This window comes from Leopardus geoffroyi, chromosome E1 (assembly GCF_018350155.1).
Source record: "Leopardus geoffroyi isolate Oge1 chromosome E1, O.geoffroyi_Oge1_pat1.0, whole genome shotgun sequence".
NCBI classification, from domain to species: Eukaryota; Metazoa; Chordata; class Mammalia; order Carnivora; family Felidae; genus Leopardus; species Leopardus geoffroyi.
This window is the reverse complement of record NC_059330.1, coordinates 51,002,659-51,146,837: the sequence shown is the minus strand read 5'-3', so window position 1 is coordinate 51,146,837 and position 144,179 is coordinate 51,002,659. Positions and strand designations below refer to the sequence as shown.

At 40.6% G+C, this 144,179-nt stretch overlaps 2 protein-coding genes and 2 long non-coding RNA genes across 10 annotated transcripts; 1 reads left to right on the top strand and 3 right to left on the bottom strand.

Annotated features, from left to right (window-relative positions):
* Positions 1 to 38,269: 38,269 nt before the first annotated feature.
* KCNJ2 (potassium inwardly rectifying channel subfamily J member 2) lies at positions 38,270 to 50,197 on the bottom strand. Of its 3 annotated transcripts, XM_045489570.1 has the most exons (3): positions 49,699 to 50,197; positions 49,465 to 49,563; positions 38,270 to 43,561 (listed from the first exon to the last, which is right to left on the bottom strand). In XM_045489570.1, the coding sequence occupies exon 3, from the start codon at positions 43,344 to 43,346 to the stop codon at positions 42,063 to 42,065; it is 1,284 nt and encodes a 427-aa protein (XP_045345526.1). In that variant the 5' UTR covers positions 43,347 to 43,561; positions 49,465 to 49,563; positions 49,699 to 50,197; the 3' UTR covers positions 38,270 to 42,062. The 3 variants fall into 3 exon arrangements, 2 of the variants coding, with proteins under 2 accessions (XP_045345526.1, XP_045345525.1); XM_045489569.1 differs by lacking the exons at positions 49,465 to 49,563; positions 49,699 to 50,197 and adding an exon at positions 48,629 to 48,822; XR_006715159.1 differs by lacking the exons at positions 38,270 to 43,561; positions 49,699 to 50,197 and adding an exon at positions 43,571 to 46,237 and having other exon boundaries at positions 49,465 to 49,692.
* Positions 50,198 to 52,281: 2,084 nt separating this feature from the next.
* Positions 52,282 to 129,963, top strand: LOC123603989. Its single transcript, XR_006715158.1, has 3 exons — positions 52,282 to 52,442; positions 125,893 to 126,178; positions 127,804 to 129,963. It is a non-coding gene; the product is annotated as an uncharacterized LOC123603989 (long non-coding RNA).
* LOC123603988 lies at positions 56,767 to 74,788 on the bottom strand. The gene is made up of 3 exons (XR_006715157.1): positions 73,112 to 74,788; positions 64,414 to 64,518; positions 56,767 to 58,205 (listed from the first exon to the last, which is right to left on the bottom strand). It is a non-coding gene; the product is annotated as an uncharacterized LOC123603988 (long non-coding RNA).
* On the bottom strand, positions 79,203 to 134,330 carry KCNJ16 (potassium inwardly rectifying channel subfamily J member 16). 5 transcript variants are annotated; one of them, XM_045489567.1, is made up of 3 exons: positions 134,176 to 134,330; positions 82,485 to 82,626; positions 79,203 to 81,767 (listed from the first exon to the last, which is right to left on the bottom strand). In XM_045489567.1, exon 3 carries the CDS (start codon positions 81,677 to 81,679, stop codon positions 80,420 to 80,422), a length of 1,260 nt encoding a protein of 419 aa, XP_045345523.1. In that variant the 5' UTR covers positions 81,680 to 81,767; positions 82,485 to 82,626; positions 134,176 to 134,330; the 3' UTR covers positions 79,203 to 80,419. The 5 variants fall into 5 exon arrangements, with proteins under 5 accessions (XP_045345523.1, XP_045345521.1, XP_045345524.1 ...); XM_045489565.1 differs by lacking the exon at positions 134,176 to 134,330 and adding an exon at positions 103,712 to 104,364; XM_045489568.1 differs by lacking the exon at positions 134,176 to 134,330 and adding an exon at positions 103,712 to 104,364 and having other exon boundaries at positions 82,489 to 82,626.
* Positions 134,331 to 144,179: the final 9,849 nt, after the last annotated feature.

The following is a 144,179-nucleotide window of genomic DNA, read 5'->3' as shown; positions in this document are numbered from 1 at the left end:
AATGTCAAAAGGATCATGGAAAGTGATGAGAGCCAAGAGTAAACCCCAGGGAGCTCCTATCTGAAGAAGAACATCTATAGGAGAGAACAGTCTGATGTACGGGATATCAGAATGAGCAGAAAGAGACTAAACCAGAGTATATTCATGGAAAGATGCAGTACATTGTACATACAGAGAATCTCCCCAAATACGATGAAACTCTTGTCTGGAGTGAAAAGTAGTCTGAGCTGGTTTGACTATGGCCTGCATGCAGTAAATCCATGCTAAATTCAATAAATCCTTCACACAATAATTACACAAGGCACAGATGATCTGATTTGATCTTATCAATTTAGAACTTTGATCTATGTTATTATGAAATGCAGTTCGATGACATGCTATAACCATGATCTTTTTTACTCTAGCTGAGAGTTAAATATTTTCCAAATTATATGTAAAGGCAAGTAGAAAATATATGATGGGAGATTCTGAGGAGACATTTCTGTCATAGAAGCACATGAGTGGCACTACCTTTAGATTTGGACAAGACTAGCCAGCCACTGTGCCAACAACATACTTTAGAGGATGCCATTTTATCCTTGGTCTGGATGCACCAGGGAGCAAAGGTTGAGTAAAGGGATAAGTCCCCATGGAAACAATGCTTCTCTTCTAGACTCTATTCCAGGGCTACAGAACCATGGAATTTCCTGTGCAAATAGCCTCCTGAGGCCAGTCCTCCTGAGGCCATCACCATATGTATACCACTGGTTCCAAGGAATTGACAAAGGTAGCTATTTGGGAAGGCAAAAGATGTTGGGGGGTCTGGAAAGATCTTATACCTCATGGGTGAATATCGACATACCTTCCTGCAAGTCTTTTCATGGTTTTGGTCAGAATCAAAAGCCATTAGAGTTGCCGGCCCAGGCCCTGAGGGCTGGCATTTCTTCACTGTCGTATGCCAACCAGGAACCTCAAAGCCTTTGAAAATTCTAAATTCAGACTTGGATCTTCAAGGCTTGAAGAAGCTGTATTTGTCAAGATAGTTGAATAGAGAATTTTCATTTAATCATTTTTAGGTTAGCTTGTAATTTAAGTAGTGAGACATATGGTATGTGGCTCTCTATTTTAACTCTTGCCCTATATCCTGCAAATGTTAAGTAACTGCCTTCTGCTTGTTTGTATTTGTCTTTGATCCGAGATAATTGGTTGTCGGTGCATTCAGAGGAATGCTAGACCAACCTGAAGGCTTAGAGGGGCGAGAACAAACCAAATGCCAAAGTACCCGTGAGGACTAAGGGTCCTTCTCTATATCTTTCAAGGAAAATACCAGAGAAAAGATAATTTGTCTTTCAAGGACGCTTCTAGTTACTGGGGCAGCAATTTTCTCCAGGCCTGTGTCTCTATATGTATGTATGTATATCTATAGAATGTAAGGGCGTCTACTGATGAGAGGAATCAAACAAATGTACATATTCCCCATGACATTTTTTCATCTCATCCCTGAACCAAGAGAATGGTATTTTGGCTGGTATCCTCTTCACCAATTTAGTGCCAATGTTCATGGAAACTAGTTAATGTTGCAGGTGGCAGAAAATACCTTAAAGAATTTAAGGGATGTTTTTCCTGACTTTTCACACTATACCTAAGCATTTCAAAGTGCACTTTGTATTTCAGGTTAGACGTTTACATACCTTTCTCCCATGAAAGTCTTGAAATCTGCATGTGTGATGATAATCATCCTTGAAGTCAGCTTCTGAAATGAGCAATAGAGTCAAGGGATGCCTTATAACAATACTGGTTAATGGTTTTTCCTTTGAGCACTAAATATTGTCTTTATGCTTGCTCTGGCCAAGGAAGATTTAACTCGCTAACTCCCTTCTCGTGGTGTGTTTTCAGTTTGCAAGTGAAAGGAGCAGCAGTGAACTTGCCTGAGCATCTATTAATATTTTCAAAGCCCAGGACCTTCGTTCTTGCATTTTATCACATTGTCAGTGCACAGTACACTCCAGACGGATATTGTTTATGAGGCATGTGACTTGTCCTGCTCTTGTGCAGCCCCATAGAGGAGTGAGCATTAGTTTTGTAGCATGAATAATGGAATCAATAGTAGCATTGGAAATCTTGCCATCACTGGCTTGTCCTGGATGGTAACAGACGATTTCGTTGCTTGTCAAATCACAATCCATGCATGTCCTGCCTCTGATAACTCTGAGATTCAACGGCAAAGTGTGGCAAGAGAGCAAGTGACCCTCTGACATTCGAGATAATAGTACTAACAGATTCATTTTTGTCTTGAGAAACAAATTCTGAATTTCGTGTTTCTTGATTTGTCCAAAGTGACCTTATTGTCTTCTCCTTTGCCATAGCGGAGAGGAGTTCTCATCTTGATTCCTCTGTTTACCCCCAAAAGATAGTCTTTTTAAAAATTCTAGTATAATTCACTAGGGGTGCAGGGTCGTATGCGTTTCAGGTATACAGTATAGTGATTCAACAATTCTATACATTACTCGGTGTTCATCATAATAATTGTACTCTTAATATCATTTGCCTGTTTCGCCCAGCTCCCCAGCACCTAACCACTAGTTTGTTCTCTGTATTGAAGAGTCTGTTTGCCTCTTTTTTTCCTTATTTTGTTTCATAAGTTCCACCTAAGAGTGAAATCATATGCTATTTGTCTTTCTCTGACTGACTTATTTTAGTTAGCATTATACATTCTAGATTCATCCATGTTATTACAAATGGCAAGATTTCATTATTTTTTATAACTGAATAATATTATATATATATATGTATATATATATCTCACATCTTCTTTAAGATAGCTGACTTTTGATAAATAGAGATTCTGCCAAAACTCAGTCCCATGTGTGAGATGAATTGGAAAATCCTTTTCTCAGAAACCTTATTAAGGGAAATCATTGAAATATTAAAGGGCTTCACAAAAAAATAAGTGGAGGAGGGCACCTGGGTGGCTAAGTTGGTTAAGTGTCTGACTCTTGGTTTTGGTTCAGGTCATGATCTCACGGTTCATGAGTTCAAGCCCCATATCAGGCTCTGCACTGACAGTGAGGAGCCTGCTTGGGATTCTCTCTCTCCCTTTCTCCCTGCCCCTTCCCTGCTCACTCTCAAAAAATAAACAAACTAAAATTAAAAAAAAAAATAATAAGCAGAGTATAGATTAATGTGTTTTACTCTTTTTTTTTTCTGTCTCAACTAGACTAACTTTCAGCTCTGTAAGGAAAGTGTTTGTCTTCTACGTCTGAAACCTTGTAAAATGTTTGCTGAATGTTTGTTCAATAAACCATTTAATTTTTGGCCAGATCAATAGAAGCTGATTGAGGTGCCTGGGTGGCTCAGTCAGTTGAGCATCTGACTCTTGATTTCAGCTCAGGTCATGATATTAGGGTCATGGCATCAAGCCCCACATTGGACTCTGTGCTGAGAGTGGAACCTGCTTGATATTCTCTCTCTCTCTCTCTCTCTCTCTCCCTTTCTCTCTCTCTCTCTCTCCATCTCTATCTCTCCTTCTGCCCTTCTCCCCTGCTCACATGCACTCTCTCTCTCTCTAAAAAAATTAAAAATAAATAAAAAATAAAATAGAAGCAGATCATTAGTACCAGGTGTTGGCAAACATTTTTCTTCAAGGGCCAGGTAGTAAGTATCTTAGGTTTTATGGTCTCTGTCACAACTATTCAATCCTACAACACTACCTCAAAAGCAGCCATCAGTCATATGTAAACAATATGTAAACAAATAGAGCTATGTTTCAATAAAATGTTATTTACACAAACAGCTATTTGGCCTACAGACTGTAGTTTACAGACCCCTGATCTATACATACATAAAACTGGAAGGATGAATACTTCAGGGTCCTTAACAACCTCACTCTCATAAACTTGACCGAGAGGTTTTTAGATTAGTATCCTGAAAAGCATGTATTGTCCTTAATATTGGCCACTTAAGGAAATTCTTTTTAAGGAAATAGACTGTTTTCCAATGGGTTATATCTAAAATATATACCCTATAAGGATAACTATTGTCCAGAAAACAACACATTTTTTCCATAAAATGTTAATTATAATTAATGTTTACCCAGTTCTAAGTTCTGTGCTAAGAACTTTCTAGGTTTTGTTGTGTGGAAGACAAATAAGAATACCATCAAATGAGTTTACTGGTTAATACTACACCCTGGCACCAAGGAATGCCCTATTAAACACCTGTGATTTAGTCGACACTTTACTATCTCTTTCTAAAGGAATTTCATCTGAAAATGGGCCAAGTCAGATGCAAAAATAAGAAGCTAGGTTGTATTGTATCACTGTATCCATTCAAAGTGAAATTTCCAGTCTGGATATTTATTGGCACATAAATAATCTTTTACTCAATTATTTATCAAGAAGACAAAAAGGAAGGAAGGAAGGAAGCAAGGAAGGACGGAAGGGAAGAAGGGAGGGAGGGAAGGAGGGAAGAAGGAAAAAAAATCCTATCAACAAAATCAATTTTGTTGTAAATTACTTCTACTTCCTGGGAGTATATTTGCACAGGTGAGTTGGAAGATAAAGACAGTATAGAGACATAGATGTTCATACTTAAACCATTTTTTAAAGTTACATTACAAAAGAAAATGTATTGGTGTAGTCAACTAGCTGTGTTCATCCAAATGCCATTGTGGAGCAACTTCTTCATATATGATATTAATGCCATCAATATAACGTGATTCTTGGTAATAGAATATCACATGAAGGAACACAAGAGTGATCCTGAGGTGAAGAGAATATTTTATTTAAAAAAGGAGAAGAAGAAGAGAAAGAAGAAGAAGGAGTAAGAGGAGAAGAAGGAGAAGAAGGAGGAGGAGGCAGAGGAGGAGGAGGAGGAGAAGGAGGAGAGAAAGAAGAGGAAGAAGAGAGAAAGGAAGGAAGACTGTTGTTCCCAAGTAAGAACAAACTGTTCAAAAATATTGAGAAAGGGGGGCGCCTGGGTGGCGCACTCGGTTAAGCGTCCGACTTCAGCCAGGTCACGATCTCGCGGTCCGTGAGTTCGAGCCCCGCGTCGGGCTCTGGGCTGATGGCTCAGAGCCTGGAGCCTGTTTCCGATTCTGTGTCTCCCTCTCTCTCTGCCCCTCCCCCGTTCATGCTCTGTCTCTCTCTGTCTCAAAAATAAATAAACGTTAAAAAAAAAAAATTAAAAAAAAATATTGAGAAAGGAACCTCATACATGTTGTTCAATGGTTTAATACATCAGAACAGTAGGTACTGCTGAAAGGTAAAGGAAACTGAATAGGTAAAGCACGTATGAAAGTTTCCCTGTGAATCACATGTTTACTTAGAGCAATTGCCATTTGAAATGGTTTATGATCTCTAGGATTTAAAAGATCTGTGTGAATGGATGTCATCCAGATGACATCCATCTGCTGATGAAACAATATGAGCTTTTCAGATGGAAATTTGTTTTATCCCTTGTTGAACTTGAAAGGGAAGAACATCAATACAAAATTCCATTTTCTTTCTTAGATACCAACTCGCAAATGGGCTTCTTTACCTTTGGACAGGAGTAGCTTTGCTAAAGAAATTCCAGTTTGAGAATAATTGGAGGCCAAAGAACATTTCAATGTTGTCTGCTTAAGAAACGAAACTCTCCAGGGGTACCTGGGTGCCTCAGTCAATTAAGCATCCAACTTCGGCTCAGGTCATGATCTCCTGGTTCATGGGTTTGAGCCCCGTGTGGGGCTCTGTCCTGACAGCTCAGAGCCTGAAGCCTGCTTTGGATTCTGTGTCTCCCTCTCTCTCTGCTCCTTCCCTGCTCATGATGTGTCTCTCTCTGTCTCTTCACAACAACAGCAACAAAAAACAAATGTTAAAAAAAATGAAGCTCTTCAGTTGAAAGAAAGTTCGACAATGAAGGTTGAAGAGGTAACCAACTGGCAGTGGCATAAGCTTCAAAGCAGAATCATGATTGGGGTGCCTGGGTGGCTCGGTCGGTTGAGCATCCAACTTAGGCTCAGGTCGTGATCTCGTGATTGATGAGTTTGAGCCCTGCATCAGGCTGTGTGCTGACAGCTCAGAGCCTGGAGCCTGCTTGGGATTCTGTCTCTCTCTGTCTCTCTCTCTCTCTCTGCCACTCCCCAGCTCATGCTCTGTCTCTCTGTCTAAAAAATAAAATAAACATTAAAAAAATTGTTTTTTTAAGTTTAAAGCAGAATCATGAATCCCAGTTAATTGTGCCATCTCCTCTTCTAAAACAAAACTTAAATCTGTGTAATACGGAAAAAGGGTTCTTATCCCAACAAAAATTTTTTCATATTATTATTATGTGTCTCTCAAGGTTTCTAGGTATAACTATATAACTGTATAACTGTAGTATGTATCTCCCCGGTGTGAGAGATACATCTTTAACCAAAAGAATAGTCTGATGAAACTCCCCATATCACGCCTACGTATATCCTCTAAAACTGAAAACTGGACCTCATTTTGGTTACAATTTTTTAAAATCAGTTCTTTATGAATATTGAGAGCTCAGCTACCGTTCTTCATTAATTTACTGATTTTAATAAATCATTTTCAAGCAATCTGAACCTCATAGAAATAAGATATTTACTGATATGTTATTAGTCCCTTGTCATACTTAATTCAGGAATTTATTTATGTCTTGCCAAGTCAATTGGAAAGTCCAGGGACCTGAGTATGCTACTTTACCCCTTGACAGTTCTTGAAATAATGTTGCATTTCAAGTGCCTTCATCAGAGTGGAAAAGTAAGATGTGCTGAGAGAGACAGAGAGAGAATGAAGTGGCCAGGCCAAAGCTCTTTTTTCTTTTTCTTTTTCTTTTTCTTTTTCTTTTTCTTTTTCTTTTTCTCAGCTGGACTCTGAAATATCCACAAATTGTCCTATTCCTTTATCCATATGAACTTTAAAGGTTGACCTTATAAAGGTGGAGAATTACAGACACCACCAGGAATCAAGGAATAAATTGAATGGTGTCTGGGCGATGTACACACACTTAAAAGGAACATGTCACAATAGGAAGAAAATAAAGAGCTTTCTTATAGGCATTTCTATTTTAAAATAATGCCTCCCTGCACCATATGATGAAAGATCTTCAGAGCACATAAAGTTAGTCATAATGGAAACTCCTTAATTGAATGGCATGGAAAATGGCCTGGGGCTGCCAGAGAAGAGACAGGGTTATCACATGCTATCAGAACTACATCACTGTCAATTTATCTAAAATTCTGAATTCGGAGCTGACTTTAATTCTCATAAACCACGTTTGAAAACACACTCAAGAATTAGTACAAACCATCATATTGAAATAAAAACGTACCACTCATAAAAGTAATCAAGTGCACAATAGTCACAATACAAAGGGGTTTTTTTGTTTCTTATTTCTTTTAAGCAGTCAGTTCCTTTGGGGTGGGTGGGTATTGACATGAAATCCATACAAAATTAACATATGCAAATTTACTTTGTAGACTAGGTGCAGATGTAAAACACTCCCAGGGCAGTAATGGAAATCTTAGATTCTTGAATTAACAGTTACCTGTGACCCAAAAGTTTAAATATTTTTCTAAATTTTTAGTGGTTAATTGTAATTATTTTTATCATCTCTCTGCAAGTTCTGAAGAGCCTGACTGGAAAGAACTCTGTCCTAGCCATTGACACATTCAAGCAATGAGTCCCACTACCAAATTTCATGCTCCAGTTAAAAAAAGAAAAGAAAAGAAGGAAAAAAATACATATATATATATATATATATATATATATATATATAGACACACACACTCACAGAGTCAGAGCCGTATACATCCTAGCACATAGACTAAGGAAAATAGAGCATTCTAGGTTGTATGTGTGAAGAGAAATATATGATGCATGCTGAGAAGCTACTGCATCCTTAGAAAACTTGACATGACATAACACTTATTATATTTATTATTTCAATAATGAAATGTTGCAATATATTGCCTCACCCTGAGAACACACTGTTTTGTGAGCCCTATATACTGGGTCCTGAGGACAACTGAAAACAGAGATTTGGCCCAGCACAGTACTGCACTGGTCCTCGGACTTTGTCATTTCACATAAACGGAATAGAGTAACATAAAAGATGAGGAATTGCCCTTCATTGTCACTATGACAAGAAAGACTTTTAAAGAGCATGTATGGTGTCTGCAATGATGATGGAGTTTTCCAAAGTCTGTTGGCTTTTAAGGTGCTTTCCATATACTACGAGTGGGAAGTATTGTCTGAAATGAGTGTGTGTGTGTGTGGGGGGGGGGGAATTAAGGGGGTTACTATTTCATCATAATAATTATTATATTTCATATAATAATCATGAAAGCATTTGAAAAAGGCTTTCAATATTGTCAACCCAGAAATGGCGACCTTTTTGTTTGTTTGGTCATAGAATATAATACCAATAAAATGCTAATCTAACAATTCACCAGTTGTTGAAATCTCACTGTATTCTTCCCCTCACAATGGCCGCTAAATATTCATCTAGATGATTCCATGACTAATTCGGTAATAAATGAGTCACTACCATTCAGTGCAGCAAAGGACTTAGGAGTCTGGTCTCCAGAGTGAAAGTCACTCCTACAATATGGCTTACCCTTCATTTGAGTTTATCTCATGTAAGACATTGAAAAAGGTTTTTTGTTTTTTGTTTTTGACATTGAAAATGTTTTAATATCACAATTTCCTGTCTCTAAAATTGGTTTAACAAAAATAGCTACTTCATGAGGTTATTTTGAAGATTCAGTGTGATAATGCCTGTAATGTACTTGATGATGCTCAATACATGTTAACCATTCTTTGTTGTTTGTAATACCATCACCATCATCCTCATTACCATTCAGCACAAACAATGTCGTTCATATACATCTCTGACTGCAAATACATTTTCTTATGTTGAAATCTGGCTCCTTGAGATTTTTTCCCCAATTCTAATATAGTCCCCATTGTATACATACATACATACATACATATATACATACATACATACATACATACAGCCAATTCTCTACATGGCTAAGTTCAGTTATTAACATGTCCCCAGGACAGCTTCTCTGTTTTTGCTCTGCTCTGAGCCAACCCCGGAACTTAAATGCAGAAGCAGTGGGCTAAGCATCCAACTCTTGATTTTAGCTCAGGTCATGATCTCACAGTTCGTGGATTGAACCCCAGGTTGGGCTCTGTGCTGACAGCATGGAGCCTGCTTGGGATTCTGTCTCCCGCCCCACCCCCCACACACAATAAAAAACTTAAATAAATAAATAAATAAATGCAGAGAGTGACAGTGGGAGATAGGGACAGAGGAGAGAGGATAGAATGAGGAGAGGGAGACCCTTTCTTTTATTATTCTGTTATACTGCCTAAATCTGCCCATATTCTTCAAATATTCTTTAACCTATATGACTCTCTCACTACTCTGTTACTCTTTCCTGATAGTGCTATGGTTTTTCTGCATCTGGTTAAGAGAGAGCTTCCCTATATGGAAACAGTGATTATAGATATTCTGAAGCGTCTAAAAAATTATTACACAAGGTGGAAAAGAGTCTAATGAGAGAGGAATCTGTCCTGAAACCTGCTCATTGTTATCCAACCCATGGAAGTGTTTCTTTTTCACCTATTCTCTGTGTATGTGTGTTTAACTTAAATTATTAAACTTATTTGCTATGAAAATTTAATGGCAACTTATGCAAGGGTTTGTTCATGGGAAATTATTTTTAATGTTAGAGGTTCGAGTTCTCAAAGTGGACAGGTGTTGAAATGTAGATGCAGATAAGTAAATGGGTAATGTGGTTGAATCTGGTGAGCACTGAGGCTGATAGACATAGCATGTGTTTAAAATAAAGAGGAACATCAAAGTTCCCATATAATTTATTGGTTCAATTCAGTGGTCAAGAACATTCCCAGAATGATATCAAGGAAAAATAAAGAAATTTTAATTTCTGTTACTTAAGGTGGCAAACTTTTTTTTGATGTCAAAAGTTGTTTTCAGTTATTAGAATACAAAACATTTTGGAGATATAAATTAGGCGATATTGAACAATCAGATTCCCATTTACAAGAGAAATTATATAATGTAATACTTCCTGAGTAGTTTTACACTCAACAATTATTGCTCAGTTAAAAAGCAAGGTTTAAAAACACTGTTTATAATATAATATAATTTTATTTAAGATTACTGTTAATAATTATATTATAAATATATATGTATATAAATATATGCTTGTGTGTTAAAAATTATAGGAGTGTACCAAACTGTTAGTTACAGTTGCCTCTGAGAAGCTGTTTATAGAAGCTTTTACATTCTGTGTTATATTTTTCTGTAATGTTTGAATAGTAAGTATATAATGAGTGTATTGCTTTTGAAATGATTACTTTATAATCAGAAGGGGGGGAAGAGCTAAAACATGAAATGCATGATTAGCCTAGACTTGTAAAAAATGATTCTTTTTTTCCATTTAACTTAGCATTTATCAAAGGAGTAGTAACCTAAATGCTGAAATATATTATTACCTACAGGCCAAATCTATTAACCATTAAGCTATTTATACTCATCCAAAATGGTTGACCGTGAAACTGTACTATTCAATCAGAAAACAAACATACCCAAAAAAAGATCATGGTCTATGTACAGCTTACACATTTTGAAACCTATTTAACCATCTCAAAGCCGACTTGCCTGGGAAATAAAAAGTCACCTCCAAGGCTTGGACTTTCAACTGTCGAGCTCTGCCAGGGGCAATATCCCAGGCAACCGAAAGATATGAGAACACCTAGTCTCCAAGCAACTTGAGTTCCCTTTAGCACGTAGCTTCATAAAACTTAATGAGAACTAGCTATCTCCTCCAATTTGGGAGACACTAGGTTCATGGAGAACAAGGTGTTCTGGTTTTTGCACTATGTGAATGAAGAGGTCATAAAGCTATGTGACTCTGAGCAACTGCCTGAATCAAACATTGCAGTTCAAAGGAAACTTCTGGTTTCTCCACTCTATGGCTATATGGTTGAATGAATAACGAGACTGATAGCCTACCAGCTCCTATGAAACAACTTCATTAGTCTGAAATTCTACTGATGCACGTGCCCTGAAGACTACCATCCGCTGGAAGGATATGGCATAATGCTGAAGTTGGCAAGATCACAGACTCAGGAGCTGGACAGCCCAGAATTCCTGGCCTGTGTGTGACCTTAAGTCACTCAAATTCTCTGTACCTAAGTGTTCTCATATATCAATGGGAACAGTAACAGTAGCTATTTCATGAGTTGCTTTGAAGATTAAATGAGCTAATGTTTGTAAACACTGCAGAACCTGGAACAAAATAAGAATGGGATAAGGGTTTGTTCAATTAACAACAGCAAAACTATCCGCGCTGTTTTAGGCATTGCTCTGGATCCTGAGAATTAGATCCATCCCTCAGTTTTCAAATAGGGCTATCTAAAAAATTCAGATGAAGCTCTGTAGACATACAAATGAGGAAACAATTAGCCCTATCAGGGCTATTCAGTAGAGATAGACTGGGTTTCACAGCATGAGTGGGAGATTTTTTGGCCCAGAAAAGTAAAGGAGGGGCATTTCAGTCAGAACAATAAACATGTACTAACACATAGAAACAACATATACATGCCGGGACATGTAAAGTCTCCTTCTATACTTTAGCAGAGATCTCTGGAACATAGACAAAATGGAGGTGCTCAAAACTGCTGACTTCATGATATCTTCAGTGGTTGCAATTTATTATGTGGTAATGCACATCCATTGAAGGTTTTCTTAAGCAGGAAAATGGCAGAAGCAGATCTGTGTTAAAGAAAAATAATTCTGACGCCACACACACACACACACACACACACACAAATGCGCTCGTCGGTGAGGACAGGAGTCAGAAAGAACGTGGTTCTGGGGGCATGGGAGAGCCTGTCCTAACACAGAGAAAGAGAATGGCAATGCCACGAAAATATTCTTGAAGATATTCTTGAGAGCCTGTCCTAACACAGAGACAGAGAGTGGCAATCCCATGAAAACATTCTTGAGACAATTTGGAGGTAGAGCCGATGAAACATTGTGAGTGACTGAGTGTAAGAGAAAGGGAAACATCAAACATAATGCTCCATTTCTAGGGTGGGCAATTTGGAGATGAGTGATTTCATTAGGGAGCAGGGCAGAAGTGGGACAGAAAGGGAGGCAAGAATTACCTTCACTTTAGATGTTGACCTGGGGTTGCCTAGACAAGCTTATCTCTTGGAGAAGTCGAACAGAAAGGGGGAAAGGTCATTTTAAACCGAAGAGAAAGGTCAAGTGAGGAAACATGGGTTCAGGAGTCACTGTACACATAGTTGATGGAAACCGTAAGAAGGAATGAAATGAATCAGGGAAATGAATGAACAAATCAATCAATCAAGAATGAAATGAATCTATCCAAATTCTACCCATTTGGGTAGAATGTGAAGAGACATGGAAGAATTTCAAGGAAAACCACCGAAGGAGTGGGCCAAGGTTGCTAGAGCAAACTAAAAGAAAAGCTACAGGTTAGCAGGAGATTCAGAATAAAGGCTATTCCTATTTATTTTTGTATGTATTCAATCTGTTTATTCATTCATTCAATAGATATTTGTTGACCAACCTTTGTGTTCCAAGACATGGGAATGCAAGAAGGGGAGAAGCTGTGTAAGGGAAACAGGCCAACTTCTTGTGAGCATGTGGCTTTAAGTCTAGTATTAAGACTGAGTACAATTACCACACACACAAAAATGTAACGCAAATGCATTTAGAAAATGTACATTTTTTCTAAGAAGGGAAAATATCAGTGCTATGAAAACACAGTCGGGGGATCAAGAGAAGTCTTCTTGATGATTGAATCGAGATGTGAGTGGGGTCCTCCACTTTGGGTTGCTGGGGGAGGTAGCATGTTCCAGCCAGGGTGCTCAGTGTGTATGAGGCTCTATGCTCCTCTCTCTGACTATAGAGGAAATGGAAAACAGGTATAAGCTATCCCCATTTCTCATGTCTTTCTCCAAGTTCTGGCTTCTACGTAAGTACAGGTCTATATTTTTGTTTATGACGACACATTCTGTGCTAAGAAGAGGAAAACATATCAGACGGGTCATTGTAAAGGATAGATTTTAGTTTTCATGCAGGCCATGCCTCCATCTCACAGAGTAAATTCTGAAGGAAAGCCCTTGAAATCAGTATTCTCCATTCCAACGCCCAGGGCTAGAATCCTGTGTCTCTGGTTATTAACGGCCAAGAGCCGTCTTGTTTTCCTCAGGGCAGCGAGACAGGTGCATCTGCTCGGAGGACATCAAAATTCAGACCCGCACTCTGTGTGGCCCCTGGAGATCACAGCCTCTGCCTGATGAGTTTGTCACATGGGTCTTCAAGAAGAGGCAGCCATCCACATTGCAAATCTAGGAATGCTTAGCACTCAGGGAAGGGTAAAGAGATTCTTTCCACTAAGCGTGTAATCATGTGCCCCTCAAAACCAGGGTTATTCTTCCACATCACGGAGATTCTTTGCAAGAGAAAGGAATAAACAACCTGTGCTTTCAAATGGAATAAATAAAATCTGGAAATATCGAATGGCACAAATAAAATTACAGATAACAAATGACAAATTGCCCTCTCCACGAACTCCAGCGTGGTGGTCATCCAAATCCCCTACAGACGTTATGGCCAATCTTGTCCAACACCAGGTTTTGGAAAGTCTAAGGAATCTTGTTTTGAAAAAAGAATTCCAAGGTTGCAAAAGGAGAGCAAACATTAGAGATCAAAAGTAAAACAAATGAATACTATCTCGGAAAATGAAATCAGAGGTATGTAATTAGCATTGACAGAGGCTGGCTAAATTCATTTCCACAAACCGCCTCAATCCTTCACTATAGACTTGGATTTTCTATCAAAACAGCAATCTGCCTTCAAGGTCATAGTCATACTTTCAGGTAACACTTTATTTTTTTTAAATTTTTTTAATGTTTATTTATTTTTGAGACAGATAGAGACAGAGCATGAAGGGGGGGAGGGTCAGAGAGAGAGGGAGACACAGAATCTGAAACGGGCTCCAGGCTCTGAGTGGTCAGCACAGAGCCCGACGCGGAGCTCGAACTCACGACCGTGAGATCATGACCTGAGCTAAAGTCGGATGCTTAACTGACTAAGCCACCCAGGCGCCCCTCAGGTAACACTTTAAAAAAAAAAAATGACTGTAGATTAACACCCTTTTCACCAGACAAAAACACATTTTGCTCAGTGGCTGCAACTCTTCAAACTGTGTCCTGTGTTTATAACTTCTTCCTATTCCACTGTTTTGTCTTCCTTCTTATTACACGTCATGCATTACTCTGTGCTTCTGCTGGTTGAATAACAGTCCACAGCTCTGACAAATAATTTGGCGTTCTGATTATGAAATTAAGGGCTGCAGACAGAGAGTAGATGTTAATTTCATGTCACCGATGATACCCTACGTCTTTGTTTCGTCCTGATGATGTTAACTTGTTAATCATTATCAAATCTGGCAAGTACTTACAATTTTCATGGTGAGCATAAAATTATTCATAAGCTCATCACCCAGAGATGAGCACCATAAACATTTAGGTATGATTTTGGAAGAATTTCATACACACACACGCACACACGCATGCGCGCGTAACACAGATATACTGTTTTTGTTATTTTAATTATAGCATAACTCAGATCTGTGCTCTCTTTTTTGCTGATATGAAGAATTGTGAGGACATTTGAATTGTATTTATCCCCCAAACTTAGAGTCTAAAACTGGTGAAATCATTCCCTAAATATAGTTGTTTTGTAAGAGGTAATGCAAGACGGCTAGAATAGATACCTGCATTGCAGCTCTGTCCTATTACTCTTCTTGGAAGCTAGTCTCTATGCTTTTCATGGCAAAAGTGGCCAGCAGCAGCAGATACATTGGAGACACTGACGCTTTCTAAGGCAGAACAGTGACTTGGAAGATGTGGTGTTATATAATAACAGTGTGTCTACACAACCCTTTTTCCCCGAAGGGAAAATCCCATGTATATTGTCCTATCTACTTAAGGATACATGTTTTGTTTTGTTTTTTGTTTTGTTTTGTTTTGTTTTGTCTTTTACTGTATGTGACTTATTACAAAAGTCTAATGGAGTCAGACTGGTTGTAAATGTGTAGATGCAGCTGTCTTTTTCTATGAACTACTAAGGATTTTAGGCATTAAAGCTTGAGATTTCCAGGGGATATGAAGTATATGATTTGGGCTGAGTAAAAATGTAAAAAGTGATTATGGTTGACACTTGAAAAACATGGGGGTTAGCTGAACGCCTCCAACACAATAAAAATTTTGTATATAGCTTTTGACTCCCCAAAAACTTAACTACTAGTAGCCTCCCCTTGACCTAAGGCCTTACTGACAGCATACTTAATTAACACATAGTTTGTACGTTATGTGTATTAAATACTGTGTTCTTGCAGTAAGGTAAGCTAGAGAAAAGCAAATGTTACTAGGAAAATCTTTAAGAAGGAGAAAATACCTTTGCAGTACTATGCTATATTTATCGGAAAAAGAAAAAGTTACAATCCATGTGTAAGTGGAACTGTGCAATTCAGACCCGTGTTGTTCAAGAGTCAACCGTATTCTGTTTTAAATTGAAAATGCTTGACTCCTAGAAAATGGTGCTCTTTCTTTTAAGCTAGCTTCTCCTCAGGTAATATAGGATATTAACGAGTTAATTTTTATTTTGGTCATAGATACCGATGCTCAGGGTTCTATTTGCTACCACCTTGGAGACTGTGGTAATCATGATTACTTCTGTAGATTCGCAGATAAATTATACGTATGGCCCAAGGGAAAGAGTTGATGCTCTAATATATTTGTGGTCACATAAATAGATATTATCATTTATTGAGCATCTCAGACATAGGTCATGTGAGCCGTATGGCTGTGCTCAGAACACCAGCCACATCCCAAGAGGTGCGAGTAGGACAGAGGAGAATGTGGCTGGACAAGGAGACGTTCTCAGCTACCCTTTGTGGATATTCCAAAGTTCTTCTAATGCCCGTTCCCTCTTGACTTCTCTTCATTAAGTTAAATAAAAAGCATGCCTGGGTTTGGTTTTCCCATAGCAGACCACATGAGACAACAGGGGGGAAGTCTGGATTAGAAACTGTTACATTTGTGCAACGGCGTTAGAAATTTCACAATAAGACTTTCACATTTTCATGAACCTTTAAGCACTTCTTGTTTCCAGTAAGGTTAGAGCTGTTCTTTCTTGCTACATGTAGGCACTTCCAGTACGACAGAGAACCAGGAAGTGTAAATGAATCCGAAAGACAAATGGAATACAACTCTCCCTGACACAGCTTCATCCAGGGAACTAGGTAGATGTATGAGAGAGTTCTGACTTTATATGATCCCGTGAACTCAATATCTGCCTTAGAATACAAGCATTAAAATACAATGACATGCGTAGAATATAGAACACCAAGAGTGACTGTAATGTAAACCATGGACTTTGAGGGATTATCATGTAGGTTCATAAGTTCTAACAATATACCATTCGGGGGTCAGGGGTGTTCGGGGGGAATGTTGATAATCAGGGAGACTGTGCATGTGTGAGGGTGTGCCATCTATGAGAAATTTTTGTACCTACTTCTCACTTTTGCGGTGAACTTAAAACTGCTCTTAAAAAAAAAAAAAGAGGTCTTTATATACTATGAGGTGTCTTCCCATCCACGATGGAAAATTTGACTTTGGTGAAGATATGCTTGTATTTGATTTAGAGAAATTTCCTCCTCAAAGAAATAAAGCACTTAATGACATAGATACTGCTAGTATTTATTTTTATCTTTTGCAAATAAACTGAAAATATGAAGATGCATGTTAGCTCAAGTACACATGATCTAAGGACATTTTTTTGACTATTGGATCCTGCCATAGAACAACACACTTATAATAGTTATTCTGACAAGAAGCAAGAGTTTGATCCATCTTTGAATTTTTCTTTCCCCCTCCTAAATTATAAATTTATACTCCAAGGAAAATATTTCTTTAAAAACCCCATTCTTCTTTTTTCTGTGACGTTGTCATTCTGGCTGGAAGAATTAGGCACTGACACTCAGGATGACCCAAGCCTCTTTGCCCAGGGACCCAGGAAGGCAATTAAAGAAAGTCCTGAGCAATACAGCTCTTAAGTAATACCCTGTTCTCACCAACGTGTTACCATCTCTCATTTTCTTGGGATATAATTTCCTTCAGGTCTGCATGAAGTTGGGAAAGACAAGTTTCCACCAAAAATAAGAGTTTGTGTTTCTATAGCATCTCATTATGACAGTGTATATAAATAAGAAGAGGTTCCACCCCAGTATAGGACAAAGAAAAAATACATCTCTTTTTATGAGTTGGCTTTCTGAAAATGCAACTAAATGAAAGAATGTGGAGGTGGAACCCAATATAAATGCAATGTCAGAACAAAAAAGAACCACCTACAAAAATCTTTCTTTAAAAAGCATGCATTCCTAAAGAAGATGTACTGCCTGTAGGTTCACACATAGATTTACTACCTACCCAAAGTAGCCTTCTGGCAATGGCTCTTGGAGGGGTAATCTTTAAACCCTGAGGTTAGAAAAAAATAAGCGAGTTATGACTCTCAGACACCTGTTGAACACAAGCCGGGTGTGGTAAGGACACGCAGTTCTATTCCCTAGAGTTGCACCTTTGGGGAATGATGTGAGAATCAACATTCAGAAGTAGACGAGATTAATCCCTAAGTAGCTCAGTTGGTAAGAAGTGCATCAGTCATTCTATGCACTCACTTATATTAACATCTTAAGATGCTTTGGTTCTGCGTGTAGATACACGTAAAATTTATATATTATATAGACCTATGTGTATAAGCATATGTGTATGTAGTATTATCTTTAAATGCATGGGGATGCAAATTAGATGGAGTTCCTTTTGATTTGCAAGCTCCTTAGCACAATGCAGGAGAGTAACATCCGTGGCTCTCTGGCATTAAATATTAAAAACACGTTCCAGTTATTGTGAAATACAAAAATACCCATATATATTCCCAAACGTGGGACAGTGGTGCTGCACTGGTTGAGAACTATTCTATGAACACAGGCTGATAGGCAAGTCTCAGAGTTTTCCCTTTTGAGGTCAGGGTCACCTGATGCTGGATTTGCTGGTTACAGCACTGTATCCGTGCCCAGAGTTTTTTTTGTGTGTGTTTTGTGTGGTTTTTTTTTTTTTTTTTTTTTTTTTTTTTGCAGAGAGTTCTTCCCACCATCAGGGATGGGCTTGGCAAGAAACCACCGTCCAACTTTTTCCAACTCAGAATATTTGTCTTAACCAGTGCCTGAAGCTGATCCATAGTCTTTGAATCTCTGACGTTGACGAACGGAAGTACAAGAAGTCAGACAGAAAAAAAAAAATCAACTTTGGATATGGTTCAAACTGTAAAGGGCAAACATGTACTATACCTTCAACCTGATAGATAACTCTTCATTTTCAGGTACTATTTTAATTAATGATTTCAAACATTTTAGAAACGTTAGATTTTACTTTCCCTACTTTATAACTTTCAAGTATGTTAATGAGATTTAAAAAAATGGTTCTAAAGTGTTCTGGGAAAGAGAGGCACAGAAAATTTTAAATTAGGAGCCTATCTAAAATGAGGGAAATTAGATCTGTACTATGTACCAGGCACCGCGCTGGATGTTTTGTATAATTCTTTTTCTTTTATATCCTCATACAAGCCCTGCCTGGTAGGTATTATTGTCACCATTTTGATACCTGAGAATAGTGAGCCAAAGAAAGTTTAAGGAAGTCTAAAAAGTATTAATAAGACATGTATCCCTTTTAGAATGCTTGATTTTAAAATTTAAAATTTAATGTGTTTCTAATTTTGATGGCAATACAAATATTTATTTTGACACCAATTAAAATGTAACTACATATTCTTCTATCTCATCCTCATGGAATCCAAAGATAGCCCCCTTATTGAAATTAGATTTATTTCGCCTATTTTTCACGACTGCTCTAAGAAGCGTGAAAGAGAAATTATATCTGTCGGTTATTCCAGGACTTCTTTGGAGACCCAGACTCCTGCTGTAGGTCCTGTGAGTTACAGACAGAACGCAATGTACTCTTCTGGCCCAGATGTAGATATGCCCAGAATATCACATGGGCTCTAACTGTTCGGTAGAAAACCAAAAAAGAAACAAAGACTGCATCTATATGTGGCAGGAGGGTAAACATGGAAACAAGGAAAGGTAGGTGCCTGCCACTTGCTGTCCATTTATCTGTTGGGATCTCCCCTCGCCCCGTCTTCCTGATGCTCTGTGGCTGAAATGGGGGCTCCACAAAATTGAGTGGTTGCACGTTATCTCCCCTGGACCAGCTCATGCTCCTACATTTTGCTTTTCCAAGAAAATGGCCATTGGTCAAAACTTTGATTTTTGTCAGCTTTTATGGAAAAAAAAAAACAAAAACAAAAACCAATCAGCTGCATTGCTGAAGAGCTAAAGATACAGCTTCTCCTAGGGGTCTTTATCCATTGTCACTCTGCTTGGCAAATGGTCATCACGGTTACTGTCACAGCTGTGGCCATTTCCTCATTCCATTAAGCAAGATATTTCTTCTTTCTTTTCTTTTTCTTGTTAATTGTGTTGTTTGGGGTGGAGTGTCTTTTGTGGAGGACTGCCAAAAGAAAGTGATTTTTACTGGGTCATCTCTTTTAGAAGTACTGATTTAAGCAGATTAAATGGGTATGGAATTAGTTACTGCATGCGCTTAAATGTCACCCATGGTAACCAACCGTGGCTCAGCCTGCTCACACAGCGAAATAAGTCCAATGGCTGGAGTGTCAATTCACTAATGACGCTATGCCAAGCTCTGTACAGCTGTGAGGATTATGAGTCTCAAGCAAAAGATATAAGGGTTAATGTATTTTTTCCCACAAGTTCAACGGGCCTAGATCAAAGAATACTGAAAAAAAAAAAAGTCATTTAAACTAAAAATAAAAATGTGTACAAAGGAACTAATTACACATTTCCTAAATATGGTTATCCTTTCTGGTGACCCATATGGCAATTATGTTCAACTTTATAAACATTAACTTCATAAGAACAGGTACACTCCTGGACTTGTCACGCACTTGACCTCCACTTAGGCGGTGTTTGAGAGTTGCTTCTGAATGTGTCTCCTGAGAATGCACCCATATATTCACCCCCAGGGACTTTTAAACTGACCTCTGACCATATCCCCCATACTCACGGTGCTTTCTTGATTTAAACAAATGAATGACAGTTGCATAACTCATAAGTTGCCACCAAGGGGCTTGAGGGCCAGAAAAATGCACACATGGGAAGGAAGAGTTAACACACACGTTAGGTAATGCAGAAGTTTTTTCACGGAAGCCTGCACATTGCTGACGAAACAAAACAGTAAGATCAGTGATTCACAACACACTGAAAAAGAGTCAATATGGATCAATATCAATTCAGATAAGTCTCCAATAGGGGTGTATCACTTCTGCCATTTGATACAGTCGCACAAATAGTAATCCTGTACAGCGTAGCACAGCTATTAGTATTGATCAGATTCAAAAAAGACCTGGTTGAAAGCTCGGCTCACCCTGGAACGAGTTAATTTTGAGGAAGTTTCTTAAAGTCTCTCCAATTCGAAAATCTCTCTGATTATGCAAAAATGACGGTGGCCACGCCTACCTCAAGGATTTTGTTACAGATTAAATGAGATCATACACGCTGAATGTCAAACGCTCACGATAACGTGTGGTGCATCGCAAAGTTGCTTTCATTGCCGTTGTTGGCATTATGTTTTAAAAAGTTATTTGACTAAATACAACACAAGCAAAAACAAATCTAATTCCAGCTGCAGACCAACTCAGTAAAAATATTTTGTTTCGTCTTGTTTAAATCTTCATCTACCTGAGCGGCAACCTAACATTTTTGGCATTGCACACAAATTTATTGCCGTGGAAACGGTCTGAGAAACAAAGATGAAGCAGTTTACTTAAGTCCCTGAAAGCAATAATTTCTGATTCCTTTTTCATGATGTTCCTTCAAACTGGAAAATCACCCAAACTCAAGCAACTATTATAGTTTGACACAGCATGCAAGGAACTAACTTCAAATCGCAATTTCCCAAACACGGTTTTCTCTTTGCTCCAACATCAGCACTCATTTACTTTTTAAGTTGTTTTTAAAGAAATGCCAACAAGATTCCCTTCTCAGGGATTTCACTACTTAACAAAGAGAAAATAGTCAGAACTCCCCAAAATTCAGAAGCCTGTTACTGACCGTGCTTTTCCAAAATCACTGGGGCCCTTTTCAAAAGCCATGTTTTGATGAAAGTATTCACAAGTTTCAAAGGTTGTCCAGAATTATCCAGAACAATTTAAGCTTTCCTGTAATTCTTTAAAAGGAAGACGTAAAGTTAACAACAAGACTGCCAAATGCTGGGTTAGTGGCCTTGAGGACTAATTTTCCTTGCCATTAAAAATATTTATCTTTGGTTACTTACACTAAATCATTGTCTGATGACTAGAGGGGATGGAGACTACTTAGCTAACACAGATCTTTACGCTGAGACAGTGTGAGCGGGGACATACCACACACTTTAGATTCCTTTGGTTGTAATTAGCAGAGACACGGTTCTCATTCGCTAATGACCCAAAGGACTTTTTTTCTCCCAATTGTCTCTAGCTTAATGCAGGTAGTTTAGGAATTGCCTTAAAGGTCTTGGGGTAAATTGCTTACTAATTATGGATCCTAAATGAAACTAAGGGTTAGTAGAAGCCTTAGGTAACGGCACTAACTCTATAGATTTAATGAATCCATGTTCCATTTGCGGGTGAAGGAGTGCGTGATTGCACGAGTGAAGCTCTTTCATGCAAGGTTGTCACAGGGCAGAGTGTGACAGAGGGAAGTGTTTAAGGTAAAATGGAAAATAACGCAGGTGTGTGTCTGTGTGAGGATGTGTAAAGGGCTAAGCATTGGAAAGCCCAGGTGATGCTCCCCAGGAGCGGTCAGACAAAAGTGGTTTTTAGGCAGTGGTGGGCATCAGTACCCAGCTCAGTCCTAGTGATCACTTTTGACAGGATCCGAATAGAAAGGCTCATTGGAGCTGGAAACACTTGCCATAAATCTGGGATATTATCAATGCCATACTTTCCATCTCATCTCTATAAAGTTATACCCTTGCCGCCAAAGTTTACAGTCTGAAGACTATAGTTCCTACAAGCTGTTCCAGATTGGTAAAACAAGAGAGAAGAAAGATTATGACTGGCTAGGCCTTATGTGGAATAAAGAAGAATTTCTAGGGGGCACCTGGCTGGCACAGTCAGTTAAGCATCCAACTCTTGATCTCAGCTCGGGTCATGGTTTTAATAGTTCGTGAGTTGAAGCCTCACATTGGGCTCTGCTCTGATGACACAGAGCCTGCTTGGAATTTTGCCTCTCCTTCTCTCTGCCCCTTCCCCACTTGTGTGCATGCTCTCTTTCTAAATAAATAAATTAGATAAGAAAAAAAAGAAATTCTAAAGGTATTTTCTCCTTCCTAGGCCCCTAAGGAACTAACTTGTCACAAATAGTATTCTAGAAGTCCCTTCCAGAGTCCCAGGGAGATGTTTGTCTGCCTGGAATTTCAGATGATTACATAAAACATGCATTTAGCCATTTTACTCCTTTAGACAAGAGATCTCAATCCATTCCATAGCGCTCCAAGAATCCATATTTCCTAGTTTTTTTTTTCCTTTTTAAAAAAATCATTCTACTCTTTACTCATTAGGTTCTATTTCTTCTTCAAACTGAATTTTCAAACAAACTTAAAATAGCCAGTGGAGCAGGACTAGTTATACAGAATTATGAGGTTGGTTAACCTTTTCTTTGTCTCTCTTTTAAGTCACCTGCTGTGATATCTTCAGCTTCAAAAGCATTTGCTGATGATTGTCATAGATCTTTGGGAATGTAAATATTATAGTTTGTGCAGAAAAACATAGAAGTGGCAAGGAAGGGAATCATGGTGGGCAACCAGGCAAAAAAATCTCCAGGAGATAGATTTTCCACTGATGGGGAGGAGATGGAAGTTTCTCAGGATCCCAAGTCAGCGAGGGATTAATGTGTCCATTAGAAAAAGTGTTCATGCCAACATGGTAGATCAATGGCACTGACCAATTTGCCTGCCTAGAAGTTGTTTCTTTGGTGGCATATGAAAGGGGGTAGCCTAGAAGGAAGTACCCTCTGTCTGCCCCCTCCTACTCGTAGGAAGGGTTTGCCATAGAGACAGCCTCTCAGCAGGCTTCACAGCGGATCATCCTGTTTTATGTCTATCTTCTTGGTGAGTTTGACTATTGGACATGGACGTGAGTAGTAGCTCGAGGGGCTTAGGTACTAAATCCAACCCAGTCGATAAAATTCATAAAACATGTATACTGCTGCAAGTGGGCCAGCACATTGGCAAATCATAGAAAGCTCACAGGACATAGATAGAAAGAAATTTTGTAGGTGACCAGAGTTAGTTGCCTTACATCACGTTTACTCTTTGTATCATACACTCAAGTTGCATGGTGAAAATATGGCTGGAATATATAGAATATGTGGATTCTAGCATTGCAGGATTCTATGGAGCTGGAAGCATGAGGAAATCCTGAAGCGAAAGCAAAGGTGCCTTGCATAAGTCAGAACGAATTAAACTGGCCATGCTTCCATCTAATGAATACATCAAAATGCCTGTTTCTGGCTGCCGTGTACATCAGCTGTGGGCAGTGATTAATTCCTGGCCTCTGCTCCTTCTACTCATGCCATAGAGGAGGAGGGATAGCATCTTTACCCACTGCAAAGTAAGACATACATAACAAGGCTAACAAAGCACCGTGGGTCAAGTTGCAGCAGGAATGATGGCAAGTACATGGGAATGAGTCAATGCGGGATTAGAACAAAGAATGTAATTCATGGAAACCTCTCAAATGTACATGTCAGGATGTGCTGAACAGTCGACTTGAGTGGATTTGTAGCAGCATGTGAAGGTGATTTACATAAATGTGAACTCATGCCCATAAAACAAATGGAACTTGCAAATTTGCAGCCCTGTACATCATGGAAGATGTACCCAGAAGCAGACACCATTTCTGGTAAACTAAAACCATGACTTCTTTTGACAACTGTTAAACATTTAGTGAACTCCAATCATGCACGGCTAAGACAAGACTGGATGAGCCGGCCTCTCTAGTGGAGTTGCCAAAGGGTCAAGTCCATGCCCCCTGCCGTCTGAGTGAAAAGATTCTGCTGTTGCGAATGAGGGTGGTAACCTGAGTCAACTCAACTGGAAGAGTTTTAGGAACATGGAAGCATTGCTCTGAATCTATCTGCCTTCTAGCAGCCTATTTGATGTGTCCACCTATTAATGTCTTGCTCACACCTCAAATTCAGTGAGTATCCCCCACCCATCCAACCAGCCCTCTCTCCTGACTCCTGTTTCCTAATTCAGCCACGCTGTGACCAACCTTTGATGCTTCCTGCCACCTTCTCCCCTGCCATAATTTTAAAAAATTGCCAAATCATGTACATTCTTCTTCTGAAGCATCTCTGGAATTGACCGATTCCTTTCCATTCGCAAGTTCAAGCACTCATTACCTGTCATCCAAACAGAGCCATCAACTCATAACCAGCTCCTATCCTCACCTCTTACTCCTCCAGTCAAGTCTATGTATTTGACATTTCATCTTCCTAAAAGTCTCTATAGCTACACCATTCTCTTACTCAGAAAACTTCAGTGGTCGCTCCCAGCCTTCTATTTCAAATAAAATCATTTAAAACCCTTAAGCTACTTTCCAATCATATTCCCCATTAATGTCTCAAAGAAGCTACACCCTAGACCAAGGCTTCTCAACTTTGCCTCTGTTCACATATTGGACTGGAAAATTCTTTGTTGTGGGACCTGTTCTGTTCATTATAAGATGGTTATCAGCATCTCTGTCTTCTACCCACTAAGATGCCAGTGGCACTCCCTGCCAAGTTGTAACAACCAAAAATGTCTCTAGATATTGTGCAAAGTTCCTGGGGAACAAAATCCCTGCCCCAGACAAGACGGGTCTCCTTGGTTAGCAAGATACATCTTAGGCTTTCCATGTCTTTGTGTGTATTTGCAGTGGTTGGGAGGTATGTTGGGATGTTCTCCCTACCACCTTTATTCAACTCATACCCTCATTTAAGGTTTATCTAGAAAAATTCCTGTCATCAAAGTCTTGTCTCTGTTTTAACCAGGCTCCCTGAATTGAGGTATTTTCCTTTGCCTTTGGATGACAATAGCAATTTATGTGTTTCTTAAACCATGCATCTTATTTTGACTGTTTTCCTTGAATTTAGCTGCTAACAACACACGCAGAAGCATATTTTTGACCCACTAGCTAAACGTATAAATATTAATGGCATGACTTATATAAGCTACTCTCTATTCTGTTGGAACTTTACTTCCCTAGGTGTTGTTTGGGTTATTTGTTTTCTTTGGCGTTTTTTTTTTTTTTTTTAATTTTTATTTTTTGCTTCTACCAAATCTATTTGTAGGGGTGCCTGGGAGTCTCAGTTGACTGAGTGTCCGACTCTTGATTTCGGCTCTGATTGTGATCCCAGGGTCATGGGATTGACCCCCTGCTGGGCTCCAAGCTGAGTATGGAGTCTGCTTAGGATTCTCTTTCTCTCCCTCTGGCTCCCTCCCTGGCTCACAACACACATGCATGCATTTTTTCTCTCTCTCTAAGCACACACACACACACACACTTATTGTAGCTTTTTGTATGAAATTTTTCCAGTATGTAAATACTACAAATAACCATCTTTATGTAATTATCTCAACATCACTGACAAATGCATTAATGTGATGTTCTCTTAACAAATGAAACAGAAAATAAATCATAGCATCTTTACAGAGAGAAAAGGAAAAAAACAAAAAACTGGAGTCACCTGGACCTTAGAAACTATCTGGTCCTTCCTCTGCCCCTTTACCTGAAGAAACTGGAATCTTGGAAGGTAAATGTCCCAAAGTGGGAGAACTAGTCAATTACAGACAAGACAAGTACCCCAAGCTCCCGCTCAGAATTTAATGCACTAGACTAGTTGTGCCTTATGTGAGGCCCTTGGGGCAGCATCTTGTGCAGCACTTAAGAACTTGTTTGAGGGGTGCCTGGGTAGCTCAGTCAAGCTCCAGACTCTTAATTTCAGCTCAGGTCATGATCTCACAGTTTCCGGGATGGAGCCCTGTTGTCTGCACAGAGCCTGCTTGTGATTCTCCCTCTCCCTCTCTCTCTGCCCCTCCCCTGCTCTCTCTCTCTCTCTTTCTCTCCATCTCTCTCTCTCTCTCTCTCTCAAAATAAATAAATAAACCTAAAAAAAATAATAAACTTGTTAGGAATGCAAATTCTGGGCCCCACCCCAAGCCTACTGACTTAGAAACTCTGGGGTGGGGCCCATCTGTGTTAGGTCTAGTGCCTAAATTCTCAAACTCCTATGCATAAGAATGACTCAGAAGATCTGTTTAAATACAAGTGGTCCTTTACCACACGCAATGTTGGATGAAAGGTAAGCTGTTATGGGCTTTCAAGACCGAACTGTGAAAGGCAGCTGTGCTCAATATCAAATTAACAACTTGACCTATTTCCTGGAATTTACAACTTAATACAGATTCCTCTGTTGACATAGTACAAATTTCATTCTACTTGAATCACTGTAATGTCTGTTTCATCTTCACGAAGAGAGCATAACGGATTTGCATCAAACTTAAGATAAAAACCCACTAGACTGCATTCAGCTCTGATTTTTATCATGTACAATAGGGCGCAGACATTCCGAGCATAGGGATATGAGAGAAGGGAAGTGTAAGCATGTTAAGTTTTTGTCTTATTGAGAAAATTGCTATAAATGCAAACAAACCCTAAGCATTTATGGAATGGTTTGTTTATTTCTTTTAAGTTTATTTATTTATTTTTAGAGAGACAGAGAGAGAGAGAGAGAAAACCAAGCAGGCTCTGCACTGTCAGCACAGAGCCGGACATGGGGCTCAAACCCACAAACCGTGTGATGACAACCTGAGCTGAAATCAAGAGTTGGATGCTCAGGCAACTGAGCCACCCAGGCACCCCCAGAATGACTTGTTTAAATACAAGTATAGAATATATAAGGACAACCACTAAAACAAAATAACTAGAATATATATTTATAAGCCGACAGAAGAAAAAGTAAACACAAACATATCAATACAGGAAAGGACAGGAAAGAGAGAGGAGCACGGAAAACAGAAAACATGAGTATACATAGTAATGATAAATAGTCTCCTCTTCAGACATATAAAAAATTACATAGAAAGATAGAGAGTGGGGGTGCCTGGGTGGCTCTGTCGGTTAAGTGTCCAACTCTTGACTTCCACTTAGGTCATGGTCTCAAGGTTGTTGAGCTCAAGCCCTACATCTGGCTCTGTACTGACAGTGTGGAGCCTGATTTGGATTCTCTCTCTTTCCATCTCTCTTTTTCTCTCTGTCTTCCCCTCCCCCCCCCAAAATAAATAAATAAACTTAAAAAAAAATAAAGAGACTGCAAGGAGAAAAAAATATATACTGGGTAAATAGCAACAAATCACACACACACACACACACACACACACACACACACACTAAAACATCATTGTCATATTAGTGTTTGAGCAAAAAAGAGGATTATTATATTTGATAAAGTGACTATCCACCAATAAGTCTGAACAATCATTAACATGAATACACCTAACAATAGATCACTGAGACATACAGGAAGAAAGTGCCATTGGAAATACAAGTAGAAATGGACTATTTCCCCATCATTATGGAGACTTACACACACTTATTTCAGTAATCAAGGGATTACACAGATTAAAAGTATTTAAAGGTATGGAATATTTGAATTATATAATACTTTGAATTGTAGAATGATGTAATTAACAGGCATATAAATGCACAGAATTTGTACCTGATGAAGAACAGATATACTTTCATTTCAAATAGTCATGGCATATTTACAAAAATTGGCCATTATATTAAAAAAAATTTTAATGTTTATTTTTGAGAGAGAGAGAAACAGAGAGAGAGTGTGTGAACAGGGGAGGGGCAGAGAGAGAGAGAGAGAGACACAGAATCCGAAGCAGGATCCAGGCTCTGAGCTGTCAGCACAGAGTCCAACACAGGGCTCAAACTCAGGAACTGTGAGATCATGACCTGAACCGAAGTCGGACACCCAACTGACTGAGCCACCCAGGCACCCCCCTTTATATTTAAAAGAAAAATAATATATCACATGTTTTCTGAACATGATTGAATAAAGTTAGAAATTAAAAACAAAACAAAATAAAACAAAAAAAGAAACAACCTCCTCCCTTAAGAACAAAACAATGCAAAGAGATCAACAAATATCCAACTGGACATTTAAAAAGATTCTTTTTGAAAATCTTTGAGTTAACACAAACTACTTAAAATTTTTTAAAAATACAAGAATGCTGCATACCCCAAAACCTATGGGCTTTGGCAAAAGTGGCAACCAGATGCTATTTTATAAACTGATGCACACATTATAAAACAAAGATAAAAAGAATGGTAAAAAATGAACCATGTGTTCAATTCAACAGTCTTGAGTAAGACCTAAAATGATGATACATTTTCATCGGCAAATTGTGGAAATTATAAGTAAATTAGCAAAAAGTGAGAATCACCCATAATCCCACTATTATTATTCTTTCCTTTCTTGTAGCTGTAACACACATAACAAACAATAAATAACTCAGGCTAACTGATCCAAATTGTGGTGTGCTCTCACGGTTTCTGGGCTGGATTTCCCCTTTGATCTCAGTATCACCAGACAGACTCTCTTAAAGTGAGGACTCTGGGAGTAAAGGGAGTGCCTTCGGTTCTACACGTGCATGTGCAGGTGGTGTGTGGGTGTGGGTGTGTGGGTGTGTGGGTGTGCACGTGGTTGGGTGTGGATGATGGGCAAAATGTGCTTCCTCCTAAGTCCCTGTCAGGAATACAGCTTTTCTTTTGAAAGAATTCATCAAAGGAAAATAAACGGTTCGTTTTAGCAGATTTTCCAAAAAGATTTCAGTGACACGAAAATTTTGTGATTTGGCTTGCAAAATGATGTGATGAAAGCCGAGAGAGAGACAGAGAAATACATATATCTAATCTATAAGGAAGTGATGGGAAAAGAATTCCTTGGAATCCAATGAGGGGAAATCGCTTTGGACACAGAGATTATGTAGAGGAGGTTTTCTTATATGATCAACGCTGACAGAAACGTCACCAATCCTCTGTAAAAGAGCAAGGCCACTCTAGTTTGGCTACAAGTTCCAGGAAGAGCCAACTCCTTTGGCCAGTGACGCCATTTTGTTCAGCAGAAGGCCTCTGGGGTGCCTAATACGGTTCTTGTTTGGGCATTGACCCTACTAGGAGGTATGCCAGGAGACTACAGTCTTCTCTCACAAAGAACGAGAATAAGAAATAACTAGCATGTCCTAACAAGCTGTGAAATCCTATTCTTCTTGCCCCCTGAATAGAGTCCAATGCCCCAAGATAAAGGAAATCCACTCTGTAATCTGATAGGTTTGTTACTGAGCATTTTGCCAAGAACAACGCCTTCCCTTCACGTAGTGCCAGGGTCCAGGTGCATAAACTCCAACCTTATAAACTCCAATACAAAAAAAAAAAAAAAAAAAAAAAACACCGAAAAATAATAATAAAACACTTTGGCATTTAGTACATATGATATTACACGACAGGTAATGCCACGGGTTTTCTCAGCAAGGGTGGAGGAAAGCATGCTTACGTCTCTTGCACAGACACTGCATTGGAGGTCTTTTGGCTTGATTGCTAAGGTCAGAGCACAAATATAGAAATCTAAAATTAGTGTACTGTAATTGTTCTCATTCTCCCTCGCCCCACTGCAAGCTCTTTGAAAAGAGTACCTTTGAGTCTCCAACACACATCATAGTTTTAGGTACTGGATGCTTGGTGAATGTTTCCAAAATGAGAAAAGGTGATTTTCTTCTTCTTTTTCTTTCTTTTTTCTTCCTTTTTTGGGGGGGGGGTGCAGAGGAAGCATGGGGGAGAGATGAACAAATGTTTTGAATTTGGAGTAAAGACCATCTGTATTAGAAATTAAAAGGGGGGCAGCTCGTGGTTCTGTCAGTTGAACGTCCAACTCTTGATTTTTGGCTCAGGTCACGATCCCAGGGATGGGGAATCAAGCCCCGAGCTGGCTCTGCACCTAGTGTGGAGCTGCTTGGGATTCTCTCTCTTTCTCTCTCTCCCTTTGCATCTCTCCCTCACTCTCACTCTCTCTCTCTCTCTAAAATAAAAAACGGGGTACCTGGATGGCTCAGTCAGTTAAACGTCAGACTCTGGATCTCCACTCAGGTCATGATCTCACAGTTCGTGGGTTTGAGCCCTGCCTTGGGCTCTGCTGTTTACAGCACAGAGCCTGCTTGGGATCTTCTTTTTCCCTCTCTCTCTCTGCCTTCCCTCATGTATGTGCATGCTCTCTCCCTCTCAAAAAGAAATAAATAAACATTTTTTTAAAAGTAAAATAAATAAAAGGAATAAATAATGAAAAGAAAAAAGAAAAGAAAAATTGCTACTACAAATATGAAACCAATATATAAATAGTACTTTAAAAATTATAAAGCACTCTTACAAAAACTATCTCCTTTTAAATCTCACAAAATTCAGTCTTTGTTCTTATTTTCCAATGAGCAAACCAAGGCTCAAAGCTCAAAAGTGACTTGAATCTAAAATCTAGAATTCCAAACTTTTGTACCTAGAAGCAGGTAACAACCACTCAGAGGAAGTTCCTCGAACACAGCTTTAAATACCTGTTTGGCTCTGAGTTCAGATGGATTGTGCCCGGCTATTAGCTGCTGTCACTGGTGTTGACTTGTTTTTGCTTTCCCCCCACAACAACCCACAACTAGAATTCAACTCCTCTTTGAGTTTATCCAAAAGAATTGAAAAATCCATTATAAGCAACGTGGACTTTGCAGAAAGTTTCACATGGGAGGCTAAGTCTGGGTTTTTAGCACACACCCCACAGAAGACAGCATCTAACTTATCTCTCAGGTCCTATTTCTTGAGTATTTTTTTCTCTTATCCCGCGCCCCACCTTCACTGGGAGTGTCCAGTGAGATTTGACTTTTTTTTTTACCTCCTGAAACCATTCAGATGCTAACCAGAACAAAGGACCATGTGGTTAGGAAAACGCTCCTTGTTAGAAATGGGCAACTTTGTAACTGCACAGACTTCTTTTTATCTGATATGATAACTATGATGGACAGAGTCATAACCTCCTGTGAGTAGTTGTTACGTACCTCTAGGTACAAGAGTCTGGGAATTCCAGACTCATTAAAGTAAACATTTCCAACTTTAGATTCTCAAGCAAGTTCTTCAGTTCCGTATTTTTGGCAAGCATGGAGCTGGTTTCAGCAGGCATTTATTTAAAAAAAATTTTTTTAAATATAATTTATTGTCAAATTGGCTAATGTACAGCGTGTAAAGTGTGCTCTTAGCTTTGAGGGTAGATTCCCGTGGTTCATCGCTTACAGACAACACCCAGTGCTCATCCCAACAAGTGCCCCCCTCAATCCCCTTCACCCTTTTTCCCCTGTCCCCCATGCTCCCCCATCCCATCCACCCTCAGTTTGTTCTCCGTATTTAGGAGTCTCTTATGGTTTGCCTCCCTCGCTCTCTGTTTGTAACTATTATTTCTCTCCTTCCCTTCCCCCATGGTCTTCCGTTAAGTTTCTCAAGATCCACACATGAGTGAAAACATATGGTATCTGTCTTTCTCTGACTGACTTACTTCACTTAGCATAATACCTTCAGTTCCATCCACGTTGCTGCAAATGGCAGGATTTCATTCTCTCTCATTGCCAAGTAGTATTCCATTGTATATATAAACCACATCTTCTTTATCCATTCATCAGTTGATAGACATTTAGGCTATTTCCATAATTTGGCTATTGTTGAAAGTGCTGCTATAAACATTGAGGTACAAGTGCCCCTATGCATCAGCACTCCTGTATCCTTTGGATAAATTCCTAGTAGTGTTTTTGCTGGGTCATAGGGTAGTTCTATTTTTAATTTTTTGAGGAACCTCCACATTGATTTCCAGAGTGGCTGCACCAATTTGCATTTCCACCAACAGGCAAAAGGGTTTCCGTTGGAAAAAAAGACAGTCTATAGTAAATGGTGCTGGGAGAACTGGACAGCAACATGCAGAAGAATGAAACTAGATCACTTTCTTACACCATACCCAAAAATAAACTCAACATGGATGAAAAACCTAAATGTGAGACAGGAAACCATCAAAACCTTAGAGGAGAAAGCAGGCAGCAACTCCTTTGACCTCAGCCGCAGCAATTTCTTACTCAACACATTTCCAAAGGCAAGGGAATTAAAAACAAAAGTGAACTATTGGGATCTCATCAAGGTAAAAAGCTTCTGCACTGCAAAGGAAACAATCAACAAAACTAAAAGGCAATCGACGCAATGGGAAAAGATATTTGCAAATGGTATATCGGATAAAGGGTTAGTATCCAAAATCTATAAAGAACTTACCAAACTCAACACCCGAAAAACAAATCATCCAGTGAAGAAATCAGCAGGCATTTAAACAGCATGGCCAGACTGGTTTTACAAATGGCACTAGCCAAGGGGCGCCTGGGTGGCTCACTTGGTTGAGCATGACCTACACCCAGGTCATGATCTCCCCTGCTCACGGGTTCAAGCCCCGCATCGGGCTCTGTGCTTACAGCTCAGAGCCTGGAGCCGGCTTCGGATTCTATGTCTCCCTCTCTCTCTCTCTCTCTCCTTCCCACCACTCATGTTCTGTCTCTCTCTCTCTCTCTCTCTCTCTCTCTCAAAAATAAACATTAAAAAAATTGAAAAACAAAACAAAACAAAAAGCAGTAGCTCCAACCTGCCACCTTGTTGACCTGCAGTCTGCTGTCTCTCCAAAAGGGGGAAATTCTTTCCTAGTTTATTCATATAAAAGACTTATTTGCCTTGCAGAAAGCCTCTGCATAGGACCACACACTATGTAAAATGGTGAGAGAGGTTACACACAGTCCTGCAAATCAAGAGAACAGACAAGGCATATACTCAGACAACAAATAAGGCTGGATTCTTGTTTATCGGACACACCTTGTACCTTTGCATTTTCCATTTTAAGTAAATTCCATATTGCACACGGCTTCATGCAAATCACTAGCAGGAAATAGCAACCTAAACACTTTCCAAATCATGCCAGCAGGAAGGTTCAGGATGGCCTTGTTTCAGTACAGAAAGAGTAAGGAGCAGAGGGAACTTTTTCTTCCAGCAAATTTAATCCATTAGCCCATCAGAAGGGGTAAAAAGAACTCTAGTTCTGACCCGCTGTCCTAGGTGAATATTGCAAATAGCACCAACTATTGAGGTACTTGTATCTCCTTCCTCCACCTCTTTATTGTGAAAGGAGCTGTTTATACAAGTAGCAACAGGATTTAAAAAAAAAATGAAGAAGACGAAGAAAAAGAGGAAGAATTTTGTTAGCGAGCTTCTCCACTAATTGCTTTATTTGGCATTCTCCTGTCCACTTCTTTTTATTATCCTACAAAATGGTCATAAACTTATAGAATGCTTTAGACTAGCAGATGCCTGAAGGCAGAGCAGTTTCTGTCGGCCCTGGTGAGCCCAGAGGGCCTAATGTGCACAAATGTGCACAGACACTCGAAATGGACCCGCTTTTAAAAGACTTCACATTCAGATGTCAAGCGTGAGCTGGGGGAAAGGTCGAAATTCAGAAGAAAGCCTCATTCCCTTATCTTGGCAAATCTGGGCTCACTTCCGTTAAACCTTACATGAAGACTCCTGTTTGAATAGTTGGAGTTAGTCTCGAAATAGAAGGGAGAAGTGAGCTGTAGACTGAGGCCAAAGTACATACTGTATCATCGAACACAGTTTTTTCAATAATTACATCCTCGTGCACTTTTTATTTTTGCTTCTTGAATAAAGTCACTCAGATGAAATTAAGGAGAAGGTGCTCCGATGCTTCTTTCGGTTTCTATGGCAACTCTGGGGCATCTCATGCAGCTGCCTCATTGACTAAGCGCGCCAGAGTGATGCAGGCTGCAACTTTAGGCTGATCCTGGAAAAGGCGGGACGAATGTAGATATTCAGGCCACCAAAAGAGCTTAAGGCAGGACGGAAGAAAATCTCTGAATTGTTGATTCGACTTTCCCTCAATGATTGCCATCTGAGAGCGCTTTTGCCAAGAGTGTTTTGTTAGGGATGTGTATACACTTGCCTTTCACACCTCGCTGTTGGTAAATAATCTGTTTTTATGGGTCTGTGTCTAAACGCCTAATCCAGCCATTTATAGATTTTGAAAGAAACTCTTACAAGCCATTTAGTGGAACGCTCTCCAGGCTCAAATAAAAGGTTGCTTAACTAGCAATTTAGATGTAGAAGTATAGTAGCAAAGATGTGAAAACCAAAAGCCAAACTAAACTACACAGCGTGACTTTGGTTCACTTGTTTGTTAACCAGGAGTGAAGTCAGACACTTGCCCAAGGGGTGTTTTCTGCGCATGCGTCAGGATTGGGGCGGCGCTAAGGCAGGTGCTTGCCCAGACCTACTAACCTCAGCGGGGACTGGGGTTAGAGCCGTCGTTCAGCACGAAGGAGTGGAAGAACAGCATCCTTGGGGGCGAAGTTTCGACAAAAGCAACCTCAACAATTCCCAGTAAGCTGTTGCAAACATATCTGAATCCATGGCGACATCCCTGAAAAAATATTCAGCGAAGTGAAGATTTCTGTATGTCGAGGGCAAGAACTGTGTCGTTGTCCAGCGCCTAATGCATCGGGAGCACTCGGTAACTGGCAGCTGTTGTTATTATACGTACATTTCTTCTGTTGCAAACTCAACTACTTTTCACAGTTGCAGGACAAAATGAATATCCATCTGCACTGCTCATTTTCTAAACTATGATCTAATGAAGACAAAGGCCATATAGAAAACTTCGAATAACCAGCACCAGGTAATAACTCCTCCATAAATGTTTGGTCAAGTTGAACGGAATTTTCGAGAAGTCAAAACCTTTAACAGCCTCAACCTCTTGGCACATAATCTCAAACCTGAAATTAAAAAAAAAAAAAAATCTCTGAAAACAAGGACAGAAATCATAAAATCCCTTTATTCAAGCCAGACTTTTGTGTCTCAGCTCACCTTTCTGGTTTGCCGGGCATCCTGACCTCAGTCGTGCAGTCCTTATAATGGATTATCTTAGTCCTGGACACAGCGGATGGGAAACAAAAGCCTAAATGATGCGAAGGGACTCTGGCAATGGACAGAACCGCAGCTGATGATTTAATGGACAAAATTTAAAAGCACATCCCGCCAGACAGAGCAGCACCTATTAGCCTGTTTCCTTGGAAACATTAAATAATGCATCTCAATTTTTTTAATAAGCAGGGAATTGTATAGTCTTTTAGCAAGCCCTTCCTCCAAAACAATGAATGCCCTGAAGGCAACAACTTGCAGTTATTTGGAGAGAGCCATTTAGGTGTAATTATTCATCATTATTATTCTTATTGGTAACAATCCTGTGCTGAATTTTAAACTCCTCCCCTTCCACGTTCTTCTTAATGGCTCTCTCCTTTCCTTTCCCAGCATCCTACTCCACTACCTTCCAAACTAGATGACTGACTCATCCCAGTGTGCCCAGAAAGGTTCCAGTTTTAGCACTGTGATGCCTGCCTCCGGGGAAGCCCCTCTGTCCGCCACCCCCATCCCCCGCCCCGGGAAACCAGGACAATTGGTCACCCTATTCTAGAAGCAGGTACTGTGGTAGAATTATTGACTCATGGCTTACAGGTGTTACCTTGTAATTATGTAATTTTTAAAGTTATTATAATAATCCTCATATAGTGGCTCAAATCATCAGGTCACTAGAGTCCTTGAGCTCAGTTATTTTGGAAAAAGAAAAAGTCTCTGTTTTTTTTTTTTTTTTTTGAAATAAGCTGATCATGGAGCTGGTTCTTAAAGTACATGGAGCTAGCCTTCATTTATTTACGCATGTATTTATTTAAATTTGGGAAGCAAATCTGACTGACTTAATCTGCTTTGCCAGCTCTAAAATGGAAATTTCTAGAGGGAAATTTGTTTTCTTCTTTGCAAGTAGGATCTGGGGAGCTGCTGCTTCAGCAGGCCAGGATTGGGAGGTTTCGTTTGTCACTGAAAAGAAGGCCTAAGCAGAAAGACTCTGAAATCCCACCTCTGCCTTTTCTTTTGGTATATATATTTAATTAAAAAAAAATTTTTTTTTTTTAAGTAGAGGTGAAGTACACATAGCATTCAGCTCGCTGCCTGGAGTTACCATTATATATCTTGCTTAGTGAGGCCAGTCACCAAGAGGATCTTGTTACACCTTTGGCTCCCTGAGTGGGAAGAAAACACAGTGTATATAATGTGGTAGGGTGCCCGTAGCTTGGTTAGTACCAGAGCTTTGTGGTTTCGCCTGGAGACAGGACCGAGCAATTCCTAGTTAATGGAAACTAATCTGAAGTTTGAAATTTACCCAGATCCCACAACCAACGCTTAAATGTGTTGTTCCTCTACCCTTTGTGAATTGCTCCATCTCTCCAAGAACTGGATGAGAAATGGAGGAGCAGGTTATGAAGGAGGTGGAAATCCTGGGCTCATGTGTCCCGTGTGGAGAAAAGGAATGCATTTTCATCACCTAGGAACATAGAAACTAGGAAGCAGAAAGGCCTTGGGTTAAATGGTGAAACTTGTGCCAAGAATGCCTCCAAATGGAAAAGCATAGTGATCAAACAAAAACCAAAAAAAAAAAAAAAAAAAAAAAAAAGCGCACAGCCCAGTGCTCAATGGCCTCAGTTTACATCTCAGTTCTTTTTTTTTATTTTTTTTCATTTTTTTTTTTCAACGTTTATTTATTTTTGGGACAGAGAGAGACAGAGCATGAACGGGGGAGGGGCAGAGAGAGAGGGAGACACAGAATCGGAAACAGGCTCCAGGCTCTGAGCCATCAGCCCAGAGCCCGACGCGGGGCTCGAACTCACGGACCGCGAGATCGTGACCTGGCTGAAGTCGGACGCTTAACCGACTGCACCACCCAGGCGCCCCTACATCTCAGTTCTAATACCTACTTGCTGTGTGTGCTTGAACAAGGCACTCAACCTCCCTGGGCCTGGTTCCTCGTTTCTTAAATGAGGATAATACCACTGCCTACTCCATAGAGTTGCTGTAAGGATTAAATTATTTCATACTTACAAAGAATCTAGAACCATGCTTGAAACACGGTAAGTGCCCTGTGAGTATTTGTTAAAGAAAAAATATTAAGGAGCAACCCGTATTTCAGACTGCAGATTTCCTCAGTATTTCCTATCATGAAGAAATAGTTAAGTTATTCCAAATCTGCTGGAAGAAGTGGCATTTTCTCTGAGACTGCCTATCCCTGGCAACTTTGTGTCCTGAAACAGTATATAGGTTAGTGGATTAAACTGAGTTGGGAGGCGGTTAAAACCTGAATTCAAATACCATCTCAGCAATTCATTAGCTTTAAATCCAGCCTCAGTTTCCTCTATAACCAAGGTTGGTAAATTACAGGCCATGGGCCAAATCTGGCCCACCAGTCATTAGTCAAGTTTTATGGAAACACATCATTTATTTTCATATTATCTGTGATTGTTTTTGGGCTACAAGAGCCGAGTTGCATTGTTGACACATATTCTCTGTTCTGCAACGCCCAAAATATTTACCGTCTGGCTTTCTACAGAACAATTTTACCAACTCCTGATTTATAATACAGGAATAATAGTATCCTAATCAGCCGGGGTTGGGGCGGGGGGGCGGACAGTGAGATAATATAGAAGGCAGAACCCTACACATGGTTCAGGCTCCATAAAGGGTAACTATCATCATTAAACAGAGAGTCAAAAGCTAAAGCTTATGAATTTGTCAGTTTTATCTGCTCCTTTGTTTTCCATCCTCTCTCTACCTACGACATTCTGTCCAAAAACAAAATACGAGCTTGACTTCCTCTAACTTGGATTAAGTTCATCTGCCACTCCACCACACCTCCCTGTTTGGGCAATTTCTATGGCTCTATTCTTCCCAAAGGTCAGGATTTATGTCCTATTGTTTGGAAACATTTGCTTCCGATCTCAGCAATTCTACAGCAATCACACAGGAAGCCCACAGACGCTTGCACGAATTTGTCCTCAATTTTTAATTTTTTATTTAGAAATAATAAAATAAGACATAATATATAAAAATATGTACAATCCATGGTTTGTGCAGTACAATAGGAAGACTTTTAGATACAAAAAGACGGCAAATGGGAAAATAATAGTGATCACGATTGTCAAAGGCTGGGATTGTTCAACTCGCCAGAGCCCAGAGCTGAAACCCAACAGAACTAGAAAAAGAGATTCTAGTCAGGAGTTGGGAGGTGCCTATAGAACACTTTTATTTTTCACCTTAACATTTATTAGACCCAGAGTGAAAAAGAACTCACTCTGCTTCTCAGAACAAGCTTCTTGCCCTTACTGAGCGGCTTATTATAAAACATGAACTGACATTTGTTATTTGCGAGGGTAACATGATTTGGGGGGATGGAGTGCATCAAACAGACATCAAGGTTTGGGATGGAAGTTTATAGGGAAGAAAGGAAATGAGGAGAAAAAAAAATAACGCATTAACAGGTGTGTTTTTTTTTTAAGGTAAAACAGACTTTCTCCGGGAATTTGGAAATGGCTACAGTGCTATAGCGACATCCTTACAATGTCTGATTCAAGTATACTTCTTAGAGGGATAGAAAACTATTCTATTCTCAATAGTCAAAATAGAATTCACTTTGTCTATCTTTTATTTAAAAAATAGGATAGCCAGGAATCTATGCCTCCTCCCAAAAATATAATGCCCATCCAGACACGAGCAAAAATTCTTTAAAAGGGAGCAATTCCTAAGTAAATTCAACGGGGGTTTGCTTGCAATAGAGAAGCAACACCTAGCTGGGAGCAGACCCCAGATATTCACGGCGAATCTCCTCTGTCTTCATTCTAATGACATATGTGTGCTAATTACGGAAAGGAGACCCAGTCAATAAGGACAAATGTTTTGAAGGTAAAATGCAACAAGACATGTTGTGCATTACCTGCGTCTTGGCTCTTGACAAAAAAAAAAAAAAAAAAAAATTGCCATTTAAAGCTTGTAATTGTTAAAAATACTAATAACTAGAAAAAGCTTTCAAATGAACAGTCCATGCTGAAATAAATAACAGAACATAGCAACACGAACCTTATAAGGCTGGTAAATATTTGCTAAAACCATGCTAACCGGTAGCATATAGGTACTCGCTCTCAGAAATTACGGAAATTATACTTTCTATGGCAATTTTTTTTCCCTTTACAGACTTCTATTTACATTTGGCTTTAAATATGAAAATATCTGATAAACTTTATAAAATGTACACTTTAAAAACATAGCTTCTGCAAAATTTTCTTGGAAAAGAAAAAAAAAAAAAAAAAAAACAAACCAAAAACAAAAACAAACCTGTGCACCAGAAATGTTAGATTTTTTTTTCCTTTTTTCAGAAAGAAGTTGAAAGATTTCCCTCCCTCATCCTTGCCCCCAGACCCACCCCCTTTCAAATATCTCAAGTGTTTTTAAGTGGCAGCACTGTGTGTTTGGGAGGAACCTTCTCAGTGGTCACCCCCATTCTCCATCGCATCTTCCTTTCATTTACATATCACCGAATACTCTTTGGTTTGATTATTTTCCTTTGCAACATATCGAAATAGCAGCAGCTGGAGCCCTCAGTATTCACTCACTGTCAACAGCCAAATTGTTCCCTCTTCTGTCAATCGTTTTGTCCCATCAACCCCAATTCCTCCAACTCTCTAAACAACTTTCCAAACCTGCCTTTACATTTGGATTTAAAATAGCATCCACTTGCTTGACATCTCTGTCTTGGTTTCGGTGAAAAGAACACCAGTTTTCAAACCCATCGACTTTGAAGGCTGAGAACAGCAGAATCTGTCATATTATTGCAGGCACGGCTTTCAGAGATGGCTGTTCAAGAACCAGAGACTATCACACACGTCAATTTACAAAATACAGGATTCCAGAACAAGCTGTTTTTTAATGGCATACAGGGATATAATACCGTAAGAGAGTTGATTTTGAGACTCCAATTAAAAAGAAAAGTCAGCACACCCCCCCCCCCCCAGAATTCACACATAAGGAACTTTAAGCCAAAAAGAGTCCCATTATTGAGTTAGAGCAAGAGGGAAAAAATAAAAGAGTTTTGATCAGCCAGGCAGGAGAGACTTCTCGAAAACAATGTGTCCTTAGTAACCTGCTCTCAGGATCCACAGGCTAGAAGGATCAGCTCAGATCCAACCCCAGGTGTGCATATATAAAGGAGAAGTAAACCTTGTAGTTCATTATCTCCTCTACTTGTGGCCGCCTTATATTTTCTATGGCTCTTGTTGACCCTAAAATACTGCGATATTTTCATTCCTACCCTCTACCACTAAAAAGAAAGTAACTCTCCTCTCCCTCCTGAATACTTGAGCTGATGTACTACATCAGAAGTGGCTGGTCCACATCTCGCTGGCTCCCCCTTTGGCATCTGCAGCTTCCCAGACACCAGGGGACTTGCTCCACACAGACCAATCGGAAGAACCAGCCTAGAGGCCAGCTGTGGCATCTTCTCAAAGGCAAAGTCAAGCTGGAAGTGTCCTGACAGTTGGGGCAACGAATTCAGCCACAAGGGTTTAACCTTATTTATCTTTCATGTTGGATGGCTCAGCCTTGAGGATGCCAACGAACTCCAACCTAGGATTACATTTTGGAATGTGCAAAAAGGGGAAACCCAGAAAAATCTAAGAGCACATCGCCATCTCGCACCTTATGCATTAGCCTGGCCAGCCCTACCTCGCAGGAAAGAAAAGATATTTAATATTGTGTATGTGTGAATTTTACTTCCCCTTTCTTCTTTCTCCTATCATACACAAGTTGCATGAAAGAACAAAACTGAAAAAGCACTACACTTACTAGACTCTGTGTGTATAGTGTTCTATTTTCTGAATAAGGTGAAAAAGGAAAGGGCAGTTCAAGGTCTTGCTGAGGTTCAAAGTTACTGTCTCTTGATTTCAAGGCAGCCACGGGGCTTTTTATCCCTTTTAGTATAAGCTCCACTGTGCAAAAATGTGCATTATCTTTGGTATTTATTTTAGGTAGTCTAACTTAAAATTTGAGATAACCCATTAACATCATGGAAGAAAAAAAAAACAAAACAAACAAACCCAGAGGCTACCATTTGGCTAGTGTTACATAATGCCCTTATGTAACCAAAGAGAGAGAGAGAGAGAGAGAGAGAGAGAGGAAGAGAGAGAGAAAATCAATTCTAGCAAACAAATTACTGGCCTCAAAAAAATCAGGCTCTCGTTTTGGCAGCTCTTGGCAAACACTTGCCACTTTGAAGCACATATCATGAGCTTTCAACAAAGTTCAACACTGACTTTTAAATTACACGAAAGAAAAACTACACAACAACAAAAATACAATTTGTGTTCATGTAGTTAGCAGCTTTTCAAAAATTAAGGCAGAGTCTTGCCTTTGTTATGCCATTAAAAACATTCTTGTTCCCTAAAGAGAAGCATTCTGGATTAGTCAAATACCCAACCAAGGCTTGCCTGCAAGTTCAAGTTTTGTAAAAACACAAAACAATACATAAAGACCCCATAACTTATTCTACAACATGTATGTGCCATTGGGTCATGGGGGTGGGGGTGGGAGGGGTGGGGAGGGGGAGGCATGTTGAGTGCTTTATGTTCATCTCCGAGCTTACAGTCTTTCTCTGAAACCATTGTACTAGCCTCAGTCCCTTGTGGCCACTTGCCTTGACCCACCTCTTCACCAGTACCGTCGTCTGAATAACTGTTTTGGGCCTTTGACCAACAGACTGTAGTTTAAAGTAAATATTCCAGAGAAGGAAGCAGTCATATCTCCGACTCTCGCCGTAAGGGCCTGGGCTCTAGAGGTACACTTGCCTGGTTGTGAAGGTCTATGTCAGGGGGTGTGTCTGTACTAGTGCTTTCCGGGACTCCGTTTTCACTGTCATCTTCCTCTTTGCTTGTGAGGGCAACTTCGTTTTCATAGCAAAATGAATTAGCATTTGAGAGGATATATTTCTTTTCTGCTAAGTCTCTGGCACTACAAAGGGGAGTGTTGGGCACTTCATAAGTCTTGTGGAACCTTGAGTAGTCCACTTTGTAATAGTGCTTCTCTTCAAAGAGTACAGGCTCATAGCGGTGGCCCCAAAGGATTTCATTGGCCAGATATGAGCTACGGCACTGTGTTGTCATGGCCGTGGCTTCCACCATGCCTTCCAGTATTACAACAATTTCAAAGTCTGCATTGTCAATGTCCTGTTTACTCAAATCATATAAAGGACTATCTTCATCTATTTCATGGACTATAGTGATGGGGGACACCAGAAATATGCGATCAATTCCACTGTCAAACCCAACGTTGATATCTATTTGATCCAGGGGGATGTACTCCCCTTCGGAAGTAATTCTGGATTTGAGCAGCTGTGCTCTCACGTGAGCTTCCACCAAATGGCTTTTCCGAAGATTGCCCACCCGCCACATCAAACACAGTTTGCCATCTCTCATGGCGATCACAGCATTGTGACTGAAGACAAGAGTCTCGTTTCTCTTCTTTGGCTTTGCCATCTTTGCCATGACTGCGCCAATGATAAACGCATCAATGATGCAGCCCACAATGGACTGGAACACCACCATAAAAACAGCAATTGGGCATTCGTCCGTGACACACCTGAAGCCATAGCCGATGGTTGTCTGGGTCTCGATGGAGAAGAGGAAGGCAGCTGTGAAGCTGTTGACCTCCGACACACAAGCTTTGCTCTCTTTAGATGCATCCAGATCCCCATGGAGCAAAGCTATCAACCAAAACACACAGCCAAAAAACAGCCATGAGAGAACGAAAGCCAGACAGAAGATAACCAGCATCCATCTCCAGCGAATGTCCACACATGTGGTAAAGATATCTGCAAGGTACCGTTGTCCCTTCTCACCCACATTGATGAACTGAACATTACAGTGGCCGTCTTTCTTCACAAAGCGGCTCCTGCACTGTTGTCGAGTGTGGACTTTACTCTTCCCATTCCCAAAGCCATTTGCAACCGCCATGGTGGCCAACTTCATCCCGTCTTCTTCTGAAGAGACAATGCTATAGCGGTTGGTTCGCACACTGCCCATCGCTTCTGCTGTGGACTCCAGTGCTTCTGCTTTGGAAAACAGTCTGAGTTTTTGCAAAACCCTTTGGAGAAACAGTTTTGAATGTTCAGCGAGGACACACACACAAAAAAACAAGGAGAGATGGGGGTCTCCGGGAGCCTTGAGGTTCTACCAAGGTCTGTCTACTGACATGCAGCACTACCTTAGTAACTCAGCTGACATCCAGGGTACATGTCCTGAAAAAAACCAAACAGACAGACAAAAGACATTATTCATTAGAAAACAAGTCATTATTGAAGGGTTCTACTCCCTAAGGCAACATGTCCTAGCAGGATACAGTCAGAGATAGAGAAATACACTCTGCATTGAATAACAGGAGTTTTCATTTCTTTGTACCCTAAAAAATATCTGTATTATGTAAACAAAGTCAATAAACATAGAAGAGTTAGTTGTTTGGAACAGCCTTTCAACCAACATTTCAGGTCCTTTTCTCCCTATTTTTTTCCAGCAATCTAGGAGATTCTATTTTACAGATAACCTCTCTTATTCTCTCTCTTGCCTTCTCTACATGCTAGGGTCCCGAGTTACTAAGCAGGAGAAAGGCTTGCTAAGTCCAAAGTTTGTCGCCAGGTTTTGGGAGCTCAAAATGTCTAGAGAACATTTCATATAAATGCAGAACATTAATATTAATTTGAGTTGCAGGCGCAGTATGGGAGAATATGGGAGCCCTTGATGACACGGTGGAAAGCAGAAGGCACAGACTATTTTGTTTAAATGATAAAACTGAGGAGACAGCCCTTATGATGATCTGAAATCGGTCCCAATTTCTGGAGACTGTTTGGGCTTGCTGCATCACTTCACACGCTGCAAGCAGCCACTTTGCAGAAATGCCTGATAACATCTCTGTTAGTGCAAGTGATTCTGACTTGAAGGCGTAGGTTTGCTCTGGGGGATAAAGAGCGAGTCTGTTGCCTAGCAATGAGTCCTGAAATTCTCTGGAGATGGGACTGCCATGTGTAATGACAGGCTAGGAAGTAAGCACCTTTGTGCCAAAGGACCAGGTCTTTAGCAAATTGAGATAAGGCAGGAACTCATTTCATGTGGGTCCAATTCTGGGTCTTCCCAAACAGAGACAACTTTGTAGGAGTAGAGCATAATTGTCAGTTTACTTTCACTTCGAGCGCTCTTGTTTGCTGTATGTTCCCATGGAGAAGGCACTCACCTTTACCTAATGTGAACAAATAGTAGTTTTTCAATTTTTTCCTCTTGCCTTATCCTAACCTAGGTAAAAACTATCTATTTAACTTCCCATCTTCACTCCAAAGAAAACTATTTTTTTCCTTGACCAACAAACAGAAGTGTAAGATAAAGTCTAACATGTTTTCTTCGCCACATAGAAATTAACAAAACTAATATGGCATATAAAAACCAAAAGCGATCCTCCACTTGTCAAACAAACCAATCGATCTCCTGCAATAAAGGGGGACAATGAAAACCAGATGGCAAGGAGCAGAGATTTGCTGCAGCCCTGATCATGAGGACTCCACTTTTTCTTTCCCCCCTCCAAACCACATTAAGATTAAGTGGTTAACAGAACCAATCTCAGCCAAGCCAACTGCAAAAAAAAAAAATAAAATAAAAAATAAAGCTGTTCATGTATCTTGTTTTGGTACACCCCCTCTAAAGAGAGGCAAGGTGTATTGTCTTTGAAAATGCCTAGTTACAGGCTTTTCGCTTCTCCCTCCTTATCCAAGTTATTATGCAAGAATGTGCCCCAACACATTTTTCCTGAGATTAGTCATCTGTGAAAATTGCAATGTGTGTTACATTTTGGCAGCTTTTGACACCTAAATGATGCCCGATTTGAAAGTGCCTTTGAATTACTTTATAAAAAGAAGTTACTGTGCCTTCCCAGTCTTCCACCTGCTTCAATGTTTTGTCTGCTTCCCTATGAAGTTTGTACTTGGACAAAAGGAACAAGCCTCCTGGTCCTCAGGGTTCTAGGTCCTGGACATGGAAAGAATTGTTTTCACAGTGATTTCAGATTATTGGGCTCATGTGAAATTGCCAAGGATTTCTACACAAACCAGACAGGGATAATAATATAACAGCAGATACAGGTGTACTTTCCAAAAAGGGGGGATGGGGAGAAAGCTCACTTAAATAGTGCTTGTATCCTTGAGCTCTGAATGACTTCAGAATCTTATATTATGAGTTGACACCAAGAAATTCCCTTTTCATGATTCAAAACAAGCAAGCCTTCCATCTGAGTTACCATTAGGGACCACGAGTAGACAGTTTCAAATTTCTTCTGACTTATTTCTTCACTCTTTCCAGATTAAAGCATAACAACCATATGAAATCTAAAGACTGAATTACGATCTTCCAAAAATCCTGACCCCAGGACATTAGTTCGAATTCCACAAAACACAATACCAGCTTCCTACGGATAGCTTTCTGCATTTAGAACTTGAAAACAGCCTGTATTGAGCGACTATTATTGTCTTATTTCCACTGTTAATGACAGAATTTGTTCCACATGCAGAGCATCATTTAGAAATTTTACCCTTCTGCCTGCAAAGGAGAAAAAAGATGGTTTGTTTTGTTTTTGTTTTGTTTTGTTTTTTGTTTTTTGGCAAAATGGAAGATTTTGTCACTTCGAATAGATATGCTCCAAAACAGATTTCTGTGTGTATATGTGTCTACACACATTATGTATATTCAGAGTTTTGGGAAACTGATCACAGAGCAAAACTCTAAACCTGCCACAGTTTGCTAGGGTGATTGTCTTAATATTTCATTATGATGAATGTCCTTTTTACTGACCTACTCACATGCCCAACTGAATTTACGCAAGCAGAAAACTTCCTTGCCTGCTTTTCTCTCACTGAAAATCACCGATTCATGAGTGTCTAGAACAAAAAACTTTCATTAGGAACAGGGCTTTCATGCAACTTTATTGTAGACATACATTCAAAATTATTGTGTGAGAAACATTCAATCAAGAGTAGAGGAGATCACTAAGTGATGTGACTCCTTGAGGGGTACAATTCAGGAGAATCCATAGTTGATTTGATGTGTAAATTCCCCTCTGAGCCAAAATATTTCAGGCCCGGATGTAAATTTAATAGATACAAATAATCATTTTACCCAGGCTATAACCAATGAGGTAGAAAGTATTTCTGGGAAATTGAGAGGCTACATGTGGTGGTGTTCATGTTAAGACTATTTATAGGCTGAGCCAAAATTAAGCATAAGCAATGGAAAAAAATAGTTCAGCCGTTTCAATCTTAGGTAGATGTTAAAGAGAGAGAGCACTACAGATAAATTCAAGGTCAAGGAGATAACACTGTATAAATGAGTGAGTCTGAATCGTTTTTACCATATGGGAAATACTTCCAAGATGGGTTATAAAAAACAGGAAAAATATAATTATGAAGAATAAATGGGTCCCATAATAAGGTCCCGGTGAACAGTGGATAAGAAAGTTTCTAACTAAGGACAGGAAATAAGGATAGGTAAAGAAAGTGTGCTGGGCTGAAAGAAAGGTCTGCTAATGAGTGTTTAGAGCAGTTATTCCCCAGCTGACGCCATATAGACCAGCCTGAGTGTGCTCAGGGCACATGTTGCTATGTGAGCGCAACTGCTGGCAAAGCAGCCTCTTGGAAGCTCAGTAAACAGAAGGGAGGGGGAGGGGAAGGAGGGGAAGGGCAGAGGGATATGCATTTATCTATGTGAGCACTCTACCGTTTATACTCGGCAATGCATGTAGCATCATTCAGCATTTGCCAATGCTGAGAAATATACACATTTGGTGAGATAAAACCTGCAACAGTCTGCCAGTTCAGGTAAAAATGTGGCCCATCTTTCATGCTACGGAAAAGTTATTCAAGGACTCTACAGCTAACCAGAGATTCTACAGCTGGAGCATCTAAAGGTAGCAGAAATACTGTGTGTCCTTAAAAAAAAAAAAAAAAAAAGCCAAATTCACAAGCGTTTAGAGCAAATATTCCTATGGATGCCAATAACATTAAAGAAAGTGCCACCAAAACCTGAGGGGGAGGGGTTAAAGCAAAGTTAAATGACCTTGACCCCAACGTTGACCCCTCTCACCATCCTGGAAGTAATAGCTCTTCCTCCTGAGCCTGGAGATTTTTCAGATATTGGCAAATATAAATAAACCACTCAGGGGTGGGGGAGGAGGGGAGCTGAGAAAAAGCTTATAAGTGTACAGGTAATATATAGCAGACACAGGGCAGTGGTTAGTGAGAGGAAATCTGACAGCCTTTTGATTATTAAATGTGAAAAGAAAGTAAGTGGTAAAAGTCAATATGCATTCTTTCATGCCTAAAACACGTTTTCAATGCCTTGTTTCCTAACAGGTAAATTCTGAGCTTATGAAAATCCCCAGGATTCACAGCGGTATCCTAGTTACCATCCTTACTGGTAGGCTTATCCAGACACAGACATTAAACTGCCCTTTTCCTATCTCGATTTTTTTTTTCAATTGTCATGACAAGTCTATGTTATGATGCAATCCTTTTGCAGAATCGAGTCATTTTGACCACTGTGCTTTCCTGAAATCACACTGTCTTCAACTTAGGTATTAATACTATTATTACTCAGAATAATACGTTGCTTAGGACAGAGTGACATATGATGTGAAAGTTTTGCTGTCTTCGGGCTCAAATCCAACGCGGGCTCGCGCTCTCTTTCCCCAGCAAAGCAACTTTGAGAGACGCTCGCTCTGTTTGGAACTCGACGCTACACTTGAAGCAATGACAAAGGGAAAAAAAACAAAAAAAAAAAGCAAAAACAAAAACAAAAACAAAAAAACGCCAAGGATCAAGACTACTGCTGAGTCCCAAGTTTGCCAAGGTTTGAGACCAGTGTTCTAGAAGCACTCCCCACCCCCCGCCTTTTTTTTTTTTTTTTTTTCCCCCTTAGAGCGAGAATCGAACACAGGCTCCCTGGCCCATGTCTCCAAACTCAGTATCTCGCTACAGCTGGTGCATTGGAAGTTATGAGCACACACAGATGCTGCAGAGAAATCTGTTTCTATTGCTCAACTGTTCCAAGCATGTCTCAGTATTTTTAGCTCTGGGGATGTTCTGGTGCGCACACAAACTCCATAGGCATGATCTGGGACTCCGCAGCGTGGGTAAGCGCTACAGCAGCGTGACAGCTGGGCACCTCTGGAGCAGCGGGGCAGGGTAGGGTCGGCGACGGCGGCCCGAGTCCACTCCCCCGGACACACAGGCAGCGGGAGACAAGGAGGGAAGAAAACACACAGCAGCCCTTACCTGTTGCTGGCGCAGGAGCATGGGGACATGGAGTGGAAGTGGGGGGTACAGAGGCATGTAAGATCCAGTAGTTTGTAAAAGCGAGTGAGCCAAAGCAAACCAGAATCCCCAAGACCCAGCTTGCCGGCGCCGAGTGAGACTGTGCGCTGGCCAGGGCTCTAGTGCGCTCTGCAATATCCTGGGCTCTTTTGAGATACCGGCCCGCCTGGCTCCGCCCTCCGGCCTCTGCCGGCCAATCGCTGCGCGCCTGGCCGCACGGCCGGCCCCGGGAATCGCGGCAGGGAGGGGAGGATGCTACACCCGCGACCCGCGGCGCTGCCAGCGAGGAGAACCTGCCGTCGCTTCCTCCCCCTCCGCCCTCCGAGCCGGGTCGGGGAGTCCGGCCCCGGCCGGGGGAGGAGGAAGTTGCGCCCCAGCTGGGACAGCAGCAGGTGGGCAGCTCCGCGGCCGGGGTTTTGCGGCCGCCTAATTGCAGCCTGGCCTTGGGATGAGCTTCCTTAGCCGTCTCCGAGCCCCACACTTCCCTTTTCCTCTGCTCGGTGGCTGCCGTGCTGTGTGCGTCCTCCTCGAGGGGCCCGCGGGGTGCCAGGGCCGGGCGAACCGTTTGCAGGCGGGGAGGATTGCATTGCGTTGCAGCCCAGGCGCACCTCCCTGTCCCCTTGCTCCCACCTACGGCCCCGCGCCCCCCGAATTCCCCGGCGGAGGAGCCGCGAATGCAATGGGGGAAAGGGACCGGGACGGCGCGCAGAACCCGGCTGGATTTTAGACGCGCACAACTTTTGCAACTGCAGAGCCGCTTGGCTCTTTCTGCTCCCGGCTGTTCGTGAATTACTTACAAAGCGCCTAGACTTCTCTGAAGGGTGAACGACTCGTTCCCTCTCGCACTGTCCGCCCTCAGTCTCTTTCTCCACCGCCGCCCGGCACGCTCTACTGATCTAAAATCAGAGCAATTAGAGTAATGAATTCTCTGGAACAGCAACTCCTACAGACACTCAGCTCTGCCCTCGCATCAGCGCCTCCCAGCCCTCATTCCCAGCAACCAGGCAAGAGCATGTAGACCCTTTAAAAACCTATGTCAACTTCAGTGTTAACCGCGTCTGGATCCTGCGGCTTTACAGCTTAGTCCGTGTGTACGTGTGTCTGGCTGTCGGTGTGTGTGTGTCTCTGTGTGTGTGTCAATTGAGTAAGTGCATGTAACTCTGATTGCTTGGGCGTCCTAACGAAGCTTTGCTCTTAAAGGACACAGTATATTTAGGAGTCTTCCTTACACGGAGTTTGAAATTCCTGTGTGTGTGTGTAATGTTTATTTCCTCAAGCGACCAAATGCGTCCTTCGTGCAGTTGGTTGAAACCTCTAAAAGGCCTCCTAGAGTCGCCAAACTACTTGCACAGTCTAGCTCGTATTCAGGGCGGCACGGACTGGTGGATTTGTGTGCGTAGGGGAGGTGAAACTTGACAATTCAAGGAAAGGGTCTGCGCCGGTACCCACCTCCTAGCCTCATTCCCTCACTTGGCCCCTAGGAGGTGCTGGTGAAATATGCTAGGTTTTGCAGATGCGTACTTAACCCTGCTTTAGCAAGGGTGCCGCCTGTCTTGGCGCTGAGCGAGAGACTGAAATTAAGAGTGTGAAAGAAGTTGTGCGTGCGGCGTATCTGCGCTGAGAGCCAAACGTCTTGCTGTTCCGTCCCACTTGCTGAGATTGTACAGTACTCCAAACCCTGTGACCGTCTTGCCTTGTATGCGGGAATAATACCTCACCAGGGGTGGGGGTGGGGTGGGTGGGGGTAGGGGTGTGTGTGTCCACTTTAATATTTATTAAGTAATGTATTACTTTGGAACAGCTTGCATTAACTCTGCCAAATAGATGGATGTGTAGAAACCCAGGCTGCAGCCCAAAGCTAAAAACGTGGAGATAGACAAGCTAACTCTGTGTAGCCAGAGGAAGGACAATGAGTGACATCTCACCCCACCACAATAAGCTGCTTCTGAAATATGTTTCTTCATCGATTTCTTCTAAGAAACAGTTGGGAGAGGTCCAATCAACCCCTTAAAACATATTAAGACTAAAGGGAAAGAGGAAATTAATCATTTATGTGTATGTCCTTTATTATGATTCAGTCTGTGCATCTGTAGATAGCTAAGAATTTTCCAGCCCATGTGAATTCGGAGAGGCAGCATTTTTATTTCCAGGTAATGAGCTCTTTTTGAAAGTCAGTCACCCAGAAAGGGGTGCCATTTTCCTGGCATGTGGATTGAAATTGTTTTATTTTAACACTCTAACTGAATAAACTGAATATAATCATAGGCCAAGATAGTTTCATATAATAGAAGAATCTTTAAAGAAATGAACACGAAGTTATGAGATTATGGTTGTTGCGTAAATTTTGTCATGGAGGGGGCAAATAAATAGACGTACCTTAATCTTTCTCATCAGCATCACTCTTACCCACCATGGGCTGATATGCAGCAAGGCTTATTTCTTGAAGTTAAAGAAAAATTGATTCTTGTAATATGCAGATTCCCAGCCTGAATAGAGGTTTTACCTTAATTATTTAGCTAAATAAGGAAACATGAAGGATTAAGTTTTGTAAGTAAATGACACTTTGTAAATGCATGAGGGCACTAACCCCACTGCTTCGTTTTATAAAGGGGAAAAAAAATTAAGTGTGCATTTTAATTAATAAGTGACTTGTCACTATGCCCCTATTAGGAAAATTCTAGTGTTCCAAAGCTTTCAGGACTTTTTGGAGTGATGCATGGTACAGATTTCTCTAGTCAGAGTGTATCTTTTTTTGGCTGAATCAGTCCTTATTTAGCAAAAATCCCCATTAGTTTTGGACACCAATGCAGTTGGGTGTTGGGATCCATCTGTGGATTAAATTTTTCCAAGGAAATGACAGTTATGCCTTTACTGATTCCCTCCACAGTAACCACCTATAATATTAGAGCCAAATATTAGTCACAATCCAGATCTGCAGTTAGATTGTGAAGGGTTGTGTGACGCAGAAGGGATTGTTCCACTAGGAACACAGATCTTTCCTTTGCACTTATATAAATATCTCTAGCAATTAGATATATTTTCAGACTTCTGTTAACCAGGTATGCCGTCCAATTTTACAATGATGAGAAGTGAAAAACTCCTTTCGTTTGCATCCACTGTGTTTTGAGAACCCCTTAGTAATCTTCAAAGTAATAATTGATAGCAAGAAATGATAAATAAATGTCAGGTGAACTTAAAGCGTAGACCAGATGAGTTTGCAATCTCCTGCAATGAGGACAAGCCATTGGCAATGGTATTTTTTTTAATGTTTATTTATTTATTTTGAGAGAGAGAGAGAGAGAGAGAGAGAGAGAGTGCTGTATGAGAGCTGGAGAGGGGCAGAGAGAGAATCCCAAGCAGGCTTTGCGCTGTCAGCTCAGGACGAAACATGGGGCTCGAACTCACGAACAGTGAGATCATGACTGGAGCCAAGATCAAGAGTTAGATGATGGGGCACCTGGGTAGCTCAGTTGGTTAAGCATCTGACTTCGGCTCAGGTCACGATCTCACAGTTCGTGAGTTCAAGCCCTGTGTCGGGCTCTGTGCTGACAGCTCAGAGCTTGGAACCTGCTTCCGATTCTGTGTCTCCCTGTCTCTCTGTCCCTCCCCTGCTTGCTCTCTGTCTCTCAAAAATAAACGTTAATTTTTTTTTTTTAAAAAGGGTCAGATGCTTAACCGACTGAGCCACCCAGGTGCTCCCGGAAATTGTGTTTTAAGGCACCAAATGTAATCTTATCTATGGGAAAACAGCTTTGGCAATTTCGATTACATATTGGTAAGAGTTAATCTTCATATTAAATTCACTAAATGTATTTGTTGAGTATATACTTTGTATTTTAGCTATATGCAGAGTGATGGGGGGGGGGGGCTTAAGAGCTGTGGGAGGGACAATTTCTTCCCTCTGGGAATTCACAACGAGAGTCTCTCATCAGAAGACAAACCATGCACAAGCAAAATCAAATGGCCCAATGACAGGATAAGGCAGCCTATGGTTGAAGTGGTAAAATAGATCATGCAAGAAAAAAAAAATTCTGAAGAGTTTCTGTAGAATCAACTGGAATTTATGGGGAAGTTCAGGATCGAAGAATTAGTATGTATGATATACTACCATGTAGAGTTGTGTTAAGGATGCTAAGAGCCTACTAGACGATAGGATTGTCTTTTCATTCAGTTTATGTCCTAAAACGACTGGTAGGCTCCCAGATCTGTCCATAGACATGCAATCCTGTGTATAAATTATAAGCTGCTTCTAAGAATGCTACATGTCTCTGCCTACACAGACACTGTTTCTTCTAAAGCAGTGGGATTTATTCCGCAAGCCTTATTTGCCATTTGTTACCACTGTAACACACAGTGAGGATGCCTTCTTTTCCTGGCATCCCTGGGAATGCAGTGTATCGCCTAATGGCTTTTCTAATTAATTGAAATTTGTTTGTGGTGGGAACTGTTTTCTCTGATATACTGTAAGCCTTTGACTGCTCCTGTCCCACTATAAACATTTCTAGTGTAGCATATTTTGTTCCTCTCCTGCTATTCCAAATAGTCGTCCCTATATTTTTCCACCTAAGAGCTTTTCAAAATCCATTCTCATGTCTTTTTTGTCTTCATATCCTCATTGCTTTGCACGTGGCCAAGGAAATAAGTCAGTTTCAATAAATGTCAGTTGATAGATGGAATGCAGTATTTCTGAGTATACTACAACTTTTGAATAATGATTCAGTATCATTATAATAAACATAAGCAATTTCATTTTTACCTGCAACAGAGGGGGACAATCGGAGTACAGTAAGAGCAATGTCATCTACATTGAATGACTCTAGACTAAGCTTATTTAAGTCTTCTGCTTGTTTTTTTCTTTCCCCTCTTTTCCCCCAAGGACAGCCTTCACTTCTCATTTTTTCTTCTGTCAAATATATCAGGCTGCCATCATGCTCTATCTAATTTGTTGATTCTAATCTGCACTGTACTGAGAACTTATATAACCAGGGTTGCTAAGAAATATATGCAAAGTGAAAACAAACATATTCTAAAAGGCTTAAAGTAGATATATATTTTTGAAATAGTATGAGCAGATGCCAAACTTGGAGTTACCTTGTTTTGGTCAGTTTCCTTTTTGGGTAAAAAAGCTTCAGGATATGGATTTATGACATCTAGTTTAGCCTCTCAGAGTGTTTAAATGCTTTAGTCCCGTATTTACTGTGTAACGAATAGTTGAGGAAGACCTCCGGGTAAGGGAGGTACCTTTGTGTCTGCAAATATGCACATGTTTCTACATATATGTACAATAAAACCATGTAGTCATTTATTGAGAAATCATTTGAGTGCTTACTGTTTCCATTAATATGATCTTTATTTTCCACCAAATATTTTTAAACCAGCAGTACTAAGTGGGAATTTTTTTTTTTTTTAATTCACACTTCCAGTGCAGCTGAATTATTATTTAGTAAATTACTCTCTTTTGTCATGCTCTGGACGACTTAATGTATTTCATGTGGGTGAGACAGTTACACTCTGAAAATACCATATTCATCCTCGGGCCAGACCCTACGTTACACAGGCTCTTAGCACAGTCATTACGATGACCATTGTATCTGTGTTGTCTGTGACACATCAGCTCCCTTAAAGGTAATGAGCCTAAAGCCTCAGTTCATTCTCTGTTAACACGGACGGCAGCTCCTTAGATCAGGGAGCCCTGCCATCGGATGGCAGCTTCTTAGATCAAGGAGCCCGGCCATAAGATGCCTGCACCTTGGCTTTTTCCAGAACTAACAACAACAAAAAACAATTTCAGACAACCAAAGTTAGTCACGATTATAGACATTTAAAGAATGGGCCACAAGCTATAAAGAAAACACAAAACACAGTTTGAGTAAAGCCAATGATACTGTACTGTTACTTCTGAAAGAAAGGGTATATACCAGAACGTCTAGATTTGGGGATATAGGCTTTAACAGTTTGTGCGTGTGGGGTTCTCAAGTGTATGAGTGTATATGAGTGTGTTTTTTGTTTTGTTTTTTTTTAACTATCAAAGCAATTGTGGAAAATGTACCAGAGAAGCATTAAAAATATAGAAGAATGCAGGAAAACATAAAAAATAAATCCATATTCTCAGGGCGCCTGGGTGGCTCAGTTGGTTAAGCATCCAACTTCGGCTTAGGTCATGATCTCACAGCTCCTGAGTTCAAGCCCCGCCTCGGGCTCTGTACTGACAGCTGTGAGCCTGGAGGCTGCTTCGGATTCTGTGTCTCCCTCTCTCTCTGCCCCTCCCCCACTCACGCTCTGACACTCTCTCTCAAAAATGAATAAACATTAAAAAAAAGTTAAATCCATATTCTCACCATTAAGAATACTTTGGTATATATCTTCCCCTTTTTCCTTTTTTCCATTTTTGTATCTTTATATTTTTATAATTTTAAGATCAATTGTGTCATGCTTTTTGATACATGAGTATCTTTTTATACTTCTTTGTCATGCAAAGAAAATTCATTGGAAAGCATATATTTTAATGTTTACATGTATTTCATGTCCGTAATATGTGTGAATCATACTTTAATGAGCCATCACCTATTCTTATACCTTTGTATTCATTTTTGTTTTATACTCGTATAACGATGCATTAACTTCTCACATAGATTGTTTATCTTCATCTTTTGTTAGGTTTCCAAATGTGGAATGACTAGATCAAAGGGTATGATCTCTTGAAACGTTTTTTGTTTGTTTCTTTGTGTGTTTGTTTTTTTAATTGCAACTCTTTCAAGGCAAATCCTGATATGTTGAATGCCAGGGATGTTCTGCATTATGTGACCTTGGTGATGGTGACGGCATTGCACGGTGGTGAGAGTTTGGGCTTTGGGTCAGCCTGATGTGTGTGTGCAACATTGATCCAGCTAGCTGTAAAAGGCTGCTATAAGGATGAGAAATAAGACACATAAAATGCTTGCCACATGATGAACACTTAGGCAATGGAATTATTGACACTACTTGAGACTGCTGCTACTAATGATGATAAGGTTAATAAATAGAATAAATTAATTGGGGGGAAATAAGATGTTTTAAAGAGATATTTAGATGTAATAACCCTTTAAATAGCATTACAATCTTTTGCAGTGCCTGATTAAGTACGAAAATCATAAATGAAGAGAGAAGCATCTGAGGAGGTGTCGGCATATGGGTTGCTGTTAGAGGGAGAAAACCAAAGCGGATTTTCTAGGTGATGGTCAGCATTTGAATAAATTAATGAAAAAAGAGATATTAGTATTGAACATTAAATTCAGGCCAGATTTTAGACCCTTAAGACAAGCATGAAGAGTGACACTTTATTCGTTAGACGGGGAGGGATCTGCCGATGACTGAACAGAAGGCTAAGAGATGTGAGCAGGACTGTTAGAACGTTATTCGGACTGTCATTTCTTCATCTGTTGCCTCTGGCTGCATTCCTGCCATGTGATCTTTTCTTCTGGATTTCTCCTCATATGATTTCCCAAATCCCAATTTTAATGTATAAGGAAATAGAGATAGAGAAATTATGTGTCAAGGAAGTTCCTCATGTGAGTGGAGGCTGTTGATAACAGATTCTAAGTCTGCTGATTTCAGACTCAAGGTTTCTTCCTCTCCTTTCTGCAAAATATAACTTTTCACGGCAACCGTGCTCAGACAAATCTAGAAATCAAAGAATAGGGCTGATAATTTTTGCTGCCAGTTACTAACTCCCCCCAAATTATTCTTACACTGAATAAAGTGTATAGTGTATAATAGGTCCTCACACAAGACCTATTTCCAAATGTTTGGCTCAATTTCTGTGCTTCGCTATGGGAGACTTTCTTCCATTTTTAAAATAAATTTGATCAGTATCTGAGGATACGATCGATCTTTTCCTCTTTCATTGACTAGTTCATGTTCTGCAGGCGTATATCCCCCATTGATATTTAATTCCAGGCCCTTGGTAAATGTGTCTTTTAATGTTCAAAGCCCTATGTACAAGTTACAAATAAGTAACTTGTATCACAACTATGCAAAATTAAAATGCTATACTCCACGGTCACCAATAACGTTAATGACTAATGATGACAGGAAAAATAACAATAATAGCCCTATATGGTTACTAAAACAAAATCCAAGTTACATTACTGCCCATCTTATAGGTGCTTACTTAGATATTTTAAGGTACTAACTAGGATCAAATCCAAATATTTCTTCTCCTCCATTCAGGTTTGAGCTTCCCCTGGTCCATTCTAAATGTTAAAGAAATCCAGATGAATGATCACTGTAAACGAGCATTTCAGAAAATTGTCTCTCTTGTTAGTAACAGAGAAACTCTGAATTTACTACACAGACTTCAATTCTGTCTGTGTTTCAGCTTCTGGTCTTATCAGCAAAGAAAATCTCTTTTTAAAACTTGTATTTACACTAAATCTATTCTGTTACATGGTTTGAATAACTGAATCACCAAATTTTAGCAAGGCAGGAACTGACACTATAAATAATGCTTTCTTGTAAGCTCATTGTCATTTTCCTGCATGTAAATTGAAATACGTGCAGACTCTCTTCTATACCTGTTAGGTCAACTTGGGGAAAGAAAATCATTTAAGAAAGCTAGCTTTCACATTTACTGAGATTAAATCTCTTATGTATGTTAACACACACCGTGATGCTTTCCAAAAAGAAAAATCCTTGAAAAATAATGATGTATTTCCCCCTTTGGGCAAAGCTTAAAACCCATTTTATACAAAAATGTAGTGCCTCCTTAGTACTGGATTAACTGAAAGGAGGAAGGTACTTAATAAATTAGTGGGCACAAAGCAAACTCAAAGTATATAAACATGAAAACACACACACCCTCAGAGTTCTATGTCTTGACCTCATGGTGTCATATCAAAAGACCTTACAAGAGGCTGAAGACGGCCACATTTTGATTTGTAGTTTCTTAGTTCTGACAAAAGATCTGTACTCGGCATTGAGACTCCATTTCTGAGTAGCTTGCTTTCGTGATTCTGATTGTATGGTGTTTAAGAGTTCGGTTATATTTTACAATTTGCAATTTTAAAAAAGTATCATCTACTCACCCATTGCACACATATTTCTTATGCATTAAAATACGAAACATTCAAAGCAGATAGTGGCGACTCTCAGTATTTTCCAAAAAAAGAATAATCTATAAAGCTCTGAGGCTAAACAGCTTCAGTCTTTCTGGAAAACACTAGCTAAGTACACATAACAGAAGCAGTTCCCTTGGAGCAGCGGCCGATGAAAGTGCTATTTGTGTGTCCTGGCAGAACTTATCTGAACATCTACTTGGTCAAAGCATCATTTAGCACCAAAGACCGTCATCAATGCTATATCCATAGTATCACAATCCAGGCAGTATAGTAGAAATGTATGCAAGTCTCCTCAATCCTGGGCTCACAGTGAGTCGGCGCTCTTCCCTAAGTGAATTAAGCACACACATTAATTCACTCCTCTCTATGTTCTATCTTCTTTCCCCATGCATTGCTCGCCTTGTTCCTTTTTCCTCTCCGTGGTCCATACATTATTTCAAATCCTACAAAAAAAAAGAGGACCCAGACATAGCCAGTGATCCAGGCAGAGCAGTTAGAATTGTATTATTAGCCTTCTTTAGCATTTGGTTCGTCTCTGGACATGCAGTTCAGGATCTACCTCCACAGGCTCCATTAAAAAGCACAGCCCATCAAAGCAACGTGCCGGAAAAGCATCAAGCACAGTGCATAGAAAACCGACCCATGCCCTGCTGGTAACAGAGTCCGGTCGGCCAAAAATAAAACAAAGAAAATAAAAATCGGTTTGGAAATTATTTTTCCATAAGGGAAAGCAGTTCTCTGTGAGTTGACTTACAGGTCATGGACACAACACCAAAAGGTGAAAGAACAGAAGAAAAAAGAAAAAAGTTAGACCCCCTAGGCATGGACAGGTGTCCTGTCCTTTCTCCTGTCTCCTGAACCCTCTTCGGAGTCTCCACAGAAGGATCTGCAGCCTGTTTCGAGCAACATAGGGACTGGTGATCTCTCGGGCAAGGTTTCACCCCTAACTCCACTGAAGACCCCCTCAGACCAAGAAAGATTTTCTCACAGGAGAGTTTGAGAGAGTCTATGAGTTCATGCTCGAAGTAAATTTCATAATTTCCTCTCTGTGCAAATACCAGGGTATTTATTTCTCTTACGTAATTTCCAGGGAGTCCGTTATGTGACCCGACTTCTATTCTGTTGGTCTACTGAGGGACCTTACCGTCAAACAGTCACCCTTGGTGAGAACGTACCCAAGGACTGATATACGACTGCAAAGGAACTTAACAATTCCTGGAAGGAAAAGGGTTAAGAGCCAGTAAAAACAGCATAAATTTACACATGACCTAGTACGATTACACTTTCATTCTCTTCCTTGCAAGGAACAACAATGGCAACATCCATAACTAATGCTTCTGGTCTAAAAAACCTTCTCCCTAAAGGAGTGGTTTTCACCCACTGCAGATGGTCTCAACAACCTGTGGTTAGAAAGGATCTCTAGACAGAGAGATGTACTTGCTGGTGATTTTTCTTTCAAAAGGAGCTAAAAGGTTCATTACATCTTGGAAAAATAATCTCAACTATTGGTCTGAAGGGAGCAGTCTTGTGCGATTGGTTTGTGATGGTCCAATTCTGGCTGACAAGTTCTAGAATTAGATTGGTTTGTCCCAATCTTAACCTAACTGCTAGGAAGGGGGATGGCTTAAATAGCCAAAGGACTTGGCTTTGGACACAATTATGAGCAGAGAAAAGCCACTGGAGTGGTTTTAAGTTAAAACAAAAACAAAACAACAACAATAAGAAAACAAACAAAACAAAAGAAAACAAAAAACAAAACTGGTCCTGGAGAAAAACAGGACGTGCATTTGTTTTCCATTAGTGATGAGATCAAATGCTACAGTCCTCTCTGGCCTAAGCCCGCAGTGGAGGCTTCCCTAGATGAGCAAACTGGTTGCAAACTGAGCTCCCTGTAGGGGATCCAGGTGGGGCAATAGAAAGTGAGCAGAGCTGAACCTCAGCCCTTCCCTTCCCCACCCCCAGATCCTGTAATCACCACCACCCTCTCCCACCCCTGCAACAGTCCCCTTTCCTTTTTTCCCCTTTCTCCTCTAGGAATTTTCCATCAGCTGGAGAGCAAGGACATCAGTTGTGACACTGATGGGAAAAGTTGCACTTTTGCCCTTGACCACGGCTGCATCTGGGCGGCCTTGTATTTGCCTGTGGAGCCCATGGATACTGGAGCAGTATGCAACAGCTGCTCTGTCCAGGTCCTACCGATGTCACCTTGTTCTTTTCCTCCCCTCCCCTCCTCCTTCCTTGTGGTTTGCACACAGATGTCTCAGGGAAGACCTTCATGATGCTTCCTGGCAAACACCTCAAATACCTTAGATCAGCACATATCTTGGAAGAACTGATCTTGGGGACTTTTCAAGACTGTTAATTGTATTAGAAGTGCTAATGAAAGACTCAATTAAAATGAAAAAGGTAGCAAAACCTTCTCAGTTTCAGGAAAAACTGAGACATTTTGAGATAGCATCATTGGGAGATTTTTTTCCTTTAATATCAATTTTTCAAAAAAAAAAAAAAAAAAAAAACCCTCAGTCTCTTGTGTAGAATAACTTCCCTGGCTCCAGATGTGGCCAACTCTGAAGTGAATTCTCCCAAAAATACCCCCCTTTTTTTGTTTATGAAAACAATACAGGGCTGAGCATTCTTGATGGGAGACTACCCACATCAAGAAAATGAACCAGAGCAAAGATATGTGATGTATACACAAATGCCCTGATATTACAAGACCCATAGAAAATACAACTTTCTCTTTTCCTGAACGCCAGGCGTTTCTGATATTTAAATTAAGAAATGTCAACCTTTCCACTGTTCTAGAACAGGGGATCTGTAAACTACAGACCACAGGCCAAATCTGCCTCATCATCTATACAGCTCCTGAGCTAAGAATGATTTAAATTTCTTAACTGTAGGGGGAAGAATCGAAGGAATAATAATATTGTGTGACACTGGAATATTTTTTTTTTTAATTTTTTTTTTCAACGTTTATTTATTTTTGGGACAGAGAGAGACAGAGCATGAACAGGGGAGGGTCAGAGAGAGAGGGAGACACAGAATCGGAAATAGGCTCCAGGCTCTGAGCCATCAGCCCAGAGCCCGACGCGGGGCTCGAACTCCCGGACCGCGAGATCGTGACCTGGCTGAAGTCGGACGCTTAACCGACTGCGCCACCCAGGCTCCCCAACACTGGAATATTTTTTAAAAATGCAAATTTCTCTATCCATAAGTAAAGTTGTATTGGAGCATAGCCACACTTGTTTGCTTACAGATTGTTTCTGACTGTTGCTTTTGTGCTACAAAGGGAGACACAGAGCCCACATGTGGGCCACATACTGACTATCTGGCTCCTTACAGAAAAAGCGTGCTGACCGCTGGTCCAGAATAATGCTACGGGCTTTAGGCTGAATTGAGTAAAAAGGGTGTGAAAGCCATCCCTCAACTCTAGTACTAACAGGCTGAATACATTTATTGTACTGTAGGATTTATTTAACTGTGGGCGCTCCTTGTTAAAGTGGAGAGATTTATTTTTAGGATCAACTATATATGTATGGTGAAATATGTAGTCGAATAATAAATATTTTTTTGTTTAACCTAATGATAGTTGACAAATGTCAACTTACATGTCAAAACTGTCTTCCAAGTAGACTCATAAAATAAAATTAAGGTTACTGTTAATAGCAATCCTTTAAAAATCAACGAATGGTGGGGGGGGGCACCTGGGCGGCTCAGTTGGTTAAGTGTCTGACTTAGGCTCAGGTCATGATCTCGCAGTTTGTGAGTTCAAGCCCCGCGTCGTAGGGCTCTGTGCTGACAGCTCAAAGCTTGGAGCCTGCTTCAGATTCAGATTCTGTATCTCCCTCTCTCTATTCCTGCACCGCTTACACTCTGCCTCCCTCTCTCTTCTCTCTCTGTCTTTCTCTCTTTCTCAAAACTAAATAAAGATTAAAAGAAAATTAAAAAAAAATCAATGAATGTCAAAACTGCCTCCATGGAGATCGATTTTTGCAAATCCACCGCTAACCTGTTTTATGCTTGCTGATCCATAGGGGACCAGAGAGTCTGTGAAACTATCAGACATGTATTTCCCTTTGTGTTGCTTCAACAAATCTTGAATTTGACCTCGTTAGCAACTGCTAAGTGTTGCACGTAAGAGTATTTAGTGATGGGCACCTGGGTGACTCGGTTGGTTAAGCATCTGACTCTCCATTTTGGCCAGGTCACGATCTCACGGTTCGTGCATTCAAGGTTTGCACCGGGCTCTGCGATGACAGCACGGAGCCTGTTTTAGATTCTCTCACCCTCTCTCTCTCTGCCCCTGCCCTGCTCATGCTCTCTTGCTCTCTCACAATAAATAAATAAACTTAAAAAGAGTGTTTAGTGATTGAAAAATATAAAAAACAATAAATAATAGAAGAAAATGGGTTATTTGCAAAAAAAGTTGTGTCATGGAAAATGTTTAAAGACTGAACTTTGAATGCCGATTATATTATATGATTCCATTTTGTTGAGAAAAGAAACTCTTGATGTTTAAATCAGTTCTTAGATCTGCATCGCTGTCTATATTTGTCTTCAGTGCTAGGATTGGGATGTGACAAGGACTACACACATCAAATGTGAACTTTAAGAGGTACAAAAGAAAAACCAGTAATCAAGATAAGTAATAGTTCAATTCATAATTTTTTAAAATGAGAAATAATGCCAAATAACCCATAATGAGCAAAATAGGCCAAAATTATTGTATAAATTCAGGTTTGCTATAGTTGCCTGCAATGGAAAAATTCAATATATCAATATATTAAAAAATGGAGACCTATTTCTCCTTCATGTAAAACCATTTGGAGATGGGTATCCTACAGATGGTATGCTGGGGGCCCCATGCCATTTTTGATGGGTCAGGCTCCCATATCTCAGCTTTAACATCATATATATATGTACATATCATATACATATAAGATAATATAGTTATTAACATAATATTATATCATATGTAAAATTTAACAATGACCTAGTAGATGTGGTTATAATTTATTTTTATTGTCTTACGTTTGTGTATTGGCATTTTCTCATTTTTCTCTAAATATTTATTATTTCATAATCAAGAACAAAACCTAATGCATGATATAATTTTGAAACTGAAAAGAAGATGCCATTCCTTTTTTATTAAAATTTTGTCTTTATTAAGGCCAAGATGTCAATTTGATCTTTCATTTGCTGAGGTGACTACAAAGAATATTGGGTAAATGCTCTTCGAGTGCATGCAGACTTTGAAATCATATTTCTATACTCATTGGGGAACACTTTTTTTATCTGTCTAGAAACACAACTAAATCAATCATTCATATAACATTTTGTTCATTAGCTGTTAAATAAGTGAATGCAGAAAGAGTTCTAAACCAAACCAATATAAGTTCACTGGTGAGGCTAGGCGAGATTTCCTTCCTGGGTTTAACGAGAAAAAAGTAAGAAGCAGAATGCACGTTTTCAACATAATTCAGTGTGCACCTTTTATCCCCCGAGCCTCACAGAACGCAAATTCTGGTAAATTCCTTGGAGGAATGAAGTACAAAGTCACCAAGAATAGTTCCTACTAAAAATTTCTAAGAATTGATAGAAGTTTGGTCTTTTCTCCCTGAACACCACTAGACATGCCTAGAAGCCTAATTTGAGCCTATCCTATAAGAGTTCTACTGTCGGTTTGTTTTAGTATCAGAAGCTCAGTATTAAATAAATAGGGCTTTAGACTTCTGCCCATTTGAGTACTTCCTTTAAAAAGGAGAGAGGTGGGAACACATCCTCTCGTTAACTCTCCTGCCCCTGGTTTGACATCATACTACTACTAATAAAAAGTGCTAACGCCACACATTGACCCTGAAAACCAGATTCTAGGATGTGAAAATCTTCCTGAAAATATTGATTCTCAGGGAGCTTGTTGCTGATAGATTTGTCATCTGACATTAATTTTTCTTAATGTAATTAGATAGTAGCATAATGGCTATGCTTCCATAGAGAACAATTAGCCATTCAAAACATGTGGTGTGGATAAAAATTTCCGAATTGCCTCCAGGAATCAATTAAAGGAAAACACAACAGGGAGAAAAATCAAATATGGTAATGATGGGATTTAAAAACTAATAAATTATTGCATTTCCTAAGAAATTGCAGGAAGAAAATTAAGGGAGAAATAAAGCCAGCCCATTGATTTCAATGGAATTGTGAGCTTCAGAATCTATTCTAATGAAATGGTAATGGTAATACTAATTCTGTCAAACAATATAGGATTCCCTCAAATCCTTTATATTTAATTTAAATATCTTTTTATTAAAAAAAAGATTCTAGTGATCTTTGGGGTTAAATATTGTTCACCAAAAATTTGTGACTAAAAATGAATTATCTTATTTCATCCTGGTTTTATTCTACAAACTTGGAAGAGGGGGTTGAACAAGAGTTTCTTTAAGGTTCTGTCCAAAGTTACTTTTCTGTGATCTCTTTGGTCAAACTAAAATGGCAGACATTTTATCTGATGCTATTGGCCCTCTTAACTTTGTCTACTAGAAATAAAATAGTTATAATCTGTTTTCAAAATTTCCGCATGAATGTAAGTCCTCTGAAAGTCATATAATCTAAATGATTAAGATGTAAACAGAATTAAATATGAGTTATTACCTTAGTTCTCCATGACCTGGGTGGTTTCAGTCTGTGACATTCAATATGACATCATTATATATTTCTTCTGTTTGTTTTTGCATAGTTGTTTTAATCTAATGAACTCTGAAGGTTAATAGAAAGGTGCTGTTAATATTATTACTATTATTATCATCATTATCATTGTAATTTCCATTTTGGGCAATACTAAGTAAAGGCCACCCCTTTCTTTCTTCATGGCCAACAATTGTATGTGAGTTTAGAAACAATAATGTCCTGTCTTTGCAACACAACATTCTTGGGGCCCTTGGGTGGCACCATTGGTTAAGCATCTGACTTTTTTTTTTTTTTTTACTTTTCTTTTTTCTTCTGTCTTCTTTTCTTTCCTCTTCTTTTCTTTTTTCTTTTCCTTTTTTTCTTTTTTTTTCCTTTTTGTTAATTTAAATTCAAGTTAGTTAACATACAGTGTAGTCTTGGCTTCAGGAATAGAACCCAGTGATTCAGCTCTTAAATATGACACCCAGTGCTCATCCTGAAAAGTGCCTTCCTTAACGCCCATCCCCCATTTAACTCTTCCCTCCCCACATCTCCCCTCCAGCAACCCTCAGTTTGTTCTCTTTATTGAAGAGTCTCTTATGGTTTGCCTGTGTCTGACTCTTGATCTCAGCTCAGGTCTTGATCTCAGGGTCAACATAATGTTCTTATAGGATTATGAATTTCCTTCATATAGGCTCCTGGAAGAACTAATTAGATGGCAGCTATCATTGCAAATACACACAAAAAAATATATAGTGCATTTGATGCTTTCCAAGAGTTTTTCATTTGTAAGTATTTGTAAGTAAGCATACTAACAAGTTTTTGTGAGCCTCTCTCTTGTTTATATGTTGATAGTCAACAAATGTACTATAGCTACCTGATAAACAGCAACTTTACTATAAACTAAATATAAATACAACCCTCACGCAAATATTACAATTGAACTTACAATGACAATGACAAAATATGCATCAGAGTTTTGTTTACATCATAAATGCCTCTTTTTCAGTACTTTTAAGAATATACATTGAACATTTTTCATTAATCACTATAATAATGCATGCCTTAATATACACCCAAACATAGCTTCACAAATGTTAACGTGTTCACTGAAAAACCATTACTGGACTTGAATCCATCACCCTCTTTCTTTACAACACTTTTAGTGAAAAGCGAACTTCTCTAGCTTTTATATTCTATTGACTGATCGAAAATCGCCATATTAGGTTTCAGCGTCACTTAACTACATGCTCTCTAATAGCAAATTTTAAGAACATGAAAAGTAAATTTAAAAATCAAATTTAGGGGTGCCTGGGTGGCTCAGTTAAGCGTCCAACTTCAGCTCAGGTCATGATCTCTCCTGCTTGCGGGTTCAGGCCCCACATCCGGCTCTGTGCTGACAGTTCAGAGCCTGGAGCCTGCTTCGAATTCTGTGTCTCCCTCTCTCTCCGCCCCTCCCTTGCTCTCTCTCTCTCTGTCTGTCTCTAAAAAATAAATAAACATTAAAAAGAAATCAAATTTAAAAGGAATTTGTTGTAAAAAGATATCAAAGAATATCTCAAACCACAGCAGGACCAAATCCATTAAAATCTGTCCCCTCCTCCCCAAAAAAGAGTGAACACGGAAAGAGTTCATTGAAAGGAAATCAATAGCAATCGAGAATAGATACAGGGGATGGGCCTGACTTTAACCGAAAAGGCCAGTTTTAACATTGTACCCAAATACATGAGGAAAAAAAAAAAAATCAAATCCACAGATGGGAAAAAAAAAAAAAAACAGTGAAACTATCATGCACACAAACGTTTGATTAAAAATTGTGTTCCTCAGCACAAACCCACAGCAGCCAGGTGACCACAGCTCTGGAAAAACCTCAGCTTAAAGCAGCCCCTGGTTCTCTAGCTCAAGTGCTCAACACAGCCTATTTTACTGCACTTTAATACCGCATCCTAAAAAGCTTGTGAAATAGTATACAGACCCAGGGGCCAGGATGGAGTCCCAACACACTTTACACATCTGCCTTCCACGGTTGGTTGTAATCTAGGACCAGAGAGGGAGGGAGAGCTAGCATAATGAGTCACAGGGTTTCTCCTCTTTGGTATACTTATGTGGTCAAATGTTCTTCCTGAGCCAGAGTGGTGATCTAGCCACTTCTTTCTAGATCTTCACAATTAATGTTTCCACAGCAGATAAAATTGATCTCTTTTATTAAATTGTGTGAGTCCAAGTGTCACTCACAAAAATGAGACATATTCATTTGGAAAGCTGGGTTTTTGGTGTTTTTTTGTTTGTTTTTTGGGAGGTGGGGGGGGGCTGGATTTTTCAAAACCTGGTTAATTCTTGGGAATTCAGTTTTATGACAAACGTGCTAGATGACAAAAAACACACCTGCTGGCCGTTGTGACTTTACACATGTAGTCACAGGACTCCAAGGGACTTTGAGAGCACGTGGCAACCCTGGTCCATCACATGCCCGGGCTCTCAGGGTAGGACTGGAGCCATTTTCAGCTCCACTCAAACCTCACATACTTGCTTCACTGTCAGCTGATTCCCCTGCTTGTCATCACAGTGAAAGAAATGGAAGGAGAGAGAAGGGTATGTCTTCAGCCTTCAGGTCTCTGCCTGAAATGCGCGTCTCTATCTCCACCTGGGCGTGCAGGTTTCCCTCCTGTGAACGTAGCTAGGATGCCTCCCTCCCTCCATTTGTAGCCTGGGCGCCTTCCCTTCTCATCTATTCAAGGCCTCTTCTTCTTTATTTATCCCCTCTCTCCTACATTGTCTATTTTTTCCTCTCGATGGGCTCGTCCCCATCTGCTCATAAACATGCTGAACTACCTCCCGCTAACAAAAGGAAGAAAACTACAAAGAAGAAAATTGGGGAGGAAAACAAAACAAAAAACAGAAAGCTTCCCTTGACCTTGTATATTTCTCCAGCCGTTACTTCATGTATCTCCTCCCCTTTTTATCAAAACTTGTCGAAAGGTGTCCCTGTCTTCTCAGCCCCAAATTCTCCGTTGAATCTCCCTGAGTTGGGCACCCCCCCCCCCCACTCCCCAGACGTGCTTTCCCGGGTCAACTTTGTTTTCTCACACTTTCTCCAAGTAGTACTTGACAGGGCATCACTCGGTCACTTGTTCCACTTGTCTAAGTAACCACTCATCTCTGTCTTTTCTCCTACCTCACGGACAGCTCCTTCTGGTCTCCCTTTAATGCTTTTCTTGTTTGTTTCAATCTCCCGATGTTGCAGCCTCCCACCTGCCTCTTCACTCAATTCCTGGGGGACCTCGTGCAAGCCTGTACTTTTAAATACCTACCTCTGCAGAGGGCATCCAAATTTCCCCCCTCAGGCCTTGACCTTCTCCCACAGCTCCAAACCCACATATACAGCTTCCTACTCTTTTCCCCACTTGGGTGTATCCAGTAAGGCATTTGAAACATAGTGCGGCCAAAACTGAACTCTTAAGTTTTGTTTTTCCCCTGGACTCTCACACTTGTTTCTGCTTCAGGGCCTCTGCTCTGGCTCTGTTTCCCCAGGCATCCACGTGCTTTACCTTCTAAACTCTTCTAGATTTCTGAGGAAACGTTACCTCCGCGGAGAGGCCTTCCCTGACTCTCCTTGCTAAAATGGCACCTATCCCTGTCTGCACGGGTATATTCCTTTACTTTCTTTTCCCATCAACTTAACTGTGCCTGGCATTGAAATATGTTTGGTTTTTTTGTTTGTTTGTTCATGTGTTTGTTTTACCTTCTGTCTCTCTTCCTAGGTTGGAAGTTCCTAGAAAGATAATTTTTTTCCTGTTTAGTTCATCATTACTTTTACAATGTCTAGGAAGGACCAGACATGAAGTAGATGTTCAATATGTGAATACGTGAATTAATGAATGTTAGAAAAACGACGTACTGTCAATGAAAGTTTTAAAAATTGTTTAATGTTTATTTATTATTGAGAGACAGAGAGACAGAGCACTAGCAGAGGAGGGGCAGAGAGAGAGGGAGACACAGAATCCGAAGAAGGCTCCAGGCTCCAAGCTGTCAGCACAGAGCCCAACGCAGGGCTCCAACCCACGAACCGTGAGATCATGACCTGAGCCAAAGTTGCATGCTCAACCGGCTGAGCCACCCAGGTGCCCCTGTAAATGAAAATTTTTATCTCACTAACTGCATTAATTCTAGTCCTAGTGAATAAATAGGTAGATGATAGGTATAGATAGATAGATACATGATAAATAGATAGATATCTATAGATATTTATAGATAGATGATGATAGATAGATAATGATAGATGATAGATAGGTGATACATAGTGAGATGAATAGATTAATAATGATAGATATTGATAGATAGATAGAGGAATGGAGAAAGGGAGGCAAGGAAAGAAGGGAAAAGTAAAACTAGTCAAAAAATGAGGCCATGGTTTAGAAAGAGAATTATTGTTCATTGCAATGAACTCTGGGTAAGATGTACAAACAGAAGATAGGGATCATGTATGGGTTCTGCTACTTAATAATCACATGATTGTAGGTAAGATATTTCATTTAGCATTTGAATGATAACGTTGTGAAAAGAGGTACACGGGAGATTTTTCCCTTTTAAAATTCTGTGTGCTACATCTGTAATTTACAGTGACATTATACCTCTAAGTGAGGCAGCGTCACAATGTCTTAACAGTGATACGGATTTGACTATGAAGAATGGATACTTTTTTTTTTAGACAATAAAAATAGAGATGGGCACCATGTACTGGCCATTTGCTCTGGGCTAAGTATTGTCTTGGGCACTTTTGCATGCAATGAGTCATTAATTGTCACAACAGTTGTAAGAAATGAGTACTTTTACCCCTATTTAATAGATAAGGAAACTGAGTTTGAGTACTTTGTGCGAGGGCACACTGCTAGAAATCCAGAGAGCTGGGACTAAAATCCAGACCAATCTCCTGGATTTCAGTCTAAGTTAAATGAGAGAGTGTAACAAAGAGAGAGAGAGATGCAAAGAGACTACCTTACGGAGAATAGAGACAGACACAGAGACAGAGAAATTCATAGGTATAAAGAAGACCAAGAAACAGATGAAGAAAAAAATCAATACTAGCACAGCAATACATCTATGAGAATTTGTTAAACTCTCTTGTCTCTCTCTCTCTCTCTCTCTCTCTCTCTCTCTCTCTCATTCTACACACACACACACACACACACACACACTACTTATAATGAGAGATTTTTGGAACTTCATTTTTTTACCAATAGCTTCATCCTTGATAAAAGCTGTAGCCCCGATCAGACAAACACTGATAATATAAATCAGTGGCCATAAAATTTCTGAATTTGTTACAAAATATATTATTTAATCCCAAGTAGATAGTACTCTGGGATGGTGGCCAGTCCTGTCTTTCTCTGTTCTTCACATCAGGATGGTGACATAGTAGAATTTAGAAATTAAAAAAAAAAATCATTTAAACAAATATCACAACTCTTTGAAAAGCATAAACCTCATGAGATTATAACACATATTTTACAAAGCAAATCTTTACTTATAAAAATTGTGTTTATTAAGCTGTTTCTATATAGGCATGAATGTGATTATTCTAATATAGTATTGGTGATTGATGCCTAAATTCTGGTTGCTTTCTCTTACGAAGGGATTCCTGAATTAATAATTAGATTATCAATGGACAGGATCCAGACTTCCGTGTTTATATTTGTAGATCAAGAATGGCAACCTAAATGAGCTTTAATTCCATCTTCTAAATATGTAATTCACACTGAGGTAGCAAAGGGAAAATCCAGTATGGGATCCATACCTAGACCACTGTTGTTTTTCAGTGTATGTTAGTTTCTGATGTGAGTGGTGCCCATTACATTTTGTTTATAGCCCTTATTGGCAAAGTGCTTCCCAACTTAATTTTCCAAATATCCTTCCATAGTAGTGGGGAGAAAATAAAAATTTAATAGATTTACTTCATGGAAAAAAAAAATGTGTTCTCTTGTGACCACAAGGTGGCACAATGGTGACCAAGAATATTCAACATCCTAATAGAATTGCAATTACCAGAGGCTTTTACATAATTGCTGTTATTAATACTGTGCCTCATTATCATTATGGTATTTCAGAAGACCAACGTATCACCTTAGCGGTTGGTGAAAAGATAAAGTGCTTTTATTCATTTTTTATCATCCTCCTTCTGCCTGCTAAATCATTAATATTTTGCTTTCTCCCAAACCCCAACCCCAGAAAGGACAAGTAGGTGTGTAGGTCCTTCATTTAATAATTGTCCAAAGCTTTAAAACAAGGAATAATGACTTAGATAAGGTACATATCTGGAGAAGGATAAACAAAACTATATATTTTTTTTGACGTATGTGACGTTGTTTTTGAGCTTGTTTAAATCATTCTATGACCATTCTAATATCTATTTGTAATACAGGAATACAAAAGCCATTCTAGAAGCTTCAGTTTACAGTGAAAGTTCAGATCTGTTATTTGCAAATGGGTTTTTCCCTGGTCTGACATCAGACATGATCTTGGGAAGAACACCCAGGATATTCCAATGTGCTGTCCACTTATTTTATGATTGTTTGGTATTGAGATTAGACCATCTCTCCTCATGCTCAGGGGACTCAGAGTCCCCTGGTGCCTGGAAAGCGAGATGCTGCAATCATACAATTATATAATCAAACAATTATATTTATATAATTGTATATGTACAATTATATACTATCATCAATTATATTTATATAATTGTATGTATACAATTATTTATATAATTGTATGTATACAATTATATATATAATTGTATGTATACAATTATATATATAATTGTATGTATACAATTATTTATATAATTATATGTATACAATTATATACTATCATCAAACAATTATAGTTATCACGAGGGTATAAAAGAGCAGCCACTTTTTCCCAGCTGAAAACAACACAGGCTGGCCAGATACAGTTGTTCGACTGTTCACTGCATAAATCACCAATCTGAAGAAGCACCTGAGTAGTGATACAAAGGGTTAGTAGCATCCTTCACTGAAAATTTTTTCCTCAACTTCCATAGATCAAGTGTCTTGGCATTTCACAAAATTTAATAGCATATTTGATGTCCTTTATGAATTTGTCATAAATTTAGGTGGCCCTCATGAGAACGTTAGTGTTCTACTTTAGTTATCACATTTTTCATGCTGCTACTTGCTTCCTGCCATTGCAATTATGATGCAATATTTTGCCTTTAAAAAAAAAAAGACTTGCATCATTTTTAAATGCCTTAAATTTTGCTGCTAAAACAGATCCAATTTCAGAAAAAGACAGTAATATCAGACCTGAAAACGAAGTTCGACAAATATTATTGTAGGTGAATTGTCAGTGTATTATCATGGGAAGTAAAAAGGCACATCCCAATTACACATTCAAGCAGGATTTTATAAGAAGTAGAAAATAACACGAAAACTAGAACTTGCCTATAAAATTCAGTTAGTAATCATGAGAATAGGAAAGTTTGCAGTAAATTACTTATGCTGTTGAAAGAAAGCATAAAAAGCCAACAAGAAATTTAAAAAGAATCAGGGTGATGGGGCACCTGGGTGGCCCAGTCGGTTAGGCATCCGACTTCGGCTCAGGTCATGATCTTGTGGTCCATGGGTTTGAGCCCTGTGTCGGGCTCTGTGCTGACAGCTCAGAGACTGGGGCCTGCTTCAGATTCTGTGTCTCCCTCTTTGCCCCTCCACTGCTCTGTCTCCCACTCTCTCTCTCTCTCTCTCAAAAATAAACAAACAAACAAAAAAAATCAGGGTGGGAAGTAGGAGGGAAAATCACATTTTGAGGCCACAAGGAACCGTGGGGTAACAAAAAGTAACATCCCTGCCATTAGTGTTGAGAAACAGTGGACCAGAGAGGGTGAGCAACACCCTCAAATCCCACAGCTAATTAGTGGCAATGCTGGGACGAAAATCAATTACTCCTGGAGGCAGGAAGAAAATACATCCAGAATGTTGTTTGGACATCAAAAAGAAAGCATGGCTGTTTCAAAAAAAAAAAAAAATTGGGGGGATAATACAGCATTATTTTCCTACAGCTACTAATGCTTTTGCTTTCAAATCCCTTTGAAAGATGCTATTATTACTGATTTATATGAAGGAAAACAGGGAATATTAGTTTATTGAGCAACTCCTATGTGCCAGGTAGTTTTGTCTATGCCTGTATATACATACATATTTATGTACATGCATGTATGTGTGTGTGAACATGCCGGTACACACTTCACAAATTGGCCCACAAGGTAAATATTATTACCTGCATTTACACTTCTAAAGAAATTGATGTTCAGTGACAACTGAGAAATTGCCCAAGTTCACATGACCGGCAAGGGTTTTTGTTTGTTTGTTTGTTTGTTTTTTAGGGTTTATTTATTTTTGAGAGAGAGGGACAGTGTGAACGGGGGAGGGGAAGAGAGGGAGGTGGACAGAGAATCCGAAACAGGCTCCAGGGTCTGAGCTGTCAGCACAGAGCCCAGTGTGGGGCTCGAACTCCCAAACCTTGAGATCATGACCTGAGCTTAACCAACTGAGCCACCCACCAAGTCAGCCGCTTAACCAACTGAGCCACCCAGGCGCCCCTGGACACACTTGTAATTTGAACCCACTTCTGTCTGACATAAAGTCTATGGCCATCCTACTACCGTATGTCTTACCTTAAAGAAAAAGAATGGTTTTTCCTTCATCCCAGATGAGTTGCAACATGTCTTTTCTGGCACATGAAGCGTGGTTTTCAGTCTTCTGGGTGCTTTGCAGACTCATGGGGCCCAGCACCTTGTAAGTCAGCAGTTTTTCCGGGTTCAGTTAGCTGCGGCTTGATTGGTCGTGATGGGTCGTTGCTGGATAATGATCCTGCTTCTCTTAGAACCCCTTTACTTTGCTGGAACATGTTGAGAAGTTTGGACATAATCATGACATTATGTTATAAAATGGTTACACAGTGGTTGAAACTGCGTAAATGCAATGTCTCCTAGGTAGTTTATACCGCATAGCATCCTGTATGATACAGCCTGATGTTTCCTTCATTTAGTACTGTCACTAAGCCTTCGGTGTATGTGAGTAGAGTGATATTTTCATTCTCAGAGCACCATTGTACTGAATCCTGATGCTTCACACAACGGGGAGGAAGTGTGGTTTACTTAATCCGAAGTGGTTTTGGTAAGAGAGTACGCAAATAATTTATATTGGGATGAGAATAATTTATATTCCTTCTACCAAATTCCAAATGACACTTTTTAATTTCTTTTTTTTTTTCTTTTCTCTTGCTTTCCTTTTTTTTTTATTGGCTTAAGTCAATGTCAAAGGTCAAGGAATGTAAATTAATTGACAGAACACTAAAGGAGATGAGTTTGCTGCTGGCCACAATAGCACGCACTTTACTAGCACTCAAGACGTGCCAGACGTTGCCGTAAGCATTTTACAGATGTTATTGCACTTAATCCTTGCAATGATGGTGAGGTGGTTTCTATTCTGTTCCTCACTTCGCAGCTGAGAAAACTGGGGCACAGGGAGATTAAGTAAATTGCCCAAAGTCACACAGCAGGAAAACAGTAGAAATGAGATCTAAACCTAGGCAGTCCGTTTCTGAAGGCTCCACTCTTCATGACAGCTTAATATGGCAAGGAAAACTCTAGGTAGGGCAACGAAGAATCAGAAATGCTAAGTCGTTTGCTCTAAGTTGCACAATTTATAAGATGAGCAATTGAGCAATTGCCGTCAGCCCAGATCTGTGTAACCCCTCAGGTTGGCCTCCTTTCCTTGAAGGGCCTGCCTCAAAACTCCAGTGTCACTTGGATGGCTCAGTCCATTAAGCATCCAGCTCCTGACTTCAGAGTTCCTGGGATCAGCCCCACTTCGGGCCCTGCGCTGACAGTGCAGAGTCTGTTTGGGATTTTCTCTCTCCCTCTCTCTGCCCCTCTCTCACTCTCTCTCTCAAAAAGAAAGAAAGAAAAAAAAAAAAAAAAACCCACAGCAGTGTCCATTTAATGGGCGATAAATCCCATGCCACATTGTGTTTGTTTATTCCCTAAGGGCAGCCCCGCCAGAGGACTAAATGTTCCTGCTTCCAAGGCAAAAGGCCTGGTGACTGTGGATTAGTGCACAGGGATGTGCATTAGCAGTGCCCTGGAAAGCGGTGAGCCCTTTTAATGCAATCATTTTTGTTTACATCTTGGAGAAGATCATCCTTACTCATCATGGCTCTTATCAGCTGTTTCCCACATCATTTTTTTCCTTGCTCACTCTCTTGTCTCTCTAAATAATCAATGACCAACTAACAGTTCATTTCAGAAGCCCTTCTAGAAAATAACGGGCTTCTTTTTTAACAAAGTGTGTTGAGACGATCGTTTTTCCCATTTAATGATTACATAATGAAAACAACTCAACCTCAGCGTCAGAACTGCTCATTGCCCATTCAGAAGAGCCTTGGGCATCGATGGTTGTGTGTTCTTCCTCTGCGGCCCCTCCATGGCCGTGTCTCTTTGGGCAGACAACCTCTCTAATGCTGGAGGTTATGCAAAATAGAATTTGATTAAACGAGTTGATATCTCTCTGATGCCCCAAAAGTTGCTGATTGTGGAACTGGCAACGGGCAGCTGTGTCCTTAACCTGTCCCCTATAGCTGGCCTCCCTTTCCCACACAAACTGGTATCAGATGGAACCAACAGGTAGCAGAATAAATAATTGATCGATAACATGTGTTTCTAATTCAAACAAAGAGCCTTTACCCACAGTACATAGTGCATGTGACTCAAGTATTTTATGTGGAATTTGTAAGTTTCTGATCACGTTCTGTAAAGAAGTTTTCACAGGGTCAAACCTCTTGGGGCTCTGTCTGTCCCAAGTTCAAGTTACTTAGATAGTGATTAAGGATGTTTTATAGGCCCCTGTGGTAAATGATAGCATAGAGGAAAAGCATTCCTTGGCCATGTAATTTAGCAAGACTTAATCTGTTTGGATTTTCATCCACTGGGCTTGCTGAAAACTTTAAATGATTAACCTGTTTCTCTGCAGCCTACAGAGGCTCCAAAGTTAGCATCCAGGGCCTGAGTTCAGTGATTACCCAGCTCGGGTTGCCTTTTTTTTTTTTTTTTTTTGGAAGCTCCTTAATCTCAGTCCAGCTCCTTTTTCTTAGGATGACAGACTCTAGATGCAGCATTCTTTCACTGTGCAGTATTTATAAAATAGCATAAATCAATGAGACCAAACAACAAGAGGGCAACAGTTTATTTAGCTCAGTTTATTTAAAAATATCCACCAGGTACTCAGCAACTACGAGTCCGTTGAACATCAAAACGTGTAGCCTTGTCAACTTAAACCTTCGGTCTCTGCACAAAAGATCCCAAACCCCAGGCATCGCCATTCCCGAGGAAAGGGGGCAGCACAGGGTGATATGATAGGATAGATACTGCTTGCCCTCTGCCAAATTCACAGCCCAAGTCCTAAAAGGATTGTGTTAAATTGCTTAAGAAAAGTAGGAGCCATGCAAGACGAACTTGGAAATCCTCTTGGTTCTAAGGGGTTTCTTACCGAAGAAACGCTCCAAAGCAATGCAGACCAATGATGGTTTCCTGGCAACCGTGATTTTTGCCTCTTCCGGAAAATGGAGGCCCTCGCTTGCTCTCTGCCCACAGATTTATCTGAACTGAATCTCAGTTACCAGCTTTCATGTTCAAAGGCCTCGTGCCCAGGAGAATTTCTGCAGAGAATTTGCCAAACACCTCCCTGCGGTTTAATCTGTCCGTCTTGTCTGTGTCATTATCCTTCCTTGTATATTCTGTATGTGGCACCCCAAGTTCTTTTTTCTGGAATATAGGTCACGCTGCTGATTTCAAAATGAAAGTGAGAGAGGAAAGAAAGGCCACACCAAATTTAGAATTGAGGGAGGGCTTTGTGATTTATAGGGTACCAAGGGTGTGTAGGGTGGTTTCTGGGAACGCACAGGTGAAGCTTACCTTAAAAAAAAAAAAAAAGAAAGAAAGAAAGTAGAGGGGCTTATCCACATGCCTTGCAGAACATTCAAGCAGAAGAATCAGAGCTTGTAATGAATGGAACCAATAGACTATTTTAAGCCAAAATAAAATTTGGTGCCTCATTATTTAGGCCCAGAGAGTAGCCCAAAGAATCTGCTTGACACATATCCTGGCCAACTCAGAAGTCATGAAATACAAAGATCTAAAGTAAGGGTCTAGATTCCTTGGTCTGTATTTAGAGTCCACTTGAATAAGTTGCAGTTTGGTCTCACTAGGAGCCTGAGAAGGGTTATTAGCAGAGTTTTGCTTTTTTTCCCAAGCTGTACTTGTGCTTGCTTGCCTGAGTCTCTGTGGATTTCGGTCACTTGCCCTAGTGAAAGTCCTACTGATATAAGTCCGGGGGGAGGGAAGGAAGAAGATAAAGGGCAGCCCCAGAGCGGTCCTAGTCAATCTTCTTATCAAGGTCACTCAGCCATCAGTGTCTCAGAGGGCTTTCCAGGCCCAAAGTAATTCTTTTGTGTTTGTTTTACAATATACTGGCATTTCCTCAAACGCCCAGAAAATATGTGCTTTCCACAGAGACCAACTCCATCAGATGGAGTACAAGTTGAACTCCATCAAGTTGGACCCAAGTGATCCCTTTATGCGTACTCTCCTATGTTTCCCTCTCACTGTTCAGTTAGAAGCCATTTATTTCCAGTCATGCAGAAGAAGTCCGGAGATCTGCAATCTTGGGCTGCCTCTTTCCTACTTTCCTGACGTCCCTTTAAGGGGTGTCCGTGAGGTCTAGGGGAGAAGGATTGATGCAGGGAGTAAAAGGACGTGTGCCACCTCAGACCCACCGAAAGAGCTTTCTTAAAGGTCACATCCAAGGAACTCTACTGACATCTCCTGGGCCAGATCCATGCCAAGTAAGTATTACCCCCACCCCACACCCCCGCCTGCCACCCCTTAGCTGCAAGGGAGACTGGGAAGCATAGTTGCAATTTTTTTTTTTTTTTTTTAGTCTGGCAAGTTGCTGTCCCATTTGGGAACTGGTTAGTTAGGAAGAAGCAGAGAATGAGATAGATATTTGATGCTATGGAAATTAAAAATATCCACCCCACTGTTTTGTTGTGGGGGCTAAGTGTACATGTGCAAAGCATAAGGTGCTTGATAAGCTGGTGGTACATGAAACAGCATTTCCTTCTCTCTCCCAGATCTCCCTCCCTCTTCAAGGGCCAAGTTCACAGGTGGGGCACACAGCAGAGAATGCCTTGACGCCACAGTGTGTTTCCCGTCTAATTAAGTCCACTGAATACTTTCATCTTGAGGGACAAAATAGCTGCCATAAGAAAGAATATTCGACCTACTTCTCATCATGGACAGAGCTTTTGAAACTAGAATGCCATTTTGCATGGAACCTTCTTGCAAAGCTTACAGAAACACAACTGCTAATTCGGATATAGCTGTTCTACAAGCTGTTAAAAACCCATAAAAATGTTTATAGTTCTGCCTATGTTCTAATTCTGTAAGAGAGCATCTCCTTTTTTTTTTTTTTTTTTTTTTTTTTTTGGTGCTCTGCACCCAACGCTGACCACATCGGCAGACTTTGTACTAATCTGAAATACAGGCATATGCACACAATTTTTGCATTACTTTGAGATCTTTATTATTAAGTAACTCGTTGGGGCATCAAAGCATGTTATAAATCTAAACAGAAAATTAGGGACAAATGTTACATGTGAATGCCTATTTTACATTTTATTCTGGGTAGGAGGTCTTAATGGTGGAGACAGAGCACAGCAGAATGTACTCATTGATACGTCTATTCTGATACTAACAAAACCAGAATCATGGCTAGGCAGAGTCTAAGAAGCAAGGCAAAATGAAGTGAAACTAGATGTGTGTGAAACGAGCTTAAAAAGTCAGGGGAAGGGCATTTGGATTTGTCGTGGTGCTGGTTGTTTGCTACTTGGTAGACCGGAGTACTCTAATTTAGCTGAGTAATCGCGGCTACAAATCCAAATCTGCAATGCATGTGTAATTTTAAAAATGGGTTTTGCATTTCTGAAGCCAAATAGGAAAAAAATTGCATTCTTTAGATCTCTGATATTAAGCTTCAGGACAGTTTTACAACTTGGGACCTGAGCAGAACTCTTATCCATAAAACAACAGGAATAAAAGATTTGCACATGTGCATTTAGAAAGTAACTTCATTGCTCATAGTCAAAAGAAAAAGAGGAAAAGGAAGGGAGAAAGGGAGGATGGAAAAAAGAAAAAAGAAGAAAAAAAAAAAGAAAAACACTTCACATACCTACCTATTTCACTTTTATTGGTAAGCACAGACTATATGATTCAGTTCAATTTACTTGTGTGCTTTAATTTAAATGGAGAGAGGGGGATAGGGAGCTTTTCCAGAGAAAGCAAAAACTGTGTGTGTACATATATTTAAATAAAATAAACAAAGAAACACTGGGGCATATACTTATTGTCAGCTCAGCAGCAACGTAAAAAAAGAAAGAAAGAAAACAGATAACTCTGAATGCAGCTAATAACTGTTTGATTTAAATTTTTTTTAATGTTTATTTATTTTTGAGACAGACAGAGACAGAATGCGAGTGGGTTGGGCAGACAGAGAGGGAGGCACAGAATCTGAAGCAGGCTCCAGGCTCCGAGCTGTCAGCACAGAGCCTGATGCAGGGCTCGAACTCGCGAGCTGTGAGATCATGACCTGAGCCGAAGTCGGACGCTCAACTGACTGAACCACCCAGGCACCCTTTAACTGTTCGATTCAGAAAGCTTAAAGTGTCTTTTTACTCATAAGGGATTGGGCTTAAAGTAACCATGATTAACATCTTTTAACACAGCAACAGGGCATACAAATTTATCTCATGTCCTAAAATTTAAGCAATTCCATAGCACTTAGCTTATCCATTTAATAATATGCATAAAAATCACATTAATTCTATTTCACAAAATCTTCTATCTACATGATTGTTCCAAGTTCAAAGGAAGAGTTTCTTAAAATCTAGAATTCAAGTCATTTATGTCTTGTAAAGTGACCAGACAGGAAGCATACCTAACTGCTTCTGGGCACACATAAGTATCTTTCCCCTGCCCTCCCTCCATTATGCTCCCCACCCCCCCATGCCACACACACACACACACACACACACACACACACACACACACAAAACAGCTCCATCTTCCAAGAGAAGACGAGAGGTGGGCAAAGGAAGCCCCTTATCGTTCATTGCCTTATTTCTGCTCTTCTACATAAAGCCCTTTCTTTGTTGCAGTCAACCAAGGCATTTAAGAGAGAAATACTGCTCTGAATCATGTCCACTCTTCTTCTGCTTTATCAGTGAGAAAAAAAAAACAAAACAAAACAAGCCAACTTCTAGCACTCAACGATCATTACCTGGGTAAGTGGCAGGTGTCTATTTCTCACCGCCACTGCTTCTTTCTCTGCTGATACCAAGACACTACGAGGGGCAAACATCAAACCTGCCAGGTGACTTCACTTAAATATCTTAACGTTACAATCTACTGGATGCATTTCTCGCATACCTTGGTTGGATGACAAGATGCTTTTATGGGAAACTACTATCGATGTAAAAAAATGTGTTATTTATGCTGGCTGCCCATCTTCCTATTTTTATTTATTCCAGTACCCTATCTTTGTTCTCCATTACTAAATACCATACCTCCTATTGAAGATACAACTATATGGTGTAATAAAAGGAGACGAAATTTAAACTAATCAAGTAGGCTCTTAATAGCATCCCTAATACAAAATTTGCTAGCAAAAAAAAAAAAAAAAGTTTAAACAATTGGGTACTATGTCATGTTTAGATGATCTTTCACCAGATTTAACATGTTCTTCCTATCCCCATCACCATGGCACATAGCTATTACATCCCTTAAAAGCCCTTGTAGAACTACTCGCCTCAAGGTGACTGGCTACAGAGTAAAATGATTGGGTGGGAGCCCTCGTGATCACAATTTGAACTACATTTGGGATTCTACAGAGATTCTATTTAAAGTCAAGACAGCTTTCTGATAAGGTGCTTCCTTACACTCATCCGTGGCCGAGGTGGTGGTCTCCTCCGGGTTTTCACAACTGCTGACAATGGCAACCGCGCTAAATGACCTTCTTCTGACCTTGGTGTCTGACGGGCCGGGTCCTCGGACCGGAGGGGTTTTTTCCATGTTGTGGAGCTGCTGGTCTTTCCAGTCCAGTTGTTTGGCACTGCAGAAGGGGGCGTAGACTTCCACGCTCCCCTCAAACTGTAAGCAGTTCACCTTGTAATACTTTCTCTTAACTTCCAGGACGTCATTGAACCTGTGGCCCCAGAGAATTTCTCGGGGAACGTAGGAACTTCTGGATTGGTGGGAAGTCCCCGTGGAATCACCAGTATAGATAAATGTCACCAAAATCTCAAAGTTATCTTTGGCCACTGCTTTTCGGTCAAGGGCATACAGAGGGCTCTCATGGTCAATTTCATGAACAATAGTTACTGGTGTGACAAGAATGATCTGATCATTAACCAACTTTAGGTCTTTAAAGGCCATTGTCATCCGCCCTTCGCTGTCTTCTGTGTAGCGGAGAAGTTGGGCTCTCACTGTGCCTTCTACCACGTGGTTTGGTCGGAAATCACCAATGCGCCACATGAGGCAAAGTTTCCCGTCTCTCATCCCTATGAGTGCAAAATAGCTAAACCGAATGGTTTGGGCTCTCTTTCGAGCGGTTGCCATTTTGGCTAAGGCGGCTCCAATGATGAAGGTATTTATGATGCAGCTCAAGATGGACTGAAGGATCACCGTGAGCACGGCCACAGAGCATTCTTCAGTGACACAGCGGTAACCGTAACCTATGGTGGTCTGGGTTTCCAGGGAGAATAAAAACGCCCCTGTGAAGGAATGGACGTTGTCAACACAAGGTGTGATGTCTGGATCATTTAACAGATCACCGTGATGAAAGGCAATGAGCCAGAAGATAGAGCCAAATATCAACCAGGAGAGAATATAGGATAAAGAAAATATCACAAACATGTGGCGCCACTTGGTATCTACGAGGGTGGTGAAAATGTCAACCACGTAGCTCCCCCATTCTCCAAAAATGTGCTTGAAGTACACATTACAGCTGCCATCTTTGTGGAGCAGACGTCTTCTGGCTCTTCTCTTCTCAGCTATGATGTGCTCTGGGGGGTAGCCTGGGTATTTGGGGTCCACGTTTACAATCGGATAGCTGCTGCCGTAATAGCTCATCCTTTCCTATGTCCTTCAAGCATCCAGGTGGATTTCGTAATAGTAATAGTTCTATTCCTATCTGTTGATTTAAGTTTTCAGTTAAGATCTGCAAAAAAAGAAAATTAAACACACTTCAGCTTTAGATTTTAATTTCCATCTTTGTAGCAATTTGCCAAATTTGAAGCAATTTCATGCCGTCTGAAATGGTGAAGACTTCATTTGAACGGCAGAGACATTCAGTATTGATTACTCCTTTCAGTTTAGAATTCAGCTCAGTCATTATAGGAACAAAATATGTAATTAGAGAAAATAACATTTTTATATATGCACAAGGCTTGGGTAAACACTATGATTATCCCAAATGAAGACTCACTACCTTTTCTGACCTGATATAAACAAAAGTCTTGGGTTTTTTTTTTTTTTTTTCACTCTTCTGACACGAGGGCACTTAGAAAACAAAGCCATCTATAATGTAAAAAGGCAAAACACAATTCACATATTTGAATAGCAGCCTTATCAGCCTTCTGTTTAAGTCAGATGGTTTTTCTTCTTCCTTTTTCTTAATGTTTTTATTTATTTTTAAAAGAGAAGGAGAGAGAGGGCACGCAAGGCAGGGGAGGGGCAGAGAAGGGAGACAGGATCTGAAGCAGGCTTTGCCGTGAGAGCAGAGAGCCCAGTGCGGGCTCCAGCTCAGAAACTGGGAGATCATGGCCTGAGCCTAAGTCAGACGCTTAATCGACTGAGCCACTCAGGCACCCCCAGATGGGTTTTCTAAAAAGGACGCAATGAAGCATCACCACCTTCATGCTAACATGTAACTTACATACTCGTTGCCGCAGACTTTCACCTCCAGAACCTGCTGCCTCCCTTCTCTTCCACGGAGGTTTTGCTTCCTTGTATACTTCCCAGGACAGAACAGAACTGACAGGGATGCTATTTCAGATTCAAGTCCTTTCCCCTAGCCCCTTTAGTTTTAAGAGGAGAAAAAAAAAAAATTCTTAACCCCAGAGGAGTTAAAACCACGCCCAGGTAAGCTTTCAATAAGGTATAAAATTGCTTCTGCTTTTGTCTCATGTATCCATCCTTTTTTTTTTTTCCTCTTCTTTTTTTGGACACTGCAATCTCTTCTCTTTCCCTCTCAGAAGAAGCCGAAAATTTGCCAAAGTTCTAATCTTGTTTCCCTCTTAAAGGGAGCTTACTACAATTGGACCCTTCTCTCCAGCTCTGACATGTATTTCTGATGTTTTCACAGCCATCTGTAAGCAAAATCATTTTTCCCCCTCCCAATTCAGTCTTTAAAAGATCAGGGTAGAACATGCAGTTCTTATCGCTTTTAGCATCCGTGGAATAGGCCAGTGGTCTTCCCAGCTCAAGTCTGAAAGTAAGTTTTAAAACTTCAGTGTTAAATGGCCTTTAGCTACTTCTATGCCAGAAAAAAAAAGTCACTGCAGCCCAATTTAATGGTGTATTAATTATTAGAATATGCTTTCCCCATAATCTGCCTGTGCCATTTGGGGGCAGGGAGGATAAGGGGGAGAAAAGATTCCCACTAGAGAATCTGGCCACTGCTGTATAGAAAATGCAGTGAGAGTAACACTATTGCAGACATCGAGACCCCTCCCCGTGAAACCAATGAAGGAAATTAATCACTAGGTACTTATCCAACACCTTCCCTGCAAAAGGGAGCAAAGAGTTAATTTCCTTCCAGTCAACAGGAATCATTTTTCTTCTTCTCCAGGGATCAGTCCCACTGGACAATAAACACTTTGTTTCGGGGACCACTGTGAGGATGAACTCTGCTTTCAGCCCAAACATCCTGTGAAGCATGTACACGTTTCTCTCCGTCCATCCCCATGCCCCCAGCCTGAGCCTTCTGCCCACTTGTCCTCCAGATATGTTTTGAGTCATAATATTCCCCTCCTTTATCCCCAATCGGGTTTTTGGAGAGATGATTGCCTAATCTCAGGATGTGACCCAGGGCTGACAAAATGCTTACCGGAATGTTGAACATAAAATATTTCCACAAATTTTGTTCACAACACATACCTAGGTTCCTGTGTGATTTGTTAACTGAGTGACACTTTCCTAACAGAAGAAAGCCGCCGAAGGTTTCTCCGTCTCCATTCTCTCAGCTGATCACCGGAGGCATGAGAATGGGACCAATTCTAATCAAAGGCACGTATGATTGGAAATTAAAAAGTCGATTTGGAGATAGAATCGCTTCCTTGTTAAAGGCCCCCAACCCAGCTCCTTTGAAAGGGACCCGCACACCCTGTGGAAGTCTGAGAATAAGAAAACGCAGTTCATAAATCAAGAGCTACTGTGTGACTCTGCTCTTTTCTACTGCCAAGAGAAAAAAAAGAAAAGGTTTTTATTTGAAATGGCATGCAGTTTGAATTCCAGCAGTGCCAGCGACTGTTACAAACAAGCTATTTTAAAAACACCTTCAACAGCATGCTAATTGGTGAATGAATTTTCAATTAATACAAGCTGTAAGGGAGCAAATTTGATGATGTGCAAAATTTATTTCTAAATAATGGAATCGTTTCAGGGAGACAAGTTACAGCTGTGAGAGTTCTGCCCTGAACCCACCGTGCCCTGTGCCCCTGCCGTGGCCCACCATGTTGAATTGATCATTTATTCCAACTTATCCAGAGAAAAGCCTTCAGATTCTGTTTAGATGCCTGCATTTGATTCGCTGACTGGCCAACCATGTGCATGATACGTTTTCTAAAAGAGATGGTCTTTTACACTAAATGCCAGATTATAAACAAACTAGTTTAATGAGTCTTAACCATTTCTCAGATTACCCAATGGGCAAAGAATTTTATGGATGACCTTTCGTCAAAATGACTTGACAAAAATGTTTATTAATCTCTTGTCTCATATGTTGTGTTAATTTGAGCACTTTCCCAATTTTTTACCATTAAACAATAGAGGCTAAGACTTGTGGGTTGGCTGGAAATTCTATGTGTAACGTGCACGTTTCTTAGGATGAAAACCCAGCTTTCAAAATGCCTCCATGCATTCATAATCATCTCATCACCTTCCATTCCGTCATGAAAAATCATTTGCGATGTTCCTACTTCTGTATGTCTTTTTGCATGTTCTTGCCCTCTAGCAACCAATGGTGACTGTATCACTGGATGTGAAATGCCATTTTTTATTAAAAATGGGAATTTGAGCACTGTAATGACAAAATTGTGGAATATAAAGTTCAGAAGGAAGTGCTGAATCTGGGGTCCCCCTTCGGTGCCAGTTTCAAATTATTTGCCAGGTGACTAATGACAAAGGCAGGAAAAAAAAAAAGACTGCAATTTCTTTGTCGTGCACGGAGTTCTCCTATAGGAGCAGCTACAGTTAAGAGGCAAGGCAGGTCAGGATGCTGGGCTGTTTCCTGAGAATGCTGTCGAAGTCATTACAATTTTCTCCACACCACAGAGACGACCCAGAGAAAGTTCGAGGGGTCAGCAGACCCGATCCTGACAACGACTGTTTTCAAACCCCACTCATTGTGTTACGTTCAGACATTTAAAAAAAAAAAAAAAAAAAAAGCTTTGTAATTTACTTTGATGAGGGGGATCTGCTTTTAGCCCTTAGTATTCTAGATCTTTATACGAATTCGGGGAGAAACCATTACTGATTTAGCAAATTTCAAATGGGCTATCCACATGATAGGGAGTACTTGCAACAGCACAAGTGAGCATCCTCCCTATCTGACCCCATTTCTTGATACGCAGAAGGACCTCAGTCCTGCTCTCATTGATAGTTCTTCACACTTAAACTTTTCCTCAGCATGGTGACAATGCAACAAAATGGTTAAAACTTTCTAATCCCATGTCACTTTGAAAATAAAATTCAGGGGCGCCTGGGTGGTTCAGTCGGTTAAGCATCCAACTTCGGCTCAGGTCATGATCTCGCGGTTCGTGGGTTCGAGCCCCGCGTCGGGCTCTGTGCTGACGGCTCGGAGCCTGGAGCCTGCTTCAGATTCTGTGTCTCCCTCTCTCCCTCTGCCCCTCCCCCACTCATGCTCTGTCTCTCTCAAAAATAAACAAAGAAAATTAAAAAAAATTTAATTAAAAAAATAAAGTAAAATTCAATCTTACCTTTAGCATCTACTTAATAAAAAGTATTTTAATAGTGATATGAATTGTCATTGTATAATTTGAGATACGCCACAGAGAATGTTCTAAATATCTTTGGCGAAATTCAGTTATTAATGCCCCTGGCCTTTGATATTATCAAGTACCTTCTTGAGCACGTACACCATTTACGCGAGGTCATCGGTAGTCAAGTTACTTTCCTGGCGACTATTAGATGAGATAAATTTTAGTGGACACATGAGAGCTGATGAGGCAGAGAGTAGAAAGGGTGGCCTAGATTCTGTGTGCAGGTCATTGTCTTTAGAGACTGCCTTGAGGGCAGCTCTGTGGCGTGTGAAGGGGGCCAGAGCAAGAACCTGTGGTCAGAAGGCACTTGTGGGTGGGCCTTGGCCGCTGAGGAGGAAAGAAGGACGGAGTTCATGGGATAGGACAGAACCCAAACCAGTTAGGTTATTTTGCTCAAAACCTATTCCACAACTTATTGCCTTGGAATTATGCTAGAGCCTTGTCTTGCCTGGAATCCTCCAAAGACATTCAGACACAATCAGGTGGAGCTCTTCATTCAGCCATTGAACACCTGCTTCGCCCAGAACCCACTAGATACTGCCCAGACTTCTGTCTCCCAAATTTCAAACAGTTTCTCCTTTGTTGACATTCCATGGCCTTCTCCTGTTTCTCCTCAGCTGCTATCATCCCCAGAGCAGGTCTCGGATTGAGCTCCAGCCTTTAACCTCTCTGTTCAAACTTCTGCCGTCTAACTTCTCAGTGATGAAAGACTGGGGAAAGGGGGTTCTGCTATGCTACGAGCAAACAACCGGACTGAATCCTGGAGCTGGGAGGGAGAAACAGAAACCAGGTGTTACAACATTGCTGGTAACTTTATCTGGACGGCCTCTTTCTAGCCCATTTTTTTTTCTTATGTAATATCTACAACCTAATCATAAATCTGCCATATCCAAAAATGATGCTCTGTTTTGTAAAGAAGTAGGAAAGTCTGGAATTATGTTTCCCCATTTTCTGGATGTCAAGATCATACAAAAGCAGTAAGAATTATAACTGCAGGGCTGCCTTGGTAGCTCAGTTGGTTAGGCATCTGACTCTTGGTTTCGGCTCAGGTCATGATCTCGCCGTTTGTGAGTTCGAGCCCCATGTCAGGTTCCAAGTTGACAATGAGGAGCCTACTTGGGATTCTCTCTCTCTCTCTTTCCCTCTGTGTCCCTCCCCCGCACATGCTCTCTCCCTCTCTCAAAATAAATAAATAAATTTTAGGGGCTCCTGGATGGCTCAGTCGGTTGAGCGTCTGACTTCAGCTCAGGTCATGATCTCACGGTCCGTGAGTTCGAGCCCTTCGTTGGACTCTGTACTGACAGCTCAGAGCTTGGAGCCTGCTTCACATTCTGTGTCTCCCCCTCTCTTTGCCCCTCCCCCACTCACTCTCTGTCTCTATCAAAAAATGAATAAACGTTAAAAAAAATTAAACAAAAATAAACTTTAAAAAAAATTAAAAAGAAGAATTATAATTCCAAATTATTCTGCCTTAAAAATGAATGATCTTAATAAGCAATAGTCTGAAATACAATGTTTTTTGGTCTTGTAGAGAGATCCTGAATTGAGAGACAGACTTCCAATTCCAGGTCTGTCCCCAGTATCTGGAGTGGTTCATGAAAGTAACTTTTCTCAGAACCTCAGTGCCCTCGTGCATGATACGGGGATAAGAACACCTATGTGACTGAGTTATTGTGAGTTTGATCGAGATAGTGAATGGGAAGCCATATTTCACTGTGCCAGCCTCATGGTAATTACTAAATAATTATTGTTTGAATGTGAATCTTGTGAAGACTCCGTTTCCCTCTCAGTAAAATATCAGAACATTTGCTTGACCCTATCAAGGAGCTTTCCACTTGCCTGACTGAAGGGTTGACAATGTGGCTCCCAGCAGATACTTCTATTTTAAATTCAGGGGTGGCACCACTGTTTCCTACTACTGAGCTACAGGGGCCAATTCTCCATCTTTCTAGCTTCCCAAAGCACCAGCGACTGGATCGTATTCCTTTCCTTTTCACAACTGTCACCAAATGGGAAATCCCCTACTCCTTGTCCTCAACACAGGCGCACGCACACATACCCCTATCCCACAACACACATACACACTCCCATATACATGCATGCACATACTTTCAACTCAATAAAAAAAAAAAAAAATTGTGCTGCTATTCCCTCTGAGCAACCAAGCTAAAGGAAACAAGACTGACAAGCTTAGCAAAGTCAACAGATTAAAGAAATCCATTAGGTAGTTATCATGTGTATTTTTTGTCTTAAAAGGTATGGGCATGTTTTACTAAAATAGTTCTGAAGGTTTCTCTTGTTCTTATCGTGATAATCAGCCCATCCCTGTCTTGGTTGGACGCCAGCCTGGGTTGCTCAGAAGGGTGCTCCTTTGAGCTGCAGAAGCTGGATGTCATGAGATCTTACGTCCCTTTAAGAGAACACAGTCCAACCTTCCTGTGTCAGGTTCCCCAGTGGCGTCTAAAGGTCTCCAATGGGAATTTGTTGCTGATTGTTTTCATTCTTGTCTTGTCTTTTATTCATTTTTTTTTTCAATTACACTCCTATTGTGTGCCAGACCCACCCACTTTTAGGAATTAGTGAGAGTCCCACTTACTCGGAAGGCGCATTTGAGGATTGGCAAAAGGAAGCACTAACTCAGAGAGAATGGCCCGCAGCAAGGAGAGAGGGCGCAGTTTAACCCGGGCGATCAGAGAGTGTTTGGTGCCCACTTGGCATCCAAGTGAGGATGTGCTCTTCACTTTTCCTTCCTGTGGCCTTCAGTAAGAAAGTTCTCGACTCAGGCCTCGTTTTCTGTTGTATTTTGTTTGTTTGAGACACAGTCACTATCTAGTCCTTAAGGCTTTTGCTATTTACAGGTGGAATCTGGCTGCTGCACCCTTTGCTCTGAGCTAATTTTAAGAACCGGTTCTCAGAAGAACCTATCATTACAGGAACGCATCTGCATTTTATCGCTAAAGTCGAACAGCCTTCTAACTCATCTCTTGCCACCTTTATCCAGAGTGATAGTTCTAACCTAAAATATAAATCAAATACTCCTTCTCCTGCTACCATGGATCCAGTCGAAGCTCCATATTATGGTCCTGCAGTAGCTCTGTTAAAGGACAAGAACATGGGGATCAAAGACTTGGATTCTGATCATGGTTCCACATCTCAGCGGCATGAAATCAGCATCTTACAGATATCTTTCCGCTTCCTTTTCTTTATTTGAAACACAGGGACAATCGTTGACTCTCAAAACGCTTTTCATAAGGAAAAAATGGCATAATGTAAAAGATCACAATGGTTAGCATCTTGGATGCTGTCTTTATTTATAGTCTCTGTTTACCCCTTAATTTGAGTGCCTATTTCTCCTCTGTTTCTTATAATAGCTTACAATATTGGGTCTTTATCTATTCTGGGATAGATGGATATCTGAACTACAATATGAAAAAATGAATACGACTAAATAAGAAGAAGGAGAAAAAGAGTTTTCCAGGCAGAGGAACAGCATTTGCAAAGACTCTGTGACTCAAGGATGCACAGGGCATGCTTTCCAAAGAACTGAAATCAAGGAGAGAGGGAGCTGAAGCTGGAAATGAAAGTGATTGAAGTATCTTAACTAACAGTACAGCATAATAAGGTTTCTATTTTTAAAAAGACCACTCTGGGGGCGCCTGGGTGGCTCAGTCGGTTAAGCGTCCGACTTCAGCTCAGGTCACGATCTCGCGGTCCGTGAGTTCGAGCCCCGCGTCAGGCTCTGGGCTGATGGCTCAGAGCCTGGAGCCTGCTTCGGATTCTGTGTCTCCCTCTCTCTCTGCCCCTCCCCCGTTCATGCTCTGTCTCTCTCTGTCTCAAAAATAAATAAACGTTAAAAAAAAATTAAAAAAAAAAAAAGACCACTCTGGCTGTCCAATGGAAAATTGGCTGGAGAAATTTAAAAGCAGGCATGGGGAGTAAACCAGGAAAGTATTTCAATGATCAAGTAAGAGGTGACGGTGGTCAGGATTAGGACGCTGCCAGTGGAAGTGACAAAGCTACTTATCACCACAGTGTTTCTTTACCAGCACCTGGAGCAGAGTCACATGACCCTGGAGTGACCAATCAGAACTTCACAAACAAGTCTTTGACTCTTGAGGAAGTGATTGATACAAGGGTACTGGACCCTATTATTTGAGGCAACTTCAGGGAGTCAAGAAGCCAGCGGTGAGGTGGCACATCTAAGTTTCTCTACAGAAGGGTACAAGTCGCAACTCCTAGTGAGACGGTCCCCCAGGTAAGATGCTCATTTTGCCTTGCTTCTTGCTTTGGCTCATATCAGGTTTTCTCTTTTCATACAAAGAGGCAAGAGTATGGTCTAAGCAGTCTCCCTTACTCCTATCACATAAACCAGCAGCAAGTCCTATGGGCTCACCTCCAAAATAGATCTTGGGGTGCCTGTGTGGCTCAGTCAGTTAAGTGACTGACTCTTGATTTCGGCTCAGGTCATGATCTTAAGGTCATGGGGTTGAGTTCAGTGTCGGGCCCCATGCTGACAGTACAGGGCCTGCTTGAGATTCTCTCTCTCCGTGTCTCTCTTTGCACATATTCTCCCACTCTCCCACTCTCTCTCTCTTACTTTCTTCAGTAAAGTTCTTCTTCCCCTCTCCCACTCTCTCTTGCACATGCTCCCTCTCTCTCTCTCAAAATAAATAAATAAACTTAAAGAAAGAACAAAGTAGATCTCAAATCCAATCAGATCTCCTGGTAGTCCAAACCAGCATATCTTCAGTGGACCACTAAGAGATCTTCTTTGCCTGCCCTTGCACTTTAATCTACTCTTTTTGAAAGTAAAATCAAAACATGTCACTCCCCTGCTTAAAACCCTCCAGCACCTTTCCAGTCTTCCCATTGCAATTAGAGTAGTTTGCACAATCTGTGTTATATACACAGCATATACCTCTGACTCTGCCCACCTCTTGAAATCACTTCCTCCCATTCTCCTTCCCACTGTTCACTCTCTAACATCACCGTGTCTCCCTCTTTCACTGACACAAAGGTCCACAAGTTATAGTCTAAGGGCCAAATCGGGCTCACCTCTCGCTTCCATAAAATTTTATTGGAACACATTCAGACCATTGTTTGTAAAATTGTCTACAGCTACTTAGTGTCATGCTACCACTGCCGACTTTAGTAGCTGCAACAGACACACATGATTCACGGAGCCAATATTTTTATTATCTGACTCGTTACAGAAAAAGTCTGCCACGTTCCACTCTAACACCCAAGGATGCTCTGCCTCAGGGCCTTTGTACATCCTTTTCTGCCTGTGTGACTTCTTATTTATCATCACTGAAGTCTCATCTTTAATGTCACCTTTTCAGAGGGGCCGTATCTGTTGAGGATGTGAACTAAAATCCTCCCCCACATCATTGTTTTTTGTATCGTTAGCATGATTTTCATGTCAAAACACTCGCCACCAGTGATGGATTACATGTTTGTTGGCTGGATTGCCCCATGGAATAGACCGTAAGCTCCATGGAAAAAGATCCTCTTGTTTTCTTCGCCCCTGTATCCCCAGCAGCTAGAGTAACGTGTGGCATATAGGTATTCACCAGTTATACATCGAAGGAATGAACTAATAACTAATTGAACAATATACGATCCTTAAGGAGATTTTAGTTCTAGTAAAAGAATCAGCATTCTTAGAAGTGTAGACCATCAGCGCTGGTAATTCTGCAAACATCAGCTCTCAGTTCCTTCCACTTACCTTGCCTCTCCCCTGTCCTAGTTGCCAGTTCACACATAGTTTAAAAAAAAAAAAAAAATCACACTGTTTATTTAGGTTAGCAGCTTCCCTAGAACTGCGGATTTCAGTATGATAATGCCCACAGCTATGCTGCAGAACTCTGGAACTCTGGAGTCGGGGGGGGAAAAAAAAAAAAGAAATCAAGCTTGGCACTACAAAGTGTTTAATAACATTTGTTAAAGCCATGATTGAATTATTAGCAATGTGGTTCCCCTAACACGGATGCCTGTCATTATACTGTCATTTTAAAGATATGTCCAAATATAATATATATTATATATTTAATTTGAACTATTTCTGGAGGTAAGTTGGCATGATGCGACAATAGTCTATGAATTTCATGCAGCCACTGATCCAGAAACTCCATCTGTACCAGTATATCCTAAAGAAATGATCACGGGTGAGCATAGAGACATGGCTAATTTGTATAACTACTTGTAGTAGCAAATTTTGGCCAGGGTCTCACCATCTAATAAATGTGGGATTGTTTCATAGGTAATGGTACAATCATAACACTACTCGTTACTTTTAATGCGCCCATTAAAAGCGATGGGAGAGAATGAGAGAAAAAAATGTGAAACATATTGTCTGGTAGAAAAAATAAAACAGGGCTTAAAAAAAAAAATCCAGGGCTGTAAAACAGCTTGTATGCTAGTATTTTATATATATGTGTGTATATATACACACACACACACACACACATATATATATATATATATATATATATATATTTAAATATATTTAAAACAGAGAACAGACAGTATGATATGCAACAAAATGTTAATTGTGGCCCTCTCTGTTTGGTATGATTATTTTTTCTCCTTCTGTTTCTTCTATTTGCTTATTTACATTTTACAGGGAACACACATTACTTTAACCAAAAAAAAAAAAAAAAAGAAAAAGAAAAAGAAAAGGAAAGAGAAATAGGTATTTTTCAGTTGGTAGTTTGAAGGGTATCAATTCTGAGGCTTCACAAAGGGAAAGCAAACCAATAGCAATCTAAAAGCATTTATTAGGGCCTTTAAAAGGCAGCTATAAATAGCCCAGGGAGGCAGACAGTCCTACAGACGTTTAAAGTCAGACACTGATGCTGTAATTTTTGCTGGAACAATTCACAGAAACAAATATAGTGACATTTAATTCATCTAAGTAAAACCAGATCTCATTTAAAACAAGGAGGGGGGATGGAGAGGGAGTCGGGTCAGATTTGGCCACGGGAGACTGATTGCAGAAATCATGAGAGCAGTTGGTAACAAATCAGGGATACATAAAGCAGAGGTAAAATTAAACAGGCATCAAATACAATCCTCCCTCTCAGTGCCCCCTTTTCTCCCTTCCCCATTCCAAAACATATTAAACCGTTAATACCTTCATTTCTTGGCTTGGGATACCAAAGTCTGTTTTAGGCATCTCTCTTTTATCTTAATATTTTCAATAACTTTGGAAAGAAAATGTTAAAAGTTGTGCTATTTTGCAACTTTACTACTTTAAGGCCTATGTTGTTAGATTTTAAGACCCAAGGAAACGGTCCTTGGAAATGGATGAATTTGAGAAGGGCAGTTAGGTATTTATGATGTAGATTTGCCTAACTAGACAGCCCTGGCCGGTGCTTAAGAATTCATTTTCGGGGCGCCTGGGTGGCTCAGTCGGTTAAGCGTCCGACTTCAGCCCGGGTCACGATCTCGCGGTCTGTGAGTTCAAGCCCCGCATCGGGCTCTGGGTTGATGGCTCAGAGCCTGGAGCCTGCTTCCGATTCTGTGTCTCCCTCTCTCTCTGCCCCTCCCCCATTCATGCTCTGTCTCTCTCTGTCTCAAAAATAAATAAACATTAAAAAAGAAAAAAAAAAAAAAGAATTCATTTTCATGAACTCCAAAACCTCATTAAGACACGTCGGCCAGCAGTACAACGTAGAGTCTTTCTGCAAGTGTAATCTACCACCACCCAGCTTGCACAGACCTGGGGGAGCACCTTACACCTTCAGAGCCTTGGGCTTCACCCCAGTCATTTGGATTCCCTTCCCTCCCCCCTCCCCATCGCCACTTGGTCCTTCTACATTCTCAAGATAGAGATCTACCACCTTAATGTTTCAAGAATTGAGACACTGGGTTTTGACAGACCTGAGACTGAGTTCAGATGTCTGCTGGATCATTAGTGACACGGTGCATTCGTGCATAAATGACTCGACCTCGTCAAGCCACGATTTGCCCATCTGAAAAATGCAAATCATAGGACTTCTATGAAGATTAAATGAAGCTGTGTTCCCAAATCTCCTTTCACGGGGCTGGTACTTAATAAATATTTAATTGCAATGCTTGTAGCTATGACTCTAGTTCAATCAAGTATAGATCTAGAGGAGAGAGAGAGAGAGAGAGAGAGAGAGAGAGAGACTGCCATGTTTTTAATGATAAATTACTATTAGATTGGCAATTTCCCAGGCTTGTTTGAAAGTTGCCTTCTAGCACCTAATTGTCTCGACATCACCTTTAGGGAGACATGACAGAGCTGCCCAGAAAAACCACAAGTATCATTAAGAATAGGAGTCATTATGTACTAGCCACTCACCTTGCTTTCTAAATGCCAGCACCTCTGACCGAACTTTCATAGCTCCCGTATAGTTTGATTCGGGAGCCACTTTGGTGGAACCTAACGGTGCTTTCCAAAACAAATGTAATCTATGGAAAACATATGTGCTGTGACTTTTGACCTTCTTCGAGTTTGGTATTATAACTCGGTCCTATCACTCTGTTGGTATTTTCCAATTTTGTGAGAACTGCCTGCAAATTGCCCTCTTTGGAAATTTACAGAGAATCTATTTATTAACCTATTCAATCTGCTGGGGATCACTGAAGTCACACATGTGATTTTGCTAGTAGACCAGGAACTCCCTGGATAGTGTCTACAACTTTAACCTTTAAATGATTGAGTTTCCTCTTTAAGCGGTCAAAATGAAAACTCAGGACATCTTCGTTGGGGAGAAACATAAGGCAACTGTTACTGGTTCGTATCTTAATTTCCATTGTCCCTTGTGGATGCCAATAAATTGGGAAGGTCTTTAAAATACAGGACAAAAGATCTCCCTGGGAAGATCCAGATAGATAGCCAATTGAGGTAATACCTTAAGCCGTGTGTCGCCTATCACAGGAGATTAGCTTTATTAGCCTTTTCAAGGGCACTTGGCAAAAAAGCATTGCCACTTACTACCGATAATAAACGACTTAAGTAGCTGATGGAAATCAGTGCCTTTGACAGACTCTCAAATTTTCATGCATTTCATCTTCTATACATTCTCCATCGGTTATAGTCCTGTCTCCACGGCAGTGGTATAGAAGCAGAATGAAGCTGGAAGGTTTGATGCTGTTATCTATGAATGCCTATACAAACAGAGGTGACCCAAATTAGCAATACTTCTCTTAAAAAGGAAAAGTGATACTATTCTCAGTGTATTCATTGTGATGGACAGTAGGGAGTTTAGTGTGGGGCAGACAGGGACGTTTTTCCCCTCAACCTCATGGCAAACTATTTAAGCCTCCATTGTAAGAGACTGTTTCACTTGGCTAAATATATCAATGCCTACAGTGAGCTAGAAAAGATCGTGGAAACAGCCTTTGTGTATTCTTCGATTCGATTAACATTTAACTAATCTGAGGCATTGTGCGAGCTATCACTGAGGATTATGAAGACTGTTACTGCCCTGGAGGAGCTCCATCTTGCCAAGTGTACCACAGACATTTTGTCAAGACAACCCGCCGGAGAGTGGAGGCATCTGTGGTAGATTAGTAACAACATGGCATGATGCTGTAGCTGCAAAAGAAAGGTGGTTGGGTTTGAGACCTTTCCTAGCATTTAAGGTGCAGAGGTGCTTCCCCAGCATTCTGCTTTGGTGGTCAGTTCTTGATTTTGTAGGCTAATGAAGGAAGATGGTGCTATAGATAAGCCACAGAAGGAAAGCAATGAGAAATCGATTTGCATTTGGCTTGGAATAAATCATATGCTTTGGAAAGAATGCCCCATTTCGGTACTTTGCAGGCTATTAAAATGATTTTTCTGTTCCCTGGATTCAAGCTATCAGACAGGCAGGATGTAATCAAGGGGAACATTCTGGGCAGTTGAGCAAAAGGCAGTTTAGGAATTTTTATTTTTAATTTCTTGGGCTAATTCATCCAGCAGATAATCTGCCTATGGAAATTTAAGTGGTGCTTGGCTTGAACAAATAGATTTCCCACATCCAAATCAAAATTCATTCTGAGCCAAGAATGTACACAGCATAGCTATATGTGAAAAGGTTTCCAATATATTTTGAAAGTTCAACAATTTTTAGCTACTGATTTTATTAAAAATTATTCATACCATTGTAACGGTAGCCGACATGGCCTCCCTTTATTTGAGACTGATTGGAGGAGGGGATGGAAAAGAACGCTTTCTCTGGTAATGTGATTACCTTTTGCTTCAACTTTATAAAAATGCCACTTTGCACCCATGTCTGGTAGATAACATTTCTGAAAAACTCATTCAACAGATGAGCCTTGGCAATGCTGCAGAAGTTTAAAATCTTAATGGAAAGAATATGCTATGAACTAAAATAGCTTTTTCCATTCATAGAATTTAGGAGCAGAGGAAGAAATATTGGCTTTTTAACCGAGAAATGTAAACATCGTTGGCATCTGAACTTCCAAGTTTTATGTAACTTTCCAGTAGAAAGATAGATTGGATGCCCTCATTGAACAAAAAAAAACAAAACAAAAAAAAAAAAAAAACGACAAACCCATCCTCAAAGACAGATTTTCAACAACTTAGGAAAATGCCCGTGCCAGCTTCCATATCCACAAGCATTTAAGAACGGAAACATAACAAGCTGAGGGAATATTTGTCCTGTTAATCATTCATATTTGACCAAATGGCACTGAAATGTTGTGAAAACCAAAGACTCCACCTCTTCCTCTCCAGCACCACCAACCTAGAACTTGCACTTGTGTTCTTGGGTTCCTGGTACCAGGCTTGGCTTGGCAACACGCTATCTATGCATGTGCCATTAAGCAAAACAGATCCCCACTTCCTCTCCCCAGCCGTACTGTTCATGACCTCTATCCTGGTCATTTGAACCCAAGAACACTCCTTGCAGGGAAACAACACATTAGGATTTGTGACCTTGTCTGTGGGCATATTTCCCTAGTCCCTTTCCCCAAGGAGCTTTTACTGTCAGTTCAATAGAACAGCGCTAATAAAAATCTCCACAATCTAAAGAGCAATAGCCAGGAAGTCAAAGAATTACCACCAAGGAGCTTAGCGCGGTGCAACCTTGAAGATCCCACCCACAGGCAATCTGTGATGCCAGTCACGGTCTCTCTATGTGCTCCCTGCTTCTACTTGTAGTCACATCTTCCTTCCACTCTTTTCAGCTCAATGCTGAATGAAGCCTCAATGCTGTGTCCCTCTCCCCTAATCCTAATAGCAATCCTGAAAAGCAAGTTTTACTATATCTTTTATGTTTTGCAAGTTAACAAACTAAGGCTTAGAGAAATGAAGTTGTCTGCTAAAGAAGCAGGCTTCAGCCCAAGTCTCCGTAACTGGATTATAAATGGTGCATAAAAGTTAATGTCATGCTCTTGGATATGCATATTTTTGTATCTAAGGCTCGAAACAGATCTTCTAGATCTGTGTGCTATTCCTGTAGCTCCAAACACCAGGGTTATAGGGAAATAATTTCAGCATCAGTGGTTGTTTTCAAGCTTTCTTGAGATATATCTACCCACTCTACTGATAAGAGCAGTCGTTGATGTGCACACCAGTATACACAAGCATAAGTGACTTTCAACCAGCAAAACCCCACCTAAGTGAGCCATTAAGAAGTGTCAGCAAGGAAAGAGGCCAAAGGAAACTCAGAGCTGGGTTGGGGGTGTTGGGGAATGCTGTCAATGAGGGCTTATTGGGCGCTGCCTTTTCATGGAGAGGAATGTTTCCAATTGTGAGATTACACAGCCAATGGGTGGGCTTGAGGGAAGGCTTGTTGGCTTTGGACGCCCTTTGGAATGAAGCCAGTGTTTGAACACAAAGGGAAAAACAATCCAGTGTGGATGATGTCACCGAGCATCCTGAGGAAAGCAGCAAGCATAAAGCTTCCTACTGCTTGGATCCAAAGAACACAGACTTATTTTGGTATGAATTCCTTGTGCAGCCAGTAGCTTGACTCTTACAGAGGGATCAGTTCTAATCATAAAGACTCAGTGCTGGAGAGAGAGCGCGTGTGTGTCAGTCTGGTTCTTGATCTGTGAGCTAGAAAATCCACACCCCCACCCCTCCCCTCCACCCATGCTCTAGATTGTTCGTGAATCCGTAAGTTGGGCAAAGGCCATTTCCACAGGGGGAGACAGAACATGAGCCTGCTCTCCTCAAGGTCACTCTCAAACCGTGATCAAAAATCTACCTTCTCATATAGTAATGGTGATTATTAGATATGGGGAGGTGGGTGTAGGGAAGAGGGACCCAAAACACAAGGGGCTTTTTGTCAGTGGTAGCCCGGCAACAGTAAAACAAAGAGAAATTCATGCCATAACCAATGACTGAGGACAGTCTATTTGTCAGGTCACATCAGAGAGATGAGAGTACGTATTGTAAATATTTTTTAAATGGTCTGTGTATTTGATATCTGGACATCCTAAAAAGAAAAGAAACAAAAACAAAAACAAAAACACAACATTCCAGCTGGGGGAGAGACTGACCCTCCCAGGGTTAGCCAATTCTTAGAGACAGCGAGGGACCCAGCCTGGAACATGCTTCTGATATAAAAACTAACTAATGCAGAGCCATATCTCCTCCATCTGTCCTGTAGACCCAAGGAGGCAATATTCTTCTGCCTTAGCCATCCCAGGACCAGGTATCAAGCAGCTAAGGACCGCTCCCATAGCCCAAAGCCCACCAAAATTATTTAAATTAGCCAATGCAAAACTCTTTGGCCTGTCCTGCCTTGCCTTTTCCACTCAAACCCCTATAAAGGTCATGGATCAGATCTTCCTATCACTCCTGTCTTCTGATCACCCTGGTGTCTTTCCCATGTGGCCCCGTGCAGTGTGCTGTGCCTCCTGTTTTGAGGGCCTGTGAGTATCACAAACTGTTTCCCTCAGCCTCAATGCCATCTGCTTTTGTGGCCACACCTGACTGACCATCTCATAAAAGAATGCAAAACCATCTAAAAGTGGGATTGGGAAAAGACACGTTTCCATCGTCATTGCAAAAAATACTCCACAAGGGTAAAGGGTATATTGCCATTACAGTCCAGAATGTTTTAGGTAGAAGTAGTTAGTGCCTTTCACCGTGGAGAGGTGCCTGGTAACATTGCGAGTGAATGACAGCATGTTCCACGTCTTCCAGTCTCGAGAGTGTCGGCCAAGGCTGAGCGAGCAGCGGATTGTGGAAGAGGCGGTCATAGCTTCTTGCTCTCAGCACGTGGGCCCAGGAAGCTGAGAGGGTCGCCCCAAATGGCTGTGAACATTTATGTAGGGAGAAGATGGCAATGTCTTTCTAAGTATCAAATCTGATATATGCAGATATACCCAGTATAATGGCCAGACTCCTAAGGTCAAAGCTGAGGAGTGGGGGGACATTGGGTGTGCTTGGAAGCAAGCCTAGTGATGCAATTGCAGAAGAAGAGAGGTTCAGCTGAGCTGCTGGAAGACAGTAAAGAGAGAAAAGAGTTACAGTTAATCAGCTTAACAGACACCCAGTGAGAAGCCAAGGGACAATAAGGAAGGGAAAAAACAGAGGTAGTGAACGGAAGAGAAATGAGAACAGGCATCATGTACATACTCAGACAGGTGAACACTCCACATGAAAGAGTAATTTGGCTCTAGGTGTCGAGCTAGGGTTCAGGATCTGGGCTCCAGAGTGAGAACAGATAAGGGTCAGATACAATCCTGAGCCTGAAAGGAGACACATCTTAAGTGCCAGGCACTTTATGTCCATGAATCTAATTTTCCCCCAAATTCTGACAACCAGTGATCAGCATCATTCCCATTTTCAGGATGCGGAACTGAAGCTTAACTTGGTGGGTAGATTGAGTCAGGGTCACACAGAGAGTAAATGCTGGGGGGAGGAAAAAAAATACAAGAAATTTTTAAGTTTTCATTTTAAATTTTTACGTTTTAAGCCTTAATGAGAGGAGGAACTGTTAGAAACAGAATCAGGATGAAGTAGGTCTTTGGACCTCATCTCGGGGGAAAAAAGAGAAAATTCAGTCACAACGACTGGGCACAGGTTCAGAGCAGAGCCAACTGCAAGGGGTACAGGCTAAGTCCCATTAGGTGTGTTTTAGAGCCACTTAGGTGCTCTACGGATCGACCCGTTTCAAGATGGGAAGCAGAGGGGCCCGCATGTAAGGTCAATGCCCTTAGCTCTAGGGATTGGAGTCACTGACAGCAGGGAAACTTAGGCAAATGATTTCCCTCAAAGCTGATCAATCTCAAGCCCAGAAGCCAGCAAAGATGAACAGTAGGAAAGCATAAAAGAGCTTAAAAGTATATCTTTCCCAGAAAATCAAGGCAAAGATTCAACAAAAAAGTTTTTCATCTACACAGAATTCCCGGCAAAAATTGCAAACGTTTGTTCACTTGCAGATATTTCCCCTCTGCAGTGTCATGTTTGACTCTGGATATCTTGTTTTTGAAGAGAAGTCACTATCATGCTGAAGAAGTGGAACACAGGAAGAAGTGAAGGAGAAGAAAATATCAGAGAAAATATACACTTGCATGTTCAGAACCTTTGCCAAGTACCAACTACACCCCCTTTACTGTGAAGCAGATGTGCTGAGACCATTTCAACATGTCCCTGCTCCTAGTACTTCATAGGCTTGAATGCAGAGATGGGACATCTCTATCCATCAGGAAAGAAAGGAGTTGGCTGTGTGAAACCCCAGGGGGTTGGAGGGGGATCTGGGTTGAGATTTATAGGGAAGCAGGTTTAATATTCACAACAAGAAAAATATTTTTAGTGTTTATTTATTTATTTTGAGAGAGAGAGAGAGAGAGCAGGGGAGGGAAGCAGAGTGGGGCGGGGAGAGAGAGAGAGAGAGAGAGAGAGAGAATCCCAAGCAGGCTCTGCCTGTCAGCACAGAGCACAATGGGGGGCTTTGATCCCACCAATCGTGAGATCATGACTTGAGTGTAAATTAAAAGTCAGACGCTTAACTGACTGAGCCACCCAGGCGCCCCAAGAAGAGTATATTTATTGTTAGTATCTCTAAAAATTGAGTGAAAATTAGGACTTGAATTTGGATGATCAGCTTGAAGAATATATAGACATTTCCTGAATTTGTTAGGAGGTTCAATTACATAACTCTGAGGGTCTCTTTTGTTCACGAAGATTTAAAGATTTGCTGTTATGTTATTTTTCATTAACTAGTTAATAACCTCTACTACAATACTATGAGATGAATGGTGGTGAAAGACTGCCCAAGAAGATGAAAAATAAAGTGTCAGAAAGACCTCATCATCCCATTAGAGTAAAGACACTTGAGTCTTCTAATTTGTTTTAGTTATTATAAGCCATATTGTCATGACAATAGGAAAGATCATACCCATGTTTTTTGTTCATGCACTTTTTTATTTTAGCTGTTTTTATTTTCATTGTGTTTTCTAATAAATGTTTATTTATTTACTTTGAGAGAGTGTGAAAGAGAGGGAGAGAGAGAGTGCGCGTGTGCATGTGCAGGGGAGGGGCGGAGACAGAGAGAATCCCAAGTAGGCTCTGTGCAGTCAGCACAGAGCCTGATGAGGGGCTCAGTCCCACAAACCGTGAGATCATGATCTGAGCCAAAATCAAGAGTTGGATGCTTAACCAACTGAGCCCCCCGGGCGTCCCTAGTTTCATTTTGTATTTCTGTGTATGCCCTAAACTTAAAAACAAACAAACAAACAAAAACTCAAACTCAGGCTGGATCATGGATTTTTCTTAGCAAAAATTTAGAGAAAACCCAGGTTAACAGCTGACAGGGAAGTTTCCAAGGGCCAGAGTTGCTCCTGGATCAATTTACTCTTGTGTTCCAGGGTGCCCCTTAGTCCCACTGTGAGGTTGGGCAGACCGTCTCTTGTAGGTGAATCAAATTCGGGTTTTGATGGTCTCGTCTCAGAAGGACCTTATCAGGTTCTTATCATAACCTATCATTCTAGATATATGACTCATATAATGCAAACAAAATAGCGTCTTTGCCTTAATCATTTAGATTTGAGTTATGGAGTCAGACTGATTTCTCTTTGAATCTCATCTCATGTACCTAGCTAAATTAAGAGCAGTGATTTTACCTCTTTGATCCCCATCGCTTTAAAAAGGGTGATTAAGAGAATTAAATCAGATAGCATTGTAAAACAGTAGGCGTCCCATAAATGCCAGCAGTTTTCACCTGAAGCTTATCACTTGGACAGACTAGGAGCTTTGCCTCGGCTGATTCGAAGCAGCCACTGTGACGTTGAGAGAGGCAGATGTTTTGATTTTAAGAGATCAACGTGTGAAATATTGATTCGCCTTTATTGAACTATGTATACACAAGAGAATGTCCTGGCCCCATCTCTCTCTTGTTGACCCTCATTGCCCCCCACGCCAGCCCCACATATCTTCCTTGACCTCCCCTGCCTAGCTGCCCTGCAGAGATTGGGCTCATCAGAGAGGTGAGGCCCGGGGATGGAATGCAGATGTCTGAGAGCCAAAAGGTTCCATATTGCTGGTCAGAAAACCATGTCAGAAGCAGGTCGAGGCTGGTGCAGATTGCCCGGACTACCTCCAATATTGCAACAGTAGTCTGCCTTCCTCATTACAAAGCTGCGATTGGCTGGGGTTTTCTCAAGGCTGAGAACAAGAACTATGTTCGTTGGAGTGGAGCCATTTGAGATGCTATGCTGAGCTTAGCTATTAACCCACTATCGCATTTGCATCAGTTTCCCTCCTCCCCAACACGGAGCTAGAAACCATGGTCTCCACGCAGTATGCGCTCCCTACGTGCCAGATGGCATATCAAATGAGATTCAGTGATATCTGACAGACACACATTATTAAAGGCTTCTGAAAAGGAGGCAGAGAGAAGCTAAGTAGATTGGGAGGGTCACACTTCAGCTAAGCAGCCAGTTTGGGCTCTACCTTCAGGATTATGGGCTTTCAGAACCTCCGGGGATATTGTCCCCAGCTCCCTCGGAATGCTCAGAATTATGTCAAGCCTCAGAAACACAAATCAAAGAAGGGGCAGAGGAAAAGGCTTTTAAAAGAAAAGCTTAAGGAGTTTCATCAATAAGATATATTTATGTTTAAACCCATGGCCCTGCATCTCTGCAGGCTTAGAACTTCCAGGTAGACAAACCGCATTATCTCAGCCTCTGTTCCTTCCACCAGGGACATGGCAAGCCGAAGGCATGGAATGTAACAGATGTTATTTACTCCATAGCAACGGTCCAGATTGCAAATCGTAAGACAACAATGAGTAGTAGAAAAACAGTAAAAGTTAGAAAACCCAGGCCTTTTATACCTCACCAGACTTCACTGTTTGAGAAGCTTATTCTTTATCAGAGTTAACTTGTTTGCAGCGTTTTTTTTTTCTAACGAGTCTTTCCAGCATTTCCATCTATGTATTTTTAGGTGTAAGGACACAATGAATTACAAATCAAAGACAGCGTCTTTTAACACACAGTTTCAAATTCTCCAGGCCACTTCGTTGTCACTTTGGAACAGTGGTAGAGTGACAAAGACATACAGAAGAGATGGTTTTATGAATGACTGTTTCCACAGGAAATTAAAGACTCATCGTTTTCCACTTTGTCCCACGTCAATAAGTAATGTTCAGCTGGCTAAGTCATCACGCTTTTAGTCTCTCTCTCTCTGAATGTTACTTCCCTTAACTGATCTATAAATGGCCCTCACATTCTTAATCTGTTTGGTGCAGCACTCCCCAGAGATTATATGGGAGAAAAAAGAAAAGAAAAAAGACGATTCCCAGCCATGGAACATACAGCAAAAAAGAGTCAAAAGAAACCTCCTAAAGGCACCTATTAGCAGACACACATGCAAAAAAGAAGCAGCTCAAGATCAGGCAAGCAGTCAGTTGAGGCTTAGGTCACTCTGCCACCCACACGATGGTCTTACCTCAGTTACAGATAATGAAGGTCAGACCCAAACCCGGTGTCCTTTTCATCTCCTGAGAGCAGTGCAGCTACCCATCTCAGGCTCGCTTCTCTTTGCTCCTTCCTGCTCTCTCTGGAGCCGTCAGCACCTACCGCCATGGAGATGAGAAACCCCACAGGAGAATCTCGCTCTTTTTTGCCTTTCCGGACACATTCACCACACACAAAGGCCAGCGAGTTCTCAGCTCACTCTAGTGAATCGACACTTTCTTTCACCGGTTCCCATGCCTACACGTAGTAGACAGTCTTGCCAATGGTGGCTTACAGAAAATAAGGATCAAGAAGAAATACCCTTCCTCCGCTGCCCATCTACATCTTTGTCTTTTGATCAGACCTTTGTGAGCTGGTTCAACAGCAAGGATCTCCCCCAAATCGCAAAATGGCCCGAGATTGCCCCTAAACCGAAGGCTGGATTTTCTTTCACTATCACCTCCAGGACTCTTACAGCTTCTTCCAGGGGTGTTCTTTGTGGGTGTAGGTGTTCTCTCGTCGCGGTAAAGATTTTTCTGTGCAAACACACACCCTGTCTATGTAATCCTACACCTAAAGCAAACAGCGTCTTGCCCAACATCATTTCATTTGGGTTCCAAGGAAGTGTGTGCCCCTAGAAGACCACTGACATCCTCAGTAGTGGTTCCAAGGACAAAGTGTAAATCTTTTTCTGAGCAACCTGTTTTGTCTTCTGGCGTGTTGGTTTGCTTCTTGTATGTCTAGGATAAGGGAGGGAATACACTTCTTACTCAATGTCCATTTTTGCCTATAGAGAAGCCTTATAATTTGGAACGAGCTAGTCATGAAAATGCAGACATTTACAAGAAATCGAGTGAATATTGGTGCTGTTTCCAGAGACGATGGAACTGAGAGAGAAGGAATTTTGAAGTTGAGGTTTTCTTGTGGTAATTGGAGATGCTCTCTGGCAACCAAATGAAAATGGCGGGTAGACAATACATTACTCTGGAGTTGAGGGGAGACATCCAGAATGGAGATCTAAGATTGGAAGTTATCAGTACGTATATAGCCGCGAACATGGGTGAGACCGGACAAGAGGTGAGAATAGTTAGAAAAGAAAGGGGTTCCAGTGATTAAGCTCTGGGCAGCCTCTCCGAATTGAAGTTGGGAAGATTAAGAAGATCATACAAAGGAGACTGAGAAGGTGAACTGTTTGAAGTAAAAGGAAACCTTGAGATGTGGTCTGAGGTGAAGACAATGTAATAAGAACAAGGGAATCAATTATCTGTGTCAGAGATTAATGATGGTGAGAATAAGAACTAAGAGTTGACCCTTAATGGGGTGCCTGAGTGGCTTAGCCAATTGAGCATCTGACTCTTGATTTCAGTTCAGGTCATGATCCCAGGGTCATGTGATGGAGCCCTACATTGGGCTCTGTGCTGAGCATGCAGCCTGCTTAAGATTTTTCCTCTCTCTACCTCTTTCCTTCTCCCCTACTCACTCTTTCTCAAAAAAAAAATAAAAGAGTTGACCATTGGATGTAGCAATGTGATGTCACTGGTGACTCTGATGAAAGACATCTCACTAGCATTCTGGAGCCAAACGCTTGATTAGACTGGGAACAAGTGGAAACAGGACGGGAGGAAGTGGAGACTTGTATGTATCCCATTTGGAGTAGAAAAATGCTGTGATGGATAGGAAGGAGGGTAGGGGGGATTTATTTTTCAGGAGGAGTTTCTATTTTCTCTTGGAATATGGGAGATGTTCGTTATAATAAGATGTTGCCAACTTATCGGCTTTTTAATAAAGGAAATGTCCTACCATTAGTCCTGTGTGTCATTTCCATTATAAGTTAAGTATTTTGAGGAGACTTGAAGAAGGTGTCCAACCTGTTTGATCTCAGAGTTTCATTACAAAACCATAGGGAGAGAAGAGAATACTATTATTGGATCAGTAACTGGGTCTGCTTTGTGCATCATATAATACTAACCACCAATTCCACCTAACTGGATGAAAAGCAAATAATTTAATCGGGTGTTTTCTTTCAATATTTTCTTTCTTATTTTTTCCTACATTCTGTAAAATACTTTGCTTAATTTCATCTTAAATAAAAGCTGCTTTTATAATGGTGTAAAACGATGTAAATAAACTGCAGTAGGGGCGCCTGGGTGGCGCATTCGGTTAAGCGTCCGACTTCAGCCAGGTCACGATCTCGCGGTCCGTGAGTTCGAGCCCCGCGTCGGGCTCTGGGCTGATGGCTCAGAGCCTGGAGCCTGTTTCCGATTCTGTGTCTCCCTCTCTCTCTGCCCCTCCCCCGTTCATGCTCTGTCTCTCTCTGTCCCAAAAATAAATAAACGTTGAAAAAAAAAAATAAAAATAAATAAATAAACTGCAGGAAATATAAGCCCCACATTAATAACTATTCAGTGAACATGAACCAAAATAATCTTAACATTGATCTACAGCTTATCATAGTTTAATCCTACTTGTTCGCCTAGGACATCGCTTGGTATACAGTTTATGCTTCATACTTTATTCTTTAAAAAATTAATGCATTCTTCTAAGATGATGTGGTACATAATGGAATATTACTCAGCCATAAAAAAGGATGAAATCTCGCCGTGTGCAATGACATGGACAGAGCTAGAGAGTAGAATGCTAAGCTAAACAAATCAGTCAGAGAAAGAGAAATACCATATGATTTCAGTCATATGTGGAATTTAAGGAACAATGAGGATAGGGTGAAAAAAGAGAGAGAAGGGCCAACCAAGAAACAGACTAGAACAAACTAATGGTTACCCGAGGGGAGGTGGGTGGGGAGTGGGTTAAATAAGTGATGGAGATGAAGGGGGGGCTCTTGTCCTGATGAGTACAGGGTGATGTATGGAAGCACTGAATCACTATATTGTCCATCTGAAACTAATATTACACTGTATGTTAACTAACTGGAATTTAAATAAAAAGTTAAAAAAAATTAATGGATGAGTAACAAGAAATCTGCTATTAGAACAATTTTCCGTAAGAGTCACATTGTTTTAAGGATAAATTATGAAACTGTGTCCTTTATAAACTATTCAAACTTCTGAGATGAGAAGAGAAAATATAAGACATATAAATTGAGTCTACTTAAACTGACAGACTAATAGGTTAATAATAGATTTAATTTTATATGCATATAGTTTTTATACAGCTTTATATAATACTGTTGAAGAGGGTCATAGACTGTCCTCAACAGAATTATTTTAAATGTGTAGAATACCCTGGAACTGGGTTTCTCAGCCTTGACATTTGAGCCAGGTAATTCTTTGTTGTGGGAGGATGTTCCACGCTTACAGTGTGTTTAGCAACATTCCTAAACTGTGTCCACTAGATGCCAATAAGACTCCAACGCCCAGTGTGACAGTTAATAATGTGTCTAGACATTGTCAGATGTCCCCTGGGGTGGGGGGGAACCACCTCTGGGTTGAGTGAGAATCACTGTCTTAGACTCAAAGAACCGGGTAGATGAGTTTTACCCTTAGTTAATGGAATCTCTAAGAGAATATGCACTCAAAAAAACATGTGATTGTCATTTCTTTCACAAAATGTAATAGATGTGAATGCTTTAAGGAGAAGGTACGTATATAAAATGTGTATGAAAGGATGCAGTGTTTTTTAACGTCGACTTTAATAAGGGTCTGACGCAACACTTGTGAAAATACATGTTCACAAGAAGAAAGGCAGACTTCAGGAAAATGGGTAGGAATAAAACACATTTTCACAGAAGAATGAGTGCTAACATTGGTTTACAGAAAATCATACTAAGATTGGTTCAATTTGTTACCTTTAAAGTAAGAGGCAACATACTGATTAGAGCTGAGATTTGGAACACTCTTGATTAGAAACTGTCTCTAGCTACTTTGTTAGGCACTCTGTGCCTCAGTACCCTCATCTGTAAATGAAAGATAACAAACATATCTATTTTGTGTAGCTCTCAGGAGATGTAAATAAGTTAATATTTGTAAAGCACTTTAAAAGTATCAGACAATAATATCTGTCATCGCTATGTTGTTACCTAACAGCCCGATTGGGGACGTATGAAGAGAGAGGCATGTGGGTTGGTGGATGAGTGCAGGTTTCCGGCTGATGACAAATCAAATAAAAAATATGGAAAGCTTTGGAGGAAGCTGCATGGCTGAAGGAATGGGCAGCGAAGTTATAGGGAAGCTTAAAGACGTGCAAATGAGAGGCTTTGGTCTTGGAGAAAACCATGCTGGAGCTGCAAACTAATGATAATCACGATAATCCATATGATGATCTAACTGACTAATTCAGTAAGGACATCTGAAATAGGGAAGAAAAAGTCTGACTTTTATGTGACCCATTATAGACCGTAGGTAAAGGACAGAATGGCTTATTTTAAATGGGCTTTCCATACTCAGTAGGCAACTGTAGGCTGTTTCCTACAGCCTCAGCCCCTGCTGCAACCATGCCTTCAGATAGACCCAAACACTTTTCACAGGTGCCATTTTTGCTCGCCTGAGGGCTCCCTGTTATTCTAACTCTCGCTACCATAGGATACAAAGTGCTTGAAGTCCTTGATGCTAAAGAGTGTGTTCCTCTCCCACTACTTATGATCCTAAAATTACATGAAACCCATTGACTTACTTTCTTCTCTTTGGCCAAACTGTGCTAAAGTAAAGCATCCTAACAGTTTTGGAATCAGAAATAAATCGGTGTAAGCTGGTTAGCATGTACTTCCTCTCAAATTAGCGATAATAATTTATTTTTTGAAAAAACTGAACATGAGGTTTAATAAGGTTTCTGTTTGGGTCATTTTTTTTTTTTTTTTATGAATTTGAAGGATTTATTTTTCCAGCTGGTTGTTGTATCAGCTACAGAACACACACATTAGCCAGCAAAGACCCCCTGAGAATTGCCAAAATGCCTGCGTCAAATACTGTCAGGAGGATTCAACTCAAAATATGAATCTTCGAGAAGGCATTGACGCAACAAGAAATCATTGCTTGAGTCCTTCCAACTCCCCTCAAGTTGGCCTTCAGTCTCAGGGCATTTTCATTGACAGGGACCTCACTGAGCGTACACATTTTCTGTTCCTGTTTTATGATGATTCATTGCTGCCAATGAGGAAGTCCTTCCTTAAGCTCAGATAAAAATGTGTCTCCCTGTAGCTTTCCCAAGACTTTCCGGTCCTCATGCTGTGCCTCAGGAAAACAAGTCTGGTACGACTTCCAAGGGCAAGTTCTTCAGACAATATAAGATAAGAATCTTATAGTTGCTTCCTTCTAATTCAGTCTTCACCTCTTGGAGTGAAAAATCTCCAAAGCCTCCAATTATTGCTGATCTGCATAGTGATCATTTAATTTGTCACCTTTGAAAGTGTAAAAGGTAGGGACAAATGCTAAAATGATGAGTCACTAGGCCTGTCAACCAGGACTGCTGAGACATTTAGTCAACTTACTTATGAGCGGTGATGTGCTGGTAAATTTCAATAGGCTCTCTGAGGGGAAAAAAAAAAGTACAGACTGGTAGAGTTTGCCAATTTCTGTAGTATATATACTCCAACCATGTGATGTCGTAGAATGTGAAGTTGGTAAGAGGTGGGCACCATTGGCTCTCCTGAGTCGGTATGAGCTGCTCCCACAGAGCACTGTGTGATGACCCAGGTTTTAGGATCTGCTCTGCATCCTGGTTCCTCTCCTCTGAAGGTCTCTTTTACTATGTGGCATATTTTAATTCATAATTACTGAAGTGTGTTGTTTTGACCAGCCCAGAATCAGTCCAGATTCGGCCCAGAATCACTCCAGACTCCACCCGAAATTCTACTTCAAAGCTCTAATTCCCTCAGAATGCAACATCAAAGTGTCTATGAATGGGGGGAATATACCATGTCACAGAGCAACCCTCTGGCTTCTAATATTTGGGTCAGAACAGAAAAATTGGCATTTGCCCTGGAAATGAAGCAAAGTAGTGGAAATAAAGCTGAAAATAAAATCAACTGCAAAGTTGATATATTAGGGCACATTCTCATTCAATTATATATACACCATTAAGCAATTATTATATACCACTAAGCCTAATTATATACACCACTAAATTGTTTTGTTAATGGAATGGAAAAAAAAAAACTGGATTAAAAACTGCCGGCTTGTTAAGAGGGATACTGCAAAACATGATTTAAAGTTTTAAATGTTTCCCTATAATTCAGCAAGCATGTATTAAGTCCTTAGCATGCATTAAGGAAACTCTATAAATATTCAACTTAAAACTCTACAGTGAATAAACTTGTTTTCATGTTTAGCCTTTTTTTTCACTCTTGGATAGGCTCCTACTTTCTTAAAAGCCATGGGTATGTTTGTTTTTGTTCTTCAGTGAATCCACTCTGCAGTAGTTACTTGTGAGTCACATTTCCCCAAGGGTGTAATTTACACCCTTACTCTATTCATCCTGCATGCAACTGGTTGGGACAAATGGTGTTAGCACTGAATAAGCATTAGCAGGAAAAATAAAACTGCTTATTTGGCTCCATCATGGTATCTGCAAGAGTCAGAAATCCATCGGGGAAGGAGGGGAAGGGAAAGGAACAGTTGTGTACTGGAGGGATGGGAAGCAGTCCAGGATGATTCCAAGGAAAGAATGAAGCTGCGATTGAGCCTATAGGTGGGTCACAAGAAGCTTGGGACTGTATTCGCTGGTTGAGCGAAGGGTAGTGGGGAGAGGAGATGGAATTAGAGGTTTAAAGAGAATGGAAAAACATTTGAAATAGGTACAGTAGGGAAGTTGGAACATATGTTATGTGGGGTTGTATTGAGGGTCCCCGTTCTCGTTGACATTTGTCAAGAATCTAATATCAGGGGTGCCTGGGTGGCTGGGTCAGTGAAGCATCCAACTCTTGATTTCGACTCAGGTCATGACCTCGCAGTTTGTGAGTTTGAGCCCCGCATCGGGCTCTGCCCTGACTGTGTATTCTCATTTTCTCTCTCTCTCTCTCTCTCTCTCCCTCCCTCCCTCCCTCCCTCTCTCAAAAATATATAAATGAACTTTAAAAAAAAGAATCTAATATCATATGTGTATTCACAATACACAAAAAGTGTGTTTTGGATGCTCCCAATAGATTATCCTACTTCCCTGTAATGACCTGCTTCTCTAATTTCTAATGAAACCCACCAAACACAACAAATGCTTTTTGACTGAAGAATTTTAACAAGGTTAACTCATTCCCGTCTTTGTTTCCTGATTGGCCACTGAATGGCGTTTGTGACAAAAAGAGTGAAATTTCCACAGATATTTGCCCTGAAAACAATGGCGGGAGACGCCACCTCTACCTCAAATAAATCCTAGATGTCAGTGAGGGGACAGGAGCGCAGAGGCAACGTGATCCATACTGTCCTTGTGAGGAATTCCAAAAGTTAGTCAAGGAACCAACCCCAGTGAGGTCATGTCTCATTTGGGATTAAGTGGCTAACCCTGATTCTGTGATCATGTTAAGAAAAATGCACAGCGGCGCCTGGGTGGCTCAGTGGATAGAGCGTCCAACTTCAGCTCAGGTCATGATCTCACAGTTTGTGAGTTGGAGCCCCATGTCGGGCTCTGTGCTGACAGCTCAGAGCCTGGAGCCTGCTTCCGATTCTGTGTCTTCCTCTCTCTCTGCTCCTCCCCCACTCATGCTATCTCTCTCTCTCTCTCTCTCTCTCTCAAAAATAAATAAACATTAAAAATTTTTTTAATTAAAAAAAAAAAAAGAAAAATGCACATAAAATGCCCAGGAATTATTCCTTTGTTTGATTCAGAAATGAAACATGCACACGTCATGTCTGCAAAATGAACATTTCACCGTGGCAGTGCCTTCCTTTGATGGTGATGGGATGTAAGAGAGAACAGGCAATGTGCTACCTTCTTCGGCTGGCTGTGCCGTGGGCCTTCCTGTACCTCTGGGGTTACGTATATACATGTAGTTTTGTCTACAGTCTAAAAAGCAACATTTATATCCAAAAATCTTAACCGAGTTACTGGCTACAACCTGCCCAACCAGTGGAGGCCGTTGAGCATGCAAAGGTCAAAACCATCCCTGCTTGTCTCATGCCAAGTCATCTCAGCTCTGAGGGACGTGGTTTTTAATACAGCAGAAGGTGTACATCACTTGAGTTATGAAAACAACTGCCTTCATTCCCCACATGACGTAACGCACCTACTGTCTTGTAACCGGGCTGATCTGCTACCTAGTACCATCTGAAGAGTTAACAACTTGCCAAGTATTTGCTTGAAATGTTCTGTGTCCTCTCGTAAGGTATAAAAAAGACTGTTCACTGGAAATACGAACATCTACTTTGATATAATAATATCAAATACATTAATATGTATTTATTTTATTGTTACAAGATATAATAATAGGGTAACCATTTTACAGAAACGATGTTTTAATTCTGAAGCAACCCATATGGCAGGTGGTAATGTTACTAGCAATTTTTAAATAAGCGAACTTAAACTTAGTATGTTAAAAGACTCTCCTCAGAGTCCCATGAGGAATAAAACTTACTGGCAGGATTAGAATCGAAATCTTGTAATTTCAAAGACTACACACTTTGCAGTTAATAAAGGCAAAATCGGCCTTCTCCAGGATAGAGAGCCAGTTTGAACCAACCACAGGAAATGTCCATTACACCTGAGTAGTTCCCCAGAGAAAACGACCACCCAACCAGACTGTAGGCAAGAGACTCCCAAGCAGTAGGACACTTGCTGTAATGACTTAGAAGTAAGATTGAGTAATACAAATGCCAAATCATCACAGATCTGAGCTAGGTCAAAGGGATCTTGACCCGTGCTTGAGCCAACTGTAACAATTTTTCTGGCTTTCAGAATTATTGCCACTACACTTAGTACCCAGTGGCCCTAAATGATTTTCTAAATGTGGGCAAAGCTTGTCTTGCCATTTAAAGGTTTCTGTATAGAAATTATAATAGAGATTGTGGAAATAAACAAAGACTACCCAAAAGAGAACAAGCAAGGGAGTCAGCCATCATCACTTGGGTTTGGCAGAGACCCAAAGAGAAGCAAGAAAGCAGGGATGCTTTATAGTGAAAAAAGGGAAAGCTTCAGGTATGATCAGAGGCTATTGACCTGGGAAGCTGGAATAAAGTTAACTAGAAATGGGAATTCTCTATGATTGGTTGGGTTCTCACTTAGAAGCAGGGAGAAGAATTGGGAATTTGGAAGTCAATGACCAAGTCTAGACCATTTGGGGCTCACTGTTCCACACTGGGGTTTGTCACCTGACTATTTGTTATAAAGGCTATGGGTCAGAGTTGTATTGTCCTAATGGTCTTGGCCACTGTCCATTTGTATATCCAGCCTCCCAAAACAAACACCACAATACGGTGGTAAATAAAATGTGGAACACTACTTGAATAAATATGCTTCTTGAAACTATTGCCTCCTCACCAGTACTTACAAATTGGATCATCTATGAATAAAACTCCCCAAATAAAGTATTCAGACTCCTCCATTAGAGGACTCAAAAGAGAAACATGCATTTAATCACTCATTTTTTTTTAGGGCAGCTTGGCTTTCTTAGAAATCTAATTATCTATTAGCTAATATACTAAAACCGGATTGATTTAATTATAACTGAATCACTCTGATCTCAATGAAAGCTATTTTAACAAATACTCAATGATAATGATTTTTTCTGTGGAGAAATTACATGACCTTGCAGTATAGGATCTTGAGATCCAACACCTCCTCCCATCTCTCAGGACTGGTAAACTCTAGCCTGATGGATGCATCATGTTCTTGGACACATGACAGTTTACCCACTTTTTTTTGTTTTTAGCTTTTATTTATTTTTGAGAGAGAGACAGAGACAAAGACAAGAGAGGGAGATACAGAATCTGAAGCAGACCCCAGGCTCTGAGCTGTCCGCACAGAGTCGGGTGCGGGGCTTGAACTCACAAACTGCGAGATCATGACCTGAGCCGAAGGGGGGACATTTAACCAACTGAGCCACCCAGGCGTTCCTACATTTTACCCACTTTGTATTCACTTTCAAGTGTGACTCTATTTTAATAGTCCAAATTTATTTTAAACCTTGGGGGTGGGGGGCACAGTGTATAATATATTTCAGCCTTGTTATATCGACTAAGTCAAATTTGTTTTAGCCACAAAAAGTAAGGTAGATGTATTTTACCATTTTCCCCACCTTTTCTGTTGGCTCTATTTCTCTGGTCTTACATCAGTGGCTAAGAAAGGGCCATGGATGGGTGTGGTAATTTGAACATTTTGCCAGCCCATTCTTTCGGTCTAGATGGCGTCTGTGTATACAATGCACACTTTTGCTAAGTGTGAACAATGCAAGTTCTTTCGATTTCTGCCACGTTTTCAAAATCACAAATGCCAACACTCACTAATCAATCGTCTTTTCAGCTTGTGGATGTCTCCTTTCGCAGAAAGATTCATTTGACAGTCTCACCATTCCGCCCTTCCCTGTTTGAAAATATTGCAATCGCTGCCCTGAAAATAAGGACCAAAAAAAGACAAGCTTGGCCAAAATAGCTGAGTCAGTTATTCCATGCAGACGCTCCTTGAAGGTTACTTTTATTTTCACTTTGATTTTTTCCAAAGCCTTAAGTAAATGCAAATGTTACTATTGTTCTTTCTCTTTAGGCTAGGAAATCTGGAAAATATAGAGGAAGCTTCAGAACACACGGCTGTCTGGGGCGCAAGAGAAATTATGGAAGAAAATCTGAGTCATGAGGCTGTGGCGTCAATACCCAAGTACCCAAACTTTCTCCATGTTTGTAGGATAGCTATTTCTCAGAATACTTCATGTCTTTCACCTTTCCTCAACCCATAGCTACTTGTTCCTTTCATTTTGCCCTTTTCCTTTGTCCTTTCCTTTCCTCTTTGTGAAATATGGTCTTCCGCTTTGTTTATTATCAGCAGTAAGGTTGCCTGCTTACTGACAAATCATCAAATTCCGATAGTTGCAACAAATTACAAAAGAAAGGTGGGGCTGTGCCTCTTCAACGGGGTGAAAGATTCAAAGCAAGAAGTAGAAAAACTAAGTGCTTCCCTCTAGTATTATCTAACCATTTTATAATGGCCAACATAAACTAAAAGCACAGTAATAGAAAGAATTATCATACATTTTTTTTTTTTAAATATAAAAGGAGGCTCCCGGGTGACTCAGTGGATTAAGTGTCAAACTTCAGCTCAGGTCATTCATGATCTCGCAGTTCGTGGATTCAAGCCCCGCGTCGGGCTCTGTGCTGACAGCTCAGAGCCTGGTGCCTGCTTTGGATTCCGTGTCTCCCTCTCTCTCTCTGCCCCTCTCCCACTTTCGCTCTGTCTCTCTCTCTCTCTCTCTCTCTCTCTCTCTCAAAAATAAATAAACAGTAAAAAAAAATTGTAAATAAAAGAAAGAATTGTAAGAAAAAGAAAGGAAGGTCATCCTTCATTTCATTGTATTTCTCTCCTCTTTTCTGAGGCAAGAGTGGAGTGTCTCATTTTTCTGCCATCATGGTCTGTTATGGGTTGAGTTGTCTCCTCCCAAAAAGGTATTTTGAAGTCCTAACCTCTGGCACCCGTGATTGTGATCTTACTTGAAATAGGGACTTTGCAGATGTGGTCAAGTTAAAATGAGGTCATTAGCATGGGCCCTAGTCCAATATAACTGGTGTCCTTCTGAGAAGAAGGACCATACAAACAGAGAGAAGAGTGCCATGTGAAGACAAAGGTAGACGTTGGGGTAGCATTGCCATAAGAAAGGAGCCTCGGGCTACCACAAGATGAGGAAGCAAAGAAGGTTCCTCCCCTAGAGGCTGTGGCAGGAGGGTAACCTTGATTTTAAGACGTGCAGCTTCCCAAACTGTGAGAGAATAAATTTTTGTTTTATTTTTTTTAATGTTTATTTATTTTTGAGACAGAGAGAGACAGAGTGTGAGCATGGGAGGGGCAGAAAGAGGGGGAGACACAGAATCCGAAGCAGGCTCCAGGCTCTGAACTGTCAGCACAGAGCCCAATGCGGGGCTCGAACCCATGGATGCCAGATTATGACCCGAACCAAAGTTGGACGCTTAACCAACTGAGCCACCCAGGTGCCCCGTATGTTTTTGTTTTAAGCCACCCTGTTACAGCAGCCTGAAAAAACTCATACAATTTCCATAGTTGCATTTGAAAGGTTATTTTACACCTTTTAGGATTTTCCTCCATCTGTTCCTTTGTCTCTGAGCGACCTTCTACCACCTTCCAACCTTTGCATTGATGGACTGGTAAGTCACTCAATTCTTTCTGACCATAAAACCAGCCGCCCGACATAACTCAGGTTCTGAGTTTGTTTTCCAGCAATGTCATCGTCGATATTAAGCTTACTCTCTGGTTGAGAGGTGATGGAAGTCTTAAAAAGTTGCTCTTCAACTTGACATGACACCTACAGATCACTAGCCATCTATTTCCTGGGGGGATGAGTTTGCTTATGCAGTTTCTTCCATCATGGTGAATACACAGGCTAAAGAGAACAAGTGAATTTTTGAAAGATATCGTTTAAGTCATTTTGATTCTATATGAAAACTGAGACTTATAAAACAATTAAAACGAAGTCCCAAACATTAGCAACCTGCTATGCTTCACCTAAATGTGTTTTTAGAAAGACATTTTAGGATTCTTTTATTTATGGCATAGACCAAATTTTAGACTTTTTGGTGTTGTAGAAAACCCGTTTTCCTGGCCCTAGGAATGAGGCTTTGCTTAAACAGTACAAGTGACCAGCCCTCCTACCTGCCTCAAATTATCCTCTCACCCTGGCCATTGTGGTATTTGACATGTTAATGTTATTCACTCTGCAAGCCTGGCACCTAAAAGTCTCAAATTAAACGTAAATATTACATGAGAGGGTAAAATAAGGGAGAAGTGTCTCTTCACCGAGTATGATTCAAGAGTATAGGCTAAAATCAAGCAAACAGGGGCACTTGGGTGGCTCGGTTGGTTAAGCATCTGACTTCGGCTCAGGTCATGATCTCGTGGTCTGTGAGTTCGAGCCCCACGTCAGGCTCTGTGCTGACGGCTCAGAGGCCTGGAGCCTGCTTCGGATACTGTGTCTCCTTCTTTCTCTGCCCCTCCCCCCACCCCACGCTCTGTCTCTCCCTCTCTCTGTCTCTGTCTCTGTCTCTCTCTCCCTCCCTCAAAAAAATAAACATTTAAAAAAATTTTTAAAAAGAAATAAAATCAAGCAAAGAAGTCCCTATGTGTCTCATAAAGCCCTACATGGGTAATAACAGCAAACTAAAAACCTACCAGGAGTAATAACAAAGCACTAGGCCAGTAACCAATAGCACAGATAAAATTAAAGTATCAGAAGGAGGAAGTATGTGTGCACACACATGCATGTGTGTGTGTGTGTGTGTGTGTGTGTGTGTGTGCGCATGCGTTGGGGGATAGGAAAGGGTAGTGCTGGGAAAGAGGGCTCCAAATAAAAGAATGCATATTTATAATGTGTTTACAGTGTGTCCTATCAAGGAACGAATTCTATTCTGTATCTTTTCTAAGCCTAATATTTTATTCTTTGCCTCAAAGAAATACATGCTCTTTGTTAGGCCTTCCTCTGCTTCCTATATTAAATTTTTTTTTTCCAACGTTTTTATTTATTTTTGGGACAGAGAGAGACAGAGCATGAACGGGGGAGGGGCAGAGAGAGAGGGAGACACAGAATCGGAAACAGGCTCCAGGCTCTGAGCCATCAGCCCAGAGCCTGACGCGGGGCTCGAACTCACGGACCGCGAGATCGTGACCTGGCTGAAGTTGGATGCCTAACCGACTGCGCCACCCAGGCGCCCCGTCTGCTTCCTATATTAAAGGCAGGTAACAGGTTGTTTGCAAATTTACGATTTCTAAGGCATGATGCCAATCCACAAGAAGTTAGTAAGGTATTTAGATGACAAGATAGAACAAACAGAAAATTACCGCTTAAAGTGTATTTGTATTTCAGTTTTACTTTGGTTAACAGTCAGATGAGTGGGAAAGGATCATGGATAAAGGTCAAGTAAGTAGACGAGGAAACAGGACTCCTGGGTGGTTTAGTCAGTTAAGCGTCCAACTCTTGATTTTGGCTCAGGTCATGATCTCATGGTGTGTGGGTTAGAGCCCCATTGTCAGCTCAGAGCCTGCTTGGGATTCTCTCTCTCTCCCCCCCACCCCATCTCTCAGCCCCTCCCCCGCTCATGCTAGCTCTCTCTCTCTCAAAATAAATAAATCAGCTTAAAAAAAAAGAAGAGAAAACAGAAACTACCAAGGTATAAAAGGGGGCAGGCTTCTTGTTGGTTTAATTCAAATTCATCTGGTAAGGTGTCATGCAAAAAGTGGATTTGGCTAGCGCTTTGAGAGAAATGCCTGGGTAAATGAGAGTCAAAGGGAAAAGATTTATGTTCTCCAGATGGAAGCAACGAACCCAGCATTTTTGTAAAGCAAGAAAGCTGGATTCATAAAAGGGAAGTGGTGGCCGAGAACGCCAAAACATTATGTTGGGACCCAAATGGCAAAGCTTTCACCTGCCTAGCTAAGGACTCTGAATCCTGTCATTTGTTCGTTTTCTTTTTTTAGTAGCCATATGTCTCCTAAAGAATATTTCCAAACAAGGTTATGGTTACATTTCTGGCAATCGAGGCAAATAGGAATAGGTGACACTGCCATTTTTCAGGCGTTCTGCTTGAGAAATTTAGCAAAATTATGCAATACTTTGCACATTCCTGATCACCTAAGTGGATGAATCACAGTTTATTGAAGAGAGATTCTAGAATTTGACAATTCAAAATGACTGCCACAGACTCGTAGGTATCTTTAGCATATTAATACGCTAAAAGCTCCCAGTGAGTTCAGCTCAATCTATAAGTAGGGTTATGTACCTAAATTAGGTCCATAATTCAGCTCAGAAAGAAAAAAGACCTGGGAAAATAACCTTCAAGTGTTTTCATTAACCTCAATTACCCATATAATGTGTGCATTTTTATCCAGCCAAAGTGTAACAAAGATGATCTGTTTTCTACCAGCCAAAAGTTGGGGAGAAGGCACACAGGGTTTTTAGGTAGACTTTCCCCCTTATCTTAGAGCTTTCAAGCCTAGAATTTTCTTTCAAGGGAAAAAAAAAAAAAGAACAATTACCCCATTCAACTATAAAATCACTGTGATCAGCCTTTCCACCTTTCCACCGCTGACCCTTCTGACAGAAGCAGAAACAGCAGGTTCTGCCTGGCTTGAGTTGCCCTGTTTTACCAGCACAAATACTTTGGCAGGAAGATAAGTACGTGACTAAATGCAAGGTGGAGCCTAAAAATATAAATGCCGAGCAAATGATTGAACAGCTTTTTTTTTTTTTGCGGTGCAATGAGACAGCTGAGGCTGAACCGAAGTGGCCACCACCGGTTCCCCTCAAGATGTCCTGGCCATAAACATCAGTGCATCAGGGCTAGACCCAGCGATGGGAGCAGTTATTGCGAAGGTCATGATGTGTTAGCGTATCATCTTTCGCCTTTGTCTCAAGAGTGTTGTAACTAGAGATTCTGAACAGAGTTAGTCAGAGCCCTGTGTTCTCTGTAAATACTGGAGTAACTAGCTTTTAATCTTTTTATCGACATGCAGAGTTGGTAAACAGAGATATGGAAACCGTCCGAAATAATGTTACATGCACTTATAAGTCTAGTTTATAGCTAAATATTTCCCCTTCTTCCCGGCAAGTTAAGCTGATTTATTAGTGTGCCCTCTGGTTATAGACTACCCCAATTATGGAAACCCTGTGGTTTTTACACCTTAGAAACATAAGGGCTTTTTAAGTTTTTGGTTTTTGTTTTTCTCACTGTCTCCCTCAAGTTAGGAATCCCACCTTTGGGAACTAATGAGAAAATAAGCAAAAAAAAAAAAAAATTATACATATATATATATATATATATATATATATATATATATATATATATGGCTTTGAGTGATTGTTTCTCTTCAAACTTCAGGAACCTGGGGCATACAGAGAATTAAACTGAAGGCAGGCAGCCACTGCTCCCTTCCTGGTAGTTAAAACTCGTACAAATTATGGAAGACTCTTAATTCCATCTAAAACCAAAAACTCAGGTGGCCAGTTGATGTGGCTTAAAGACCCCAATTTTTGTTGCAGAACACCTCCTATCTAACTCTTTCTCCCATAAACAAAGTCAAATAAGTGAGGCAGGGATGACGCTTCGCATACAACATAGCACCTGGCACGTGGGAGATAGTGAACAAGTATTCTCTACTTTTGTAGGTCCAAGAAGAGGAAAAATAGGGGAATCAAGGAGAAATTGACTTAACTTGCCTGTTCATACCTGTATACTCCATATGGCGACCTAAGACCAACTTTCATATATTTTGGTGAACACAGGCTGAAAAACGTTTTTCTTGAGTTTCAAAATTGAATTTATAGATTTTTTTTGTTTTTAAACTGAGGGATTTTAAATTACTGAGCCATATTTAGATATGTAAATTTTATGTAATTCCAGTCATGGGACTAAATTTGGCCATTGGACAAAGCTATCGTGACACCATTGCCACAATCACATAAACAGACAACAAATAAAATGGTAGTGACAAAGTCCATGCCTCTCTGTTTTAACTGAAATTGCTAGGTAGAAAAAAAATCACTTGGCTTCATTTGGTTTCTTTGCAATGGCAGCTACTAACTAATTCGGACATAGCCAAGGTATACCATCCAGCTGACCCACAAGTTAGAAATTGTCGTCTCATCCAGGTTTAGAAAAAATGCTGCATTCAAGAAAGGTGATCGCTTCCTTTCTGTTTTCAAATAGAGGGCCGAATTTATTGAATGAGGGGGAATTAGCTCTTGCAGTACAATTCAATTCCCTGGGAATGTCAACATTTCTAAAGTGCCCGTCTACTATGTGCTGGTTGACTTTCACAAGAGCCCGACATCATAGCTACCATTGACCCAAATGGAAAAAAAACCAGAACTTCTATAGTGGTGATGTGCGTTGGCCTAGACCACTGGTTTTCAAACCTTCATATCTATCAGAATCACCTGGAGGGTGTGTGAGGAAGAGGTACGTTGGACTCCATCCCCAGAGTTGCTTATTCAGTGGGTTTGAGGTGGAGCCTGAGCATTTGCATTTTGCACAAATTCCCAAGTGATTCTGAGGCTGCTGGTCCCGGACCACACTTTGAGAGCCACTACAAATCACACACGACAGCTTAGATTAAAACCCAGGTCTGTCTGACATTGAAATGCAAACCGATGCCACACTGAGGAGATACCTGTTATCCTATTAGGATTTCTCCAGTGCAAAGATAGAAAAGGGAAGAAGGCACTCGTACAGGAAAGAGAAATGGATCTGGAGTCAAACTCCACAGTCTGAGTTCCCCTGCCGGCCGCCCACTGGCACACCACTTAATTCACCTGATCCTTACTATTTCCATCACTATAAAAAAAAATTCTCTATTACTCCCACTGCTTTTGCAGAGGTGTTTTGAAGACACAATACGATCATTGTTGTATAAGTGTTTTCTAAGCTTTGCATGCTACCACAGTGTTGTTTTGTTATATTCATTAGGAATAAAATAAAATAAAATAAAGAATAAAGATGAACGAAACAAGAAAGACAAAAACATGCCAGTGAATGATCTGGTCTTCAGTTTAAAAGCTGAGACTACGTAAAAGGAAGTGCCAAACACAACAAAGAAGTTTATTAGAAACTTCAGGAGTTCAGTGATCTTTGAGATGAAGGCATAAACAGTTTTAAGGGTAGGGCAGCTATTAAATTTTCTCTAATAGTCTTTTTTTCAACTTAAAAAGTAAATATCCTATTTCTTCACGCGACAGTCTTAAGATGAATACTAAAAATGATTAATAAGTAATGTAATTATTAAGCATTTTCTTGTTATATCAGTATACTATGTTATTTGATTCTTAATAGTTGGTGCAATTGTTTTTGACTAGTACGAGTTTATGTTAACAGCTTTCTTAGGATGTGTGGTTTTCTTCCTTTCATAGAATACTGAAAATATTTTATTTTTAAAAATACAATGTGATTATGTTGATGGTTGGCTTCTGATGCTCTTTCTGAAAGTACACATTTGATTTCATTTGTAATACATAGCCGAACCAATTGAAATACAGGATTTACTATTCAGTAAATGATAAACACAGATGGCTTCATCACTGTTAATCTTTACTGAGGAATTTTAATACGAGAGTAATAACTGAGACTGTTCCTTCCTTCTCCATGAAAACTCTCATTGTAAATATTTGCATATCAAGAGCAGTAATTTCTAACAAAGCTAATATTTACAAGCACAAAGAAAAAGGGGCCGTTTTATATTGGATTAATTAAGGAGAAACTTTTTACTCTAAACTGATAAATCTCTCAAGACCCACCAGGATCTACTTTTATCTACATCTTTACCCTCAAGCAAATGGCTTATTTGATCTTAGCTCAATATTCGTTATTAAAGCCAACAGACTTTCATATGTCATTAGGACCATTAAGAATGGTTGCATTTTCTCCCATCAATGAAACACTGTTTTCCTTAGATTGTATATTATCCTTGCTCAATGAAATGAAATCCTTATTGATTTATGGTGCTAAAGTTCTGTTTGTGTTTATTAGCTTTTGATGAAAATGACAAATCCCTCTATTGGTGTGGGTAGTGTTTTGCCCGTTAAATAGAGTGCAGATATCTCCTGTTCTGTTTCTGATTTGCTTCTTTTTATTCTTTAAATGCCTTGACAGAGAAAGAAGAGTTTAATGCTTAGCATGCAAAATAGAATACTTCAATCAATAATTAGAGAGTAGAGAGTGGGGTCTCATTGGTAGGGTTTGATTTTATTTTGTCATCTCAAGGTCTGAGCATTTCTCAGGCTTTCCCTCTGTGTTGTGTACAGAGGTTTCTTGAATGCTGGGGGTATCCTCCAAAGTATGTATTAATATAATTTAGCATTCCTAATAATCACACAGCTATGAATTTATGGAAAATTGAGGTTCTTTAAAGGGCACAGATTAGTAGTAAAAACAGATACCGGGGAGAAAGACTGCCTGGTCCAAAATCGGCTTTGCCATTTACTAGTTATGAGATCTTGGAAACACTACATGGCCTCTCAGTGACCCTGTTTTCTTATATGTAAAAATGAAGTTTATCATGGGGATGGAAGATTAATATCTGTGAAGCACTTACTATGGTGCATAGCATATCATCTTTCAATAAAAATCAACCAGTATATTGAAAATATTATTTCTGCAGTAAAGTAACACATGTTCCTGTTATCGGCAGGGGAAACATCGCATACATTTCCCCATGTGGTCTCCTATCATTTGTAAAAGATTCAGCAAAAATGCCTTCTACTCCTAACTCTGCTAACAGAACGTTTGGGTTGTGGAAACAATGAGGCCACCTCATCATTGTGACACAATCTTTGAGATACAGAGAAAATGTGAAGTCCCTGAAATATACAAAATCTGCCTATCAAGACAGCATCAAAGAAAGAGAAAATGAGGCAAAAGACAAAGTTGAGAGGGTGAGTCAGCCATACTCTAGTAAACAGAGAGCAGGGACAATCTTCACACGATGGTGCTGATTAAAAAGCAGTTTTCATGGGCACCTGGTTAAGTGTCTGTGTGACTCTTGGCTTTGGCTCAAATCACGATCTCACAGGTGGTGAGTTTGAGCCCCATGTCCAGCTCGGACAGTTCCACCGACAGCACAGAGAATCCTGCTTGGGATTCTCTGTCTCCCTCTCTCTCTCTGCCCTGCTTCAGCTCGTGTGTGGGTGCGCTAACCCCACCCCTCAGAAAGAAATAAACTTTTTAATAAATAAATAATTAAATAAATAAATAAATAAATAAAAAGTAGTTTTCATAGTACAGTTTTGGCATAACATTTTGAGGCTATTTCCAAACTTCAATGCTTGTTTAAAAATTAATAGTCAACGAATTTTGCTACGGGTTTTTCATGTGTCCCATTTTCTCAGCTTAAAAGGAGGATTAGTTATGCTGAATCAGGACACACATTGTCTCTGTGGGGAAATGGTTGGTGACTTAAATGAACAGGTATCATCTCATGAATGAAAGGGTTTGGGTTAGTGTAGAGATTTGGTTGCTATCCATTCAGCACCACTACACCTACTTGAGTGAAATAAGGCAAAGACCAGGGGATCTAAATTTACTAAGATATCTAGAATGAACTTATTCCCAGTGTTTACTTTTAAAAGTAGAGGTAATCTAACATCACACAGTCCAAGTGAGACTCGGAGAGCCACTAAACGTTTAGCACTTCCAAAGCTTGTTCATGTGCATTAATCTCACTTTTTGCTTGTAAAAGAGGCAAAGCAGTTCTGTTCTAACACCTACCAGAGTTAATTAAGACTCTCTTCCATCACACAGTTAGCTATTTGGAGGCCGGAACTACATCTCAATCATTTAATTTATATTCTGAATGGCAGATGTCAGAGGCGTTAGGTTTGGATTGTATTAGTTTAGTGAAACTGGGACTACATGTTCCAGAATTCCATTTCCTTTATACGTCCAGATTAGCCTGGAGCCTGGAAGATATTTTGCATGAGATCTGTGAGGTGGAAGGAAACCACGAGCCATGTTCTTTTTCCATCAGAAGGTTGGCATAGGGCATGAGGTACTGTGGGTGCTCACACAGGTTGTCACTGATCTGCCAGCTCATATTATTGGCAGGGGACAGCAGATCATCCCCAAATTTCTGGAACTCTCTTCCTTCAGTTTCTATAGCTTCATGTTACATGAGAGAGGGTACCAGCTTCTCTTGCTGGCCACCCTCATTTTCTCATCAGAGGCTCACATGCTGAGAGATGGACGTGAGCTCCATTTCATCCCGGTGGCTCCCAGCTAATTTTCACTGCTTCTCATTTGTCTTCCTTTACTTCATAATGCATCTCTCTTTCTAACTGCCTGCCTCATGGCTTCAGGCTCCAGCATCAGATAAACACACACACACACACACACACACACACACACACACACACACACACTTAATAGGCTCAATTATCAGGGTTTGGTTACAGAAGCAGAACCACTAGGAAAATTTGTATTTATTTTATAGATGAGGAAGCTGATGATACAGAATTAATTACTGGCAAGTAATTATGGGGAGACTGAAGACTTCTGGTGTTGAGCCCAATGTACCACTGCACCATAATGTCTCTTTAGTCTATCTACTCAACCCCTGGTATGTAGGGTGAATGAATTCCCAATACCATCTTAAGCTCATCATTAAGATGTGAAAAGAAATTCTGACCACCTACTCCATAAACAGAGTGACAGTAAGTTAACATCCATGCAATTTAGAACAATAAAGCACGGGAAATGGACAACTTCGGAAGACAGTAGAACCCTGTTAAGCAGTTACCAAGTTCTATCGGTTAGAGACTGTTCCCTTTATCGAAAAAACCTACCTTGCATCCAAACCAAAGACTTCTCGATAAGGGAGAAAAACATCACTAATTAGTTTGTCCGCCCTCCTCTCTGTTCTCCACATTCCCTATTAAATCCTGCCCCTTTCCTAGAATCAGTCCCAGGAAACAGGGAGCTAGTTCAGTCTTAGCACTATAGTCCTGAGTGATTTGGGGGAGAAGGGTGGACCCTATAAATATCCTTCGCATGCAAGCTACTACCTAGGTCATACATACCCACTTTTTATTCCATTTATTTCCGCTCTGCCTTCACCCTCACCTGAAAACTCTATGTGCCAACCACAGAACGTCTCACATTCTTCCAAACATGTCAGGTTCTTTATAAATCAAGCAGACATTTCTTCTTTCAGCTAAAACACATACATTACATGCACCATAAAGCTTCTCTCAATTCCCCAGGCACAGTTGATTTTTCTGCCTGTGTCTTTTTTGCTAGGTTTTGACTTTACCATTGGCAACCAACTGATAGATCTATCTTTATATACCCAGTGCCCAGTGGAATGAGCACTGCACGCTAACTTAGAAGAATGGAGGTGCCATTTGTTCAGTTCAAGACACCAAAGTGAACAGATGACAACATTCTGCCCGTTGAATGGCAACGGGGTTACCAAATGCTATTATTTTGATGCCTAAAATAACCATCCACAATACGGTACTAATGATATGGCGATTACCATGGTATTCATTTGTGTATAATTAAGAGAGTCTCTTACTTTTCTCACGCACACAAAAAGAAGCATGGTGACTCTGAACAGCTAATGTCTACAGGACACAACCTGGACTTCCACTCGACTCCTCGCTCTGCTCAGGCTGTACTCCTGTGCCTCCATTGCACAAGCTCCTCCAACAGATCATAACCAAATTCCACGCGCAAATGGAGAAATGATGCCCACTGTCTACACCAGCAAAGAACAGGAATGATTTGATGCAGTTGTGCAGGAGACGCACACACAAAACAATCTTTCTATAGCAATATAATGCATGGAAACCTTGTCCAGATTTCCATCATACTTAACTCCTGTGAGTGTAAAACACAGTACGTTCCGCCTCTGTTTGGTTTTGTTCAGGTCTGCTTGTTTGTGATTTTGCTTTGCTTAGTTTTAGTTCTCTGAAAGCTCTTTTTTAGCTTTTCAACTCCTAATGCAAATGGTGTGATCTTATCATCAGCTCGATATTGTTATCGAATACAGCCAAATAAAACGTTAGTCATAAGGAAATAAAACCACCTTCTATTCCGACAAAGCCTAAATTTAAATATGTGTAACGTTTCTCCAATTAGTCACACCACTTTCTCCTTGAGTGTTCTCTAACCACCCACAAGTTGGCTCAATTCTGACCTAAACAAAAGCCAAGTTAAGCATACGAAAGGAACATGTTTCTTGCTGCGACAATCCTGCTGTATGGCTCATAGTCTTTAATATTCTGGCACCTTCTCAATGGTAGTTGCCAGACCAGGGAAGGATTTTACTGAGCCATCTATAAATAGAACTCAGTAGTACATTACCAGAGCACTAGAAGGTCAGTTAATAACCTAATATCTCATCAATGATGTTTGAGCGTGTCATTCAGATAAGTGCTAGTCGGCACGAGCTATTCAGCTCTTGTACAGAAGAATTGATATGCCAGCTTCTCTCTAGGAGAGCCCTGGATCAGAGATCTACTGAAAAATTTTTGCAGCCCAGCCACTATGCTAGGTGCCTTGTTTTGTGAGGTTATTTTGGATTATTTTCCCAAAGTAGAGACAGAATGTCCTGAATTACCCATTGTTTGGAAAAGTCTCACATGAGATGTGAAGAGCACATAGTTGTGAAAAGACTGGCCAAGTTTGTGGGTGAGTAGATATTTTTCTGGGGCAGAGCCAACTAACTAATCAAGTAGTAACCTAACCCAAGAATTTGGTCTCACAAAAATCATCCTTTAATAGTACTTCTCAAAAATTTTCCATTAAAAGAAAAACCTGAAAAAAAAAAACCATAAGAGAAATGAGTATGTTCCCCTTATCCCTACCCCAAATCCTAGGGGATCTGAGAATATAATACACAAGATTGAGCTCAAGCTCACAATGTTCTGGTCTTATTATTTTTCTTCAAAATCTATGCTAGTTTTCAATACCGATATAAATCTCAGAATAACCTGAATTACAAAAATAATTAAACTGCTTATCAGTTAAATTATTTAATTCCTCTTGTTCTCCTTCGAAATTCTTGAGTTAAACTAATGCTTCTAAAAAGTATGCCACGTTTACCTTGTGGCTTCTCCATAGTTCCTGGCACATCATTACTACTATGAACATAGTCATTTGGAAATAGGACTCAGACACATGAAAAATAAACTGCATGAAAATATAGGAGAGAATATATAATAGTTGGAAAGTATGGTGTAGACTGTGAAGTCAATTGAAGAAGAGACAATGCCATCGGAAGGACAGACAATGGATGTCTTTTAAAGTAACTTATTCTTTGCCTCCATTGAAAGAAATTACTTTGTCTTTGACCAAACTGCGTGTTAAAAAGCTGCAGCACTGAAAATACTGCATGAAATTAATGGATACTTCTATAACCAAATGATGGCGTTTTTAGGCATATCTATTCTGTGAAATTTAAAATGGAGTAACTAACAAAGTCTGGTTCTTAATCTTTTTACAGAAACTGAAGCTTCAAACTCTCATAATGCCTGTATGACAAACTACAATCCGGGTGAAAATGCTCTATGTCACTTTGAAGGTTAATTTTCTACATCAGCATGGCTAAGTTATGGTGTCAAGTTGTTTGGCCAATCATCACTCCGGATGTTTTTGTGAAGATATTTGTTAGATGTGATTAGCACTTACAATAAGTAGACTTTCAGCAAAGCACACGACCCTCCAAAATACGTGTGGCCCACATCCAAGCAGTGGAAAGGATTAAGAGTAAAATTTGAGGCTTCCCAGAGGAGAAGCAATTCTACCTCAAGACTGCAATATAAGAAACTCTGTCTAAATTGCCTGCCCACTGGTTTAACCTGCACATTTTGGACTCAAGACTACAATATCAACTCTTGCCTTCATTTCCAACCTGCCCCCTAACCTGCAGATTTCAGACTTGCCAGCCCTCCCGGTCACATGACCCACTCTTTAGAGTAAGTCTCTTTTTCTCTCTCGCCTGCTTTGTATACCCTATTGGTTCTGTTTTTCTGGAGAACCCTGACTAATACAGTTACCAAACTTAGGGAAAGGAAGATGACAAACGTAAGGCGATGAAAAAGTTTGTAAAATAGCTCATAGTAAAAACAACATCCATGTCTAACATTCTGCATTCTAGAAGCACACCCTGAACAACACCCACAGGCCCCAAACAAGGCTTAAGTAGCCCTATTGCTTTCCTGAGAAAAAGTTCAATGGGTTGATGTGCTAATCGTATCTTATTTTATCATGGTACTAGGCCATTGAATTGCCCTTAATTATGTACCGACCTGCCTTTTTCTGCCAGGCTGAGGGCAGGGACCAAGGTTTTGTTATCTTTGTATCCAGACTGAATAAAAGATTATTGATTGCATGTGAACATGGTTCTAATTTAAAAGGGAATATAGTGAAAACTTAGAAGTCACCATAATAAAATACGCTTTGGGTCCCAGGTAACTAGAAAAAGTTGCATTTCAAAGGGAAAAGCCTCTTTAAAATGCTATGCACATTTTGTGTCTGAATCCTTGATTTCAGAGTAGAAAAGCCTGGAGGAAAACAGTTGATCCCATCTTTTTTGTGCAACAGCAGCTATAAGAAAAATTAAGTCATCCGCTCCTTACATTTAATAACCACAAAGTCCAGGGTACATGCGGCCTAAAGAATAAAGGTGAGCATTCTCCTCCAAGTCTGCTGAGGCTAGCCAGCTAAGATAGCAGGATGCAACTGTCTCTACATAGGAATGTTTCAGTGTGATGCCTTTCAGAGAGTAGACAAGCCTGAGTTCTTGGGCCTAGAAACCACGAACAAAAATAACTGATCTGAGTTTATTTCAATGCTAATAGATGCTGTGGACAAAATGTGTGTGTCCTATCAAAACCCATACATCGAATCCTAATCCCTAATGTGATGGTATTAGGAGGTAGAGCTTTGGGGGAGGTGGTTAGGTCATAAGAGTGAAGCTCTCATGAATGGGATCAGTGCCCTTACGAAAGAGACCCCAGAAAGCTCTCTTGCCTCCTCTGCCATGTGAGGATCCATTGAGAGGATGGCCCTCCATGAACCAGAAAATGGGTCTCACCAGACACTGAATATGCTGGCACCTTGATACTAAACTTCCAGCCTCCAGGGCTGTGAGAAATAAATGTTTGTTGCTTAAGCTGCCAAATCTGTAGTATTTTTTTTTTTTGGTAGTATTTTTGATACAGCAGCCAGATTCGATTAAGACAAAATGCATCTCAGAAGTACCGTCTGTTTAGAGCCCTTATTCCCATGGTTCCAACAAAGGAACCATTTGAAGATGCTAAGACTGATGGATGGCCTATGGTCATTATTTGCTAAAATCTAAGAGAAGAGCACATCCTAATCAGGGGAGAGGCATTTGGAGAAAGCCTTCAATACTGTTTTCTGCCCAAGAAAAGTCCTTTTGCTTTGGAGCCCACTGTCTATTGGCAACAGCTGGAATGGGCCAACGAAGGCATGGTTTCTGTCGTGATGAGATTGAACGTTTCTTACAAGTCTCATTTGGTGAGCAGGTCTTTGGCCTCAGCACAGTCTTGATGTGAAGATACCTTTTCAGGGGTGCCTGGGTGGCTCAGTTGGCTGGACATCTGACTTCGGCCCAGGTCATAATCTCATGGGTTGTGAGTTCGAGCCCCACATCAGATTCTGTGCTGACAGTTCTATGCTTCTGATTCTGTGTCCCTCTCTCACTCTGCCCCTCCCCTGCTCTGTCTCTTTCTCTCTCAAGAATAAATAAACATTCAAAAAAAATTTAAAAAAAGATACCTTTTCATTATTCCATTGGTCAAACTAAAGGGGCCACGTCTTCATTTACCCTCATCCCCACTTGTGTATTTTCTTCATCCACATCACCTGCCTACCATCTACAATACTCTTCCTCACTGTCTTTATAGCTATTAAAATTTATACCTCCCCCTGCTCTTTTATAACATCTCAAAACACCATCTCTTGACACACTTAGCTTGCAGAATCCTCTCCATTTTGGAAAAAAAAATTCTGGCACATCTCCATGACCTCATCTACTACTACCCTTCCCCTTGCAACTTTGCTTCAGCCATGCTGGTCTCCTTGCCATCTCTCAGACGTGCCAGGCACACTCGGAGTCTTGCACTGGCTCTTCCATTTACCTGAATTGCTCTTCTCCAAGGTATCCATATTGCTCACTTTCTCACCACCTCCAGGTCTTTGATCAAATATCACCTACTTGGTGAAGTTCTCCTTGACACTTGTATTTAAAAATGCAAACCTGTGATAGGCAGGTTTGAAGATGGCTCCCTATGATCCCTGCCTCCTGGAGTTCATGTTCTTGTGAAATCCCCTCCCCCTGAGTGTTGGCTGGAATAAGTGACTCACTTCTAATAAATAGAATTTGGCCAAACCGAAGGGATGTCACTTTCAAGATTAGGTTTGAAAAAGACTCTGTCTCTGTCTTGTTTACTTGCTGCTTGCTCTAATGGAAACCAGCTGCCATGTTTTGGATATTTTATGGAGAGGCCCACATGGCAAGGAACTCAGGAAGGACTCTCGCCAACAACTGGTGGAGAACGGAGGCCCCCCCCTCCAACTCCCCCAAAAGAACCAATCCTGCCAAGTACCATGTGATTGAGCTTGGAAGAGAATCTTCCCCCATGCAAGGCTTGAGATGGTTAGTCCCAATAGACACTTTGACTGCAGCATGTGTTCCAGAGGACCCAGATCAACCTGGATTCCTGACCTAGAAAGTTGGGAGATGACAAATAAATGATTGTTGCTCTGAGACACAGTTGTGGGGAAATTTGTTACACGGCAATAGATAACGAATACAATATTCTCACTCCTCTACCATCGTGCCCCAGTAATTCCTTCATCCATCATGTTTTCCTCTATACTGCTTATCATCACTAACATGATTTTAATTTTACTTATCGATAGTCTCCCCCAACATCTACTAAAATGTGAGATTCATAAAGGTAGGAATTTTTGTGTCTTTCTTTTCATCAGTATGTCCTTTTCATCAATATATGTGTAATCAATGCCTGGCACAGAGTAGTCAGTCAATACATTTTTGTTGACTGCATGACCTATTATGCACTGACAAATCATCTGTTTTTCCTCCTTCACTTGTCTTAAATTCCCAAAGAAAGTGGTTTCACTGCAATAAACAATCTCCCAAGCAACACTTAGGCTTTAGGACTGTTTTGTCACTTAATAAATATTTGCTGAGAGAATCAATCAATGAATAAATCAGAGAAAAACACCTCTTACTAAGTGCAGCACTAAGCAAATCAGGGAAATTACAGGATGACCCATCATCTCGATGTCAGTGTTTCACAGGGGCTAAGGGGTTCAGACTATGATGGTAGAAAAAAGAGAAGAAAAGAAAAAGAGAGAGGGAGAATTCTGGAATTTCCTTTTCCACAAACAAAACGTAGGTCATTGCCCTCCAAAGAAAATTAACTTATTTCTTTCCCATTATCCCCCCAAAAAGAAAAACAATTTACTCGTGGAAAAAGCAGATAAAATTTCCTCCATTCTGGAAGAACTGTTTTTACGAATGTGACGTTATTTTGTGTGCCTAGAAAAGAAGAGCAGTGCCAGGCACCACTTTTTAAAAAGAATCAGGGTAGATTCTTAAGAGCTAAGCCTTCAGTCACATAGAGTAATGGAGCTATGATGATAGGCTCCCACTTGGTTTGTTAAAACCAATATCCACGGACAAAACATCACTCACAGGTTCATAGGAAGAGGCTATTGGCAACCTGTGTCCTCAGATACATCCACACCAATGAACACACATGAGAGATCTTTTGGGGGCATTTCCTCTTTGTCCTTTGTATCAAGCCTATTGGCTCTCAACATCATTGGGATTAGAAAAGGTAGGGTACTGTGTGGTAATGTGAAGTAGACACATTTTATGCCTAAAGTTAGGTTCGAGGGCCAGCGTTCCTAGAACAGGAAAGTAGTGTAGGATATTTGATGATACATTCATATGGGACAAAAGCTGCACAGTTTGTTCAGATGATGAGTTTTACAGATTCAAAAGAGGTTCACCTACATATATGGGTTGTTTTGATACCAAATATTTACTCTACATACCGTTTATATGTCTATCATTTTCCCCAAAATTACACTTTTGGTCGATTTCTAATTCTCAACTAGTTGATATCCAAGCCTTCACTTGGACTCACCACTAGGTATAATGGATAGTATATGTATGTATACTATGTATACATAGGCATGGGAGTATACGTCTATACATACATATGTATAATGTGTGTATGTGTATAACGGAAGACACATCGTTTTCAATGTCCTTGAAGATTCTTGTTCTCTTGCAAGTCAAAATATGCTTACTTAGGAAAATGCGTTAAAATAGTATGCTGAGTACCCCTCCCACTAGGGTCTTTTCTTCTGGTTTCAAATGTGGTCCTGGTCTTGTTTTGTGTGAGACTAATGCCTTGGATTTACCACACTTCTCATGTTCTAAAAATAATCACAAGCAGGAGTTACATCTACCAGTTACTTTCATTCCCTCACTATATCTTCCTCCTTCTCTTTTGCTGGCTCTGTATCTGTCTGTCTGTCTCTCTTCCTCCCTCTTTCTCTTCTTCTGCTGATTTGAATGCACTTGAACTCTGGACCCTGTTCACTTTTAAATGATCTGGCTGCATTTCAAGAACTTCTTAAATGGCATTCTGCAAACCAGCTGTGCTTTAGGTTCTTCATATGACTCTACTGGTTAAAATCTGACATAGGGAGTGGTTGGCCTACAATTTCCGAAGTAAAGTGGCAAAAACACATTATTCTTTCTTCCTAAGGCTCTGACTCTTGACCAGCTGTAACAGTATTCAGCAGAAATACTCCAGTTCTATTTCCCCAAGGACCTTTCAGTTCCTATGACCATCTAAGAGTTTGATGCACCTGATCAAAATCCACCTGGTTGGTAGAAAAGTTCTTGCCTATCACCCGTATCCACCACCAACAGAAACAATTCGATTATATGTGATAGAGAATTCGTAGTATCCAGAGGACAAAGATCAACATGTCCACACGTCTCTAAATAAATGCTCAGAGACACAACTTTCTAAGATTTTAATGCACAAGGAGAGGGGCGGGAAGCTTTAGAGAGACGACAGTAAACACGACAACAGAAAATTCTCTATTTCTAATTTATGTTGAAAGGAACCTAAGAATGGTCGCCTAGCTTTTCAGTGTGTAAAACTTGCTACTCTTGATCTCAGGGTCATGAATTCAAGCCCCACACTGGGCACAAAGCTTACCTCAAAAAAATTGGCTTCACACAAGCAATTGGCAAAAAGGAGGATTTTAAAATAAGTCTCAGCATGCATGTTTTTGTTTCCTCTCATATCATTATTTATAATTCTCAGAAAAAATTAACCTATTTTTCTTTAAGCTTTTTGAGGGGGTGTGTAAAAGCACATTTCAATGTTGGAAGCTATCTATCCACAAATGTATATACATTTGCACAGGACGCAATCATTTGCTTTTGAAAGAAATTATAGAATTCTCCATCTGGTATTGAATATGGAATACGATAAAGTCCCTTTTAGATATATACATGTGTAGTGTCACGTAAAAGCTGTTTAATAAACCCTGTAAAGACCAGTTTGAGAGTATTTTTGACCAAAGCCTCAAAAGAACTCAAAGAACACGACACAATGACTCCTACTTATTAAAGCACTTGCATAGGAAAATAAATTACCTTAATTGCATTTAACTCAACATTGACATTGACATTGCTGGGCACGGAGCATTGGTTGCCCCATACAGAAGCCAGCATGAGCAAAGCATAGGCTGAATGACTTTGTATAATAACAAAAACTGAGCAAATGCTTACCTTTATTCACTGTCCCCACAGAAGATCTACGAGCTGGGTGCTCCCAGCTGAGCAATGGTAAAAATGTCCTTTAGTTAATAATAAAGGAAAGAAAAACTCCAGACACCAAGAACCTGAGTTAACCATTGACACAGGTTTGTTCCTACAATTCCACCTGAGAATCGACATAGGTAGCTCTTGGCATCTTATAAAGCAGGCGATAGCCAGTCAGCTGAGACAGAGGTTAGTTACCTCACCACCCCTGTCCCTCTGGGCGAGGTACAGCGTGAAGGGCATTCAAGCATACCCTGACTAAGTTTTCATGAGGTCAGGGATATAAAGGAGGAAGAATTTCCTGGGCCACAAATACGTTCGACAAATATTTACAAACAGGGTTGTTGAGACCTAACCTATGGAAACGCTCCTGCCCGGAGGCGGAGAAGAACAAAGAAACTTTTTACCAGAACTCTTTGTCTACCTCTTAGTAGGTGAGGGTTGAGATCGAATGCCAATGAAAACTGAGACAGGACAGTTGGAAAGAGCTAAGCATCCATTCATTCCTTTAATGATTAGTTACCACGTGCAGCACGGTTCCAAAGAACTAGCATGAGCATGTGCAGCACGGTTCCAAAGAACCAGTTGAATGAGCCCTGATAAATGGAAGACAGAGATTGAAGCCAGAGGGTGTTCCCTCCCCCAATCCCAAGGATCAGAGCTTAGGACAGAAACGATTAATAAAAAACACAAGCTGTGGGTCAATGCACAAGGTTCAGTCTGATAGTTACTCTGTCCCAGCAACAGATCCTAAGACATTAAATGAAATGGCGAGTGGTCATGTGGTCAGGTTGGCTGACCATAAGTCAGAAAATCGAATAAGTGAAGAGGTGGCTTTAAAAGGGTAGAGTCTGGCACAAAAACAGACACATAGACCAATGGAATAGAATAGAAACCCCAGAACTAGACCCACAAACGTATGGCCAACTCATCTTTGACAAAGCAGGAAAGAACATCCAATGGAAAAAAGACAGCCTCTTTAACAAATGGTGCTGGGAGAACTGGACAGCAACATGCAGAAGGTTGAAACTAGACCACTTCCTCACACCATTCACAAAAATAAACTCGAAATCGATAAAGGACCTGAATGTGAGACAGGAAACCATCAAAACCTTAGAGGAGAAAGCAGGAAAAGACCTCTCTGACCTCAGCCGTAGCAATCTCTTACTCGACACACCCCCAAAGGCAAGGGAATTAAAAGCAAAAGTGAATTACTGGGACCTTATGAAGATAAAAAGCTTCTGCACAGCAAAGGAAACAACCAACAAAACTAAAAGGCAACCAACGGAATGGGAAAAGATATTTGCAAATGACATATCGGACAAAGGGCTAGTATCCAGAATCTATAAAGAGCTCACCAAACTCCACACCCGAAAAACAAATAACCCAGTGAAGAAATGGGCAGAAAACATGAATAGACACTTCTCTAAAGAAGACATCCGGATGGCCAACAGGCACATGAAAAGATGTTCAGCGTCGCTCCTTATCAGGGAAATACAAATCAAAACCACACTCAGGTATCACCTCACGCCAGTCAGAGTGGCCAAAATGAACAAATCAGGAGACTATAGATGCTGGAGAGGATGTGGAGAAACGGGAACCCTCTTGCACTGTTGGTGGGAATGCAAATTGGTGCAGCCGCTCTGGAAAGCAGTGTGGAGGTTCCTCAGAAAATTAAAAATAGACCTACCCTATGACCCAGCAATAGCACTGCTAGGAATTTATCCAAGGGATACAGGAGTACTGATGCATAGGGGCACTTGTACCCCAATGTTCATAGCAGCACTCTCAACAATAGCCAAATTATGGAAAGAGCCTAAATGTCCATCAACTGATGAATGGATAAAGAAATTGTGGTTTATATACACAATGGAATACTACGTGGCAATGAGAAAAAATGAAATATGGCCTTTTGTAGCAACGTGGATGGAACTGGAGAGTGTGATGCTAAGTGAAATAAGCCGTACAGAGAAAGACAGATACCATATGGTTTCACTCTTATGTGGATCCTGAGAAACTTGGCAGGAACCCATGGGGGAGGGGGAGGAAAAAAGAAAAAAAAGAGGTTAGAGTGGGAGAGAGCCAAAGCTTAAGAGACTGCTAAAAACTGAGAACAAACTGAGGGTTGATGGGGGGTGGGAGGGAGGAGAGGGTGGGTGATGGGTATTGAGGAGGGCACCTTTTGGGATGAGCACTGGGTGTTGTATGGAAACCAATTGGACAATAAATTTCATATAATAAAAAAAATAAATAAATAAAAAAAAATAAATAAAAGGGTAGAGTCAGGAGAAAGGTCCAGAAAAATGTGAAAGGAAGCCACAAGAAACTAAATAAATAACATCTTAAGCTCTTGCAAACCTGAGAGAGTTATACCCACAAGAGCTCAAAAGGAAGATTGTATAGACGAGGAATTAATATATTTCTTTACTCTGAAGAGCATCAGTAGCTAGGGGATCTAGGAGGCCCCATCCAGTTTGGTTAGCCCTCCAAATTTAAGGGGCCATTTCCGGGGTCTGACCATAGTTGCCATTTTGAGCTTGTTTGGTTTTCGTTTCCATTTTTATTTATTAATTTATTTAACATTTATTTATTCTTTGAGAGAGAGAGAGAGCTGGGGAGGGGCAGACAGAGAGAGAGAGAGAGGAGAAGAGAGAGACAGACAGAGAGAGAGAGAGAGAGAGAGAGAGAGAATCCTGATCAGCCTCCACACTGCCAGCCTAGAGCCAATGCAAGGCTCGAACTCACAAACTGTGAGATCAGGACCTGAGCCAAATTCCAGGGTCAGATGCTTAACCGACTGAGCCACCCAGGTGCCCCTGTTTCCATTTCTAAAAGCAGAAACACTTGAGGAACATAAGATATGGATTTTAATGTTATTGCTGTCAATTACTAGCTTTGTGATCTTGGGAACTACTTTCCCTCTCTGTATCCCACTTGTCTCATCTGTAAGATGAAGATAATAAAAATAAATAGAAGACCTACCTTAGATCTTGACCTGAGGATCCTGATAGGAGCACTTAATTTGCAATCTGCTGCACAGAACCAGGCAGAAGAGTGAATCCTCTAAGGGACCTATCTTTTCAATTCCCAGTGAATATTAGAGAGGCATTGGACACCAAGTTGCCTCTTTTGCAAAGCAATTTGAATGCTAGGGGAAATAGGACATTTCCATACTAATCGAGGCCACTTCCATTGTGGTTTAGCCATAGTAAGTCTGACTTGGTCATTCGGTGAGTATTTTATCACTTACTCTGCTTACCTCCTTCCTTGTTTGAAAGCTGAGCTCCCTTTGTTAGCATTCCATCTGAAATGACTTTTACAAGAACAGCATGATACACATAACACCCTCCGCTCTGCAATGACCATTTCAGGAAAGGTGGCTTTGTTTGGGTGAATGTTTGGATTGATCTAAGAAGATGAGACATCTAAACACAGCCTAAAAAAGACTGCAGAGAAGAGCAGGACAGAAGGCAAGATAGAGAAATTGGATGGTTTCCCAACTCCAACTGAGTCAGAAAATCACAGCGTGGCTTCATTCCTTTGTTTGAAGTAAATTCCCAGAACATCAGACACACCCATACTCACATGTAACTAGAAAAACACTTTCTAAAGCCAGATGAAAATGATATCTGGGTTGGCTTTTTGGTTGCATGTCTATGCCTCCTACATCCACCTTAACTGAAAATGAACCTCACTGAAGGTCAGCTTTGGTGAACTGTAATCCTCCCTGAAACAGAGAGAGACACCGAGGCAAATCGAAGGGGCTGGTTGTTGTAAGATTTGTCAAGTAATAACATGATGAAAGAATTCATTAATAAAGTATAAAAACTTTAAGTGATGCATAATTCTCTTTGTCAATACCATGTACTTGAATGTTGTTCAACAATTTTAGTAATGGTCTAAAGAGAAGTTAGAGGGGGCACCTGGGTGGCTCAGTCAGTTAAGCATCCAACTTCAGCTCAGGTCATGATCTCATGGTTCCTGAGTTCAAGCCCCATGTTGGGTTCCACATTGACAGTGTGGAGCCTGCTTGGGACTCTCTCTCTCCCTCTCTCTCTGCCTCTCCCCTACTCTCTTTGTCTCTCTGTCAAAATAAATAAATAAATCTTAAAAAAAAGAAGTTAGATTATACAAAGAGGCTGTTTATTATGTAGAATGGAGGTATTACTAATCTAGCTCTCTCATTGGCAAATTGTTTTTGTTTGGTCAGCCTGATGCCTGTTTTTGTAAGGCCTGCAAGCTAAGAATAACTTTTACATGTTTAAATGGTGAGGGGGAAATTAAAAGAAGAAGAATATTTTGTGATGTTTGAAAATTATATGAAATTCAAATTTCAGTACCCGTAAATAAAGTCATTGGAATACAGCCACATTCATTCATTTACGTATTGTCTAGGCTGCTTTTACTCTCCAATAGTACAGTCCAGTCCCTCAGAGCCTCAACAGAGCCCATGTAGCCCTCAAAAACTAAAATACAGTTTCTGGTCCTTTACAGAAAAATGTTTGCCAATCTCTGAGCTAGCTAAACTGTACAATTCCCTGGTCTCCAATGACAATGTTCCTCTTTTCTGATTAACGATTAATACATGGTTAACTCCAAATCAACTCTATAAGTTAAAATCTTATCTGTCTTTTGTACAATCCAGCAATTATGTCCCTGGATCTTTACTCAAAAGAGCTAAAAACTTACACTTCCACAAAAACCTACACATTGGCATTTAGAGCAGCCTTATTCATAGTTGTCAAAACTTGGAAGCAACCACAATGTTCTTTAGCTGGTGAATGGATAAGTAAACTGTGGTTAAAGAATGGAAGAGCTGGGGCATCTGGGGGGCTCTGTCGGTTAAGCCTGCGAATCTTGATATCGGCTCAGGTCATGATCTCACAGTTCATGAGAGTTCAATGCGAAGTCAGCTTAGGATTCTCTCTCTCCCTCTCTCTCTCTGCCCCTCCCCTGTTTGTGCATGCATACTCACTCACTCTCTCTCTCTCAAAACAAATAAGTAAACTTAAAAAAATTAAAATAAAAAAATAAAGCATGAAGAAAATTTAAATGCATATTACTAAGTGAAAGAAGCCAGTCTGAAAAGGCTCCACACTGTATGATTCCAACTATGTGACATTCTGGAAAAGGCAAAACTATGGAGACAGCAGCAAGATTTGGGGGACAGTAGCACGGACACACGAATAGGCAGGACCACAGAGAACTTTTAAAGCAGTGAAAACACTCTATATGGTTTCATAATGAAGAATACATGTCATTATGCATTTGTCCAAACTCATAGAATATACAACACCAAGAATGAACCCTAAGTTAAACTATGGATGTTGGGTGACTATGATGTGTCAGTGTAGGTTCCTTCTTGATTAAAAAATAAATGAACTATTCTGGTGAGTGATCTGGTGATGGAGGAAGCTATGTATGCGTGGGGGCAGGGACTAGATGAGAAATCTGTACCTTCTCTCAATTTTACTGTAAACCTACAACTGCTGTAAAGGGATAAAAATCTTTTTAAAAAATCCTATCTTTCCTTCAAGTTTCCTTTTACCAACTCTTCCTCTGCTTACTGTAAACGTCAACTTATAATTTATTTTAAAAATAATTTTAAGAAAGAACAAACTTTTTTCAATTTTATTCATTTTTGAAAGAGAGAGACAGAGAGACAGAGAGAGACAGAGCATGAGCAGGGGAGGGGCAGAGAGAGAGGGAGGCACAGAATCTGAAGCAGGCTCCAGGCTCTGAGCTGTCAGCACAGAACCCCATGTGGGGCTCGAACCCACAGACTGTGAGATCACGCCCTGAGCTAAAGTCGGCCATTTAACTGACTGAGCCACCCAGGCGCAAACTTTTAAAGAAAGAACAAACTTTTTAAAGGCACTGTCCCCTTCAATTTATATATTACAGTCCTTTGTTGCACCCCTCATTTCATTTACTGATTTTAAATACTTGTGGGTAAGGATTGACTGAGTCTTATCCATCTTTGTTTTATTATTTTTTAATTATTTTTATTTTAGAAAGAGAGAGCCTGAGTGAGAGAGAGAAGCAGAGGAGGCAGAGGGAGAGAGAGAATCCCAAGCAGGCTGCAGACTATCAGTACAGAGCCCAAAGTGGGGCTCAAATTCACAAACCTTGAGAACATGACCTAAGAGTTGGGAGGTTTAACCGACTGAGCCATCCAGGCGACCCAAGAGAGAAAATCTTAAGCAGACTCCACACTCAGCATAGAGCCCAACGCAGGGCTCAATCTTGTGACTCTGGGATCATGACTTGAGCTGAAATCAAGGGTCTGACGCTCAGCCGATGAAGCCACCCAGGCACCTTATCCACCTTTCAATCCAACAAAATATCTAGCAGAAAGCTGTGACACAGTACATGGTAAACAATGAGTGCTTTTCTTAAACAAGTATGCCTTATCTGTTTGTTAGCACTTACCAGGTCTTACGAGCTTCCCAGTCATTCCTTGTCCATTTCCCACCTGTTCAGAAGCCCAAGGCCACGTGCCGTCCAGAGACTCTACCTACCATCATCATTCCTAGAAAAGTGCCTGTGTTTATTTTTTTCTCTTCGTCGTCCCAACTCTCAAATTTTTATTCCATGTGTCTCATATGTCACTTGCAGGAGTCTGATGTACTGTGTTCCAAGCCCTCCAGAATAAACATGCCAAGAGGCAGAGGACAAGGGGGAAAAAAAGAGTTAACCTGAATTTGCTCTTAAGGAGCAATCCAGTTCAGCATTTTTAGAAGATGATGGACCCTACTTCCACAAATGATTTAAATAAAACTGATGACGTTAACTGCACCAAAAGGGCTTGATACACTGAATCATGCAAACAGGTTAAAAGCTGCATTATCCTGGGGTGCCCGGGTGCCTCAGTCGGTAAAGCATCCGACTTCAGCTCAGGTCATGATGTCACAGTTGGTGGGTTCAAGCCCCGCTTGGGGCTATGTGCTGACCACTTGGAACCTGGAGCCTGCTTCAGATTCTGTGTCTCCTTCTCTCTCTCTGCCCCTCCCCTGCTTGCTCTCTCTCTCTCTCAAAAATAAATAAACATTAAAGAAAAAAAAAGCTGCATTATCCTTCTGAGGGGCGGGAACAGGGAGAAATGGGACAAACGCCTTTAAAAAATCTCTCCTGGCTGTTTAAGTTACACATGTTTATCAGAGATAATATGAGTAAAAGTGCAAAGAAAGCAATCAAAATCACTCAGGAGCCTCAATGTCCTTTGGTGAAATGATTTGCCTTCTTCTCCCGTATTGTTTTAAGATAAAATTGAGATTCAAATTGTATTAGCAATTTTGAACCATGTTTTTTAACCTTGGTCAAGGAGTTCTTGTCTTAATGGAAAAGAATGCATTCCTAACCTTGGAATTCCCAACATCCAAGGATAGGCAAGTGAAGCAGGCCTTCGGGAGCGTGGGTGCTGGCCTCCCAGTACTCCCCAGTCACACCCACATTTACGGGTATGGTTTATACCACGCTGTGGGCATTAGCTGAAACCATGCCCGGAGAGAGCTTTATAAACTGTCAAGCAAGCGCAGATGTGATGCCACGTTTGAAGGTGTGCCCAAACATTAGGTAGATCCTAATCCCGTGCAAGAATCCTGTGGGCTTGTGTGTTGAGAGGCTGTCGCTGTCCTCAAGGAAGCATGCCTTCCGAGGGAATGAGAGCTGCATCAGAGGCGGCTGAACGGATTTCAAAAGGTGCCTTCATTTCAGAGGCAATTTTGCTCTTATTAATTTTGTCTTGGTCTATCCAAGGAGAGATTTGAGATAATTACCTGAATACTTCAAGCTCCAAATCCCCTAACTTCCTTACCGCACTGATCACTTCATTAGGAAATATTTGAGGGAGTCTCCTTTACCTGCAGAATGACTTCGCATCTTCGCTTTTCCTCCTGGAGGCGAACTCCAATCCCGCTCTCCCTGTGCCCTTTTGTCCTCTGTCAAACTTCAGGAATGAATTATAAGGAGGAAGGTTCTTGTTGTCTCATTCCCTTCCAAGACATTTTTTCCCCCTAATGCTTTCCTTCCCCCCCAAAATAAGAATCACAAGCGATATTTCCTTTGACAGCTGGTAACTAATCCCACCTTAGCAGGAAGGAGAACAGGAAGCCAGCAAAGGAATTTTCCATTCCAATGTCCCTTTTAATTTTTTTTTCCACATCAGGTACTTTTCAAAATCTAGACGTTTCCAGTGAGTCTGTATATCTTCTTGTTTTGTCTACCAGCCTCGCGTGTCTTTTAACTTCTTCTGCGCCGATGAAAAGCCTGACTGCGGTGATGTTTGTAATTGGAGGAGGGAGAATTAGAGAGCTCTTGAAACTCCAAGGGGAATAGAACTGAAATGGGATTCCTTTGCTTATGCAAAAGGGGTTCTTCCTTTTGTAGAGATAAAGTTCCCACAAACCACAAATCAAAATGCCTCATAGTGTCAAGAGAGCTACAACTTTGACTTCTGAAATAAGTCTCTGCTCAACTATCTCGCCTGCCGGACTGCCTTCCTCCCTCCCTTCCTGCCCTTCCATTTTTCCTTCCTTCTTCCCTCTTCCTCCTTCCTCTCTCCATGCCTTCTTCCCTCCCTCCCTCGCCCCTTCATCTCTTCCTTTCTTTTCTGTTTAAAGCGCTCTGTGCATTTTACCATGCTCCACACCTTCCAGAATGTATATAACAAGAAGCAGAAGAAAAAGGAGCGTCAACTTGAACTTGTTTTTTCAAGGAACAATCCAGTTCAGCATTTTCTTTTTAAAATTTTTTTTAATGTGTATTTATTTTTGAGACAGAGAGAGACAGAGCATGAACGGGGGAGGGTCAGAGAGAGAGGGAGACACAGAATCTGAAGCAGGCTCCAGGCTCTGAGCTGTCAGCACAGAGCCCGACGCGGGGCTCGAACTCACGGACCGCGAGATCGTGACCTGGCTGAAGTTGGACGCTTAACCGACTGAGCCACCCAGGTGCCCCCAGTTCAGCATTTTCATAAGACAAGGCACAATAGTCCAATGAGTGCTTTTTTTTAAATGAGGAAATTATAGTTTCTTAAGGGTGATTTGTACAAAATGTGAAATAAATATATTCACGTAACTTGGTATCATTTCAAAGGACACGATTTGATTAAGATGATGTCCACAGCAACATGGTAAAGTCTGTAAAAGTAACACAGCTCTGTGTTCTGAAATTATTTTTTTCTGAAATTTTTAAAAAATTTCCACAAGCCTGTTTTTACTGAAGCGATAATAATTAGAATCTAAATAAAAGCAACAATGGGCCCCTGGGTGGCTCTGTCAGTTAAGCGTCAGGCTCTTGATATCATCTTGGGTCAAGATCTCACGGTTGGTCAGTTCAAGCCCCAATCAGGCTCCAGGCTCTTAGTAGGAAAGCTTCTTGGGATTCTCTCTCTCCCTCTCTCCCTGCCCATTTCTTTTTCTCACTTACCCAGTGGGTAAACTGAGGAAGGCACAAGCCTCTTATATTAACTGCTCAAAGCCCCACATCTAGTCAATAATGGCCCCAAGATATGAACCCACACAGTCTGGCTATGGAACCAGAGCTCTTAACCACTTGTTTTTGCCTAGGTATCAGCCGAGCCAATCTTTCCTTGGTTTAACAAATATATTGTCTTGTGTAGACATCAACAAGGAGCCCTGGACTGAATTGCAGCAGCCCCAGATGAAAGCAAAGTGATTTCAAATTTCAGCAGCTAGAGATCAGTATTTGCGTCTCTAGTTCTAAATAAAGTCAGCTGGGACACCTGGGTGGCTCAGTCGGTTAAGTGTCCAGTTTTGGCTCAGGTCATGATCTCACGATTCGTGGGTTCAAACCTCGCACCGGGCTCTGTGCTGACCGCTCCAAACCTGGAGCCTGCTTCGGATTCTCTCTCTGTCTCTGTCTCGCTCTCTCTCTCTCTCTCTCTCTCTCAAGAATGGATAAACGTTAAAATAAATAGAGAAAGAAAGAAAGTTAATACAATAAGCAAA

What these genes read in the sequence shown, in the direction of transcription:
- KCNJ2 (XM_045489570.1), bottom strand. Translation starts at nt 43,346, where the DNA reads ATGGGCAGTGTGCGAACCAACCGCTATAGCATTGTCTCTTCAGAAGAA.
- KCNJ16 (XM_045489567.1), bottom strand. Translation starts at nt 81,679, where the DNA reads ATGAGCTATTACGGCAGCAGCTATCCGATTGTAAACGTGGACCCCAAA.